Source organism: Rhipicephalus sanguineus, chromosome 9 (assembly GCF_013339695.2).
Source record: "Rhipicephalus sanguineus isolate Rsan-2018 chromosome 9, BIME_Rsan_1.4, whole genome shotgun sequence".
NCBI classification, from domain to species: Eukaryota; Metazoa; Arthropoda; class Arachnida; order Ixodida; family Ixodidae; genus Rhipicephalus; species Rhipicephalus sanguineus.
In genome coordinates, this window is record NC_051184.2 from 26088280 (window position 1) to 26191863 (window position 103584).

The following is a 103584-nucleotide window of genomic DNA, read 5'->3' on the forward strand; positions in this document are numbered from 1 at the left end:
CACACACACACACACACACACACACACACACACACACACACACACACACACACACACACACACACACACACCGAAGAAACCACGCTTGGCGTGGTGGAGTGCACACCTGCAGTCAATAATGGAAGAGGGGGGGGGGGGGCGAACGACGCGAAAATTTAGTCGAAAAGGGGGTCGAGGATGGCGAAGGGCACTGTCCCAAACCTCCCATGGTGCCTGTACGACCGTTCTTTCGTTCGACTCCAAAACAACGCGCAGACACCAGGTTCCGAATCCTCAAAAAGCATCATACGCTATGATTGTTCGAACGTTAAGTTTTCAGCCAAATCCTGAGGAATGCATATCCCTAGCGAAGGCGGCCGACCAATGGCAAGGATAACTTACGAAAAAAAAGAAAACAAAAAAAAAAAACTCACAGGGTGCTTTATGGATTCGCATAAGATCACTCAAAGGCGAAAGCCATCTTCGTTTTCATTTTATTCTCAGTCGATTGTACTGATTCCTCCAACCCCGAAGGCTTTCTGCGCCTAGCGTGGATTTGCACTGCCTCAGGGATCGGAGGCATTGCAGAATTTCTGCACCTCACGAGCCTCCGGGATCGGCCTACCTATGACCAAGCGACGATATCATGTGATGACGTTATAATGTGACATCGAGTGATGTGACGTCACGATGACGCAAACAAATTTGGTGACATGTGACGTGACCATGACGTCACAGCATAGCGTCATCGTATGATGACTTTCTGCACCCCTCGTGTTGACGCCGCCGATTGTCACCTTTCGCGTTTGGTGAGGCCCATCTAAGGCTTCTGGCGGAGAACAAGCTTGGAGGCGAACGACGCCCCCCCCCCCCCTTCGAGCTTGCCCTCCGCCATATGTAGCACGCTCCTCAGCATCTCAAAGCGTGAGAAACTTGCTACGGGATTCCGGCGCGAGCGTAATGTGTATGCGCACGTGCCAAAAATTTGAAATAAAAGTTGTTTTCTGAGAACTGAGAACCCGAAAAGCGGGTTAAAAACGTTCCCGTGCGTCACGACCTGAACAAATGAATAAAAGCGCGCTCTGTTGCATAGCACCTCTGAGCAAGGTGAAGCACGCTTTACAGTGTTAGTTACGGCAATGATGGCGATACAGGATCAGTGACGTCACACGCATTATATAACTTATATTTCTGATCGATTTTTTTACCGATTGTTTTCTTTTCATCATTAACTCGAAACCTGAATTGTGACAAACTTCAAGTACTGCAGTGAAGCATCGTGTCAAGAAATACTTTTCACGGAGTTCTCACTCGGTTCTCACACACTTCCACATGCTTTAATTATTATCTGGCTGCCCCGCCACGGTGGTCTAGTGGTTATGGCGCTCGACTGCTGACCCGAAGGTCGCGGGATCGAATCCCGGCCGCGGCGGCTGCATTTTCGATGGAGGCGAAAATGTTTGAGGCCCGTGTACTTAGATTTAGGTGCACGTTAAAGAACCCCAGGTGGTCGAAATTTCCGGAGCCCTCCACTACGGCGTCTCTCATAATCATATGGTGGTTTTGGGACGTTAAACCCCAGATATTATTATTAATTATTATCTGGTCTCCAGAATCTTGGCATCAAATTATGTAAATTTTCCGCATTTATAGACGGTTGATCACAATGCGCGTCGCCAAGGGATACGGTTCAGGTAAAGGGTCAGGCTAACAAAGTGGGCTTCTGCTGCCAAGTCTCAAATTACGGTCGCGACGCGACGGTTTAACCTGTTAGTTCACTCTCACACTCTCGCGCAGCTTTACCGGCGAAGAAAGCTCGTGGTTCGCACGCAGGGCGGGAGCACGTGGACAGAGAGGGGGAAGGCCGACACGCTCAATCACTCGAAAACAAAGTGGGTTAGCAGCAATAGCTGCCGCAGCATCGGCGAGAGTGGACGCGGTGACAAGCGAGGAACAGCAAGAACCAGACAGCAGCATCCCTCCCACTCCCACCTACCCTTCCCCTCTACCACTTCCACCCTTCCTAGACGTCTTCGACGTTCTCAGAAGAACGGGGGGAAAGGGGAGATGCCACCGTACGCTTTCTTCACCACAAATGACAAGCAAAACAAGAAGATGAAGACACCTTCTGGAGAAAGAGCGCAAACGGCGACAAAACGAAAACTAAAATAAATTTAGTCGAAAAGGGGGTCGAGGATGGCGAAGGGCACTGTCCCAAACCTCCCATGGTGCCTGTACGACCGTTCTTTCGTTCGACTCCAAAACAACGCGCAGACGCCAGGTTCCGAATCCTCAAAAAGCATCATACGCTATGATTGTTCGAACGTTAAGTTTTCAGCCAAATCCTGAGGAATGCATATCCCTAGCGAAGGCGGCCGACCAATGGCAAGGATAACTTACGAAAAAAAAAAGAAAAAAAAAAACTCACAGGGTGCTTTATGGATTCGCATAAGATCACTCAAAGGCGAAAGCCATCTTCTTTTTCATTTTATTCTCAGTCGATTGTACTGATTCCTCCAACCCCGAAGGCAGTGCAAATCCCAATGCCTCAGGGATCGGAGGCATTGCAGAATTTCTGCACCTCACGAGCCTCCGGGATCGGCCTACCTATGACCAAGCGACGATATCATGTGATGACGTTATAATGTGACATCGAGTGATGTGACGTCACGATGACGCAAACAAATTTGGTGACATGTGACGTGACCATGACGTCACAGCATAGCGTCATCGTATGATGACTTTCTGCACCCCTCGTGTTGACGCCGCCGATTGTCACCTTTCGCGTTTGGTGAGGCCCATCTAAGGCTTCCGTCTTAAAAAAATACAAAACAGCTTTCCGAACTCGCCCCGAAGGTCGGCGAGAGCCCGCCCCTTTCTCCGAACTGCACAGATTTCGGAGCCAAAGCACTGACGAAACAACACCGACAGGTCCGACAAACGGCGTGTAGAATACGACGCAGAATCGAAACGCTGCGATTGCCAGCAGTTTTTTTTTTCTCGTGGTGCTTTCAGAATGCGAACAGCAATGTGTCGTGTATTACGAATGGCTGCGCGCCGAAACTCGCTCACTCCAACCGAATGCTTTCGTCAACTTACAGACAGCGTATAGGTTTGAGTAATTTGCTTTATTAATGTTGTAATTTCGAGTCAAAACGAAAGCTTATACGTGTGGTGATGTTGCTTTGAGTTCAATTAATTTCCCTTGAGCGAGAGTCATGACCAAATTTGTCAGGCTGTTCGGTATAAAACGTTCGTTGCTGCGGCTCCGGTACATAAACGCGCAAAGAAAGAAAGAAAGAAAGAAAGAAAGAAAGAAAGAAAGAAAGAAAGAAAGGAAGAAAGAAAGAAAGAAAGAAAGAAATATAGATAGATAGATAGATAGATAGATAGATAGATAGATAGATAGATAGATAGATAGATAGATAGATAGATAGATAGATAGATAGATAGATAGAAGGAAAAAAAGAAAGAAAGAAAGAAAAAAGAAAGAAAGAAAGAAAGAAAGATAGAAAGAAAGAAGAAAGAAAGAAAGAAAGAAAGAAAGAAAGAAAGAAAGAAAGAAAGAAAGGCATGGCATGATTCTATATAAGAAAACAACAAGTCTGCCTATGCTCACGTTCAGAAATACATAAATGAATAAGACAAGACTTAAAAAAAAAAATGACAAGTCCCGTAACAGCCCAGGTTCCGTTCTCTTGTGTATTCTGGGTAATCGCAATAAGAAAAGTCACATCACACCTGTTTAAGAAATAAAGACGTCGGTCAGGGGTCACTATGTTATGGTCGCTTGCGCTGCGTAGTTTAAGCGAAAGCCAAACGCGGTCCGCGATATCAGAGGCCACGGTAGAGCTGAAGCCGGAACATCATGTGATGATGCCAACGCGTCATTACCTATCCATCAACACTAGCAATACGCAGACTCCCTGAAGTCGCTGCTATACGAAGCGAGGCAAACACCGGCGGCATTCGACGGCGGCAAACAGTTTGTCGCTCACGAGATTGACGAGGCAACACCGTCAACGTCGCAGGCATCGACGACATCTCGTAGCATCGACGGCAAAAAAACGCAACCTAAGTTAGCAAAGAAAGTGGGGCCACGCGCTTGCTTGCTCGGGGAGCGCTTCCGTTGCGCGGTGGTTCCTGCCAAAAAGTCGGTCGGGCCGCAGCGGCTGCGAGATAATTTTAAATCCATGGAGGTCATCCCCTTCCCCTTTACCCACCCGCCCCACCTCGTTGCCCTCCCTTACAAACGCTACCCTTCTCATCCTCGAGCTGGCTATAGTGCCTGTGCACCCAGTCGACGTTATTTTTTTTATTTCTTTCTCTCTCCAACGCTCTGCTCCTCCGACGGTGGTTTTCTCTTTCTCCGGGCCCAGTATTGCGCTACTTTCCCTCAACCGTGGTCGACTTCTTCACGGCTCGCAAGTCCGTGGTTTTACCGTACGGCCCCCGCCATCCTAAATCTCTTCACTGCCCTCAGAAGTCATCTTCACTCGACTTCAGCCATCGGGCCCGGCGGCCGAAGTTAGCGGTCTCCCAGTCGCGAGAAGAAGAAAGACGCCTCAAGAACATTGGAAAGACGTGATAGACAGGTTATCTTTCCGATGGGCACGTCGGAAACACCGTTGAATGGACACCTAATAGCGCTAAGCCTCGCGAGCGTGGACCGGATAGCGTGTAACGCCTGGGACGTCGCGGACGGTGCGTGTTTGAAGTGACCGGAGAAGAGCCGTTCGCTTTCGATGTCGGCGAAGTCGTCGTTACAGAGCGCTCCTCACGTTGGAGCGGGATGCTGATGACGACGCGAGATGTCGGATCGGTGACGCGAAGCCTTCGAGTGTGCGTGCCGGGGAAGTGTCGTCCTCGTTGGCTGTTGTGGATGTTGCCGATCTCCTCGCGATCCCCTGTGCCCGTTGCTGTTCCCGCCCTGCTCGACACGCATTTGACGCCGCTTGCTTGCTCTTCGCTTCGCCCGAGAGAGTGAGTTGTTCGCTTGCGCTTGACCTGGCGGCCCGTGGCTCGACTGCGCGCCCGTTGCTCCAGTTTGTTCGACGGGTCGGCAGCAGCGACAGCGTCGATCTAGAAGAGTGGAATAAACGCCGTTGTCAGCCCCTGTCTCTCTGAGGTGAGTTGATGTCGTGTTTGGTGGTACGGGACGTTCTTATCTTCTCGGTGGTCTTGTTTCGCTTGTCGACAGTTGCCAATGTGGAAACTATGAAGCCTGGCAGTCGTACAATCGGATGGAGCATAAAAACCTCTCCAGGAGGGGTATTTTATAGAGAGATGGTTCTTCAGGAAATGGAAAGAGTGACACTATATACTTCTGCAGCCCTTGCGGGAGTACGGCTCAGCGCCTTTGGGTCAGGGGAGAGGGGGACAAAAGTCGAGGTAGAAAGGAGTGCACTAAGAGTACACTAAGAGTACGCTAGGTGTACAGTCCGTTTCGGCGCGCGTTGATTGGATGTAGTTCGACAGTCGCCTATCCGTCGCTAATCGTCACCGCCGGTACTCGAGCTGCAGCCAATTAGCGGGTGCTGGATTGGACAGTCCGCTTGGTAGACTCCTCCTCTCCTTTTCAGATGTCAATACTCTATCTTTCTGCCCTTATGTGGTATAACCGGAGAAAGTTTAAAGACAAAATAACTAAAATAACGTGGCAACGCATTCCAAAGCAATTAACACACGAGTATGAGGACCGTCGCAGTAGAAAGGAGGGCGGGCGGGGTGAGCACACCTGGTCGAATGTGACAGCAGAAGGCGAGAATTAAACCCACTACCCCATTCGCCGCAGTACAGCACAGATATACCGCTTCCGTTAACCACAAAAAATTGAGCGTGTCCGCCTGCTCTTAAGATTCAAGCCATTTAGGCTATCGGTTTAAATACTTGCATACGATAATCTTGTAATCAAGTAGTAATTCTTTCTTTGACTGATTGTTTAATGGGGCCATCGATGAACGCAAAGCATCACGGACTTAACGCAGGCCGGCTCATGATAGGAGAATGTCGACCGGATAAGCTTCACTGCATGATGCAGGAATAAGTTTAGTATCGGTGAAGTTCGGAAGATGGTCGGCGTCTTATGTGCATACCAATGTCGCGTTCGTTGCTAAGGCGAAAGTCTTAAGACGCCTCATCAAACGAGAAAAATGACCGCCGCCGGCTTCAACACGAGTGATGCAACATATCATAAACATGTGACCACCTCACCACACGACGTCATCATGACGTCACAGGTCGGCAATATTTGTGGAGTCATTATGACCTGACGTCACATCGTCGCTTGGTCAAAGGTATCCTGAAGGCAGTGCTAAACCACGTTGGGTGCAGAGAGCTTTCGGGGATGGAGGGAGGGGGGGGGGGGGCGGTGTTAATACGATGGAATGAGAAGAAAAAGAAAAGGCTGGACATACGGTCGCTTTACTTACGCGAGGAATCGAGCTTTGAAAAGTAGATCAGTGCTCCACGATTTCAGCTAACAGAGGCATCTCGCTGGGATAGCGTTCATGACAACTCTTCGTATTACGCTGCTCCACTGTGCCTGACGACGCATCATTTTGCGCTACAGAAACTGTTTTTGAAGTGCCCTTAGTCATTTGTCTCTAGAGTCATGACGAAAACCATAACGTCGTGAACATAATCCCCCCTTGTATAAATCGACCTAACTGGACCTGGACCTAAGTGGTGAGATAACTAGTCACACTTAAGGCAGAGAAGTTTCTTGAGGAGAAGCACGGAAGTATTCACGCCTAAAGGTAAAGCTTGCGTGCAGGGCCATGTCGGGATTTTTCTCCTTCTATCTCAAGAGCACGGTAGCCAATATAATTGCCGAAGATAACTTGTGCTTGGCAGTTTCGACTCATTTCGACACATTCGTACAGCGTATGGACACTTGTTTCTACAGCCACTTGCCGTTGGACGCCAACGGCATTAAAGACACACATTCGAGTGTTCCCTTTAAGAGTAGACCGTGCTGTATATACGCGCCGTTGTGTGCGAAGCACTTTGTTGAGTGAGGCTCAACTTGATTTCGTTGTGATAAGAGGGAAAAGCCAATAGGCAGCCACCGTTGGGCCACGACCAGCCAAAATTAGCCAGGGCAAGTATTATTCGTCCAATGGCCTCTGATGACGTCCGATGACGTAAATCGCTGACGTCGAGTTGAAGTGGGTGTAGTCACGAAGACGAGTTACGACAATCCCTCTTGGCGGCGGAGAAAGGCAGGGAGGCCGAGCGAGAGAGAGAGAGAAACGAAGTGGAAAGGCAGGGAGGTTAACCAAGCTTTGGCTGGGTTGGCTACCCTACACGTGGGGTGGGGAAAAGGGGCGATAACAGATACGATAGAGAAGAAAGAACAAGGGTAAGGAGGAGAAGAAATGAACAGTTAGTGTTACCACACAGAACACGAACTCACACGGGTAGTTCACGGGCGCTGGTAAAGTCCGGTCGTCGTCACGTAGCACAATAGGGCTTTCGTGGCCTTGTGCATACATTAAAACCGTGGTCAAACAGAAATTAGCCGAAGTTTTCACAAAAGCGTTGTTTTATTCCTTGTAACTGTATAGGTCGCTACTATTGCGTTGGTTAGCGGCGCCCCCATCTAGCTGTGGTGTGTTCGTACGAAGCTGAACAAAGGACAGTTGTTTAGGTTCATTGTCGACCGGTTGTCTCGCTGCAGGCTATGGCTTGGTTACCGCCCCCCTAGTACGACCAATACTTAAGTAACTTCCTTATTATAGCACTTATTCGCAAAATTCCTGCGGCACCATGCTCATCTCGTAGAAGTACGTTTTTTTACAATTTTTACACCTAGGAGTTGTTCAGTGGCCCCTGAGAGTGTTACCGTCTCACTTATGGACTTTTTTTTTCAAAATTAATGAACCCTTCGGCTTATATTTCGCGTTGGTCGCAGTTTTACACGATCGTCTCGATGTCCTTTACTTCAATAAAGTATTTTTTTCTCACAGTTCCAGTCCTGATGAACACAAACTCTACTTGTGAAACCTCAATTTACTTGCCATAAACTTATCGGTATAAAAATCCAAGCAACTCAACATGGCTATAAGAACAATACGCCGTTCATCTCAATTAGCAAATGTGGGCCGCTTTATCTTTTTTTTTCTCAATCTGTGCCACGTCACGTGAAAACGTAATATTAGTTCAATTCGAAACCACTGCTGCATCAGACAGTTAATCATCGTTGCTGCCCCTTCTACGCACGTCCTTGGTTATTGCTCCCTTATAGTCTAAACAGTTGTTTTCTCTGTAACCTATTTACCGCAAGCACAGAATAACCACCTCATGACTTCTTCCTCTCAATGTTTCTTTTTTACCCTCTGCGTGTGAAACAAAGCACCGTACCGTACCTTCTTTCTGTAACAACTACGGACAGTGCTTAGTTACATAGAGTTCAAAGTTTTGAAAGCTGAAAATTACCCTTGCTTCGCTTTTCTAACAGTCGTCGAGAGTGGTTATGATGCCCGAGAATGTGAAAAAAAAAACAAAAATAAGAAAACGCCCTTCTTTTGACTAGTCGCCAAGATATAGTAATAACTTCGCACGTGCGTTCCTCCGAGTGACACGCTGCCAAGGCCGAACTTAAGCTCGCCAGTTGGCGAGATTGAATCACTCTCGCGGTCCGAGTACACACAACAGCTAGCCTTGTGGACCTCGTCACAGGGCCCACGTTCTGAGATTGTCATTGCGGCAGCGTTTGCTTGATGCATGGGGGAAGGGAGAGATGACGTCATCAGCATTAGTACAGAAATGGCCCTTTGTTCGTCGCGGCAGGTTGCGTCGGTCGGTCTTCGTCGCTGTGCCAAGGATACGTGGCCACCCTCGCCCGTTCCTTTCTCAGCCACTGATCACGTTCGCCTCATGACTGAATGCCTCTCTTAATAGAGCCTCTCGCCAGGCCGAATTGGCGATCTTGGTTAATATTGTGGCGGTGAAAAGAAAGAGGAAGCTGTGAGGTGCTGTCTGGGAAACAGCGTTTTACCAAAATCATCAGCCTGACTACGCCCACTGCAGGGCAAAGGCCTCTCCCATGCTCCGCCAATCAACCCGGTTCTGTGCTTGTTGCTGCCACGTTATACCCTCAAAATTCTTAATCTCATCTGCCCACCTAGCTTTCTATCTCCCCCTCGCGCGTTTGCCTTCTCTTGGAATCCAGTCAGTCACTCTTAATGGCCAGCGGTTATCTTGCCTACGTGCTACATGCCCTGCCCATGTCCATTTCTTCTTCTTCATTTCGACTAAGATGTCTTTAACAGTTCCCTGACCCACTCTGCTCTCTTCTTGTCCCTAACGGTTACACCCATCGTTTTTATTTCCATGGCTCACACGCGTCGTACTCAAGTTAAGTTGAACCCTTCTCGTAAGCCTCCCGGTGTCTGCCCCCGTATGTAACAAGAACTAAAAGAACTTCCTTCAAATCAGTTCGTTGTCGGACATTTTAGAATAAACTGAAGTGTCCTCTTACCATGCATTTAGGCGGCGAGCTTCATTGCCAGATACCGTACACCAGTGGTTCTCAGTCAAGGAAGTTTCAGGGGCTCCTTGTATACCGGTGGAACTGATGGGGGACCCTTGCAGTGAGAGAAAGCGGGGGGAGGAGGGGAGGGGACATGTGTTTTGCGCTGCACAACATGAAACAGGTGCCTTTGATTTCTACCTGGCAAAGAATGATCAAACAACAATGTCACATCAATTCGATCTCAACAGCTTGTCAATAAGTTGTGCGGTCTGCAGCCACATTCAAGCTGTCTGTAGCTATGTTTGCTTTTCCAATATTCGCGAGCCTGGAAAAAGCATGTTCGCATGCATAAGTCGTAGAAACCTGCCACAAAATCTTTACAGCCATCTCATGGGGGAAGAACATAAGTCAGCACCGCTGCAATGCAAATATGCTATGCCGTGAAGCATATAAAAAATCTGAAGGGACTGCTTTTATGGGATAGCGTGCCTTAAAAAAAAAAAAAAAACGCGTTTTTTTTTTAGGCATGGGTTTCGCGTTTTGCGGACCTCCAAAAATGACCTCGCGGATCCCTTGGAGTCCACGGACCCCCATTTGAGAACGACTGCTGTACGCTATCCTCCTTCGCTGCGGCTAGCGTCTGCAAGTGGCGTAGCTGCTTAGTGTACCTTACCGTACAGGCAGGCCCCTTTAGGGAGCCCATACAGTATTTCTAGTCACTGACTTAGCCAGAGGGAATAGAGGTACTGGGAGTTTCACCCCCACCCCCCAGAAATCTCTCCGTTTTGCATGTGTATATATACACGCACAAATACAAACACAGGCATACGCATGCTGATTTTCATTAAGGTTGTGTCAAACAAAGAAACGAGCCCTCGAAAATTCCCTTCATTCATTCACGCATACGCATGGACATAAATAAACAATGGCTTAGGGAGTGGTTCAGGGATTGTCTGACTTGCTGATTAAGTTACAGTGTGTTCCCGCAGAAGCCTCCTAGGATTCGACAAGACAGAACGGATAAGTGGGCACTAGAACATAAGTTTTTCATAACCAGGAAAAAAAAAAAAGACGTAGCCAATAGAGCGAACGATAACGTCTGGCCTTATCGAGGGCTTACCGCAAGAATTCGCCAGCCACCATCCGGGACGTAAGAGAAGTTAGCGAACCTGCAGTCTCTGTGCTGGCCTCACCGGCACAGGATAACTGGGGTCAAGGTTATGAATGATTTCTCTAAATGCGGGCGCGAGAGCGAAATAGTTTGCTCTATAAAGAGTCCACTTTTCAGATTGAAGACGTGACACCGCAAAGGATAGTGTTACTGGCCGCTGGGAACCAAAAACATCAAAACTGTAGCGAAGCGTTGGAAGCGCCCTCTCGAGCGCTTTCTAGTGGGTCGTCCCCTTTGGCTCTTCTCTGACAGCACGCTCCTCGCGCTCAGAGAAGAGCCGTCAATAAACGCCTTTATAAAACTATCACATTGAGACTACCTCGATCACATATGCGCGCGCACAGAGGGGGCGGGGAGCCCCCCCCCCCCCAATCATCGAAAGGGGGCGCCAAGTCATCCCCGTACCTGTACTCAGTCGGTGCTATCCCGTCATTCTTTAATATACAGGGTCATGGCCAAGCAGGCTTTTGATAAAAATGGCGGCCGTGAGGACCCCTGATGTTGCATATCGTGAAGTGTTTACGTCCAGCCTTTACCTCCGGAAAGTTAGGGACGAAGAACAGGCCGTTGTGAGAAGCACGTGGTCGCACGTTGTTTCTTTTTGGACTCGACCAAAATGGGAGGGGGGGGGGCAGTGCGGTAAGACTTAGCCCCCCCCCCCCCTCCTCTAATGGAGAACCTTGCGCGCGCCCGTGCTCGATCACCACATACCGCGTAACTTAGGCAGCTGCGTGAACGAATCAGACTTCGAGGAATGTATAACGACCCTGAGAAACAAGAATCCATAGACAGAAAATGAAGGCTTAAGCGAACGGGTCAGACAGGGGGGCCGCGGCCATCGTATAGCAGCTCCTGGGAGCCGTCAAAAAGCGGCGGACCGAGCAGATGTTTATTTCCAGGTCGAAGCACGCAGAAAGCAGCAGGTCTAGGGGTTCAAGACGCCGAGGCTTGTATACTCTTAGCCGGCTGGCTGACCGGCCGCGCTTGCTTGCTTGCTTGTTCGCTCGCTTGCGAGATGTACGTGCCCGGGGCCGTGCCGCAAGCTGCTCCGCGTGTTTCGTCCGCTGCGTAAACAAACTTCTCGGCCCACGGCCTGCCAGCCTTCCGAGAGGACGTGGGATTGAGCGGGTGGCGGCACAGGTCCGCTGCACATACAGGGTCGGGCCCTCGCAAGTTTGTCGCGCGGTCCTAACAGAATGGCAACCGTGCATGCCCACCTGACTGACGCTGGTAGGTCTGAATACGGTGCCAGCGCTTGTTGAGCGCTAAGCACGGGCGGAGAGGCAGATAAGAGGGAAAGGAAAGGCAGGAACCAGACGTGCGTCAGGTTTGCTACCCTACGCGAGGGGAAGGGAAAGAAAAATTCTGGATCCCTTCCCCTATTGGAAAAATGGGGGCAAGCGAAGCTTAGCGTGTGCGCGCCTGACGTACCACCTTCGTTTCTTTCTTTCTTTCTTTCTTTCTTTCTTTCTTTCTTTCTTTCTTTCTTTCTTTCTTTCTTTCTTTCTTTCTTTCTTTCTTTCTTTCTTTCTTTCTTTCTTTCTTTCTTTCTTTCTTTCTTTCTTTCTTTCTTTCTTTCTTTCTTTCTTTCTTTCTTTCTATCGCATTGAGCAATGATCCCCACTAACTGTTGCCTTCCTCCATGCCGGGAATTGAACCTTCCTCCACGTGCTTGGCAGCGCTACACTTGAGTTTCTGAAGGCAACAACGACAGTATTGCGTTCATATCCAGGCAACAGTGGAATGTGGTAACGTGAAATGAAAAGACGCCTCGATAAGAGATCGGACTGCCATATCTGAAACGGCTGATCGCCCACAAGCCCACGATCGAGACAGAATTAATTATTGGAAAACGGCGCACCGGCGCCTTCGAATGACTAATTAGTGTACACCCGCATTTCTGTGCACTCGCCGGCGCCTGGTCTTTCGCAAACTATGGCCCCACCGCCACCGGAATTTGTAACTCATGGAAGCTTCGCTTAATAAGCGCTGAAAATCTAGTTTATTGCGCGTCAGCGGACGTGAAAGCGGCTCTCCTTTCTTTCGCGCAGTGTATAACCTTGATAAGCTGCCAAGAAAGGTCGGGCTTCCCTTAGCTGTCTAGGACTGTTGACTTTTACTGCCAACCGGAAACTCGGGCTTCTCATCTTCAACATCCAGTGCACGCAAGCCCGTCGCGGCGTGACATATTGTCGTTGCGGTCGAATTGGGAAAGAGTTGAGACACGTTGCAAGGTGCCTTGCCACTGTCATTGGCGCTGCGAGCCGCAAGAGCCTGCAGTTGTTTTCGTGACAGCGAGCCAAATTTCTCTCGCATGGATCGCGTTTATTTATCAATATGCACATCCGCTGTAAGAACTTTAATTAAAGTGGACGGGGTGACACAGTATGAAGGCCATCGATGTCAAAAGATTGCGTCAGTACTAGAGTATGAAATTATCAAGAGCATACCGGCTGCAGATGGAATGCAAGATTACAGGAGGCGACATAAACTTCGATACAGCGGTGGGTATCCGTAAATAAAATGCAATAGACGAACCGGCAATACAAAATTCGTATTTAGATCATTCAAAACTGCATGAGTCCTTATTCACGGGACAGTTCAGACAGATTTTGTATCTGGCACCTACGCGCACGCCAATGTTCTAAATTTTCATTGAGAAGCCCAGCTGGAAGTCGAAACAAGAGAATCCACGCTTTTGACTTTCGATAGGAGTGTTCGAATGCGGCCTAGTAGGAGGGGTTTAAAACGATTCAGAGTTTGTGCCTTACGACGCTTGCGCGTTCTAAGCGAATCAAAGATTTCAAGCTTTCACTATTTGCTGACTGGCAAGTTGACGGATATAACAGATAGAGCAGGCAGAAAGAACGGAACAGAAAGCGCCAACAAAACATACAGAATATGACAGAGCAGACAGGCACGAACGTCAGATAGGACATCAACACATTAAGAACAGACAGAATGGGACAGATGGAACAAAACAGACGTAACACAAATTACAAAGAAACAGACAGAACAGCCAGAATAGGACAAGCTACAAAACAGACACTAAAATAACAGAAAAAAATAGACACGATGTTCTAAGTCCATACATGCAAGCAGCAGGCCGTGCAGGCATCAACATGCCCGGCAAGGCACGAGTGCCGACTGCACACGCCTTCACCGGGCCCCTTTCTCTTTTCCTTTGCGACAATTCCTCTGTATATATTTTACAGCCCTCAGCGCCATTTTCTAAAATTTATCTTCTCCAGCAACGCCGTCAGTTCCTTCCGCAAAGCGTCTTCGAAGAAGCAGATGACGACGGCATGCCGTCTCAAGTTATCGCGCCGCATGGCGGCGCGAGCGTCGCGTCTACACGCGCGCGCTCTGGCGGCATACACGCCGCGGCCATGTGCCACCTGTTGGCGCTTTATTTGTGCTTGATTTCGCTCTCTGCCGTGGCGCGGGCACGATGCTCCCCAATGCCGGCAGCGCTTCCTAATTATGATCTGCGCGACGTCGAGCAACGTGAGACGCCCTCGCGGCGAGCGTTCACCCTGGATAAGCGACACGAGACGCGCAGACGACGGCGGCAGCAGCGCGTGGTATGTACGCGTCTGCGGCGTCGCCTCTCGTCTTTCGACGCGACACTTGACGAAAACGTGCGCTCCAGGTCCCTAGGCGCCCTCGTGGATGGGCTTGGAGGAACATGGCTTGCCGCAAGTCTATAGTTGCTCGCAGTGCAGACGAGTTTCCGTATCCGCAGTGGAGACGTACGTTTACAAGTATTCGGCCATTATTCTCACGAGCTCACATGTTTTTGGCTTGTAGTGCTGGTACGCCGGCATCTACAATTTAGATACATCATTTCCGGCACCATCATCATAATTTCGAGTATCGTCATCATCATTTAGCATCATTATTTCGAACAATCATTATCATCATCATTTAGGATGGATGGATGGATAAGGCTGTACCCTTTAGATCGGGCGGCGGCTCACGCCACCTAGCCGTAATACAGTTAAATACTAGCACTATGTATGTACTATCACTTCCTCCGTAGGTGAAGGAATTTTCACTCGCGCCTTGATTGTAGCCACCAATCAGATAACCTCCTCCTGGTTATTTCTACCCGCTTAAAGTCTATTTTACCTTTACTGTCCCTAAACCCCAATGCTTTGATCAATTCTGCGTCGTTTTCTTGAACTATAGGGTGAAGCCCGTTACAGACCAGTATCAGGTGTTCAGCCGTTTCCTCCTCCTCTCCACACGCACTACATAACGTGTCTATTCCTTCGTATTTGGCTCGGTACGTCTTGGTCCGCAATACTCCCGTCCTGGCCTTAAACGGCAGAGAACTACCCCGAGAATTATCGTAGATGTTTTCCTTCGCAATTTCCTGCTTGAAAGTTCGGTAGGTCTCCAGTGCTGATTTCGTACTCATCCCTATTTTCCACATGTGCCTCTCAGTTTCTTTCACCTTCTTCTTAACGGATAGTTCCCTTTAGTTCGGTCTCCTGCCGTTTTTTAAGTATTTACTTGTCAATTTTCTGGTCCGCTTCCTCCATTTTGTATCGACATTCCTCATGTACAAGTAGCGGAAAACTTTCCTAGCTCAACGCTCCTCCCCCATTTCTCTCAATCGCTCCTCAAATTTTATCTTGCTGCTAGCCTCCCTGCCCTCAAATGATGTCCATCCCATGTCACCTTGTACCCCCTGATTTGGTGTATTCTCGTGTGCTCCCAAAGCCAGCCTACGTATGCCACGTTGCTTAACTTCTAATCTTGCTTGAACCTCTGATCTCATACACAAGACCGCATTGCCGAACGTCAGACCAGGAACCATGACCCCTTTCCAGATCCCTCTCACAACATCATACCTATTGTAATTCCACAGTGCCCTATTTTTCATTACAGCTGCATTCCTGTTACCTTTAGTCGCCACGTATCTTTCGTGCTCCCTTAGATACTCAGCCCCGTTGCTTATCCATACACCAAGATATTTGTATTTATCCACTATTTCCAGCGTGACCTCCTGTATCCTATGCTCACTGCCTTGGTTATCATTAAAACTAATGACTGCCGATTTTTCTTTACTGAACTTCAAATTTAACCTATCTCCCACATTACCGCAGATGGCTATCAATCCCTGCAAATCTTCCTTATTGTCGGCCATTAATACTATATCATCTGCATACATCAATGCTGGTAATGACTGATCAATGCGTTCTCCTTGCTTGACAAAAGAGAGGCTGAAGCCAAGTCTACTCTCTTCTAATTTGGCTTCTAATCCTCTTAGGTACAGCATAAATAACAAGGGTGACAGGGGACACCCCTGTCTAAGCCCTCGTTGTATCTCTATAGACTTGGATACCTGCTTCTCCCATTTTATAACTACTTTGTTACCTTTATAGATATCCTTTAAGAGATTAGTTATTCCATCTTCCACATCTAGTGTGTTCAGTATTTCCCACAAGTCCTCTTGAATCACACTATCGTAGGCTCCCTTGATATCCAGAAATGCCAGCCACAGGGGTCTGTTTTCTTTTTTCTGCAATTTCAATGCACTGCGTCAATGAGAACAGATTGTCCTCCAACCTCCTTTGTTTCCGGAACCCGTTTTGCAGTTCCCCCAGCCCCCCCTCACCTTCAACCCATGCCTGCAGCCTTTCTTTTATAATTTGCATCACGAGCCTGTAAACCACTGATGTCACTGTTATAGGGCGGTAGTTGTTTATGTCTGCTTTGTCCCCATTTCCTTTATAGATCATGCTCATCCTGCTTAGTTTCCACCCATCGGGGACTCCACCATCCATTATTGTTTTGCTCGCTGCCTCTCTTAATGTGTGCTTAGACTTTGGACCCAATTTCTTTATGAGCATAATTGGGTCCAAAGTCTCATCATCGTGAGCGCCCCTAGCGGTGAGGCGGGGAACCTGCCCCTGCGTGGCACCGGACAGGCATGCAGATGGCGCAGGATCCGACTTAGAACAGCTCCACTCTTAATAAGCAACATTGGTGGTACGAACAGTATGCAACATAGATCGCGGAATGCCTGCGGAGAGTTTGGAGTGATCCCGTTTGTAGGTCGATGCCGTCTTCACAGATGTCGAGCACTTTTTCTTTGCAATCCTCGCCTTGCGTATCCAATTGAGCGTCTCTGTGGAAAGATGCGTAACTAACTATCTGTCTCAATAATTGTTGAGGTTTAACGTCACAAAACACCGATATGATTATGAGATGACCCGATCCCGCGACCTTCGGGTCATCTCTCGAGCACCATACCACCGCCAGGGGTTAACTATCCGTCTTAACAACCAACACTGAGTGTGACAGACACAAACTTCAATGGGCAGGCCAGAGAAGTCTAAGTTTTTATTGCCGTAACACAATAACACAAGTTTACTCAAATTACAACGAACTACTGTGGCTTGCATGCTAGAGAGAAGGCCGTAGAGCTGGCTTGCGTGAGGGGCTGGGAGGCTTACTGCGGCTTCTGCGATATAGTGTTATACGTTGTTAACTTTCAACATGAGTTGTTTTTCAAAGTTGTCGTCGCTGATTCTTCTACGTTTCCTCGTTAAGGGCTCAGCTGCTACGCTGAACACTCTCTCAATGCATGCGCATGTAAGGGCGGCATTATAACGTAGAAACACCTTGCGCACCAGCGCGTAGTTACGCAGTGCTTCGATGCTCGTGTCCATGTCCTCCATGAAGCTTCGCGCTTCTCTGTTGCTGGCTCTTGGGTAAAGCGTTGCAGGCAATGCAAAGGAAGAGGTGAAAAAATAGGCTCTGTACGGAGCCCCCGTCTGACAGGACGGGGGTTCCTACAGAGCGGTTGCATATTTTTCGCGACAAGAAGTGCCGTAGAAGACTGTTTACAACTTGATTTTCGGGGGAAAAAGTAATTGATTGCCGGTAATCAATTACAAGAAAATGTAATTGAATTACCCGGAACGTTACAGCTTCGAAAAAGTAATCAATTATATTGCAAAATTACAAGAAAATGTAATTGATTACAAGTAGTCGATTACTTGAACGCGTTACGTACAATGTAAGAATGGCAGACTGGGCTTGTTGGTTTAACATATTTGAAGTTTTAAGGCGCGAATAAGACACGGACGAAGTGTGTGTGTTCCTATTCGTGTGTGTGTTCCTATTCTTCGTCCGTGTCTTATTCGCGCCTTAAAACTTCAAATACGTTACGTACAACTTTAGTACGGTCGCCTAGTAGCCCATTCAGCCACAGACACACACACAAGTTAGTTATTCGCAAGCTTTCGTTGCGACACGTCGACTTCCAAAATTCAAGCAGCGCTTTGGTGGCACGTACGGCACGCAAGTGGTGCTTTGCCGCGTTGCAAATGAACTGCTGTCTTCAGAGATTGTCTTCCTGACAAGTAGCGGTGGGAGTCACACAGATCGCGTTGTAAGCCTACCGGAGAATTGTGTACAGAGTACATGGCGAGTCCAGCCGTTGAATTTCGCACTTGAAGTGTAATTAGAGGCAACGTCAAGTCTTATGCTGCAAACGCATGCTTGATTTTGCCTGCTTAACGTCGCGACGTGTTAAAGTTCCCAAGATGAATCAATCTCATACACTAAAAAAAAGTCCTTTGACTCTTTTTGGTGAGTACTGACTTGCCACGTATATGAGTCTCTCTCTAAAGGGGCACCTGAACTCTCTTTGGAGATCATTATACTCTCGTCATACAGTCGTGGGACTCAAAAGAGAGTTGGCGTCTCTCTTTAAAGAGAGTCACATACGTGGCAAGTCAGGACTCACGAAAAATAGTAACACATACCGTTTTTTCTAATAGTGTACAAGGGTCCATACCGATGGCTTGCATCACACCAACGGGCATCGCTGCAAGCGCCAAGCGAATGCGGACAGCAAAGTCACCAAGTATTTTCTAGAGAACGGCATGTAGATCACGTGCGTTGAAGTCTCGTGTGCTGCTCTGACAGTACAGTTAGCGCGAGCGCTGCCTTGCATACCGCAGTGGGCAGGTAACCACTGCTGTATTATTTTGTGGTGACGTCCATAGGCTTTCATAAAGGGACGTCTGAAGACTGCAGCGAGCTGTTCCCGTGAGCTTGTCTACTACAGGAACTGCAGTAACGCTCGTGATGCGAATCAGATGGGTGTCCCGATAATGAGATATCTGATCAATAAAGTTGGCAAACGCTGCCCGCAGGGAAGCTAGCTCGGTGGCTGTATCGTGAAACGCGGTGACAGTGTGGTAAAGGTGACGATATTCGCCGACAGAATACACAGACCAATGGCAGATGATGTAGCTTAACTCTCGTCTTTCATGCCCATTCGTTTAATATGGATTCGCCAATCACGTTTGTCAAGCAGCGAGGTATACTCCGTCTTGAAGTATAGAAATTACTATTATGGTTACTTCCTCTTAATACACTTAGTGGCTCGTCTTCTTTCCGCTCTTCTTCCATTCTTCTGTAACATCTCTTTTCTATAACCTTTTCGTCGCCCTTATCACTTTGCCCAGCACAACGTAGCCAGCAGGTCCCCTTTGCCCAGTACAGGGTAGCAAACAGGTCTTGCAGCTGGCTCACCTCCCTTTCCATTTATTTCTTCCTCCTCCTCCGCCTCTCTCCAGTAGAATCTGAAGAACTTTTGTTCAGTGAACGATATGTCGCGAGAGCAGCTTATGGTGGCCCTGCGAGAAACACGATGCGTTGAAAAATAGGGCTGTGTCACGGAAGGCAGTCGACGAACTCGTCGCAACCCTTCAAATTGCGCGCATCACTGTCACCTATTTCTATAAGTATTGATTAGGCGTTCAAGAACACGAAATGAATTGACAAGCGACAAAATTGGTTCTCAAGCTCTGCCCAGCGACAACAACAACAACAAAAAAAAGGAAAGTCGGCCAGTTTCACGTCGTGAAGACCATCGGCCAGCGTATCTGTAAGCGTGGGAGTGTATGTGATTGGCCAGCGAGATCACGTGAATCATCATCAAAGTTTAGTTTTATTTTTCCCTTCTTCACCCCCCCTCCCTCATCCGTCTGATCACGTGACCTGCGTGACGCCTACTACTACTACTACTACTACTACTACTACTACTATACTACTACTACGACGACGGCACAGGGTAGACTAAGACAGCATCTCTGTGAAATAAGAATTTTCAGAATGTAACAAGCTCGCGAAAGTAATTCGAACTTAACAACACCAGATCTCAGCCTACAGCGGCCTCAAATCGTGTGCAGAGGAGAATAAGATCGCGTATCATCCCAACTTTCGGTAGTATGAAGCAAGTCAAAACAGCCAGCTTCCTCGTACGGCCGCTTCACTGCACACAACTGTCGAGGGTGGATGGTACACGGCTGTCGCCGCTCTGCCTGCAGTCCTGCATGCGGCAAGCCGTCGGTGACCGTGTCTGGTTACGTCGTGTTGTGGCAGCACCGCCATAAAAACGGCGCTTCGCGCTTCTTACAGGGGGCGTTGAACCCTGAGCGTCTTTCTGGCCGCGCCGCTGCTGCCACGCACGTGGTGTGCTTGGGTGCTTTAGATATCATCGCGCCCTTTAGGCCTTCGAAGATAGGAGTTTTATAAGGACCGAGACATTAGAGGGGTGCCGACAGCAATGTCGCCCCCCCCCCCAATAAAAAAACGAAAAAAAAGAAGCAACACACACACACACACACACACACACACACACACACACACACACACACACACACACACACACACACACACACACACACACACACACACACACACACACACACACACACACACATCTCGGCATGATGGAGATAATTCGTCGCTGATTGTGAGCATTATGAAGCATGCCAAAACCAACAATGAGATATTTAGCTATTAATTTTGCATATTTATAACCGTTGTTGGCCCTGTTATACGATCACACAGTTTTGCATGGATAAAGATTGAAGTAATCTTAAATACTGGATGGCGCGTATTCAGCGCAGGACAGAGACAGAGCACTGATACACAAAACAAGCGAAACCTCCCTACATATGTACACTGCCGCGTCAGCACGCGCAGGAGCACTGTCCGTTACACTCACACAGCAATCGCCTAGTACGGAAGATCACCCCAAATACAGATTATAACCATCTTTCTAAGAACTGTTTTTCTTTGCTGACAAGCACGACAGAAGTGTCAGCGATGCAGTCGCTCTCTTGCTTCCTTGTGTGATAAGCTTCCATGAGTTCTCTGGCAAGCGCATTCCCACTTCTGCCCAGAATTCGAATACTAGTCAGCACTGGCTCACAGGCACAGTTCCTTACAGAGCACAAGTAGATGAAAAGACGAAATATTATTAACAGATCGCTCGCGTTCGTGTAAGGAAGAGAGTAGCTATATCAGTGGCACGTCTGTTGCGCCGCACAGCGAACAAAACTGTTCGTAGAAAAATGGTTATAATCAGTATTTGTTGCTGATCTTCCGTACTCGATTTCTGTGCGAGTTCAACGGGAAGTGCGCCTGCGCGTGCTAACGCGGCAGTGTACATATGTGGGGAAGCTTTTCATAATAAGGGTTAGTTGCGAGTACCACTTGTCCTGTGTATCAGCGTTCTCTCCCTGTCCTGTGTTAAATGCGCCACATCCAGTATTTCAGATTACGAATCAACTAACCCAGCAACGAATTTTGTTAAGATTATAACAAATTTTCACTTTTACTTATTGTCATGTGGAGAGCAACTTAGTACGATATGACACAGTGAAATGCTATCCGAGCTAAAACTTATTCAGTAATTCGTATGTTGACCTATTCGTGACTGGATCTTAAAGCAAATTAATAAGGCGAACGCAGTTTCGTTTTAAGTTTCGCACACTTAAAAAGAACATTCCTAGGCATCATAGCGAGGGTATTACATATGATAAACTTGGCGTCACAGGGGCTAAGGTTCTTTGAAGCAATAGTCGATTGGTTGGAACAGTGACCCGTCAAGGGAAGCTTCTGCCTAGCACAAATGCTTTGACTGTAGGATTCGTCCTCGTGAAGGGATGACTAGGTGTTGACCAAGGGCCTATCCAGATTTTTTTTCGGGGGAGAGAGGGACTTCAGCCATCTTTATGTACCAAAGGGTGTCATAGCGTTAGCGCACACGGACGAGGAAGACACAACAGGACAAGCGCTAACCTTTAACCTAATGCCTAGTGTTAGAAGCAACAGTATAAGTAACCTGTACACAGAAGAAGGCCCAATCACCCCACATGATTCCGCACATCACCGCACCAACGCAATCACCGCACATGCCGCGTCCAGAAAGGCGAATTCATTTGCAGTCAGCGCCACCAAAGGGCAGCGAACACAGCTATCACCGGCCCTCGCTATCAGGGCAGCCTCAACAATCTCTCCCGTAATTTTATCGGCATTCCTATTCACAACAGTTCACTCTTTTCAAGGGGCCCCTAACCACTCCGAGTTCAAAGACGAGGGAGTGGTTTCTCGCCTTCACTACACTTGCTACAAGCGCTGTCTCCTCCTTGCCACTTATTTCTTAAAAGCACGTGTACAATGCCAGCGCTAAGTGCGGAGCCTATCGGCATTTCGCGCTTGTCGGCTGCACGCTGTTATCTCCGCTTGCTTAGTCGAAAACACGTGAAACGAAGTGAAATCGGTTGGCCGCGCACGAGTCATGCGAGACAAGGAAGAACACGTGGGCGGCTTCATGGCAAAACAGCGTAGAAGATAATTCACAACTGATATTTCGCGTATATGGACCAATCGAGAGTTTGTACCGTAATGACGTCACGCGAACCGCTGTTCTTGCGTCACGAAGTGCGCCAGCAAGACGAGAAACGCTAGGAGAGAATAAAGCGCTCGTTTTTTTTGTATTTTCAGAGGCTGTTTAGGGGCCCTTTAACAGAGGTTCGCATCTACAATCACTACAATGTACAGACGCGTGACAACTACATTGTGACGTGACCACTACAGACACGCGACCACTACATCTCCAATATCTTATTAAAGCACTTCTCTATGATAAACACGTACTCAACCAAGGGCAATCCAACATCTCTAGCATCTCATTAAAGCATTTCTCTCTGATGAACACGAACTCAACCAAGGACATTCCAACATCTCTAAAGATCTCACTAAAGAATTCCTCTGTGATAAACACGTACTCAGCTAAAAACAACCCAGCGCCTCCAGTATCTCACTACAGCATTTCTCTATGATAAACATGTACTCAACCGAGAACATCTGTAGCATCTACAATCACTACAATGTACAGACGCGTTGTAAGTGTTGTAAGTCAGCGCTCTGTGTGCGTCGCCTTTCTTGTCCTCGTTTTCTCTTGCGCTGTATCCCCTCCGATGTCTAACCAACACGCCCAAGCTTCGATACTAAGCCAATTACAGCATTTCTCTCTGATAAACAGGTACTCAACTAAAGACAACACAACATTTCCGGCATCTCATTAAACCATATATCTCTGATAAACACGTACTCAACCAAGGGCAATCACTGCGCTACTACGTCTTGTGCAATGTCGGGGCAATTTCCTTCGTCGAGCCCTGCATCGCACGTCCCCCCACCCCCCTTCCCTTGCTGGTTGTTTCGGACGCAGCGGCGCAGTGGGACCTGCAGCTCCCCTATTTTGAGCGGGCCCGTCGTATAAGAGGGGCCTACGATAAAAATACGAGTCTCTCTGACACTGACACGATTCTTCCAGATGCACGGCGCGTTGGCCTTCCCTTTCCGCCGGTACACGCACTGAGGCGGCGGCTACACAAAAGCACAACACCGAGATCAACAGCAGCAGCAATAGCTCGAAGCAGGAACCGCGAAGCCACGCTTTGGTGTGACCGTGAAGGGACGCACGCAAGAGGGGGGAGGGGGGGGGGTATGGTTGTGCGGTGGGAGCATCCCCCTCCTCGTTCCTGAGGAGCTCAATCGCCCCTCGTCTGACACCCAGCTCAGCGGATCGCACGCGAGTGTTCCTAATCTCTGCGCGGCATCCGGACTCGGGCGCCGACTCAAGGTGAGGGCCTTGAAATGCGCCCGACCGCTCGGAGTCTTCACTCCTCCCTCCCCGGCCTCACCGCTGTAGTACACCGTCTCTTTCACTCCTGAACACTTCCTATAGCTGCAAAACACTGGCCGGCCCCTACAGTTGCTTTTCGCGGATCGCGCAGGCAGTGCTCCCGTCTCCCACGTTCGGCCGGCTGGCCTGGAGTTTGGGAGGGGTCGCACCGCGGAAGCCGGAAATGGAGTCGACCGCAAGATCACAATGTCACGTAGCTTACGTCTTCGTCGATCTTTTAGGGGCGAAGCTCCTTATAGCGGCACCCGTTCGTCCCTCGTAGCGCAGTATGTAACCAGTCTTACGCTTTGACCTGCAAGGTGGTGCCGGTGGGAGATTTTTCCTGTGCGTTGTTGAACAATAAAAAATTTGCAGCGTTAGCTAAAAGCCGACTTCTTCTGTCTCTCATTCCCATTAGCAGCCGTTCTTTACCTCCAAGGTAGTGCCTGGTGAGATTTCTCCTGTGCGTGATTAAACAATAAAAATTTTGTTCAAAACGCCGTTGATATATGAAATAAACCAACAAAAGACGCCAGATGTTTTGTAAAAGCAAAACGAAAGAACGCCAGATGTTTCTAAAGCAAAACGAAAAGACGCCAGCTGCTTAACGAAAGACGCCAGATGTTTTCTAAGCAATGGTTTTCTAAACAATGAAAATTCACAGCGTACATGTAAAATTAAAGTGCGCTGCAGGTCGTCATGACTCATCGAACCTTTAGTATAAACGCGCCCGATCTCACGTCGGTGATGATGTACTTGGCAGAATTCACGGAAGATTCACGGTTTACCGATGAACCTCCGCGGCTTCGCCCACTCATCATCATTCACTCCGTGGATATGCTGCGATTTTTTTACAGCAAGGCTGTCTTAGTATACCATGTGTGATTGTCGTCGTCTTCGTCGTAGTAGTAGTAGTAGTGGTAGTGGTGGTGGTGGTGGTGGTGGTGGTGGTGGTGGTGGTGGTGGTAGTAGTAGTAGTAGTAGTAGTAGTAGTAGTAGTAGTAGTAGTATTAGTAGTAGCAGCAGTGGTAGTAATAGTAGTAGTAGAAGCAGCAGCAGCAGCAGCAGCAGTAGTAGTAGTAGTAGTAGTAGCAGCAGCAGCAGTAGCAGTAGTAGTTCGTAGTAGTAATAGTTCGTAGTAGTAGTAGTAGTAGTCGTCACGCAGGTCACGCGACCAGGGAGAGGGAGCGAATAACGAAATAAACAAAACGACATGATGATCATGCGGCGGATTTACGACACCACGACGCATGCGTACACTTACAAAAAAAAAATTAGCAGAGTCAATGAATGCTGTACAAAACGTGACGTCGAGAAGAGTTTTACTTGCAGGAAGAATGGCGTATACCAACTGCCGAATGAGAAACGCAAAGTAACCGATCGGAATGCCTGTTATGCAGAATTACACTCCAATGCAAAGCGTAATCCAAGCGCGGAGGCTCTCAAAGCATGCATTTTGGCCTATACGTTAGTCCAGGGGAAAATGTAGAGGAAAAACTCACCAGGTGCCTTATGCATTTGCCTAGGACGACTCGAAGGCGATAGCCATCTACTTTATTTTCTCAGCCAATTGTATTCTCTTGACACCGCGTGCCACAGGCGCTGGTCGGTGGTGATAGTTGCAACACTTCACCACACTGCATTCATACAGCAGGCATATATTGTCACGTGGTTGTGGCGGTGAAGAAGGCTGCAGCAAGACTGGGGAAAACGGAACTCTTTATTTGGGCGAACTTGTGCTCGGCAAATGAAACGTCAAGGTACAAGCAATTCAGGCTGCACACTGAAAGCGGCGAGAACAGTCGTCGGCCGTCGAGTAATCTGATCATAGGTGGAAAGCGCCGTCTTTTATACATCAGTCATCGAACATTCCAGCGGTATCGCTGGTTCTCGCGCAAGCTCTCGAATGAGTTTGACTATTCGCGTCCTGGCGTAATCTTAAAAGAATGATCTGAAACAATGCCGAAGCTTTCCAAACATTGCTGCGTGGTCTCCGCTGAGCGTTGCTAACAGTTTTTGTGGGTCAAACCCGAATACAGCAAGAAACGCGCGTGAAAATATTACACGCAGGGAAGGGGGTGTGTTGCTAAGCTTGCATCCCGCGTCCGATTCTGCTGACAGCGTTATCTTACAGGCATGTAACAAATGGCTCAAATACAGAATCTGCTGATATGGTGCGTTTTCCGATCTACAAGTAAAGCAGACAAGCTCCGCCGCTGCGAAGTCGGGTTGCTCCGACGGGCGACAAATACGCCGTGTTATCTTACAGAAATACATCGAAGCATGGCTGTTAGAAGCATTCAGCCGTGCTGAGACCAGACAAAAACGGTTGATATCCCTTTTAGTAACTCAGAATTCGGCGCGCTGTGAAAGTGGTGCCCAGGCGCCACAGTGCAGAGATGTTTCAGCAATTTGTGCAAGGCCGCACCGTGCCAAGTTTCCGCATTTCCGGCGCGCCCGTGTCTGTTTCGCGCACCGGCGGCCTTGAGAGCGTCCGGCCTCTTTAAGCACGACAGCGCTTCCCGCGAACTAGCACGCGGGGAACGCCATGCGCACTTCCGATGTGGGCTTTATAGCCGATGTGCTCCTAAGGAGTGAGGCGTATTCGCCGCGGGATCCGTGCCAAAATTCAGTGAACTTGGCGAAGTTTAGTCTCGCCGACGTGTTCCGCACGAGAAATGACTCATTTGAGAAAACGAAAAAATAAAGAAAGCAACCACAGGGGCCTGCCTTGAATCTTTCACGCGAGGGCTTGAAGCCAGAGAAATACTCCGTTCGCCGTGGTCGGTCGTTCATTTTCGGTTGGGTTTCCTTCGAACCACAAGGTAATCGCAGGCGGCGCAAAATAAGATTGAGGTAGTGGTATGTGCACCCAGCTGCACGAAATGAGATAAAGTATCCCACCGATGTCTCTGTGCAAATTATGCGGTGGTACCGTTGCGCAGTTTTTTCGGAGGCTGTAAGCTATTATTTAGAACAGAACGCGATGCGTTGACACGCGCTAACATGTAAAAAATATTCAGATTGACAAGTCACAGTGCTGAAATTTCGAGTAATCACCGCCATCACCACCCCCTGTCACTGCTTTTTATGTCGCGGTCAAAGCTTAGTTACGTGATGGTTGACTTTACCTGGCAACTTATCGGTGAATGAGTGAAAAGACTATTTGATTATCCGGCGGACGACTATCCTAGCCCAGCGAGGGGATGGTCATCGCGATGCGGCCACACACCTCTGTAGTTTGTATCAGTCATCTATTCGGTGTCTTCCGTTTATCCAGCGCTTGAAATGTTTCTCGAGTCATCACTCTTCTGCCCGCAGAAGACAGCACTCGCAACAGGCACCGAAGTGTATATAGTACATACGCGATCTTCAAGGGGCACGCAGATCGACCCACTTCACCTTTCGTTCCTCGAAGGTGTCATTAGTGGTGAAAACTACCGCGAGAGTGAGTGGCACTTGAAGATGACACGAAAAACTTCGTGTGTAACTCGAAGCTGCGCAAACTCGTCACGACTTAAACATTACTTAACGAGGAACGAGCTTCATACAGAACGCGACGAACTTGGCGAGAAGCGAATATTTTTGTGGCCTCCGACGCCAAAGGGTTGCGTTGCCAGAACTGCAGCGCCGTACTCATAGGAAAGCTCACTGAGTTGCCTCTTTCGACGACTTTCTCCAAGGTCCTCTTCGCATCCTTTTACGAAAAAGAAGACAAAAAAAGAGAATATCTTCAGCTTCTGAAACTTAACAGACTGGAAACGGCACTCAGGACTCTGCCTTCGTTTGCTCAAACAAGAAAATAAGAAACAACCGATACTGGAAAAGGAACCAAATCTTTCACCGTTTGCGTCTCTTTTATTTCCAGAAGATTTGTACAAACGTCATTTTGCTGTTTACACGAAGTACTGCGTAAACACGCGGCTTGAGATGGTTTCCACGAGCTACGCAGCCGCAATTTCTTCATCTCGTTTTTCTTGTTTTTTTGGTTTTTTTTTTCCGGTCACCGGCGAGCTCGTGCCGAGCACTCGGGCTAGTCCCGGTCCACCGTCGTAAAACGAATGCCGTTTATTTAACGCAGAGCTGAAAGAAAACTAAAACGTTCAGAATAACAAGAACAACGTGGTTTCAAAATTAGCATCCGCAACGTATCACGTGTTGGCTTCGTCTGCCCGCTCTTCAAGATATTGCTTCTTTCCTCGCTTAGTCTCTCCACGTGCGTAAACGCATCAATATCCTCGAGAGGTCGCTCACATCGACTTCTTTGAGGTTTTTAACTGCGGGGCACTTTAAGGGACCGCCCAGTCGTCGTTGCATGTCTCGCGTTGGCGTCACGCAGGTCCCACGTTTGATACACAGCAGCCGAGCAGGTCGCACGCTTGGAACGCCAGCGCTTGCTTGCTTGCCCGTGAACGCCAGCTTCGCCGAAGGGCCAATTCTTCTGTCCGAGCCAGTGAAGCCACAACGAAACGCCAGCGTCCGGAGTTAGGCACAGATCTACGGAAGAGAAATGCGGAGGTGAAACGCCAGCGCCGGGCGTTGGACGTACCGCGCTCGGAGCAGCAAGCAGTAGAGAAACAGTATAAAGGAGACCACAGAATAGAAGATAGATAATCGGAAAACAAATAAGATAATGACATGAAGAGAACAAAAAGGATATAAGATATCAAATAATAACAAGAAAAGAACAAAAAGGATATAAAATATAAAATAATCACAAGAAAAAAAAACGGGAAACAGCAGACAAACAGAAGATAAACACAAGGTAAACACAGGCGAATCAAAGCTCCGCAGTTCGTACAGCTTTCACTTCGGGTGGAACTGGCTCTTTTTTTTTTTTGTTACATGGCCGACGTGCTGACGCCAAAAAGGGGTCACGTGACCAGAGTTGTGAGGAGGAGGTCAGATGAAAGGAGGATAGGGGAAGGAGGTCACGTGATGAAGCTTGCGTAAGGCGGGAGATTCAAAGAGTGGGTTGATAGGGCTATGTAGTACCAAAAGTCAGGCCAGTGCCTCGCCATGAAAGCCGCCGGAGAGCCCCTGAAATGGCAGAAGGTAGATTGGGGGGGGGGGGGGGACGGGAGGAAAAAACTTAGCAGAAAGAGAGAAGAGTCTAGGGCAACCTACGCCGACCAGAGCCGCCGACTGGAACTAAAGACCTGACATAGCTTAAGTGCACCATAAAGAGCGCAGTAACGAAGAAATTACTTGGAAGTAACAGGGCAAAAAAAAAAAAGGAAAACGGAAGAAGAGGCTTGAAAGGACCGAATGAAAGGAGCAGCAGCTTTGCTGTCCGACGGCTTTCACGGCGTAGAACTGGCTAGACTTTTTCCTTCTTTTTGCTTCGCTCTATAGTTCTAGCTCCGTGAATGACTTGTCTCTTTTACTAAATTTAGCACTCTTGCAACGCCAGCTTTGCCACGGGTAGCGGAGCAGCCACGTGATGACACTTAAATCACGTCACCTGGAAGTGGTGAGTGGCGCTAGATGAATCTGACCGTTGATAAGAGCATGGCATCGTATTGCCAGGAACACCCCTAGCTGTCAGTACGTTATCATTAATGAGGACGTTCACCTATTAATGAGGGTGTTTACACTTACATCGGGCGAGTCAATTTCTTGTTCAAGGGCGCGTAGCTATAATGATGTATCTTCGGCGACTTCATGACGCACTTATCAAGGCGAAAGCCTTAGATGCCCCATCAAACGCGAAAAGTCATCGTGGGCGCCAACACGAGCGGTGCGAAAAATCACCGCGTTATGATATTGTAATATGACGGCATCGTGACGTCTCTATGACGTCACATAGCCGTCACATGATGACGTCATTACATGACATCGTCGCTTAGGCAAAGGTGGGCCGATCTCGGAGGCACTGCAAAAGCCCGTGAGGTGCAGAAAGCTTTCGAGGGGGGGGGGGGGGTGAACAGTACAATCGACCGAGAAGAAAAAGAACAAGAATAATATGCCTTTCGAGTCGGAACTAGTCGTCTTAGACAAATTCATAAGGGACCGTGTGACTTTTTTAGAGATGGAGTTCCTGTCTAGTTACCCATGAATCTCTTCTATAAAAACAATTTGCACGGCTGAGTCACGTCTGTTGTTGCAGTGGCGCTGTTGAAGGGGGAATTTGCGGAGCCAAGCTACATTGTTACTTTGAGAGAAATTAACACAGCGTATTGGCTGTCTGTCGTAATCAATATTTAGTCAATCAATTAACCAACCCATCAATCTCTCGCGCCGTAAGAGAGCGCAGCGGCTCAGTGCTTAATATTTTCATGCGCCGTGTGTTATCACTGGTAAACTTTATAGCGCCGTAAATCAGCAAAACCTGAGACTAGCACCCAACGTCCACAGACGACTATGCGTGTTTCCATAAACTTTATGAAGAGCGCAGTGCTGGAACTTCCAGTCGCAGTCGCATGTGAGAGAGTCACGTGACCCGAGCGGAAACGTCACGGATGACGTCATTGGTAGAACGGAACGTCGCTGTCGACTGCTTCTGGCAGTAGTGATGCTCGCGAAATAGTGATAGTCGCGAAGCGGCACGGAGTAGGTTACTGGCCCTCCAGTGACACGGGCCGCCCACTGAATCTGGGGTGAAATGGAGATACTTATGCAAAGCCAGGCGGGACCTTTCCCTTTCGTTCAAATTTTGGCGGTAGTGTGACGTCATACGTGACGTTTCTGCTCAGGTCACGTGACTATCCCGCATGTGAGGGCGACCGGAAGTTCCGGTACTGCGCTATTTAGGGCATGGAAAACACGCGACGAGTATCCATAAGGTAGTAGCTATATCTAGCGAGAGACGCTAACCTATGGTTGTTTCAAGTAAGGGATGCTCCTTCTCCCGTTGTGTACTGAATGCAGTAAAGTGTGGGATTTATAGACCTCATTGTAGTACTTGCGCGAAAACAAGCTTCAGTTCATCTATAGACCACTACATCTAGTCCTGCAAGGGCTTTTGCCCTGAAAGGGATAGTCTCGAGGACAACGCGAAGAGAGTTTTTCCACGAATGCTGAAAGGAGATTGTGTTTCCGGAAGGTACGCGGATGACTCGCAAAGAAATGGCTGGCATTCTTTTTACGTTTTCTGTTAGACTTTGAATGATACATGGTGAAACATACTGCATGGAAAGAGTCGCTCAGGCGGAGCAATTGCCTGGTCAGGTCTGCCAGGCTAACCACGTCAGCGGAAACACCACCACCACCACCCGATAGAAAGAGAGACAGAGATGCAAAGGAAAGGCAGGGAGGTTAACCAGGTCGTACCCGATTTGCTACCCTACACGGGGGGAGGGGTAAGGGGACCACCATCCGAAATATCCATATCTAATGCGGCTGTGTACCTATCGATTGCCCAGGTTGTCCTGTCCAACCTCAAGTATGGACAGCTGCACCGGTGGACTTCCGGGTGGTGCCAGCGGTAGGGCGCCCACAGAGGCGCGCCAGGTGCCTCTAGTAGGTGCGCCTTCCTCGCAAATAGGAACTCTCGTTGGAGGTCCGCTGGCCTCTGAATATGGACAACAGCAGCCGCAGCGGCAGAGTCAAGACTTGTTCCTCCGGTACCAGGCCGTGTCCAGGATACCGCACGGCCTGGGTTCATCACTAGACTACCGAGTACCTCCCGTCATTCCATTGCGCGATGCGCAAGCAGCACTGCCAAGGCCGGCAACCCTGCCAGACCTGTCTCAACTGTCCAGCGGAGCAGATGCCAGCGGCGAAGAAGAGCACTTACTTCCATGTGAGTGGCAGTCTTCTTTCTTGATACGCCTGCTGGACAGACAATGGTGCTGCTGGAGAAATTACATAAATAAATTGTGTAATGCAGACAGACAAACTGCATATGTGAGACATACAGACAAGACCAGATGTACAGTACGGTCCACTGTTGAAGGGAACGCTCAAATGTGCACCTTTCAAATTGTTGGCCCCCTAATTACAAGTGGATGCGGAAACATAGTTCGTGCACGGTACTAGTCTGTCCAAAGGAGTCAAAGCTGTGAACACCAGTAGTCTTATGCAAATATGTGCAACCACGTTTTTGTAAGTGAGCGAAACCTGAACATTCCTTGCACGTAAGTGTTCCCTTTAACTGCGGACCCGTCTGTACATCACAGTTATGTACGTTGTTATGGAAACGAAAACAAGTGAGGGTACATGATACGCGCGCCACAAGATTATTGATGGACATATTTAGCAATATAGATACTTAATGTGCAACTGAAGATATGGGCGCGAATATGACCAAGTTAACAAACCACTTGAATACGCAGCACCATAGGCCGCATACGCGATACGTCTCGTTATACGATACACACACGCGACATGCGGGAGTGGATGTGCTATTAGAAGAGTTCTTGCATGTTTTTCTACGTTACAACTTCGGATAACATTATATCGAATGTCATCGGTCTCAAGACATATTTATGAGACAGGGATCGTTGAATACCAACCGTTGGCGCCATCCGCGCAGCCAGAGTTGTTAGCGTTGCTGCAATCGAAGTCGAAAGTTCTCTACAACCGTCTGTAAGCTTTGCGTACACGTTCACATGCGCGTACCGTTATTGCTCGTTTGCTTTAAATTACCCTCCTCGAACGCAACATGGTTGCAGAGCTTGCTGCAGCTTTAGAGACATACAGCACTGACACTGCGTTGCAGTTTATCTAAGCCGGAAGAATCTCATATCACGGTTGGCGGAGATTACAGCAAGATGAACCATGACATTTGTGGGGAGAGTTTCCCTTCGCGTTCAGTGGTAACATCTGCTGCGCGCAGTTCCTTTGGGAAGTGCAGCTCGTGCTGTACGTTCTGACGGTCGCTCTCAGCTACGCTCTGGCTGTTTCCTATCGATGCGCATCGGGCGTATTAGCATAGTACGCGAGAATCACCAATCCTTCTTTGTTATCTCTACAGACTGTTCTGGTTGCCATGACGTGTCATCAGTGGTGTCTGAAATATCGCGAGAAAAGCTGACTGGACGACGAAAGGACCAATAAGCTGTCTGAAACGTTCGACGCTTATCAAGTGCGAAGAATCGAACGTGTCCCAAGTCACAGACGTGGTTTGAAGGCGTTTTGTGAAGCGGAAAAACCGGTTAGGAGCGGGGAGGAGGAGGAACGTGGTTGTCGGCGAAGCAGATTCACGGTAACAGTCTCGATCACGTCAACGATCACGTGATAGTTCAACGATCAGTCGCGGTCATGTGCCATAGTTGGCACGTCAACGATGGCTGTGGAGATGGAGAATCACTAATTTCCGAAGCTCTTCGGGGCTTCTCCAAATTGCGCTGAGCCTTGGCGAAGGGCAGGGACATATAAGGAAGAAACAAGAGAGAGAGAAAAGGTCGTCGTTTGTCACTGGGCCAACGACCGACAGTGGCAGTCCAGCCAAAACACCAATAACTTGGATACTAGCTCCATGCCATTCAGGAGCTTAAGGAGGTGATTGAAGGTAGCACACTCTCAGATGAAGCGCCAATCTTCGTTTTTTTTCTTTCCTTTTTTTCCCTCATTCCCTTTCCCCCAGCGCAGGGTAGTAAACCATACACACGTCTGGTTGGCCTCCCTGTCATTTATTTTCCTCGTCTCTCTCCCTCTTTCTGATCCACTTCTTTAATCTAATGTATGCATCTTTTCTGCTCACGCCGATTGACCGACAGTAACTTTTTCGCCCGAGAATTTGCAGTAAACATCCGCTTATTTTTCATCAGTTTCCAAGAATGCCGCCACGCGTTCGTGGGCACGCTTGGCATCCTTATCATATCTATGATAAAGGTGCCCCGTGTCACATGAACATATCTCTGATAAACACGGTCATCTCACACAGTTATCAGCCCTGTTATAAACGCGCTAGTGTAACAAGGGGTGGTTTTTCCGCCGATTTTTCTGATTGGGAGAAAGTTATTCCGACCTGGCGCTCGGTGGTGTGGTGGTGAGGGGGAGGGTAGAGCTTGAAGAAGATGAAGAGAAGTTCCTATCTCGATAGGGTGGCCTGTTCTTCCCGCTCTCTTCTATCTTTCACTTCCCTTACCCCTCACTCCCTGTCATGACGATGCGGCGCGATCCCTTACTGATAGCTAAAATAAACGTCTTTCCCAATTTCAAAACCACAATCACTGGAGGTTTATCTCGTGACTTCGAAAGATGGGTGCGTGAGAAAAGAATGACTCACATCAAGGCGCCAACCACCCCTCTCACCTTCTTTGGCTTTCCCTCGTAATCGCCGCTATCTTATCTCCCTTGGACTACGTGCGAACGATCACAAAATGGCGATAGCTAAAATTGTCTCGAGTGTCATCATAATCGCTATCGCAATAAAATATCGTACTTTAGCGATTCGATAGTACTCACAAAACGTCTGTGATAGGTACGGTGAATACAGCATTGCTTTCCTGGAGCTTATCAACACACTTAAGCGGGCCACGAGCCTGAACGAAACTTTGTAAACTTGTGTGGCTGTACGTCGTATGTGTTATGCGTTTATCAGTGTGTACATTATAATCATCACCCAGCACCTGGAGTAGCATGTCAGGCGAATAGCCAGGCAAACATCTCCAGCTTTTCATTAAAATGTTTCTCTCTCTCTCTCAAACTTCAGTAATAGGTTATGGCGGCGACTATGATTTCTGATCGAGTTCATGTTGTGTCGAATAGACCTAGGGAGGTAAGCGAACCACGAGCGAAGCGTTGATGGGAAGTAGATTAAGTTCACAGCGAAAGCGAGTAAACGATAACCGGAAATGCTCAACGAGAGGTGCCTAGGACCTAAACGGGAACCGTTAGTGAACTCAGGACCGGAAGGCTGCACCCAAAAGCCACAAGACAGACCGGATGTGACATGTGTGAAGTCAGGTATCACCTGAAAGTCAAGGGTGACGTCGATAATTTCTGACCGCCTGTCCTCATGATTCTCAGGCCTGTCCTCATGATTCAACTCATCAAGAGGACAGGCCTTCTTTAGCTAGGCTCCCAACGGAAGTGAAGTAGACCGGAAGTAGGTCAGTTACAGATAGGAAGTGAGTAAGTAACAGCCAGAAGCGCTCCAAAAGAGATGATCAAGGCAGGAAGTAAAATATCCTACTAAAATGAATTTGGGACCGAAAGTGTGCACCCAGAAACGGTACGTAAAGGACACGAAATGACATAATGGAAGTTGTGTGACGTAGTTCCGTGACGGAAGTGAAAAATGACGTAAAGGGAAGGTGGAAGGGAGCGTTGTCCTCAATCAACGTCAATGCAATGGCTGATTTGTTTGCCGAATGGCTGGTTTTCGGGAGACCACTTTAGTGATCGGCATAAGTGTAGACGATCGCCGAAGTAAGTTCCGAAAACGCTAACGCCATAGTTACCGCGTACTCTAAAAAAGTATTATGATGCTGTACACTTCCACATTTTATTCAGTTTTACACTTTGAATAAGCGTAATATTCGTCGCTGGTGTTTGGAATTTTCAAACCTTAGCTATCCCAAGGAGTGACATCAACTGGAAGAGAAAAAGAACGAATCTTGCCACAGTATCTGTGGTACAAGATATAATTCTTACAGCCTGTAATATGTGTATAATGCCTACCTGACAGACAAAATAGACGCACATTCTTCCTCGAAGTTTCAATAAAAAGAATATTGCTCTGAGGTCTTAGAACATGAAAAAAAGAGACTCGCCATCCCGGTCCTGCGAAAATGGAAGTCTAGCAGAGCTGGACATGCACTTTATGATAGCTATCGGCCATTTGGAGGAGTTGATTTGGTGGTGTGTGTTGACCTGCGGCAATTGGCCCCAGTCCAAGCCCGAGAAATCTTCAAACCCAGTAATGATATGACAACGTGTTCAATAATGACACGTCAAATGGCATTGCCTATCTTACCTTGTGGCGCGGTATTATTATTATTATTATTATTATTATTATTATTATTATTATTATTATTATTATTATTATTATTATTATTATTATTATTATTACGATAGCAATTGCATAGAAACTCTCGGCGCGTTTTTGTCATCGCCGTCGCCGCCATGTTCCGTATAAAATCCAAGTTGATAACATCGCCACACGCGTCATGTGTAATATGTGCGAGTGAAAGCGCGCGAACGCTGCCGACGAACGTGGCTCAAGCACAGATGAAACGAGCCGGCCGTCTCCGTCGCGCGAAAGGCGCATGGAGGGGCGCCGGAGGGGTGGCTGCGGGGCTCCGGCAGCAAATGCGTACTAGACCAGCAGGGCGTGATCGCGTGCATGAGCGCGCCCTATCCAGCTGATATTAGCAGACGGCTCATGCCTTGGTAAATGGTGTGCTCTCACTGCATACTTTGCGTTGAAACCATGGACAGCACGAAGGTTGCTTCGCTGGCTGCAGCGGCCGTGTTTGCTTACGCAAGCGTTTTGTAGAGATACGCCAGATCGGATACTAAAGGAGTTATCTGCTAGCCTTCGTATAACATTGCATTTTGTTGCTATCGCATTCATTGTTTCAACATTGTTTTGATAGCATTCAGCCGTTCAAAGAAATTCATTGTTTTGATAAGCATTCGGCCTTTGAAGTGGAAATGCTGCTGGCTTCCAAAGTTGTACCCAATTAGGCTAACAGCCTAGCTGTAAAAACAAATTTCCATATCCTCATGGTTGCTACGTTCATAGACAAAGAGCATACGACGACGACCTTTAAGGCTGTTATGCATAAGTTTTACAAGTGTGGACTAGCCAATCTTCAGTAATTTGAACATTTTCGCAACGAGTTACAAAAGCGGGGAGAAGTCTTGAAAACATTTCACCATCTCCCACTAAAGGGAACCATGTGGGAATGCGAAGAAGCACATGGGACGACTTAAAGTTCCGTTCATCACGGGCACCTTGCCCGATGTTAACGCGTCCTTGCATGTGGAGCACACCATGGATTCACTGTAGTTGTTGTTGCTGTTACTCGTCCCGAACTCTTGTTGGAGCACGCCACGCGGGGTCATCGCGCGTTGGCAGAATCTCGTTCCCCGACGCCATCACGTGACTGCTGAGAGAGTGTAAGAGGGGGAGGCCACAGCGTCTTACCCGACCCCTTACACAGGCCCGAACGTGCTAGCGCGTGCCATCACACGTGGTTTTGTCTGCGTTACGCCAAGCTAGGACAGCATACGGAAACCCAGGCCCCCAAAGTGCTCTGCACGTATCATCATCAAGGCGGTCGAAGAACATGACGAAAAAGACTTCTCCTTGGCGCGAGCGTGCGCTCAATATGTTACAGATGGCTATGGTAGGTTTTAGAAAGCGGACGGACGCCAATGGAACTACGGGCAAAGCCCAGCGCCAAAAGCTGCTTCGCATCTAAAAAAAAATTCGGCAGATCCCACGTACCGTGGGAGTCGATGTTATGCGAAGCATGCGGCGGGTAGGTGACTGTGGCGTAACTTTTTTTACTGAGCGACATGTTACAAAATGACGCTAAAGATTTGTACAAATTTTATGCGCACACTTATATATGTTGAAGTGCCGCATATGTGTTATATAACCAGTTGTTTACGGTTGTGTAACGCTGCCAATGGCAACGTGGGTATTACCAACCGCAGAATCGGTAAGCTCATATGTAGTGCTTATACGTGTCCCGAGAACGCACGCACGTTTCAGGAACCCGTGTGCATGTGTGCAAGAAGTTCTTGACCGTTCTTGAACAAGGACATCATCAGCGTGATCAGTGAGTACCAGCAGATGGTCATGACTTAATTGTTATAGGACCCGGTCGTGATCGTGGTGACGAGGGGTCCGTGTGTAGTGAAGTATGTGGTATAGTAGAGCTGTTGGAATTCGTGGATACCTCGGTCATTTCGTCGACAAATTGTCTGTCAACAGAGCCGGCGACATGTCGGAATCTGAAGCCACTCTTCGCGTTGGTGAGGTATAGGCCATTGAGCCTGGTAGGCCTGGATAGTGCTACGTATAGGCCAACATCAGTCGATGGTGTTTGTTGTATTTGTAGACTACCTGGGCGGATGTGGCCTATGTAGCCTAGTCTACGAAGCGGCTGTCAATCAATCTGGCATCATTCTCGGTCAGCATGAGGCCATCGCCCAGCCTCGTAAGAAATTAAGAGGACACTGTGTCGTTCTGGCGGACTAAGTGCACTTTACGGTGATGTGGATATCATATGTAACTTTCGTTTATGTATTCCTCCGGGGTCGAGCAATGCTTCAATATAGCTTGCTGAATCACAGGAATACAAACGTAATGTTTATTAGACTGCTATAAAAGCGAAGCCAACACTGGAACTACAGACGTTAATCTGATATGACGCCTGTATCGTAGGAGTAGACATCGCAGGAGTATAATGCAGTGTTTATTGCTTTCTTGTAAAATTAGATAGCCAGCACCACAACCACAATTGACGTTGCACCGATATTACGCCTGCGTAGGCTGTTTTTCCAAACCAGTTTATAGACCTGGCGTGGCTCAGTGGTAGAATACCTGATTGCCATGCAGAGTGCTTGGGTTCGATTCCTGCTGGGACCCTAATTTCTATTCTTTCCATTCGTTGAGTCAACGCTGCCGATGTTGGTTTTCCTTAACGCTCTAGCATTTAAGTTAACAATGTGGGAGACCTTGTTGTCCAGCCCCGCCCTGCCGACTCAGCTCGCACTGACGGCCAGGGGCCAGGAGTTGCTGGAGACATATGGGTCCCGTGAATAGGGAACCACCCCGTCTGGTACCTGCGCGTACCATCGAATATTCGGGCTCAATAAAGTTGATTCTCTCTCTCTCTGTTTTCGCCGTTGCTGGGTAGATATAAACTGTCTATCACCTGTGGCGCATACCCGTACACCGCGGCCCGTGGTAAACGGGTATGTGCCACACGTGTCTAGTGGAAAGGGTTTGACGACGTACGCGACAAGATTTTAACGTTATTCATGTCATGACCCGGCAGTCGTATTCGTCAAATCCTCTTACCCTCCCATGCAAATTTTGGTTTACACCAAGTTAAGGAGGCGATCATGAGAGCACCCAGACGTAGGCGGCTAGATAGATAGATAGATAGATAGATAGATACGTAGATAGAAACGCTCAAAGTGCCAGAGGTTCGCTAAGAAATGCTTCGCATTTAAAAGTATCAAGGCAGCTTCCCAATAGGGGAGCCAAGCCTGAAGAAAGTGCGGAGCTGGGCAGCCTTTTTTGTTCCTCTTCGGTTTTCTCTTCCATCCCTTTTCTCTTGTACCGTTTCTTTCTGTCTTTTTTCTCTCTTTATTTCTATTGATTTCTTCCTCTCTATTTATCAGTTTCTTTCTCTTTCTTGTTCTTTCTGTTTTTCTTTCTATTTTATCCCTTTCTTTCTCTCTCTATTTCTCGCTTGCTTCCTCTTCTTTCCTCTTTTTTTCTATTTTTATACGTCATTTTGCTGAAAAAGTAAAATGCCGCTGAAGTCACCGGAGCCAATAGTAGCGGGTCGTAGATGATCTTGCAATGATGTGAATCTGCTAGCTCTTACGATAATGCACGCTTTCAAGATAGGCTGGTAGAGAGCTTCTCTCCTGTACTGATAGTGATACGGGCTTGTCGATGAGGGAAGCACCCATTTGTAGATACCCGATAGCCAATTGTACGCGTCGTTCAAAATTAGAGCGCCGGCGCGTCAACGCCAGTGCACTTCACTGACAGTGCTACGGAATACCCGTTCGGTGCAAGTCGTCTTCTGTGTCTACGCGACGGGTCATGAAGAACGGTTACGACTACACCCGGTGCCGGCTATGGGTAAGTATTGATTCAATCCTATAGGGTTCGGTTACGGGACCAAGTGATCATTTATGAGCACCACTTCATCATCCATTTCGGGCGTCACCGCAGATCGGAACATATCACTCATCGAACCTATCACCCACGGGCACGAATTATGATATACTGTTCCAAATTCGCACAACCTAATTATAAGGCACTAAATATTACATTTCAAGAAAGAAAATGAAGTAATATGTTGTTATCAGTACAAGTTCCTCAGTAGAAAGGACTGAAAACAACATCTAAGAGCAGTAGCCGGAGCCACGTATTGGCACCAACCTCTCCTTATAATACATTTAATTAAAATATATGTTGTTTGGTGCGGGTTTTAGTGATAAATCACAGTTAGCGTGTAATTAAATAGTTTTCTTAAGTGAGTCGTGTTTAATTTTTACGTAAAAATAATTAAATCGTAGCCACAAGATTCATGCTTAATTTGTTTTTTGTAATATTCATTTCGAGCAAAGAATAATAATATTTTTGACGTTGGTCTTGGAACGCGGCAACGTCGACCGAGTCATCAAAAATGGTAGTGCCTTCACCAAAGTTGCCCAGTGCAGTCATACGCAGAATATTGAGGTCAAAGAAATGCACAGTGATTTCGCAGAAGGTTCAATTCATCCTATGCGCAACGTATCTTGCTCTTTCTTGGCCACCAGTCCAATGAACTAGCGCCCATATATGTGGACGTTGCGCCTCAAGGGGCTATTCATGCCTGAAATATCTTGTGTTCGTTTGAACGTAGTGTTAATCTCAATGAGGGTATGATGATTTGCAGGTATCAACGTTGCGGTTAAGGACAGTAAGCGTTTCTTTTTAAAAATGGTACTAGGAACTAGGCCGATAGTGGTACCCTTTGAAGTCCTGTGCTCGTGTTAGGGCATCCCTCGTGTAATCGCCCTGAAGCTCTGCAACCTGCACAAACAAAAATAGGAACAATGTTTTATTGATTGGAAGCCGGATAGAAGCAAGCGCTGCAGTAGGCTGTGCCGAAGAACACTGAATACAAGAGACTAAAAAATGGCAACGAAAATTTGAAAATTTGTTTTATTGTTTTCTTGTACAAGAAACAAGAAACAAAAGGATGTTGGGGCTAAAGGCATATAGCCTGACAGAGGAACCAACACCCTTGTACACCGTTCGGATACTAAAAAAAAGACATTAAAGAAGTGAATTTTGATAATTAAACTCCAAAAGGTCATGCCGTAGATGACATGCATGTGATCATTTGCACGTTACGATCTGTCAGTTATGTTCGTCATACGCTCTTGTCACGGCATACCAATTTTCGTACATATCAAATTAACGAAACGGCGGCGAGAGCATCAAGACTATGCGAAGACTATGGCAAATGATGTCATACATGACATGCATATCACGATTTTCATGTTACGACCTGCTCCATATGTTCGTCATACACTCATGCCACACCGTACCACTTATGGTATATATACAGTTAACGAAACGGCCACGCGAGCACAAAGTCGTAGGCGGCTATAGATAGACGGATACGGCTAAAGTGGCAAGAATTCGCTAAGAAATGCTCGGATTTAAAAAAAGTGTCCTTAATTATTCGCAACGCATTGTGTCGCCGCATTGGTCAGAAACTATTTTTAGCCAATGTCAGCCGAACTTGACCGAAATGTGCATCCTATATTGATAGTATGTATTTGTATATAAATATTTTCTGCTTCTTTTTGTTATTGTTGGAAACGAAATTTTGTGTCACAGTAACTTCATTAATGCACAGTACGTTCGAAGTGTACTGTAGTATCCTAAATATTCTATAAATTGTGTAAAAACGTGCCATTAACTAGCTTACTGCCAAGTTAATATTTGTGAATGGTCCTACTTTGCTATAAGGGCCATAGAGTCTTTGCCCACAACTAGTGCTTCCTTACCTGAGAAGTCACCTTCAAACATCAAAAATTACATTTCTGCAAGCTATAAATATGGCGTAACGTTGAGCAATCTCGTTACGATTGGAAACATGCCTTATTAACGGCCGTAATACCATTTACAACTCTTCATTTATGAAGCCCTGCCTGCTGCAACACTGTTCAAGCCGCCCATATTTATTTCACATCTGCTTTCAACATGTCAAGCAACAATGAGTAAAATGATTAATGCGAATCAACGACGACAAACCAGCACTATCGCTCAGAGAAATTGCAATACGACTGTCACAATCAAGTTAAATTTTCGTGGGCTTTGATGCAAAATTTTATTCACCCATGACATTGTAGAGCGCTGCAAATATATTTGACATGGCAGGCCTCTTACTTATGCCAAATTTGATAAAGATGGCACTTGAAGTAAGTGCGTGCCTTCCAGATTGGATTTTTTATATATCCACTCGGTTTTTTGGGGCCGATCTCCCAGATTGAGTACACGTTACTTTATAGAGGCTCTACTCTAATGTAAAAATTCTGGAGCGCTGGAATGCGTAATTCATTACACAATCCGTAATAAATCTAAACATTTTGTCTACGCACAGCCTAGATCATTCCCCCGTATATAGTATAAATTTCATGTAAAACAGAGTCCCGTCGGAACCATAAAAACCGCAACGTCAAATGACCACATAGGACTTCGGAACACTTAGTGTTTTCTGTATGTAGGCTATTTAAATCAACGTGCATTTAACTGGACGCATAGCCCCCATAATAACCCTCACGTGTTGGCCAAATTTGATTTGTTTTTTTTTTTTGGCAAATGTAGCGATGCCGGAGTAGCGGACTAAATTTCGCGCCCATTGCAAGATACATTAGTAAGGTTCTAGAGCGTTTGCGCACGTAACTTATTGCAGGGGAACTGACTGCGACACACTTCGAATTGAACCTCTATATTCTTCATAACTTCACAGTTATGAAATTACGAAGTGTACAACGTGCTTGCTCATTTAGTTCGAGTGAAAGCACACGCACACACACTATAACGTGCATAACTAATATCACATATGTTGACCTCGCGACACATTGCAGTCGGGCTGCCCCACACCACTAGTGAACCTAAACTGCAACGCAGTTCTCAAGACAAGTGAAAAGATTGATCGCGACTTTACTCAGCCTCTTAACCACGTCTTTAGACGTTCGATCTCGACGGCATTTGCGGTTTGACCAGGCTACTACTTGCCGACATCTTGTAGACAGCTTAGCTATCTATTTGTCCTCGACAGTGGAATTTGCATACAGTGAACACTATCGTGGGCGGACCTGGCAGCTTAAAGTCACTTAGGCATTACCAGAAGTGATGCAGCGACTCGATATTCACTTTATAGATGACGTTGCGTCGCTTGACGATAGCGTGGTGGTGAAGTAGTCGCACGAATGCGACTAGCTGGCCGCTAGGACCGTGGTGGACCGGCGACAGGACACTGGAGAGCTGCCTTCGAGTCGCACGAGATGGACCATGGCTGTAGTGGTGCCTGATCAACGAATTCCTGCGCTGCACGAATAGCTGCGAGTTCCGCAGCTATCGATGACGTCTTTTGTGACGTCTCGAATTAAGTAACCTGCGGGGACTACTACAAACACTAGTTGAGACTAAACTACTGCGCTAGCTGAGCTTTTGTATCAAAAGAAGAGTCCGTGTAAAGTTCGAGGCGTTCACTGTGCTTTTCATGCAGGAGTAAACTGAACGGGTGCACATGCGAAAGCATGTGCTTCCACGAGACATGAAATTACACTGATGTTCTTAGTCGACTTCACTGTTATTTCCCATTACTTGCTCTTTTTAGGTCGCCTTGGTCACCGAGGTGTTAATTCACATTTGACTCGGTTTAATTAACATTTGATTTAGCTTTATATATTACTTATATTTCTCCTTAATTCAACTTCAATTTTTTTTTAGTTCACCTTCAGAAAGGCAAATTGACAACCACCCGTTTGTAGCACGAAGCCACAGTGAAATCCATACAGATTTCTCAGAAAGAAAGCTTTTGCCGAAAAATTTGCCCTAGTCCGCGGATCGAACCCGGGACCAACGCCTTTCGGGTGTTTCTGAGACATACGTGTGGATTTCTTTGTGGCTTCGTGCTACAAACGTGTGGTTGTCAATTTGCATTTCTTAACCCTTCCGCCTGATTTGCATTAAACTGATTTGCAGTAATTTACCTTAATTTCCATTTGATTAACCTTATGCATTGATTATCACTTCTAATCACTTGTTATGCCCATACTCCCCCCCTCCCCCTCTTCCCCCTAGAAGGTTTTCCGGTGTTACTCCACCTCCGGCATCGGCCAACCTGACTTTTGGTGCCATTCGTGTTCACAGTTACGGACGCCGGATTTTTTGTCGACTCGTGTGCCATACAATGATTTCGCTTTAAAAGGGGCCCAGTAACACTAGTTCAGCATGGCCAGAAAACGCTGCCGATTCGCGAGGCAATAAGTTCCTTTAAGTACAGTGTACTGTACTTTAAGGAAGCCATTCGACGATTACTAGGGAAAACGTTGCGCGGCCCCTTTAAAGTGGACAGCTCGCTTGAGGGCAACAGATGACACCTGTGCTTTCTTTTTGATCCAGGAATGACGGGACAGGCTTGTAGCGGATCCGGGCACCGGAAGTCTGGCTCGCGCGCGAAGCTTACGAAGGCACACTCGAACTGAAAACGAATTTATCAACGCGCGTATTCACACAGTTGTGCCTTGATTTGTGCCTCACGTTGTACCCACTTTCATGTACCACGCCCCGCGGCCAAGTTATACGAGGCAAATAAATTCAACGAACGTAAGGTTAACCACGTTGTCATTGCCTTTAGGTTTTTAGCGCACGATACACACGGACGCAGGAGCCCTTTGTCGATGTCTTAGATGAACGTGGGTGCCGACGGATGGAAACACAATGTGTTATAGAGGTTGTATGAATTGGAATAGGGGCCTCAGACAGGCTGGCTGACGTTGAGATAGGTGGACCTATCTTTTTAAAAGTGGGTGTTATGTTGAACTTCCTGCAAAACTAACACAATAAGGATGACAAGGCGCCTTTTGGAAAGGCGGGCCCACCTATCGACACTTCGGCCAGGCGATCTGAGGACCCCTTTCCTGTTCGTACGATCTCCATAGCACATTGTAGTACGTCTTGTTAGACAAGCGCCGCGTCTGCGTCTTTTAACTTTCGTGTAATTTTGTACGCTAAAAAGCTAAACAAATTGATCCGCTCGTTCAAAGCCACACCTTTACATATATTCCCTCGATAACCCTTGGTGCCAACTGAACATGTTTAACGATATTATTTAAATGACAAATCGCGTTCCGGAATTAATTGCTGCGGGCTACTCGTGGTCGTAGCACAAACCAAAAAAAAAAAAAAATGAGCCGACAAAAAAGTTTTAAGCGGCAGGGAAACATTCATTGAAAACCGGTAAACCGGTAAGGCATTTAGTTAGCTATAACTTCACAAAAAAATAAAGTCTGGCAGAAGGAACAAAATAATGAAGTTCTGGAGTTTTAGGTACCAAACCCCATACGATAAGGAGGCATGCTGCCGTGGCGAACTCCTCATTAATTTTGATTCCCTACGGTCATTTAACTTGAATTTAAGTGCCCCGGTGTGTTCCTGCGTTTCGCCATGGCCGGGTATATTGAACCCTCACCTTCGCAATATTTCTTATGCTTTGACTTATAGAAAGGATTGTTGCCTTTACTGGCGCCTTTATCTCCTAATCGCATTCTTCGCGTTCTTAGACGAAAGAAGAGCAGAACAAGGTTCGAAAAGTTGCGAAAATCACCGGAAACAAAGATTTCACGAACACGTGCTAAATTTCGCATTCGAATAACGGAAATAACCGAGAAGAAGAAATCAAGCCTTGAGAACTCGCACGATTTTGTATAGACCAATGGAAGTGCACAAAAGGCTGTTAAAACAAGCCGCATAACTTTTGCCACACGGCTACATAGCCAAACACACGAAGACCTGACAAAACCATGGGCCGAATGCACAAAACTTCTTTCGTAAGCGCGTTTTCTCATTGGTCAGCCGGCTTCGTCAATGATTTGACCCCCATCGCGATTGGCTGAACTATTTTCTAACGAAATTTTTTTGGTGTAAGACGTTTTCGTGAATACGGACCCAGATGGCGGAAACACGTTTAGTGGAGAAGCGAGAACTGACTGGAATGGAGGAATATTTCTATGCGTTGTCTTCTCAAGTTTCCACGCGTAATCTGATTCAATGCAATCGAACGTGATGAGGAAACGATTACTTGCACATGTGTCATCTATGGGTGAGAATCGTCTGAAATAGAAACGTTGAAGTCATAAAGTTTACCATTCTATATTCTAAAAATAGGTATAAGTGTGCCATGCACAGCAGTCGATAGAACGTTGAAAGCAGGCGATACAGACAGATCTTAGTACCACTGTGAATAATCTAATCGGTTGTTAATATTGTTTTGCTGACATAACGAAAACAGTACGTTTTCGCACATAATTTAATATATTGAAAAGTACTGGCCTGAATAGTCGAACGAATTTCATCAACTTTCGGAGAGCAGTGTCGAGAGGGCGCTCCAGTCTAATAACACATGCATTTACGACAAGTAGGTATAGCGGTTACGGTGCTCGGCTGCTGACCCGTAGGTCGCGGGTTAGATTCCGACCGCGGCGCTCCCATTTCAATGGAGACGAAATGCTAGAGGCCCGTGTGCTGTGCGATGTCAGTGCACGTTAAAGAACACCAGATGGTCAAAATTTCCGGAGCCCTCCACCACGGCGTGCCTCACAATCACATCGTGGTTTTGGTACGTAAAAATCCAGATATTATTATTATTATTATTATAATTTAAGTAGCCATAACTATCCACTACCATCACAGCGGCGTTTGATCAGAATTGAAACACTATGCTAAGTAACTATGATGATTCGACGAGAAAATGTGCTGGTTTTCGTGCCATCTTTCATGTCTTCCAACGAAGAGCTTGAATACTTTGACACCTCAGTGCCGAATAATATTCTGCAGCCCCTGGACGCAGCGTGCCTCAAACCATTCATTTGGAACGCAAAACCCCATTACTTAATTTTGTACTCGGTGGCATTATCTTTCCAGATTGACAGTGCTGACTGACGAGTCATAGTTGCCATATGGACTTGTTGGCACGACATATCTGGAGAGAAAGATAAGAAGTCAGTTTCAGCTTGCCAAAGTACTCGAGTTTGAGATATGCTAGAGGCGCGAAATCGCGGCTTTTGTCACAAAATCAGCACATACATGGAGTTTTCACGCTTCTTCCCGACTCCTTCTTGCGTGTCGTGCGAGGACACGAACACGTTCATAGATTCTAACGGGCTTGTGGTCAGAGATTCTGGTTACAGATTGTGATTCTATCGATATCTTTGTACTTATTGGTATAGTGAGTGGTACATATCGCGGGTCCATCGAAGTTGGCACTGAGGCGCGCTTTCGCCGCCACTGTGCAACACGTACTGGCAGACCACGACTGGCGATAGCGCTACAAAAATTGCTATATCGCTGTGAATTCTCAACACAGCTCCCTGAATAGGGACAACGTTCCTTCTGCGGACCGTTAGACGGTAAGTCGATCGCGCTATCTGATTAGATCGGTGTCGCCAGAACGTCACTGATTACGCACAAGTGTTTTCGTTACGTAAGAGTTCTCATTGGAATAACCTGAAGCAATACTGTGAGCCAACCTATTTGGAATAAATTCATCGTGACAATGTTTGCGCGGAAACACAGGGTCAATGAAGAGGAACACAAGCACGAGCTTATCAACTGGTTTATTTTTTTCGCAAACATTTGCTTAAGCGAGAAACAAACCAGTTGATAGAAAGCGCTCGTTCTTGTGCTGCTCTTGATTGACCCTGTGTTTTCGGGCAAACATTGGTAAGCTGAACGGCATCTGTCACTCCCTTGTTCGTTTTAAAGGGCCCCTATAGAGCAAAACGATTTTTCTCGCATTAGTAAAGTAGTCTTCCACGATACCAAAAACACCACGCTTGCTACGAGAAGGCGCCTAATAAGCGAGAAAACGCGCAAAAGGAAAACACAGGTGGCGACGCCACCTTGGAATTCCCGCACCATTTGCCGTGACGTCACATATTTTTGACGGCGCCTGCTTGGGCCTATGTAGTTCCTAATCGTTTAAATCGAAGTACATTGTCCTCTGAAGGGGCCAGAGACTTGACATAGCGTGTTTGTGGAAGTTTCGTAGAGCCAGTGGCGCCAAAATACGTTTGATGCTCTTTGAAACCTTTTACCTCACGAATTACAAAGTTCGGCGCGAAATTTAAATATGATACTTTGAACTTGGTTTTCTCCTCTAATAATAAACCTATGGTGGTGAAATAAACAACACAAGAGTTCTCCGAACACACTTTATCAATCTAAACCAATTCATTGTTTCTCTTTAGTGTCCCTTTAACTTGGCCTCGCGAAGTACGCTTGGACCTTGCTCTGCGTTGGACCATGCCATGTCCCGCACCACCCGATCTTGATTCGCACGTGACTGCATCACCATTTGTTTTCTTTCTTGCTATGCCATGTTTTCGTTCTTTTTTTTGCTTTTCCTTTGGCGTGGCCTCCGCGACTAGCTCCGGCAGCGCGTCGTAGAAACGGCGCGCTGCCGGAGAAAATCACGGAGGCCACGGCCTTGGTTATATAGGTCTTCATGTTTTGTCCACCAGATGGCGCTGCATGAAAGCTTCTGATCATTTTCTTTTTGCCACTTCTTTGGCGAGGGCACATTAGATTTGCTGATGCAAAGGGCTCAGCCATACTACTACTTTTTCATCAACATCATCAAGACAGCAAGGTGGGCGAGTTGGTTTTGACTCATCGTACTTTGGCTAACAGCAAAGGTTCAGGGTAAGGCGGAAGCTTGAAGAGATGAACAATTCGTCAACACGTGGTGTCGCTGGAGCCGACGTTCCGACAAGCGGACTTGTCTTCTTCAAGGCTTCAAAGCAGCTGCGGCATTGAAGACAAGCCCGCTAGTCGATATGTCGGCCCCGCGACAGCCGTGTTCACTAACTTTTTCATCTTTAGGGTAACAACGTAAGTTATGACAACGGACAAAGGAAGAAAAACATGAAACGGTGCTGACTCATCATAATGACCATGATCAGCATCATAATGCCTGTGCTTTCAATAAAATTCTCTTTGAGAGATCAGTGCGCCGTCCTGCTGTTGTCCCATTATTCATCCGTATCCGTCATGTGCACTGCTCACTAACAATGCGCACGCAAATCTAAACACCCTGGTGTATTGCCTGCATTGCGCTCTACCACTTCGAGCTTTCGCAGCGCTTGGCCGCAAAGCCATAGCCACGGCGCGGGGTAAGGAAGACATGCATCGAGAGGATCGCAGGCATGTCCGCAAGCAGCACAGACCTCGTGCACTTGAGCTGCCTCCAAGATGGCCGCGTTCCAGAATGCTGCAGACGTGAACGCCTCCGCTCGCTTCTTGGCCCGGTATTTTTGTGACACACAGTCTGTTCTTTTTTTCTTTCCCATTCTTTTTCTTTCCTCTCGTCATACGTTGAGTTTTGTTTTCGCTGTTCTTACGACGTTCCCATCCTCCTTTCTTTTTCTTAGAAGAAAAAGAAAAACGTGCAGCGTTGTCAAGATCGTCGGCGATTTCTTCTAAGATTCCTTTCTGTTGAATCGTTTCACCGCAGGGTTGAAACTATTTCTTATATTTTTTTGCGAAGCAAGGTGAATTATCCGAGGGGCTCGTTTGTATGTTACACCCAACGGATGAAACCTACAGATAATTGAGCCGAGCAAAGCATTTGGGACGTTATTTGTTTTTCTAACTGTAGTGTAATGTATTTTTACCTAAATTGAAAGCTCAAAACTCATTATACTAGAGTAAACAAAAAAAAAAAAAGAAAAGTAACGTCTCCTATGCTTCACTTGGTTTAATTATGTGTTGGTTTCATAACTTACTTTTATTTAAGTATACTGCAGTCCTGAATGGCGTGCAACAGCCATCATCATCACCGTGCAGTGTAGACGCCGGGACTTTCCGTGCCGTACAACGGTTACCGAATCACCAGAATTTTTATCTTTCTTTTTTAAATTGAAATGATGTAGAAGAGAGGTTGGTGCCTTTACGGCGGTACTGGCTACTCCTTCTCGCTTAGCACACGAAACATAAAACACACAAAATACATAGAAAACTGGCACGAAATACTATATCGTACAGTAGAACACCAAACGTGCAAAGGCAGTACAATCCAACAGTACATGAGTCACAAAGACTCGAGCACGAGTTCAGGTAAGCAAAACGAGTTTTGTGATTTCGGTCAATACCATCATGAAAGGTGAGTGGCGACAGTGTATCCCAACATTCTGAAAAAAAAAAGATTTCTTTTTTTGGTTAGGGTGAAATATGCATTTGAAATATGCCTTTGAACAACAACAGGCCTCTTCTCGGGGCGCGCCCTCGTTGATCAGCGTTCGCCCAGCAAAATAACGTTAAAATGAATACGTTTATGTGAAGGCTAGCGTATGTTTACTCGCAGAGTAACAGCACCGACTACTGTTGCCTACGTGTTGGCTGATGCTGACTTCAGTTGGATGTGAAATCTGATAACAACGCAATAAAAAGGTACACCTGTACCACAGTGCCTTCGGCTCGCTTCATTAAGTGCGGCAATTCGCCTTAGAGTCGACTGGCAACAACATTCTGTATAGATATTTGTGGGAAGAATTGCGGGGGAATTAAAAGGACGCACCCAGCGACGCTAAACGTCCCTCCGCCCTTTAGAGACAGAGGAAACCGCCGCGCATGCGCAGGTGCCCAAACAGTGCAGTTACCAACTGCCTGTAACGTCTGTAAATATGATGACTGCTGGGGTTGTACGTCCCAAAACCACGATGTGATTATGAGGGACGCCGTAGTGGAGGGCTCCGGATATTTCGACTAACTGGGGTCCTTTGACGTGCACCTAAATCAATGTACGCGGGGCCTCTGGAATTTCGTCTCCGTCGAAATGCGACCGCCGCGGCCGGGATTCGATCCCTCGACCTTCTGGTGGGCAGTCGAGCACCATAACGACCACCGCGGCGGGTGCATGCAGCGTCTCTACAGCTCACTCACCACTGCACGGTTTAGTCGAGACGCGAGTCAGAAGCGCGCGCGTTCTTGCTCGCGAGCCAGCGGCTCCAATGACGTCATCGGCGCTTGTGTGAATGGACACGGCTCCGGGAATAACAAAGTGAATCGTCCGCAATGCGGAGTGACGTTCACGCAGGTGATGCCGCCCTCCTGAATAACCCCTGACTCTTTCTGATGACGACGAAGAAGAAGGGTTTTGATTGTGCAACAACGAGCGAAGTCGGTGGTACCACCTTGGGTCCCCGCAGTTGCGTTGCATCGGGCGAATGACGTCATCGAAAAACAAGTGGAGAGGGTGTCGGTGGTGGCGAGGGGGGTCGAGAAAAAACGTGGGCTGCGAGAGTTGGCTCACCGTCGTCTCAGCCGGCACAGGTTATGCGAGGATCCCAAATGGCGGCTGGCTGGCTCGCCCACTTGTGCAGTTTTGGTTTCTCGGAAAAAACCTGGCATGCGTATAGACGAGGAGGCTGACGAATGCATCCAACACTGCGGTGAATGCGCAAATGGTGTCGGCCGGGCGCATCCTTGCGTTGTGTTGTTGCTGCGACGAAAGAGTTCAAACAACGGTTAGGAACCGGGGTTCGAGATGTTGTGCGCAGAAGGATGTCAACAACAGTTTGCCTAACAAATCGTCTCGTACGCAGAATTGGAAATGTTCTGTCCCAGCAGCACCAACACAACCAACTCTGTACCACTAGCCAATATACATCATTCTAATCAATAAGAATTCCTTCTTTTCAATGCTGCTGAAGAAAATCTTAATATTTCTCTGACAAAGCATTGTTGACATGTTCGTTAGTTGCACAATAGAGAACATAGAACTTGATTTAACAACAGCACTTCGTGCTACGCCATTTCTAACCCGAGACGTTAAGCAAGCGTTTATGGATGCCTGAAAGGAGCTATAACTATATATATTCGTGCGTGGGCACAACTGCAGATACTGAGACTCGCCAAGGAGCACATTACAAGAGGGAAATGTTTATGCATTTTGTGCTGGAAATAATGTAATATTATCACACCTGTAGACGAATTCGCCGTTCTCTCTGTGCACTTGCCTTTGTACGCGTTGTACGCAATTTTTTTCGATGGCATACCAACTATCCATTACCCAAGTCTTGATTTTGCACAAACACTCGTGAAGTAATGCAACGTCTCATGAGTAACAATCGCTGGTATCGTCGCCAGCTCCCCAACACTCTTTGGAATCGAGCTCTAAGGCTACGGTGCGCATCTGTGCGACTTGCTACAGCAGATGGGTCGAAGTGGCAGCGTCCGTAGAGAACGGGTTTGTTGATACATAACATCAGTGGAAAAGCGCAGACAGGTTGGAACACACTAGGCAGCACAACGCAGGCGCTTGCGTTGTCCTGCCTTGTGTGTCCTTATCTGCCTGTACGAAAAACGACAATTGTTCGATAAGCTCGTTTCTTTCCGTCGGTGGGATCTGAACCCACGCCCTCTGGCAAAAAAACAAAACAAAACAAAAGTGTTCCGCGCTCACCGCCTTGGCCACGAGTGGCACTGGCTCCCAGGAATTAAACGCACATAAACACTCATGAAAGTGGACGAGGGAGCGCCCTCCGTTGTAACTCAGTCGGTGGAGCATCGGGCGCGTAATGCGTAAGTCGTGGGTTCGGATACTCAGGAGGAAAGGGTGGTTTTTCGTCGACCTCAATTTCTTTTAGTTTATATCATAATAATTGCACTAAATTTAAAAACAACAAATAATGTCCCATGTGTTTTCCTTAGCTTAATTATCTGCTGGTCGTATCTCGTGCTATTACACTGACATCGGCAGAGAGTCAGAATGACACAACACATGGACGAGAGACAAAAGGGATCGCGTGTCGGCCTTTAAGCCTACGCATGTAAAAATGCTCTCAGGCGAGGGAAATAATCAGCAGCAAAATTAGTAGCGCACGTCGCGCACGTGTTTTGCCCGCGTCGTTCTTTGGGCCCCACGCGATGCTGCAGCGCGCGCGCTAGCTCGTGCGCTGGCTTCTTTTCAGTGGCGTACGCGTGGTGTACGCCGTCGCGTTCAAGACGAGCTCTTCTATCCACGTGGGGGTCGCGAGACCGTTTCTAGAGCGGGCATGAGCCTTCTCGCCGCAGCTGCTGTCACTCGTTTTAGTTCTGGTGTTTGCAGGGCTGCAGAATTATCCTAAGAACTGGGTTTTGCTGTTTAGACGTGACATGACTACACCGTTTTTTTACAATCTTGAAATGGTTCGACGAGAAGTTTAACTGCTGTTTGTGAAGGTCTAGGAGAATACTGCCAGCATACGTGGTTCTTCTGAAAAGTTTCAGAAAAACCACGTATGCTGGCAGTATTCTCCTAGACCTTCACAAACCGCAGTTAAACTTCTCGTCCAAACGTTCTAAGAATGCTGTTTGTAACCGCGGACAACTCGCTTTCTGTGGCAGTGGCAACGAAGAGGAATATCATCGCAAATAGTGCAACGATACGGGACGACAGAAATGAAAACGATCACAGGGGCAAACTGATAACTGATTTTATTCAAGGCAGATCCACAGGTTTATATACCCACTAACTGCGTTGGAGCACCGTCACAACAATCAATGGAGCGAATCAACTAAGAGATAATCAAACCATGCGTGAAATAATTTTCATTTACGCATTTCACAGCTCAATCGATGGGGATTTCTGACTTAATATGGCGCGCACGCAAAGACGGACACTTGAAAAAGAAGGAAACAACATTGCCCCCTTTTGTATGCGCGACTTATCCCTGTCAAAAATGAACAAATACCAACAAGCGCAATTAGCCGTGCTACTGCAATCAATGTGTCGCTTACACATCGATTACACATTAAGTTGAAAAACCAACCCGCCCAACATTCAACTGCTTTAACGAGGAGGAAGCTTAGGGAAGCAAAGCATGCGCAAGTAGTGCAGAAGCGGAATCGAACCCGCTTCATGTAGGTATATTCACAAGGCGGTTATACATACATACATACATACATACATACATACATACATACATACATACATGCTTACATACATACATACGTGTTTACATACATACATACATACATACATACATACATACATACGTGTTTACATACATACATACATACATACATACATACATACATACATACATAGCACGGAATCCACACCTTCGCCCGTACCAACCTAAAAGGTTGTCTTTCCCACCCAAGCGGATTCATGTCATCGCGGATGGCTCACATTTAATGGTAGGTGGCAGCACGTCTGAACGTAGGTTTTATATTAAATCGTGTACGTTGATGTATGCAACAATGTTCAACTTTGTACACACCTTCGTAATCATGAGTCTTATTTACGTCCACTGCAGGTCAAAGGCATCTCCCCAACGACCACAAACTTACTCTGCCTTGCGCGAGCTGATTCAATTGCATACCTGTAATTTTTTCAAAAATTAATCCCACACGATATACGAGAACAAACATACGGGCTTGTCTAAAGGTTCCTATGTGTCGATGTGGCAATCGTAGATACACGAAGCAAAGGTAACAAAGCCAAGGATTGATTATCTGTTCGTTTCATGTAGCTTTGTCTAACGAAAGATCTTCCTCGACTCACTCCCCTTCTTACGTTCATATAGTAATCTTAAGGGACACGCCTCGTATACACTCTTAATCATGTCTTGCGTGAACGGCCGGATATAACCAGGAAATCAGACCCCTTTCCGTCTAGTTCCACAGTTATAGCTAGCACTTTACCCGGGACCTGATAAAATTGTATGAACAAGCTGGCGTGTACTTGGCACCACAAATGTTCACATGAAGTGCTGCTAGTTGCATTCGATTTGCGATATGGCTGCAGTTGGCACAGTTTTGGTCAACAGGTGAACAGCTAAGTGAAACAATGCGTCGAAATATAACCTAATCTTCAAATGACAACAAATGATTACCTTGAGAGCACCTGGTCACTTTGTGCCATATGTTGTTTCCCAGTGAGTGATTTCGAGTGGGGGTGTCCGTCTGCACCACAACACAGTCAGACATCTTATGCTGTAAGGTATAAGCAACGCAGGACTACTACGGAAAACAAAAAACGAGCTCTTTAACACTATATCACGTTAGAATTGTCAAGTTTGGGAAATGTGCGCTTGCTCGAGGGTTTAAAGAAATAAAGGCATCCGAGCCTAAGTTATTCCTGTTGAACGTAGTTTTACTTTTTATACGGGAAACATTTCACTTTTTTTTTTAGTTCGAAAGTTTGCCCTGAGACAGAACACTTAACTGCAGTTTACTCTCACATGAATTATAATGTCCGTGAGTCACAACGAGTAGCGTAAATTGTGCTCCACAGATGCCATTAAGAGAGTGATGTATACACCCCACTAGAGTGGATGCCCGCGTGCATAAAACCTTTCACTTTAATTCACTTTCATACTAATTATGCTCATGTGGTATATAATACAGCGATACTTGGATTCCACAGAAGCCGCCAAGGGATTCTAATGTGTTCATTCAACGGAATAAATAAACATCAGCCTGTGTTGTGCTATAAAAACCTGTTACTTCTGTGCAATAAAATCAGTTGAAACCAGCATCCTTAGTGTTTTTAGCCTTCTCTGTTTCTGCGCTCTTTTCTATTCTTGTTAAGAAACGGAAGTGCATCAAACGCTAGTATACCAACCAGCCCAGCAAACCGCCTTAGGCTGTGTAACGTTCGTACATTCGGGCAGTGGCACGAAATTCATATAGGGGCTCGCGTTCAAAATTTATCATTTGGTTGTTAGAAGAATAACAGAAACGGGTCGCACATCTAGTCGGGCTCTTAGCTTACCAAATTCTATTATATAATTATCGATTTTCTGATCGCAGCAATCAATTTTGCAGATTATCCTGACTTTTCACACTGGTCGCCAAATGAAATAAAAGGTTACTCAACCAAGCCTTGGTCGAGCTACCGGTGACCAATCGATTCGATATTGGGCAGGCTTAGAGCCAAGCAATCTCGGCGATCGTGGATACGTTACCTTCATATCGGCTGACTATGTGAGGACCATGATGAGCCGACGCCCGTTCCCAATCTGGCCAATGTCGCACCGTGCATGGCACGCTGGAAATTGTTCTCCGAAACCGATCGACATGACGTCCTCAGAGAGCCGACAGAAGGGACACTCTTCAATTCTGCATTTCAATGGTAAGGATACGGCTATATCTGGGGGGGGGGGGGGGGTAGTATATGGGGAGAGTTATACAGTGAGAGGTCCCTCGAGTGAGCATGGCAATGGGACCTCTTGTTATAATAAACGTAAAAAGAATAACGATAAAAATCAGAAGCAAAATTGGGAAATACACGCGCGCAATGCACACAGAGCATAGAAGTAGGAAGATAGAAAGAAATGACGATAAAAATATTCGAAACTGAAGTACGCATACACTGTAAGTGAGTAAGTAAGCAAAGGCTAACGAAGTGTCACATAAAAAATCACTAGGATTTTAACATTAATAATTAATTCAGATGCCAAAAATAAACAAAATTAACCTAAATAAGGGATACAAGAAATGGGTTTGTTTCAAAACGAAATTACTTTCACCTCATACGGATATCAACTAGTAATAACAATAATTGTCGGGGTTTCCCGTCTCAAAATCACGGGGCAGATACAATAGAACGTACGACTACACGAGTTCGGTTACGCGAACCTAAAAAAAAAGTAAAGAAAAGAAAGAGAAAAGAAAACAGATCTTGACCCTGTCACTAGATTACCCTCATAAAATATCCAACCAAGGAAACATTACGTTGGGAAGATACTCCCTAAGCCAGAAAAGACGCGAGAAGGAAAGACAGGTGGCGATACTATCTTGAAGCGCCCTTGCGTCATTGATGCTGATGGCGGCTGGTCGGGCATAGTTACTCGCTCATTGGTAAAGATTAAACTACCGTACACTACGTAAATGCGAAAGGCTAACAGAGGTAAATATGAGCGACACAGACAGGATGCTGAAGATATTTTTATTATAAAGAAAACGTGGGTAGCTAACGCTGCAGTAAAAGTTAAGGGGGATTGTGCACGCCACGCAATCTGCAGAGTACATAACAAGTCCTACGTAAATGTAAACAGCAAAAAAGGACAATTTCTCCGGAAAGGTGAGACAATAAATGTGATGGTAATACATTGTAATATGTACTCTGTAAGAATATCAAATTGAGGGTCAATATGAATTGTAGTAAACAAGAGCTTGGTACGTGAGCTGGTGTGCTATGGCGTGATGAGACCCATATGAAGGGAGAGATTCGATGTCTCCTAAAAGCCGCGCGTAGAATAATGGTGCTGATGACCGGCGGCTCCTGTGGGCCAGAGCGTTCAGGTCGTAAAGCCTGTATACGTATGCGTTCCGTGTTGCCACCTTGCGAAGCAGGGTCCATGATATTTGGACCCCACTTGGTTGGATGAGAGGCCCGGAGAAACAGCTGGAACCCAAAGCCACACGAGGAAGTCTGGAAGTAAGCGGGAACGCGAGTGGTCATCGTCACGTCGAGATTTCTGTTGCCATCGGCCGAAGGTTGTAAACGAGCGGGCGAGCTGACAGCATTGCTCGGCGCCGCCGGCGGCTCCAGGGATCGGCGTACTTTTGGATGAATAGGGTTGGTATGATACTATGTTGTCGAGTGTGGTCGAAGGCTCGCGACCATAAAGAGGAAGAATGGCGAAAAGCCTGTGGCGCAGTGTTATAGGCGTACGTCACAAAGGGCAAAATAATGTAGCAACCAGTGTGATCAGAGGCGACGTACTTGGAGAGCATGTCGTAAAGAGTGCGACTGGAATCTTTCCGTCAAGCCATTAGCTTGAGAATAGTAGGTGGCGGCGGTGCGATGAACGATGCGACATTCGGAAATGTTCTGCAGAAGGACTTGTTTTGGGCTAGTTGGTGCTTGCTAATAGACATCATGTAGCGCGAAACGGACACACAGAACCACAAACCACAGGCACTGGATGAGAGGCCAGTCGAGCGCCTGTGATTTGTGGTGCTGTGTGTCCGTTGTGTCGTTTTCGCGCTACATGATGTCTATTGACATCAAGGAACACATATCCTCAAGGGCTCAGAAGTCCACAAGATGCGCCGTGACGGCGAATGGAACTTTGCAGGAGGAAAGATGCTATGCCACGGGCTGTGGCAGCAGGCAAAGTAGCCGCTTCTGCGAATCCCGTCAAATGGTCGATGGCGACGACTATCCAGCGGTTTCCGGAAGCCGTGCATGGAAGGGACCCATACTGGTCAATGCCAATGCGATCAAAAGGCCTGGCCGAGCATGGGATTGGCTGGAGCGGACCAGAGACATGCTTGACAGGCACCTTTTGGCGTTGGCACTGTGGACACCATCGGATGCACCTGCACAAGATGTATGTACTACAGCCACCCATATATTTTAAACCTGAACGCGTGAGCGTCGACTGCCGAGTTGGTAAGCTCCGTATAACGGAGCGCAGCGACAAAATGAACGAGAATACGCGCATGCGCACGGTGAACAGTCCTCTGCAGCTTTCGTCTGTCATATGAACGGGACCCAACACCGCCTGCTTTTTCGTTCTTGTTTTGTTGTCCTGTTTCTGGCTTACCGTGGCAAATATCTTCGTTGCCTCAAGAAAATGCTGCGTGAACCACAGGAAAAAAACACAAAACAATGCTGATACGCACGTATAATCATCGGGTCTTTATCAGATCTCATCCATCTCACGCGCAACCACTTCATCTTTTCCTTATAACTTGATGGCAGCGTTCAGAAAAAGGACGATAACGGTGCTCAAAAGAAGCGGGGGTGGTGTCCGGTTTCCGGAACTACTACTACTACGACGACGACTACGCAGCGTAGACTAATACAGCTTGTCTGTAATACAATGTTCTTACGGAAGGCCTTCGTTAGTGGCAGAGCGCATAAGGGCATAACTTACTCTTAAGACATAGGTTAACTGCTCTTTCTCTCTCTTAAGACATAGCTGCACTAACTCCGGAGTTATTGCCATTTGCAGAGCGATGTCGAGCTAAACGCCCACCCACATGGAGCGAACTTTCCCGGAGAACTTTCGGCGGTGAGCGCCAACGAGGGGTTATGGCGGGTGCCTTCGCCGTGATAGATAGATAGATAGATAGATAGATAGATAGATAGATAGATAGATAGATAGATAGATAGATAGATAGATAGATAGATAGATAGATAGATAGATAGATAGATAGATAGATAGATAGATAGATAGATAGATAGATAGATAGATAGATAGATAGATAGATAGATAGATAGATAGATAGAAGCCGGAAGGGTAACCGATGGCGAGTCGGAAATCCAGTGGGTAAGAGACAACCGATGGAGCACACTGTGGGATAAACCGTATAAACATGAATAAACTGCCCTCAGAGAGAGTGGCAAACATTTCGACAGGTAGATCTATGTTTGTAAAAGGCGCCCGTACCATCCTTGGCATGTACGAGCCCCGCACTTCTACACGCTTTTGCGCGCTCTCATCTTTGGCGACCGATGCGGCACTGCCCCGCTTTCAAGGTGCAGCAAAGACCGACGCGTCGTCGCTGCGTTTGATTTACGGCCGGCGTAGGCAGCACTGAATGTTGCCCAGGCATTGCGTCACAAAACGGAGCCCTGTGCGCGATGACACACAAGCGCGCCCTTCGTACTGTCTGTGCCTGTGTGTGGGTACAAGTCGGCGCTAGCGACGCGAGCTCGTAACGTTGGTGGGGTGAGGGACTGGAAGTGTGCGTTTCTTTAAAGAATTATAAATACAAGTAGCGCCGGAAAGAGTGTGCCGCTGAGAGAGATTCGCAAGGGAGAGAGAGGAGACCCCCAGCGGATCGTGCGGACGCTGTCACAGCGGGCGCGAAACAAAAGGGGTTGCCAATTATAGCGACATTGCCGTGAGGAGGCAACGGGCATCAGCTAAGCAAGCGGCGACGAAGGACGGGCCACTTTGTTGTTCAGCTCTTACGAACGCTTCAGGGTGTCGATTGATACGCAAGGCAACCGTGGAATAAATTGCCAGTCATTTACCCCCCCCCCCCCGGAAGACCCTGACAGTCCAACCCCCTCCCCTCTTATCCCCCTCAGCAACTTCCACTGAAACAAGCTGGATCGTCTTGGCTCTTGGCTGGCTAGATGGCGGTGCGTTCTGGTAAACAAGATTACGAAAAAAATTAGCGCTCCTCACTCTCACTTCCTTTTCCCACCTCCTTGCTGTACTATACCATACCACGGACGGAGTGGAAAAGCGCGCGGGCGTTTGGAATGCCCACGCGCCTCTCCAGTCCGGCCGTGACTATACAAGGCTATGCTACTCTCTGCTAGCGTGCCTGGATAGCCGAATGGTTAAGACGCTCGCCTTCGCATCGTGGGTGCGCGGGTTCGAGTGTCGCCTCGCCAAAAAATTTTTTCGACAAGAATTTCTCTTTCTCTCTCTCTGTACGCGTTCCCTCGCCCATCAAGGTTATTGCATCCCACGCCGATCAAATCGGTGCAAGTGTTCTGAGGACGAAGATGAAGAAGAGGACGAAAAGAGCGCGTGCCGGTTCATGACGATGACGATAATTTTCTAGCTACGACACACGGCATACCGCGAGCATAACAGGCCTGCTGTAGAAAAAAAAAGCAAAACAGACAAGGGCACAACTACAGGACGAAGGCGACATGCAATATAGCAAAAAGGAAAGCAAAACGGCGGAAAAGAACGGAGAAATGCGGGGCGTTTCCGTCGTTAAAGTAAACACAGGAATTTATTGCCTTCTTAACACTTCTATTTCCAATAACGCTGTGTACACCTTCAATCCACAATTAAGTGTCATGACAATACTGCCGTCGTATTATTTCAACTCGTCCCGAAGGCGCGATGACTCACGCCGATCTTGCGCAGTGAACGCGCGGCGTCAGTGCGCATGCGCGATTCCCTAAACGGAAACATGAGTGATGCGTCCTCGAATCGGATGAGGGGGACCGCGTGATCACCAGGGGAGGTCTTCTTCCCGAAAATACCCCCGGCCGTCCCGCGGCCGTCCCACGAAGCGGCAACCTGTTGCCAGCTATGTATACAAACAACCCCCTCCGACAGTCTGGCTCCAAAAAGACGAGTCGAAACCACCTGCTTATTTTAGGATCACTTTCGAATGGACCGGACCGGCGGTCGGCGCAGTTTGCGGGGTATATAAGGAGGTTGCAGCCAAGCGTCGAAACACTTCCCGTGATCCATGCAAGAAGTGGCCCATGGACCGTCCGGCATCACCTTTGGGAACAACTTCGTGCCAAGTTTTCACGTCTGCCAAAACGGGTGGCCACGGAGTAAGCTGCATCTTTCTACCTAGTCGCGTGCGAGGGGCAGCTGCGTCTGCAATATCGAGTTAGTACCGATACGTGCAAAAGATCTACTATCACGTACTCGAGCTTAGAACTGAGGCACATTATCGGACTACGGCAAGTAACCAAGCCGTCCGATACGCGCCACGAAAGCGATGACATAAGCGACCTTTGCGTTCTTGCGAATGTTGACCAGCCTCAACGAAACAGTGTAAATAGTGTAATCTATATGTGTGTGTGTGGTAATATGTACTGTTATGTGTTTATTAGTGTACATGTCCTAATCATCAACTAGCACCTGGAGCACCTCAGGCTACCATCTCCAGCATTTCAGTAAAGAATTTCTCTCTCTCTCTTTATCACATTCACCTTCTATTATAGAACGCGTAATTATACTCGTGTTTGTGTTCGTGTGGTTCCATTCTTTTCGTCTCTTTCCGTCGCGCTGTTTTCTTAATAATACATCCGTACCAACTCACCCAACTGTCAGTCCTGCTTTACAGCACTACGAAAAAAATAAAGAAATCTGAATCTTTTTTGTGAGTCTTGACTTCTCATGTATATAACTGTCTTTAAAGAGACGTCGACTAATTAAGTTTATTCAACTCAACCCAACTCTCCTGAGAGATCATTATACTCTTTTCGAAGAGTCGTGGGCACACGTCTCTCCCAAAGGGAGTTATGGTGTCTCTTTAAAGAGAGTTATCTATCTGGCAAGTCGGGACTTGCGAAATAGAGTCATAGGACTCTTTCTTTCTGACTTTTTTTTTTTAGTGTAGCAGGCGGTACACGGGTTCTTGTTAAGGGCCTTTGTTTCGAAAGAGCGTTCAGAAGTAATCTGTCTTAGGTCCGAGGGATTTGTGTTTATGGTTGTAATCGAACCGACAGTGTAGCTCCTCCTCAGTCACTTGCTTCGACAGATTCAAAAGGTGATGACATAAGTGACCTTTGAGTTACACTGACTCAGCGTCTCAAGCAAAGATTGTCGTTAAGCATTAGGTGAAGCACCTACCGAAAACTGATATATTTGGAAGGTGTTCATCGTAGCTAACCGGGTGGTCTCTACACACTCGCCTGAGAAGTCCAGCTTAGGTTGAAGGAATAGAATTAGAATCTTCGCCGCGAAAGAGCAGTCACGTGCTATCATCGCAGTCTACGTGATTGTAGCTTCATCATAAAAAAAAGGCCCCAAATCGGAACGGATCACAGAATGGACGCGGGCTTGACATGGTCAGTGCCAGGCCACGTCCTATCTGAGTTTCTTTCTCGCGTAAATACTTTTAAGCGAAGCTTTTGTAACTCACTGATTTCGGTGGCGGCGTCGTATACGAACAGGCAGGCGTTTTACGCAAAAAACCGGCGCAAAGAATTGCGGCACCCTCGAAGTTGCGCCGGTCATCTGCGTATGCGCCATTTTCCAATAACCGATGAACGTGGGCTTGTCGGCGATCAACCGTTTATGATATGGCAATCTGATATTTTATAAAGGTCACTCGTCATTTCACATTGGCAGGTTTCATGGCTGCCCCGATATAAACGCATGACCGTCGGTGTTGTCTGTAGCAAGTGAAGTGTTGCGCCGCTAAGCACGTGGATGACGGTCCAATTCCCGCCATGGAGGAAGGAAATAGTTAAGAGGGAGCGTTGCGCAATGCGAAAGAAAGAAAGAAAGAAAGAAAGAAAGAAAGAAAGAAAGAAAGAAAGAAAGAAAGAAAGAAAGAAAGAAAGAAAGAAAGAAAGAAAGAAAGAAAGAAAGAAAGAAAGAAAGAAAGAAAGAAAGAAAAGCTGTATGTCAGGCACGCAGAGGCCAAGCTTCGCTTGACCCCATTTTACCGATAGGGCAAGGGCATCTGCATTTATCTTTTTGCATTGCACCAACTTAAGTACAGTTTAAGAAACTGTACCAGCTACATGTGAGCGGATTCTTTCGAACCATGCATACAGGCACTTAGTGATAACAACAGAAAATAAAGGGACTAATTATGAGCAATAGTATATGGTTAAACCAATAAGAATGTGCAGCATACTATGAGCAGTATGGCGTGAAATCATTTTTTTCCCGCATTTGTGCCCTTTAACTGCGAACAGATTAACAGTAAGGGCTGCATAGAAAGAATCAGGAAAAAGCGTCTCATTCGGGCCCCGCAACTTGCCGCTGAATGATTGCGTAGCGCGGCTGGTGTCCATACGGCGTCCAAGGGGCACGTATACAAGCCGGTCTTGGGGACTCGTGGTCTGAGTCTCGGGCTTTTTCAGAGGCGACGACCCCCCTGGGCGCATGATTCGGCGTCTAGGCGGGATACGCGCGCCCTAACGCATACGAGAGTTGCTCGTCTCGGTTGCGCAGCAGACTAATGTAAAAAAGAAATAATAACAAGATCAGAAAAAGAGGACGAAAGATGGTTACGCCAGTGCCTATACCGATGGCAGCTGCTATCTCGAAGCGCCAGAGGCAGCCGGCTAAAGAAGGCCTAAGCCCACCACTTTTTACAAATACGATATTGTAGTCTAATATGAAAGACAATGCATCGTCTTCTATATTTCGTATCGATGACAATGTCTTCAACCCATTGTTTTCAATATTTCGTATTGATAACAAGGTCTCCAACACGAAAGACAATACATTGTCTTCAATACTTCGTATTGATGACAATGTCTTCAACACGAAAGACAATACATCGTCTTCAATATTTCGTATTGATGACCACGTCTTCAATATGAAAGACGATACATTGTCTTCAATATTCGGTACGGATGACAATGTCTTCAACAAGGTCTTCAGCCTCATCTAGCCGTATTCGTTAAAGAGTACGAAGCCTGATAATCTTACCGAAAATATGGGCCGATCCCGAAGGCAATGCGGCCTAACAACTTCTCAAGCAACATGACGCCAACTACTGCATTTATTTGGACGCTACCAGCGTTCGTTGTAAGTGGCTAATGTCGCCTATTGCAGGTTAAATTATACATAATGTCGGCTACCATTGGCTAAGATTAACAAGTGCTGGCTAGTGATAGCGAATGTTGCGAGAGGATGGCTTAATGATTTGCGAATGCTGTCTATGGTTACTACACTGACATTCTATTAAAATAGCCTTCACTCGAGACTGAGTTGCATACTCATTAAGTAATTTATTGCATGTGGAGAGAGCGGGACAACTGACAAATGCCCTACAGCCCTAAGAAGGGAATTACAAAAGCGCAGATTGGTTGGGGCGGGGGGGGGGGGGGGGCGGGACACAGAACTAGTACAACTTATTACATAGTTGCGTATTAGTGTAAAGTCAGTAGTATTCACTCCTTTACAATAGCTTCAGTAGAGTATAGCTAAAACTCGATCTAATGAAACTCGATTTTAAAAAGTTTCTATTGTAACGAAGAAATGTGCATTCCCCGGCAGGTGCCCGTAGGTTCCAACTCGAAGTAACGAAACTACCTTGACCACAAAACTCGACACAACGAAACTTTTCTGAAAATGAATAATAAAAAGCGCGATGTGCTTCTAATTTTGAAACATACCAGTTTTTCTTCGAGCGTTTTCTAAAAGATCGCTTTTGCCTTCGACTAGTCTTAGGCGGATGCATAGGAGACCATGTTTTCTTTTTTTAATGTTGCAGCGACGTTTATCGTACGAATACGCACTTCATTCGTTTGCGGTGGTAAGCTGGCGGGAGAGAACATCACCGGCCTTAATGAGTGAAAAATTTGATATGATTACAACGACGACTCACTCACCAGCCGTAGTTAACACTGTCGCTTTATATAGAACGCAAAAAGGGCCGTAACGTAACTACAACGAAAAAACCGAGATAACACAGCAGACGCAGACTCCGATAAGGAAATTCCGCTGCACAGTGGCACAGTTGGTTTCGGAAGCACTGCGAGAGGCTGCCACATGTGCGCGCTGTAATGAAAAAAAAAAGAATAGCATGGTAGAGAATGCAGCAGTAGGAGCATTGCGTTCGAGCAACGGCACTGCTCTGTAACATAAGCCAACGGAGACGAGAAAAAAAGAACAGAAAGGCATAAAAAAGTGTTTGTGTCATGGCAGTGTTCGTTTCAGTAGCCATAAGCAGCAGTGTGACTTTGCCCCCCATGCTTCCCCTTCCCCTCAGCCATCCGTAGCAAAAAAAAAAAAGAACACAGCAATAAGAAGCAAGCGTGCTATTTTGCATGGGCGTTCCCCATACGCCGCACGTGCTGGCGTCTTCGGGTTTCAAACGCGCGCACTCGGGATTCAAGTCGGGAGCCGTCGAAGTTAGCACGCCGAGACAAAGAAAAGCTCAAAACACACACACACACACACACACACACACACACACACACACACACACACACACACACACACACACACACACACACACACACACACACACACACACACACGTGCGCGGTGGTACCCGTCGTCGTGAGCCGAAACGTCGCTTCCATAAGTACCGCTCGCGCCCAATTGCACCATAAAACAAAAGAAAGGCAAGCATACGCGACGAGGTGAAAGGGAGGAAGAAGATGAAGCAGCAGCACGAGCGAGCGGCGCGCAAGGATTGGTCGCTTCCCTCTCCTCGAGGGCTCCTTACGAGAGGCTCAGGACACCGGCTAGAGGGCGGAGTTTGAGCACCGAGTCTTGTCGTGCTTCCAAAAGTTGGCGAGCGCGGAGTTCAAGCGACTCTTCGAGAACTGCGCGAAAAGGTCAGATGCGTTTGATGCACTTCCGTGCTTGATCCCCAGCTGGAGTGTTGTTGCTGTTCACCCATAGCGAGGAGACCCTTAGCTTGTGCGTAACGATCATGGACTGACACGTAAGTATTGCAATATATGTAGCGTAGCGATCAAGTGAGACTGCCGATTTGCCGTCATTTCCGTCTATTTACGTAAATATTTTGGTCTAGGGGTGCTCAGGGCAACTCACAGAGTAAAGAATGCCTAACCACCGCAATTCACCGGCATTTTGGCTTTTTTGTTTCACCGGGCTTCTGTAGAGAATGCCCGGAGCAGGTACACTTTTGAAAAACACGACAGGTATCCAAAGGGATTGACGTAACAAAGTTCACTGGTCTACGCCCGCAACTTTCGCGAGACGGCTGAAATGGAGCTGACCCTTTGAGGCCGGTTTATGTGAAAGTGTGAAACAATAACATGGAAGATAGGAATATCGCATGAACTTTCATTACGACAGCTGCCGTAATGAAAAGTGTACGCTTTGAAATATAAGGATACGAAAGACGTCTATGTCCACTTCGATGCTCGAGCCACATGCTGAACATTAGGTTACTTTCAGACAGGTTGAATACACTTGCACATAATGCACTGCCTGCGAAACAGGTGCCCAATATTGAGTTGTCGGAAGGGATCTAAGCCGTCTCCTGGTAAACCTTTAATTCTTTAAGAAGAGCAGCTTGGGTTTGTTGGCACATATCGTAAGTGGAATAGCGCGCACTTAGACAAGGACGGAGTAGCGCTTATGTCGTCTTGCTTACTCCGTCCCTCCCTAATTGTGCAATAATCCACTTACTTTAATTCCAGTATTAGATGCTGGCGCATGCCTATTGGAAACATTGGATTCTGCAGTAATCTATACAGCTCACATCTCTGTAGTCTTACTCAGATATAGGGATGTTATGAATTTGGGAAATTGTAATATATCTTCTGTCGCTTCCACTTGCAGTCCAGGACCAGCCGTTCAAGTGCCTTTCGGAGCGCAGCCGACCTCGAGCCCGGCTGACCCGGTCCAAGGCAGTGACCGCGATGCACCTCGACCTGTCACCATCTCAAGACTGCTGTGTTCGAGATCTTCCCTCCTGCGGCGGCAACGACCCCGTAGTCTCGTCTCAGGGCTGCTTCGTGCCGAGTCCCTGCTCATCGTACACCTCGGGCCACTCAGCTTCTGTTCCACACTCGGCCAGCCCCGAGGACCCCTTCGACTGCTTCGCCGACTTCCAGGAGGAAGAGTTCTTCGCCCAAGACGCCATAGTCGGTGACGTGAAGGACTCGGTGTTTGTCGCTGAGAAACAACCCTTCGGCGAAGACCTGAGCTCGCTGGGCCTCTTCGTTCAGCACGACCAAGTGTTCGACGTCGCCAGTCCAGCCGAGTCCCTAGTCAGGAGCGACAACCTCGAGGCTCAGCGGTTCCCACTTCCAGAGGTCTCCGCCTCCAGGGAAGACGTTGGTAGGACTACCGGGAGCGCGATCGAGGAAGAGTCTCCCGTGGCTGCGCTCTTCGAAGCCGACGAACAGCTCAGGATGGCGCCAGACGTCGGGTCAAGCTGCTCGGACCTGTCAGCCATGACCAGTTCCTCTCCCACACTGTCCACGTTCACCAGCAACCGCAGCTCTGCTAGATCTTCGTTCACAAGCCGTCGGAGCAAGAGGTCACTGTCCATATCTCCCACATCTACGGACGGCATGGACCTCAACACCATCATCCGCTCGTCGCCCACCTCACTCGTAGCGTATCTCAATGGAAATCGCTGTCCTTCCTCCACCTCGGTGGCGTCAAGCCTGGCGACGGCGACTGCAGCCCTGGGTGCGTACGGCCATCTTTCGGCTAGACCGACCAGTCCACGTGGAAATGGTCAGCACCGCATAAGCACGCCTTACTCGCCAACCCTCCTCAAGATGGCAGCCAAAGAAGAACCAAACTCTCCCTTCGACAACACTGGTTTTGTTCTACAGGCAATCGATGAAGTGGACCCGCTGGCCGATTTCAGGGACTACGACTTCTTGGAACCCGAAGACAATCTGGCCGTTGTCAAGCAACAAGAGGCCGACAGGGTGCTACCTGTGGCGGTCGTCGCCGATGGAGCGAGCGATGGCGCTGGTCCAGCGTCCAGAGTCGTCGACTACGGCGAGGCCGTCGTCGACTCGACTCAACCCCTTCCCAGCGTGGCGTCCCTTCTCGTGGACCTGCAGAAGCCGCCGCCGCCTTCGTACGACCAGCACATGGCCAGAAAGCTGGCCTTCCAGAAGATGTACTCATCGGACAGCAGTCAGCCTTCTAACTACTCGAGCTTTGAGAGCACCGGATCGGCGGACGCCGCCGAGCTCGCAGAGGTCGACTCGACCACGGGAGGCGAGCTCTTGCCGCAGCAACAACAGCACCCCCAGCAGCCGCGGTCGTACGACTGCCAGTGGATCGACTGCCGGGCGCTGTTCGACGACCAGGAGAACCTGGTGCGCCACATCGAGTCGTGCCACATAGACCAGAAGGTTCGAGACGAGTACACGTGCTTCTGGCAGAGCTGCCCGCGCCGCCACCGGCCCTTCAATGCCCGCTACAAGCTACTCATACACATGCGCGTCCACTCCGGCGAGAAGCCCAACCGGTGCACGGTAAGCTGCTGCGTTATTTTATTTTTTAAATTTTACTCCGTTATCCATTCTTCTCATAGGAGTGCCGACTGAAATGAACTCGTGTTGGGTAGACCAACCAAAAGAGCCTGAAAACACCTGTGAACTGTCAAACACTGTCAAATAGGCCATGTTGCCAATTTCCACCATGATGGCGGTATTAAGCCAATCGGAGGGCGTACACATTCTCCGAGAAAAAAAAGAACAGAGAGGACGGCGAATTTGTCGAAATGGCTGAATCTGAATGTGTCCAGAAAAGCACTGCGGATATCAAAGGTAATCAGACCAGAGCAGCGGAGCTTTTCTGGGAGTGACGTGACGTGATGAGCTTGCACATATGTTGACCAGCGTCCAATAAAACATATATAGGTGCGGCATGTCATTTAAGGAAATGAATTGTCGCCTCCAGTTGCAACAACAACAAGTAAGCATTATGTGCTAAGCATCAAGCTTTCCTTATCAGGGGCGTAGCCAGAAATATTTTTCGGGGGGGGGGTGCAGTTCAACCATACCTTATGTATGTTCGTGCGTGCGTTTGTATGTGCGCGTGTATATATACGCAAGCAAAACAAAAAATTTCGGGGGGGTTCACCCCCCCCTCCCCCTGGCTACGCCCCTGTTCCTTATGGCAAGTAAATTTTCTTCCAGAGGTAACCGCAAAAGACTTCTTTCGAAACATCATTCTACAATAACGTGGCTAGCCGCCTCTCTTCTCGTAATTAATATTCCCCACGCAGATACGTGCTAACGCCCTAATCGTTGGGAAAACCAGCGAAGGAGAACTGCCGCAGCTATGGCGCTAAATGCGCAGCAGGCAATGGGTGAATCGACGAAGCTATCACTTAACGAAGCTTTTGGATTTCAAATACTTCGTAAGCTGTCACTTACGAAGTACTTGACTGGTACCTCCCGTAGCCACCTCATTCTTCATCAAGAATGGAGGGCGCCAGGGATCGGACATCCCTGCTTGCATTGTATATTTTCACTACCGTTGATTTTATGTAATGCCGCTCAGTCCTGTCCGTGTCATCAAATAAATATATTTAAAAAATAATATAGGCCGAGACACTGGCCTGGTTTATCGCCTGACTTGCTACTCCAGGCTATAAACAATTATCATCAGTCACCTAACAAGGGGGATCAGCTTTGGGCCGTCCAGAGAGCCCACGATGCGGCGGTCAGGCTAAGCCTGCCCGTCCCAACGTGGGAGAAGCCCACTGCGCGCTAGTCGCGTCTCTCAGGACTATATTTAATAAAGTTCCACCATCCATCCACCATCAGTCACCCATCCTGATACATGTCTTCACAATGTAGCCGTTCTTGCCCTTAATAAAAATAGCTACTCTGCTCTCTTTTTCCCCTGCCAGAGTCACTGGAACTCCATTGTCAAGGATGTGTGTAGTATGCTCCGGTAGCCTCATCAGGTACTGCGTGCGCAATGGTCACTCACAGTGCACAAAAAGCAAGAACACTGATTAAAATAATGTCTGAAACACTTGTCTTGAAGCGCTTAGGATTGAATTTTCGCTGCAAGTTTATATATTATAATATCTGGAGTTTTACTTGCCAAAACCACCATATGATCATCAGAGTGCAGGGCTCTGGATATCGCGATCACGGGCCTCTAGTATTTTGCCTCCATCAAAATGCGGCCGCCACGGCCGGGATTCGATCCTGCGACCTTCTGTCAGCCTGTCAAACCCCATAACCACAAGACCACTGCGGCGGGTAGTATACCAGTCAATCGGCACCAACCGCTGGCGCAAGAAACGCCGGCATCTGCTTCGAGTATCGCGTTTGAATAGCTGATCACGGTGTGGACATTGCACTAGTGTCTTAAAACGTGGATAATAGAAGGTTTAATGACTCCAGTGCGGCAAATATGCGATATCAACAAACACGAAAGTTAGCTACATAGCCATGGCACAGCGAAGAAGTTGCGCAACAGTTCATCAGAGCGTGCACCACAGGTTCATTGAACGAAGCATGTCACGTGCGTGCGAGCACGACACAGACGCAAAAAAAAGATCACCGTCAACAACCTACACGGGCTATACGAAGTCGCAAAGGCGGTGCTGCTGAAGATGTAACGCCTTTAGGGACGCGCACGGCTAACCACACATGTGCCGCGTCGTTTTTTAATGGCCCCGAAATTCACGACACGAGATGCCTAGAGGAGCCCCGAACCTCGCCTATAAAACACTCATCACGGTTTTGAGCCCGACGCCTGATACGAACGACGGTGCTTCTTTCTGTATCTTTCTTTTTAATATTATTACATGCTTCTTTTTTTTTTCCAGATGTCATTTTTCACGAGTCGGCCTAATATGTGTATAGGAGTGCCGTAAAAGTGGCGTCATGTAAAGAGAACCACTTGATGCACTTGTAAAGAACGACCACCGCTCAAGGGAAAAAGAATACTTCGTTTTCATTTTGAAGCCCTTAAATAGTCATCTCCCCTCCGTTAATATTCTATTTGTTTATAATATTTTCTTGTTGTGATGGCGTTAGTGCGTGTGAAGCACCGCCTCGGGCCAGTTCCTTACGCGTCACCCTTCCTAGCACACCAAGCCGTAGCTGCCTACCAAGCTGTAGCACCCAGACTCGATAAAAAAGAAACAGTTGGCGACGAGAGGGCCGCATCGTATCGCGTTACGTGAAGGGGGCCGTCGTCGGGGCGTCAGGCAGTGGCAGCCGCAGATTCCTGAACAGGGTGGGAGAGTGGGGGGTGTTGGGGGGTACGGTAGGGTGATGTGCGGGGGGTGGGGGGAGGCGAAGGTTTTCTGGGGGGTGACGTTCGGGCTCCGTGTTTCTTTTGCGGTGCGACTCTCACGGGCCGCAGCGGTGGGAAAGTCTGGGACTCAACGCTATTACCACGCGTGCCCGCGCATGCAGTGCTCTATCACTGCTGCAATGCGGCTTGCATGTGGATGCATGCGAGAGTGTAGTTGCCGCTTTTGGGTGGCTTGCTATAACTTCCTATATCGCCCCGGCGATGACTCGTCGTCGCCGGAGCCTGGGAACTCGCAGTACGGAACACATGGCGTGGCTAATAAGCGGCGTATGAATAGTTTAGGTAGCGGTTTTCGCTGACGACGACAGTTGTGAAAAAAAAAAGAAAGAGGCTGACGTTCGTGATGGTTGCGGTTGGCAGGAAAGGGTGATCGTCAGTCTGCACGTTTTCACGGCTCGGAGAGCGACGGTAGAAAACATTTCCGCATCCTGTGTGACCCCAACGCAGCAAGACGAGCCCTAACTGCTTTCTCATAAAACCACAGTCTAGACATTACGTGTCACACATCAAGGAGCTAGACGTCATTAGGATTGGCGTTGCCAGGGGAGCGTGGTTGGAAAAGTTTGACCCCCCCCCTCCCCAATTTTTCAACTTTGCGTCGAATGTATATATGCGCGCGCACACACACACACACGCACGCACATACATAATGTATGGTTGAATCCCCTCCCCACGAAAAAAATGTCTTATCACGCCCTTGGTCATTAGTACACATCAAGCACTTCGCAACATGGTGAAGCGAAGAGCCGCTAGTTGTCGTTGGTTTCTAGGCAGCTATTCCTGAATAATATTCGTTGAGCAACAATAAACGTAAAAGGGCCTTTTGGCGTCACGGGTCCAAATCGAGTTACCTCATCGTACTTCATCGGCATACTTCATAGTAGTGCAGTGCTCAATACGAGCATAAAACACAGTTAAACGAAGGGCAAGCGTAGGCCAGCTGTCTTTTGTGTTACTAAGAGTATACGTACTCATGCCGCACAGTTCGACGGGTGCACCAAGGCCTTCTCCCGCTTGGAGAACCTCAAGATACACCTCCGATCGCACACGGGCGAGCGTCCGTACTCCTGCCAGTACCCAGGTTGTCCCAAGGCGTTCAGCAACTCCTCGGACCGCGCCAAACATCAGCGAACACACCAGGATACGGTAAGGACTTTCGAGATATCCCGACATGCCTACTAGCTTTAATGTATACCTTAAAACTAAATTCTGGGGTTTTACGTGCAAGAGCCATTCTATCAGTATGAGACACGCCTGAGTGAGGTGCTCCCCTGAACACTTGGGGTTCTTTAACGTGCACCGAAATCTAAGTACGTGGGTGTGCGTGCATTTCGCCCCATCGAAATGCGACCGCCGTGGCTAAGTATCAAGTAGCACTTGATGGTGCCAGGTGAATTATGTATAACTTCTTAGTTTTGCACGTAACTGACGTCTCTTATCTTGTAAGCTCACTGTTATCACGTTAGGGTGTCGTGATTTGTGGAAGTGAAGTGGCGCAGGCGCACGGTCGTCATTATAAAGATGTGTCTCAACAATAAAGATTCAGTTGGAAGTTAGAGCTCGTGTGTGTCGTGTTCTTTCGTCCCTCGTCTCTGAAGTTTGTGCTATAGCAGCATCAATGGATGACCAAATAGCCCAAACATGCACATTGCCAGGTTTTGAACACACGCCCCTGTGCTTTGCAGCACCGCGTCTCAGCCACTGAGTGGCCACGTTGGATTATGTACGCGTTCACGGTTTGTACATGAATAATCTTAGAAAACGTCCTCCTCAGCTACTATGATGTTCCGCTCCTGCACACGAAGTCACGGGTTCGATTACCTGTAGCAATAACCGCGTTTTAACTTAGTTGAGGTCGGCAAAGACGATCGTGTCCACGGATTGAGGTGCAGATCAACGAACACCCGGTTGTGAAAGTTAATGTAGAACCTTTTTTCTACGCAGTCCCTCAATGTCCACTGTGTAGGCCCGGAACGTTGAATAATAAATTATAGTTTTAATTCTTGACTTAATCTTATATAGCCCTGAGTATCTGACAAAAGGGAAGCGCAGTTCATGTTTTTACACTTTACAAAAAGAAGTGCGGGAGAAAACAGCTGTCACTTCTATGCTCTATTTTAGAGCGAAAGCTCTACTACACAGTCTCCCAAGGTCATTCATCGCGTCGCAATAACCTTGAGTAGCTGGAGCGTGTGGCAGGTGTGATGCCACGTCACGTGTTCCACTGCGGAGAGGTGTGGCAGCTGCACTCGCCCTTAGCATCGCCGCTGGGAAACCACTTGTCCAGGCGTACGTTTAAAACACACACATGGGTGAACACAGCGCAGAGGAAACACGGAGAAGTGGATACAGGACTGTTTCCTTTGCGATATTTTACCCATGGTTACGTACCAAATGGCTCGCATTCAGACGTTACGAAGTTCCAAACATTGCGTGCATAGACTTTGCAAAACCAAGCCAAACATACCTTTCTCTCGTGATACACCTTAGCCAATTGTGCCTCACTACGATAGCTGCTATACTTATATGTCTGTTTTCATCTTGTGTATTCTGGCTCCTCCAGAAGCCGTACGCCTGCCTGATTCCTGGTTGCTGCAAGAGGTACACGGACCCGAGCTCGCTACGCAAACACTACAAAAACCACCTTTCTAATGAAGACACAGCGAGAAAAAAGGTGAGCTTGTAACACGCTGCTATAGAGAAGAGAAATCGTTTACAGGATGGGGCGTAAGAAATTGTTTTCGGGAGGGGCGGGGGGGGGTCATCAATGTTAATGCATGTTCGTGCATGTGTTTGTATGTGTTGCACCGTACCGTGATGCAAAATGTAAAGAACACCATGTGGCAAAAATAATCCAAGTTCTTACCAACAAAGCAAAGGTCCCCTTTCAATGAACTGTTTTTCAGATAATGAATGAATGAATGAATGAATCAGAGAATAATGTCATACTATTGATCAGATCATTTTCAACTAATAAGACAAGTAGGTCATTATCCAGAGAAGCAGTCAATCGAACAATCTTGTCATATGGGCGTGGTTCGCATAGCCTCTTACTTAAAGTACGCCTGAGAGAAACCTGCTTCCAGTGACGCGTTTATGAAGGCGGTTGCAGGCGTGAGACAATCTATCGACATCTGGCTTAGAGGGACACTAATGGGAAAAGCGATTTTTCACGCATTAGTAAACTACAATTTCACGATACCGAAAACACCACTCTCACGCGAGAAGATGCTTGGTAAGCGAGAAAACGCACGAAAAGAAAACGAGGTGGGGGGCGACGCCACCTTGAAATTCCCGCGCCAAACGCCATCACGTCACAGATTTTGACGGCGTCTACTAAGTCATACGTAGTCCCTAATCGGCAAAAAATGAAGCACATTGTACTCTGAGGGCGCCATAGACATAGCATACCAAGTTTCAGGAACTTCCGTTGGCCCAATGTCACCAAAATACGAAATATACGCTTCAAAGTCCGTGACGTCACGCGCGGAGAATTCGGCGCGGAATTTAAAAAACGAAACTTTGACCTTGATTTTCTCCTCTATCAGTAAGCATATGACGGTGAAATCAACGACACTACAGTTCTCAGAGTACAATTGATCAATCTATGTCAATTCTGACAAAAACTTGGAGGCACAAAGAAACGAGGACAATAATTTTCTTGTCCTCGCTTCCTTGTGCATCCAAATTCTTGTCAGACCAGGCACCAACTAGCCCAAGAACGCGTTTTAGTCACTAAGTCAATTCACTGTTTCGCTTTAGTGTCTCTTTAAAAAAGCCTGATTATCTCAGCTAAGGAAGTGATCTCACCGGTGCCCACTCTCGTTATTCCGACAGATACGAAGCGAGAACGACCCCAACTCAGCTGGAAGTGGCAACGCCGGCAGCACGGCCGACAGTTGCCTCGACCCCTGCCTGCAGCCGGCGTACGCGCTACGCGATCGACCTAAACTGGAGCATGCGGACAGCGGCATCGGGCGCTCTCCCGGCGCCAGCTCTGTGAACGACTGCTGCTACCGGCCAGGTGAGATGCCACTCGTCGTCATCGTTGACAATTGCAGACATTTTAAGGCGAACGCCTCGTATGCCTCGTGAGTCAAGACACTTTGCGAGATTCGGCGAGAGCTGACGATACTCCGCGAGGCCTGCTGAGGCGCCGCGGCAAGGCGATCAGAATTCGTGATTGGCGGTCAGCCTCTTATATCACTGCTGCAGGGTACGTTTATGTGATAATGAGGTTTGTTTTTCTCATGATCAGGGAACCTGGTCGTGAAAAGGAAATCTTAAAGAACAATAGCTGGTTGGACCGTTTGTGAGCATGTAATACGTAATACCTAGGAATATTCGATGATCATTGTCTATTAAAGAGAAAGGATGCGCCGTATAAGACAGTCCAGATTTTGGTGCATTGACGAAATTGAGAAATTTGACCGCCTGAGATGTAAGGCCAGCTAGAGAAAGGCAGGTATTTGGAGGGAACATCGAACATGTCTTCCTAATGAACACATAGACCCATCACGAGAAGATGCATGCAGTTCCCGAAAACACACCGTACACAGCAATATAACGGCCACATAAAGGCCACATAACGGCCACATAAAATACAGAGACAATAAATGTAGGTAGCTATATACCCCACAAGAAAAAAAAACTAATACCTAAATCCGAACAGCCTCCGGCGGAAGGTTTGACGATTTAAAGAAGGTGCGAGGTGACATTGTCCGGGGCAGGCGTTGGAATTCAGAGTATCCATGGTTGTCCAACCAATAGTGCCATCATGGCGCTTTTTTATATTGTAGTAAATAATTCTGATATAGTAACATGCACAAATATACAACAATCGAAAGTATTATTAATAGGGCCACGCACAGATATGAAAAAGTTTCGCAGGGTCCCATATGCATTTGCCTAACACGACTCGAAAGCGAAAGCGGTCTTTTTCTTTTCAGTCCATTGTGTAACCCCCTCCTCCCCGCCACCAATGTCATGTGATGACATCACCACGTGACGTCATGATGACGCCATATGGTGATGTCATCACGTGACAGGGGCGTAGCCAAGGGGATGGGGGCTTGGGGGGTTCAAATCCCCCTGAAAATTTTCAATTTTGCTTGCGTATATATACACACACATACAAACGCACGCACGAACATACATAAAGTATGGTCGACCCTCCCCCCCCCCCCCCCCCCCCGAACAAAATTTCTGGCAACGCCCCTGTCACGTGACAATGACCTTTTACATCACTCGTGTACATAATTCAAGAGAACAGACTTTTGGGCTAGTAGGGCGGCAACAGGGGCTAGTTGGTATGTATTCATGCTTTTGGGCTAGTTGGTTAGTTACGTTCATAGAAGCCATAGCCCTGATGAGACAGGGACCACAGCGCACGTCCCATCCTCTTTCTGTGGTGCCTGTCTTATCAACGCTATGGCGTCAATGAGTGCACATTATCGTTGTACATCACTCATGCTGGTAGTCATTTTTCGCATTTGATGAGACACCTACCGTTGTTTCGCTTGCTCGTCGAACCGCAAGTGACATTTTTGGTTAAGTGTGCTATGTATTGCAGGTCCTGGGTCGAGATTGCTGCACTTGAGCCACAGCGACAACGACATTCGCTGCCGTTCGTCACCTAACAGCCGTTACGCCCGGAGTCCAGGAATCTCGGATGACAAGTGAGTGCTGCGCAGACGTGAAACTATATCGCTTAGCAGCACATGACATTATATGTACGTCGCCTACTTCACGTCATTTGCGGAGACAACGTAAACTGAGCTCATACGGGACATAGTTATGAAACAGCGCCACGAAATAAGACAAAATCACCGAGCAACACAAGAACGCAAGCGCCGATGTGTTTTGCAAGACTGATAAAAATTCAGTTCATCGATTGGCGCTTCTGTACCTTTGTCCCTCATTTTTTTCTTTTTTTGCGTTGTTAAAATGAACGCATACCAACCAAATTATACCAACTAGCCCGCATCTTGATGCTTGTACAGTTGAATGAGTCGGTGCTTGCGTTCCTCAGCGATTTTCTCTTATTTCGTGGTTACGTTTCATAACTATGAATCCATACCAACTCGCCCAATTATTGTCAGTCCTACTTATCATATAGGGCAATCGTGGTAAAACAAGTCATACTGCTGCCTCCAAGATCAGACCCCCAATGCAGTAGTTGGTAACGGCCTAACTTGGCGATTGGGCCGTATATCCTACGAAGCAGAGGCTACTCCAACGCAGAGAGAAAACTTAAGCAGTGAAAACGGATTCTAAAACATAAGTACTCATTAGGTTCGTCAAGAGAACCATAACACATTGCTTAGTGTCGCGATTAGGCGATGTAAGAATTGCCTTTGTTCCGCCGGGTACTGCACTAACTTTGACATTGGCCTCTATGCACCGCGAGAATTGGTGTCAGTCAATGGTGAGAGGGAGGTGGGAGAGTACCACCTGTTTCTTATTGTATGCTAACCACCCCTTATGTAATACCCCAAACGGGGTCCTTACGGTATTAAAATGAAGTTAATGAGATGGAACACTGCCTTCTTTCAAGGTCATTCCAATCGTTTAGTTGTCCATAAATGTTCTTGCACAAGTGTGCACTTAACTGGGCTGGTTGGCACATCATTACGACGGTAACAAACAGCGCTAGTCACGGGACAGTGATAGAACGGCAGAGAGGGCGCTGATAGCGCCCTGCCTGTCGTTCTGTCACCATCCCGTGTCTAGCGCTGTTTGTTCACGTTCTTACGCAAGTACGAAAGTTGTAATCGGTGCATTCACGTGGGCGCAGGCTGCATCCTCAGGGCTACCCGATCCCTCTCTTCCGGACGAGCTCGTTCACGGAGACCTGCCTGCCCCGTAGCCCTACGACCAGCGTCTTGCTCGAAGTGCCCCGCTCGGACGCTCACTTCGAAGGTGCGCCTATCACATGCGTATTCGAATGTGCCGTTTCCCAATAAATGATGCTCTCTCGATCCGTGGGCTTGACGGCGATCAGCCCTTTCTTATACTCCAATCCGACCTTTTATGGATCTCACTTGCCATTTCACGTAGCCACATTTCATTGTTGCCCGGCATGGAGGAAGGAAACAGTTAGGGGGGAGCACTGCGCAATGCGATACAAAGAAAGAAAGAAAGAAAGAAAGAAAGAAAGAAAGAAAGAAAGAAAGAAAGAAAGAAAGAAAGAAAGAAAGAAAGAAAGAAAGAAAGAAAGAAAGAAAGAAAGAAAGAAAAGTAGGACACACAGGCGCTATCTCCTCCTCCTCGCCAGTTATTTTTTCATAAAATACGGGGACAATGTCAGCACTAAGCCTTGAGCCTATCAAGATTCCGCTCTTTTCGGCTACGCACTGTTACCTCCACTTACGAAGTCGAAAACGCAGAAAACGAACCGAATCAAGTTGATCGCGCATGATAGCCATGCGAGACAAGGCACAGCGCGCGGGCGACTGCACAGCAGAACAGGGTAGGAGACGATACACAACTGATCCGATCGAGAGCTTATTTTTTCATCATGATGTCACGTGAACAGACTGGTGGCGTCACGAATTGTGTCGAAAAGACGGGAAACGCCTGGAGAGAATAACGCGTTCATTCTTTGTATATTCAGATGCTTAGGGGCCCGTTATGGGGCCCGAGTGGCAAGAACTGCACTTCCCTAAGAGGTTACATACTGAGAGAGAGAGAGAGAGAGAGAAAGATAGAGATAAAGAAAATACAGAAAGGTTATCCAGAGGAAGCCTCCAGTTTGCTATCCTGTATTTGGGAAGGAGAAAAGGGGTGTACAGTACGACCAAATAAATATGATGGACATTGGACTTGGATTGGATGTTAGGATGCCAGTACGGGGACAGACGCCTCCGCTTCCTGACAACATGGGGCAGCTGAGGCATGCAAGGCGGAAGCCTTGTTAATGGAGTTTTGCGTCACTTTCTAGGTAGCATATCTTACGCAATCGCGTATTGGTGGATCTTGTCTACATGACGGAATCTATAACACACATACACCACTCGCAACTCGCAGGGCAGCATTTCTCGCTGGAGGTTCCCGTGCCACCGCAGCAGCGGACGTCATCGATGGACCAGCCCGAGGACGACATCCACGAGCCCCTTGCCCCGCACAACATGCGCGAGCTGCGAGCACTGGAACACCTCGGAGACTCGCTCAGTTCCCGGGAGGACTCGGCCGACGAGGCACCGCCGCTGCCCCTGGACCAGCAGCCATTGCCCCCATTTGACGCCTTCTACTCGTCCTGCCTGCTTTTCGAGGATCCATCGCACTTCGGAGGGTGCGTCTCTGTTGTCGACGTGGTTTCGTGCGTGCGTGCGTGTCCGCGCTGGTCTAAGCGGGAGGGGACATAGATGAGAGGTTAGCTCGGATAGGAACTAGGATGGAATAGGATAGCATAGACAGGAACTGCCCAGCTGGACAGGACACAAAGAAGAGACAGACGAACGCAGACTCACAACTGATTTATCGAAAATACGTTGTAACCTTAAATAGTGCCCAGCAAGGATGGTGCGGTAGTTGAAGACTCTTGTACAAAAAAAAAATGACGGGGAGGAGAGAAAGCAGTTTAAAAAAAAATGTTATAAGATTGTGCGTATACACTCAATGAAAAGATCGAGTAAAAATTAAAAAAAAGAAAACAACGCATTCGGCATCCTTATGCTTCCTTGCTTGAAAATTCGGCGTTCGCCCCTTTCCTGTCAAGAATGCTCTGTCACGCTGATTACGCTCGCCGTTCTTCACCTGGAAGTGGTGGGATCTTTCTTTCGCTCGCCTGATATGCTTTGATTTCTCTATCGAGAAGCATTCAGTATTGGAAGCTCGAGAAGTACCTTTAGTATTTGAAATAACTTCTGGGGTGTTACGCACCAAAACAAAGATATGACGACGAGGTACGCCATAGTACTGGGCTCCGGAACTTCTTTCTCCGTGGCTCCGGATAATTTCAACCACCTGGGTTTCTTCATCACACAGTACATCTAGCATTTCACCTCCATCGAAATGCCGCGGCCGGGATCGAAACCGCGCCGTTCGTGTCAGAAGCCAAACACCATAACCAATGTACAATCGCGGCGGACAAGCCCAGCTATTGGTGAACACAGAATATAAAGAAAACGGGATAGTCTTCAAATGAATAGAGAATAGAATAGTTCAGGGGTAGCGGACTGTGCAGGGAGTCTATAAATGCCAATAGCCTCCCTTGCTGGTCACGTGACGAGGCTCTGGTCCTGCGCGACGCCGGACGGCAAAGGGTCGACCTAAAACATCTAGGCTGTTGAAAATGGTATTGAGCGGAGCTAGTTGGTTCATAGCTCACACTGGTTTGAGCAGCAGAACTGAAAACGAGGTTCAAAGGGAGGTCAGGAAAGGACAGCGACGTCCCTGACTGTCCTCTCTTTCTCACGTTTTCAGTTCCGCTGCTCGAACCATTATTATCTATAAATGTGTATGTGACGAACCCTCCGATGCACAACGCTCAAGTGGCTCTTTGTCCTCTTGGTTTGCAGGGTGTCTTGAAGACAGCCAGAGTGCCACGTCGCGCAACGTGCAGAATCTCCACGGGAAACATTATGCCACCCTCCGTCCAAGGATACCGAAGCTACGCCACTCGACACAGCCGTCGGAAATTAGCGCGCTCGCTGGAAAGTGCTGACGTCACTGCGGCGACCATCATTACCCGATTACCCCGGTGAAATGCTCTGGTGGACTATGCTCTCGTGAAGTGCGCTGGCGGGCAACTCTGGTGCAGCTGGACAGTTCTTGCACTGCACCGGAAGCCGTGCGAAACTCATTCGCTCGAGAGATGCACCAGAATAGTCTTGTGCCATTGTTATTGTTCTAGTTGTTTTTTTGTAGGTGCCGCAGGCCGTGTGCAGAGGAGAGAACGCCTCGATAGCGTCTATTTTATATCATAACAAAAAGTGTACGTTACCCGGTGATAGACTGCTTGAGACAACTCCTCTGGAGGCTAGGAGTGAAAGTGAAACGCCCTTCACTGGAGGCGAATGTTACAAGGTAGAACATCGTCAAAACCCGCCTCACGATAACGCGATAAGTGCCTCGCATCAATGACCACCAAGAAAAGTTGGTGAATACGCTCTTGGGAATAAATATGATGATGATGAACAGCCCATGACATCTCAATGGAATATTTCATGGTAACACCATGAAAAATACTTCATGGTAACATTACAGAAAACGACAGTAACACCGCAGGTACCAAGTAGCCCACACGTAGCTTTTATAAACGTGTGCCCGAGACACTTGTGTCCATACGTCGGCAAAAAGCGGAGCTCACTCAGACTCACTCAATATATTTTGTGCTTATGGCTCACCAGGACTCAGGCTCGCCAAAAATTTCCACAACTGGACTTATTAGGACCCAAAATATTGCGCAGCCAGACTCACTGGGGTTAAAACTTCCTAAATCTTTTCTCGACAGGCCTCATACGGACTCAAACTCACAAAAATATTACTCAGCCGGACTCACTCGTACTGAGACTCGCTAAAAGTTTGCTCAACCGGACCTCACTCTGACTCAAGCTTATCAAAATATTATTCAGCCAGACTCACTCAGACTTGAACTCATGGCTCAACCCTAGTCTGAGTGAGTTTGCCGACCTATGCTTGCGTCACTCTGACAGTCTGTTTCACTAGAAGGATCGTCGCTGCGAAGTAGCGCTGTAAGTGTCACAGGGATGAGTATGTATGTTACATTTTAGGTGTGTGTAAAAGGACGTAGGAGAGAGAACTTCACATTCTTCGGAATCAACAAGATTACTAAACTCCATATCACACGGAGAATGCAGGCAACCTGCTCGCATCTTGAGGGTGCTCCTATTGCTGGTGCTTGAGGTAGAGCTGTCGATACAGTACTCCGGTATACTGACAAGATCCAGCGCCCCATTCCACATGATATTCACCGTCAAGCCAGAAGTTTGTCAATAATTAAAGATGGCGCCACTATCCATCAGCAAATGACAATGAGTCTTTAATAATCACTCGTTACGTCAAGGAAGGTTTGATCTTCGACCAAACGCACACCATGGACTGGTAACGTAGACCGCAACATATTTGCGCTTACTGGAATGCAAAAGCCCAGCTTAATGATGACAGTAGGTGTGAAGATTGGCAAAGAAAGATTGAAAGACAGCATGTTCAAGGTTTTGCTTCTGAAGCAACATGACTATTTGACGCAGACTGCAGAAGATGCTGTACGTAATTAATATGACACAAAGTTAAGGACAATATAGCTTGCTTGAGGAACGTGGAACACCATGTTTTATTTTTTTAAATTGTTCTTTTTTTCCGAGATGCGCGGTGGGAACACGCACTTTATTTTGAGGCACTGCCACTAGATGGGCATACTTCAGGCCTCCTGTGAAGTCGGGTGGCCTACAACGGCTGAAAGCGCTAGCGCTCCGTTTTGCTCTTGCGACCGCTGCGATGTTCGACATGAATGAAGAGACGTTCATACTTCCAGCTTTCGGCGACATTGATCGACGATGAGTTTGCGACACAGACGGCGAGATCCGGCGGTGATGGTGAAAACGAAAGAAGCGCCTGGCGTCCGTGTCAGCTAGCACCCGATTGAGAAAAAAAGCGGCTATTGACTGACACTGGTGCATGCACAAAAGGAAGATATGAACAGGGTGATTCTGTAGGTCGCATCCGGCAATTCAGCCAAAAAGGCGCACAATAACCAGCGAAGGGGGCACAGTGAATAGTAAAGCCAACAGACTGAAATACAAGTACAAACAAAAAGTAGAGCTGCTATATAAGCTTGCAAACAAAAGCTATTAGAGCGATTTACTTGGGACACTTCTGGGGCATAGCTTGAGTCCCTATACCAGCTAGGGTGGGAAGCGTAACGCCGTCCACTGACCAAACCACACTGCGTATCTTTTATTAAAAGGCACGACCTTCGCAATTAGCTCCGGCGGAGCGCAATGGCGCGCCGCCGGAGCCAACCGCGGAGGCAACGTTAACAGGTCCAGTGTCGCCGACATCGGCCGTTAGGAGTATGAGCCAAGTGAGACGCGCTGACGTGTCTACCCATGGCCGCGTACAACGTCGCGTCTCCTCTGCGTGATCCACCTTATAGTTCGGCTAATTTAAAGACCACGATAAAGATGCAGATTACAGTTCTTTCGTGGTCCACCCAGTCACAGCAGGACTAGAGTGCGGAGACGCTCGTCGCGTTTCCCATTTCGTTGGCCACGGCCCAATTGCGCTTATTCCGCGTTCTATAGGTTCTGCGTTCTGGCGTTCCTATTCGCAAAACGGGCGCAAGCTGCCCGTTTTCGTAGTGTAGTCACCTTTATTTGCGGGCCAATGCAGAGCAGTTACTAAAGTGGACGCATATAACGCCCTTTAAGAACGATCGAGACATCCGCTACGAACAGTTCCTTTCGCACGCACAGCGACGAGCAGGGTGGCTGGACGAGTTCTCCCGGGAAAGTGTCAGGGACGAAAGACCCATGTGGGGGCCTACCAAGGAGCTTCAAAGCGTTTTTCACCTTCGAGAGGCGTCACAGCGACGGTTCGAGAACCTAGTGGCCTTCAGCACGGCCGGTCGCATTGCGCACAACTACTTCCAAGCAAGCCGCCGCTTCACAGTGGGCTCTAAGCACTGGAACAACAAGAACGCTCTGAAGCGCTCTGAAGCGGGAAGCGTAGCGTCCATATGACATACATGTTTGGTTTAATAACACAATCCAGTCGACGAAACAGAGCAGAACAGCCTCTGGAGGATCGGTAAACAGTCTGGCATCTCCGGTATACACGAACGCTTCAAGCAGCCCGCCCTGGCCAGGAGACGCGACACGAGAGCACAAGGCGCGTGTCGCGGGGCTGGCGAAAGCGAAGGCAATGTAAATTTCATTGCAGCGTTCGTTACGTACTTCTATTGAACGTGGCTGCCGCAACGACGACGACGAAAGAGCCGCGGCGCAGCTGCCGCCAGGGGTTCTGCAAGAGAAACGTTCGAAACAAGCCCCGTCAGGAGCGCGCGCAGGAGGAACCCTGAGCGAAGCAGCAGCACGGCGTTAAGAGCACCGTGGCGCTGGCGAGCAGCGTTCAAGAGCGTCCACCGTCGTCACCATGAACAGTTCGGCCACACCAGGCGGCATCTCCCTGTCGGGACGCCTCTTCGTGGGGGGCCTCGACAGCACCATGACCCGCGAGGACCTGGAGCGCGAGTTCGGCAAGTACGGACAGCTCAAGGAGGTGTGGATGGCGCAGAACCCACCGGGCTTCGCGTTCGTCGAGTTCGAGAACATGTCGTGCGTAGACGAAGCGGTGCGCGAGATGAACGGTTCTATCGTGAACGGCGCGCTGCTTCGGGTCGAGAGGGCTCGGGACAAGTCCAGGACGGCGCGCGGGGTCGGAGCCAACGGCGGCGGGGTAGGACCCTTCCGGCCGCGGTCGCGCCGAGGTGGCATTGCCGGGGCCGCGGCGGGATCGTATCAGCAGGCTGGCCTCGAGCGCAAGATGATGCGCCGCGCCCCGGATCCAACGACCGCGTCTAGTCCACCGGAGACGACGCCGCCGATGCCGGCTGGGTACGCGGTCGGCGCCGCACCTGGTGTCCCGGGATACGGCTACGACTACGCGGCTACGGCAGCGATGGCTAACCCGTACGCCGCACCCACAACCTACGCACCGGGCCTGCCGACGGCTGCGTCCTGGGAGTCGCCGTACGGGGCCACGTACTACGCGGCACCAGCCCCGGGATATGCGGCACCAGCCCCGGGATATGCGGCACCAGCCCCGGGATATGCGGCACCAGCCCCGGGATATGCGGCACCGGCCCCGGGATACGCGGCACCGGCACCGGCCCCGGGATACGCGGCACCAGCCCCGGGATACGCGGCACCAGCCCCGGGCTACGCGCCGTATTACGGCGAGTACTACGGCATGCCGGCGAACGTGCCCAACATGGCGGCGGCTCCGATGCCAGTTGCAGGCCCGGCGGCAGCACTCTACCAGCCAGCACCCCCCGATTACGGCCAGATGTAGGTGCCGAGAACCACTAGAACCACCTGCCCTGCCACAGTGCAGGAACAGTGTATGTGTGTGTGCGTGTGTGTTGACATAAAAAGAGAGGGCCTGTTTTGCTTGCATTCCGTTCCACTGTACTTTGTCCGTGCCTCTCAGCTAGTTCGAACACATCGTGTGACAGCTGGAGCTCGAGTATGTTTTTTCTTCGATGACCTACACACTGCTCTGTACGAAAGTAACGCCTCACAGCCTTGTACTGTAGGCTTTTTTTATTATTGCGAGGAAACGCTCTTTAGCAGTACAGTACTGCACGCTGTTGAAGTGTGTCGACACTAACGCATCGCAGCCTATTACAGTGGCCATCAGCATAACGTCTCCTAGCGCTGCAAAGTCAGCCTATATAGTCTGTTACAACCTTACAAAAAAGAGCTTAAAGCCCTATCCCACCCGAAAAGAACTGCCGTACATGCTCCATCCAATCACGCTAATTTCCATGGCGTCAAGAACTTTTTGTGGGTTTAGCTTTTATCGACATACAGCTGACGTGAAACCAGTTGCACGCTCGGCCAGATGATATCGTCTCAAAGTTGAACATCCCGCTAAATTTGATAGGAATTTCTGATGGAGTACTTAGTGAACGATATTTCAGACAGCAAAAAAATTTTGTTTTACAATATGCGTAGGGTGTACATTTGCAGTAAAATAATGCTTCAGCTTTCAGTGATCATCAGCTGGCACGTATCTCTTGCAGATGCGCACGGCAGGTGCATCGCAGTTCTCCGGACGGAGTTAATTTCTTTGTTAGGTTGTAACAGACTAAAGTTGTTCGAAAGGACCACTGCGCAAATCGCCGTCTGTAACGCTTCTTCACTTGCTTGCACGGAACGCCTTGCTGTTTGAAAGTAACGCTTCCTTGCGTCTTGATGCACGGAAGTAACGTCTTGCTCTACCGCTTAATATGTTTCAGTGCACCTTTCAGCGTATCATAATGCGTTCACTGGTGTCGTCGTCCTTAGACGCACATTTAGCTGAACGTAAGGATCAATACGCGCATCTCTTGCAGAATTTATCGTTCCACGGGCCTGGTGGTTTGTTTCAAGCAGTAACGCCTCCAGTTCTCGCATATAAGACAGTCTGCTGTTGAGAGTAACGTCACTGTATAGCAAGCTGGAAATAACGGCTAAGTGCCGCATAGTAACGCGCAAAGTAACGTAAGCCGGAGTCCAGCGCACTGGACCTGGGCTTACTTGCGCCGTGCATGCATCGCTTAGGATCGCCCGGATCAAGAGTACACATACTTATTTCTCAGCAACGCCGGCAGCCGATCTCGGCGGCGCAAGAGGAGGACAACTACAAAGCCCGACCCAAGCACCGCACCCGAAAGTGCTGTGTACGGTCCTAAACAACAGCTTTGTGGGTGGCAGCGACATGTCGGTAAGCGTACGCTCGGCCAACGCTGGCTCGGCCAATTCTAGGAAGCGTTTCGCAAGCGTCCGATCGAAACAGCTTGAGCGTGGATTCCGCGATTAGCTCAGGCAACGCGTTTCATACTATAGTAGGACATAGTTTCATACTATAGTAGGAAACTATGTCCGGAGCTAATCGTGTAGGCCACGGCCTGGCTATAGCGTCTGAGGTCCAATGAAGATACCGTGCGAGGTTCACGAATTGCCATAGTTGGGAGCTATAGCTTTGTGCAACACGTTAGTTAACCGTGCAGGTGGCATCGTGTGGATAGATGGCTATACCGTGGCGGCTGCCATCGGTATAGCAGGGATCGCGCTACACAGTGGCGCCCAGATATATCGCAGGCTTTCGCACTCCGATTCGAAATCGCGCTCGCTATTCCCTCTCCGTCATTAAAAAAAAAGTAAATTCCTACTCCGATTCGAAATCGCGCTTACTATTCCCTATCCGTCATTAAAAACAGTAAGTCGGCATTTGTTTCGTCTGATCTAGCGACGTTCTGCAACCGGAAATAACTTTCGGTTTGGCGCTTGTTACGCGTCAAGGATTATCTCTCGATCCCTCGAGTGTGACGCCGTACCCATCCTAAAATGGCGGCCGCTACCACCATCTTAGTAGGGGCGGGATGAAACGTTAGCGTTGGGCGAAGAAAAGGGACCATCACGTTCTCTGCAAGTTTAATATGACAAATTTATCCGGACAGATACTGCTCAATGAGCATCTTTGTGTTACTGGTTTTCTCAAGAAACCTCGAAGTCAGTGGCAAATTTTATTGGAGATCAAGTCATCAATAGTCATCTCGGTGTGTTCCTTTCATGGGAAACAACGCTCTCTTAGTTTATATTTAACCCCAGCGCTTACAATAACGGAGCGGAACAACTTGATCTCTAAGCGTGCCCCACCCTAAAAAATCGTTTCCGAGAGTGGGCAAACGCTGGCTTCACTTTAGCCGTTAAGACATTGCGAGAGCTTCCACTCCAGCAGTTTTTTAAATAGAGGAGCTGTTTGAAACGCCGTTCCTATGAAAATTGTGCGCAGAAACTCGTGTGCGTATGTGCGACCATATATATGCCACATGAATCGGGTAAGCCCCACTACCGAATACATCAGGTGCTGAGGCAAGGAGCCGCGAAGGTTGCTTCTATAGGTTGTTTCTAGGCCATAGCTAGGTCATGCAGATTGTTTCCATAGGTTGCTTCTAGGTGGTTGCTAGGCTTTAGCTAGGTGATGCTAGGTTGTTTCTACGCTGATTCTCGGCGCAGAGAGGTTGGAGTTAAACAACAGACAGTCGCAGACACGACACGGATGTCCAAACTCCGCTGAATACTAGCGCTGAATTCAGGAACTCGCGCTGAATCCAAGCGTTCGCACCTCTCATAGATCTACGGGCACGTCTTCGTTGGCGTAGGCCTTCGATCGCTTCGGGGCCGCCGTCGCTTCGCAGACATTTTTTGTGCACACTGCTGCATTCTTCATTTTTAGTGGATCAGTGGTGAGTAATGAGATTAACCCAATTTCTGTGGCACAAACCTCTTTATGATGATGATAGTTTTTTTAGTTCGACGGACAAGGAACGATTTGCGAAATAGCTTCGCTGTTAAAAATTTAGCCAGCTCCGCTTAGCGGACACCGATGAAGCAACGAAGCTGGTGGCGTTCCCTTCGTCAGGCTAACGCCTTTCTATGTTTTGCAAGTCTTTCAGATATGTTGTATCACTGCTAGTTATTAAACACTCTTCGTTAAGCTTCGAGGTGGTAGTGTAGTTTTATTGCATCTCGACCATACTACTCTTTATAACAGGTTTACAAAGAAGCCTTCACTTAAGATGCTCCGATATGTTGTATCACTCCTCTTTATTAAACACTCTTTGTTAAGCTTCGAGGTGGTAGTACAGCCACCACCTTTTATAACTACAATATATCACGTGGCAGTGGTGTGACTGTGGTAACGCGCACGTCATTTGTTGGGCTAACTGTTGCCTTCCTCCTTTTTAGTGGAAGTTGTGTGCAGCGGGATTTACCAAACTCCTGCGGCACATACGCGTTTATGATGATGATAGTTTTCTGACAGGCCGCACAGATTTCTGTGGCACGTACCCGTTTGTCGGACTAACTGTTGCCTTCGTTTTTAGTGGACCAGTGGTGAGTAGTGGGATTTACCCAATGTCTGTGGCGCATACCCGTTTGCGACACCCACAAGCGTTACCGCGGATCCCGGACGTGAAAGGCTCGACCAAGAACAGGTTCGCTATCAATTTCTTACCGAGGCGCGCGGGATTCAGACAGAGGTACCCACGGTCCGAAGGCAAGCATCGTAACCCCTCGAATGTCCAGGCACGGTCACAGAACAAACGTCTATGGGAATCATATGAGTACGTTGCTAGGGGAGAGAGCGAGAAAAAGATAGAAAGAGAGATATAAAGAATGAAATACAAAAAAAGAGATATATATATAAAGGAAGCGTAGCATAGCAATGTATAGTATACTATAGCAAGAGGGGGGGAAGGGAAGTGATGGTGAGGAGGAACGGAAGGAGGAGGGGAGAGGGACAGATAGAAAGCATAGCACTGCTATGTATTGTATAATAAAGCAAGAGGGTGGGAAAGAGAAGTGAAGGTGAGGATGAGGGAAAGGAGGAGGACAAGGCCAACAATTCCGCTGTTTCCACAGTCTTCGCACCATTAATGCGCAGCCGCGTGCCCCAAGTTTTTAAAGCCTTCTTTGCGCATACACAAGCAGCACGCAGCCGGAAAAACGATATTCGCTTGGAATATGACGCCACAACGATAGTTTCGGTGATCTGTAGGCCATAGAAAGCAACCTCTAAACGCCCAATGCACCATTATGTTAATACTACTTAATAGCAGGACTCCCTGACGCGGGGTGCGTCGCTGAGCGATGGCAAGCCGCCCTCTTCGGAGCGAGGCCCCAGAAGAGCAGGCCGTCCAGCGGGCCAGGGCCATCGCCAGGTACCTCGGAAGATGTTCACTGCGCGATGCGTGGAGCCGTGGCAGCCTGGCCCCGGGCACCAGCAGCAATTACCATTGGACATATAAAGTTTATTCCAATCAAATTCCATCTTAGCAACCGCACGCGGTGACGGTTAGCTGAAGCGCTGATCTGTCCACACATCTGACGCGGTGGACCTGACTTATCACGACACCCTATCAGGCACAAGCCAGGACCATGGTCACAGGACTGACTGCAGACCGTGAAGTCGCAACTGCACGAATGCTTGAACCCTTTTTCTACCTGTCTACTTTCTTTCATGTTCCGTAGACTCTGTTAGACTGATTTCGCTCCGAGCTTTCCTCACCTCAAATCCCGCCAAGCCCATATCACCCTGGTGGAGGCATTTTAACGCGACAGCGTTAAAGAGCTCGTTTCGCAGAAATTCCGATGTCGGTGTTGAGGGTTGTTCGAAAAATTAGCGTGGTCCGTGAGCGAAAATTCGAGATAGATGCAAATAAAGAAATTATAAAAAAATCTTCGGTTCGAGTTAGGATAGAAGCCAGGACGTCTGCGTGGCAGGTGCTCTACCACAGAGCCAGTGCTCGAAATTACCACACACACACACACACACACACACACACACACACACACACACACACACACACACACACACACACAATATGAATGCTATGTAGTACGAGGAATGTCATTAACACGTAATACTGCGTGGAAAAAGTGTAGAATCACACCAGGCGTCCAAACATGTGGATTGCGCGACGAGTGGTTGTCTTAAAGGGCCATCAATTACAAAGCACACAGGCATAATTATCATTATCAACAACAGCATCAAGAACGTGTGCAGCTGCGCGCGTTGCCTTATGGACCAATAGTGGGTACTTCGGAAACTCGCAAGACGAATAATTATGCCATAGTGGGCACTTGGCAACTGTACTTGCAGTAGGCATTCCCGCACAGTTTGAAAGGGCCGATTTACAGGCACAGACGCTCCTTTCCTTGCGACACGCTTTAGGTGTCCACCGAGAAACGAAGTCGGGCTAGCGATTGAGAAGGCGATACGAACACGGTCCGATTATGTTATCGGGTTCTCCTCTTGAAGGCGAAGCTAAAGCGTCCACCAAGGTTTTGCGCCACCGACACACATTTGGTAACGATTACTTTCATTTTACACTGCCTTAATTTTCTTATCCACACCCACAATGAGCGTTCATATCCGGCGACAAATGGGGCACGTCTGGAGCAGTGACGAAGAAGAAGAACTGATGTAAAATACGCCATCTTGGTTTTAAACCACTCAATTATTGGCCCATCCCCCGCACTGAGTGCGAGCCACAGTTAATAGGTGAACAACAATAACAAGAAACCTGGGTCTACTATTCTGGACACTGTCGAATACTGACAACTGTCACATGCTGTTATAGCGGCGCTTTGAGCCAATCGGAGGGGCTCACTGTAGAAACAGATACCCCACCCCCTCCCCCTTCGGAAAGTATTTTTGTGCCACAACAATTGTCATCTGTCGTCCTTGCGTTTCCTTTGTAGAAACTTGGCCTTCGTCACTTTCCAGCCAAGAATGCTATTTCACGCGGATAACACGCACGCCTTTCATGACGTGAGAGCACCGGGCGAGCGTTGTTAAAAGGAAATGTACGTAAGGTGGTCGCTGATGTTGTGGGACAGAAAGACGACCATCGGAAGGGGGGCAACTGTTTTTAGAGTAGCGGCCCTGTAGACAAATCGGAACTGGCAAGATGGCGGCGTTCGATAGTACGCAACGGGGGGCGGGGGAGTAATCGCGTGATTACCCGACAGTAGTATCCTGTTCGTTCGTTCTTCCTTTCTAAACTACCACATTCTATCCATTTTCCTCCTCCCCTACACGAGTCTCGTTCCTTCCAAAAAATACAGAGTTTACGGCTGCGCTCCAATATTCACCGTAGACGTAAAACAGACAGCCAAACGGACGTGAAGCCATCTTGAGTCCCATTACAGTTCTTACGTACTTTGGCTTCTCTAAATCCCAAGTCGTTGCAGGCTGATTTTCGCACGCTATATCTCAAATATGGAAATGAAACCGGTTCACTCGAGTCAAGAAAAGTTATTTCGGTACTGTAAGCACAGAGCATTAAAATGCGTTATGTTTGAGCTTGCCAAGATGGGCGAACCCGATTCGCGCGGTTCGTTGTGAAGTATTAAGGTCCGAATCTGAGCAGAGACATCGTTTAAGAGACTAAACAAGCAAGTGGTGAACGAACACACACCAGCGCTCTGCGCGCACGCCCGTGCCGGGACTCTGACCGCTCTTAGGAATCAGAGCAACATCACACACACAGAAACAAAGCGTACGAGCTAATATACAAGGTAGCAAAACTATACTCAGCGTTAGATGCAAAGAAGTATGCCTTCAAAGAAAAAAAGCAACACGGAGTGATCGTGTAGAAAGTTCTATACTCACCTTGGGAATGCTGGTTACTTCATATCTTAGCAAGAAAGTGTGAAACTCCGCTTCATTCGTGGGCTTTCTTTGAAGCGAGAACTCGTCCATTCAGAGTGTGTCGTTCATCCCGTCACGTATCGGTCTTCAGTCGTGTCTACGAATAAGATAACCGAGGAATGAATGACATTAAAAAGAACTCACTAAAGTAATATAAAAAACAACGATGCCGTTGGTGGACTACACGCACAGCGTGACCCGTCGCGCTCCGAGGCCAGTGCGAGGACGGGACGACCAACTGCCACGCACGGGCCACACACACCCGTTGACCGAACGACCGCGTTTCATATTCCAAAGCACAGCACCGCAAGACGATTTGCGGCAACCTGAAAGCGTCGTTAATGCCAGCGAACCATACGCGCCGAACGGTGCATCTTTGCGCGCGTCACTGCGAAACTATATTATCAAAATGGCGGCGCGTTTGTGCGCATGTTACACATCGACAGCTATACAGAAAGCCATGAGGCGACTGCAGTAAAAACTGGAACTGCGGTGCGCGTACGCCTGAATCGCCAACGCTATCCTCCGTCCATGATTGGTTGAAACCGAGGGGAAGGAACGGTGGAGAGGGTGATACACGGGCACGCCCCCAGCACAGCCATGACGCACCAATCGCAAGCAGCCGATAGCCACATCGGCGAACATCGGTGATTCGCAATCAGTGCATCTATCTCGAAGACCGCGAAGTGGTCTTCGAGATACAAATGCGCGTGAGACGCGAGATATCCTTGACGCTGACTGAGCACAGTTCCGATCACGGCGACGGTAACGTATTCAAGAGAATCGACTACTGGGCTAGTTGATTGAAATGCATGGTTTGACTTATCAAGCGCACGCAGACGAATACTGTTGGCTTCCCTCTTTTTATTCGTCTGCGTGCGCTTAACAAGTCAAACCATGGCAACGTAATCGTTGCCTCCGCAACGCCTTCCGATGAACAGCCGTCGTTTTCGCGTATGCGCAGAGGATGACATACGGTATACCGGGCAGCATACACTCTAAGAAAAGATGGAGTAAAAAGCGGCATTCTTTGTGCCACATCAATGATCGTCATCTGGCTCGTTTGCGTTTCCTTTGCTTAAACCGGGCGTGCGCCACTTTCCTGTCAAGAACGCCATATATCACGCTGATAGCGCGCACGCCGTTCGTGACCTGGAAGTGCCGGACACGCGGTGACAATGCAAGAAAATGCGCGTGAGATAGGTGGAGATTATTAATAATATATGGGGTTTTACGCGCCAAAGGCACGATATCATAATGAAGCACGCCGTAGTGGAGGGTTCCGGAAATTTCGACCATCTGGTGTTCGTTAACATGCACGGACATCGTTCAGTACAAATGCGACCGCCGCGGCCGGAATCGAACCCACGACCTTCGGCTCAGCAGGCGTGCACCGTCACTGTACCACCGAGGCGGACATAGACGACGATTATTGCTGTGGGACAAGAGGACACCCTTCTTGCTGGCTCTTTTTATGAAGTATAGCAGATACATGTGCAAATTTCCAAATATATGTTGCTGCAGATTCAGCAGTCGTCCTTGTCGCCTTGTTTCGTCCTTGCCTGTTTTAAGCGCTGCAGTATTTTGAAAAGATGCACCAACGCTTCCAACTCGCCACTTTAACCACGAAGTCTTTCGATAGAAGCGTCACTAAAGAGGGTCTTTCTTTGTCTCAGTTGTCTGTTAGATGGAGGAACGGCTCTAGTAACGCTGTACAGAAATAATTCTGATATGTCCTCCTTTTAATGCGTGTGAAATCAAATTTATTTCAACATACATACAACCGATGTTAGGGGCCATGAACTAAAAAGTCAGTCAGCAAGGTCCAAAAGGTTGGCACACGAGCGGTTCGAGATAACGAAGTTGGTGCTATTGCTTTTGCTGAGACGTAGTTTCTAGCACAGAAAAAAAGAAAAATCAGCAGAAGAGACGTGATAATGGCCGCTTGTCTTAGCATCTCTCTTTTTTTACCTGTTTTGACACAAGTATTCTGTGTTCTTTAAAAACACTTACAAAGCACAAAATGCCAGTATGTTCGTGAGCGCAGCTTGTGTTCGTGTGTGCACGTGTAATGCTCTTGCCATTCTAAGGCGAAAACCGTGACTCATTGCGCGGTGACCCTGAGCGAAACGTGGCAGGCGCAGAAAATGGTACAAACACCCACCTGAGCTCCTCCGAGAAAGCGGCGTGTGGAGAGGGAACGAGCGGCGCGCGGACAGAGACACACGTGACCTAAGCCATCAAGAGCATCTCGTGACGTCACAGACCACCAAAATTTGTGACCTCATCGTAACACCACGGTGACGTCACCTGGTGACGCCATCACATGACATCATTGCTTGCTCAAAGGTGGCCCTATCCCGGATACAGTGCAAAACAAGGGGAGGTGCAGAAGCCTTGCGGAGGTGTGCGCGAGAGCTTCAATACATCGATTTAGAAGAGAAAGAAGAAGAAGATGGCTTTCACCTTCGAGTCGACTGAGGCGGATGCATAAGGGACCCTTTGAGTTTTATTGCGATAGCAAACATATGGACAGTCTCGGCTGGTTTTTGCCGTCCCCGTCGACGACCTCATGCACCGTATATATATATATATATATATATATATATATATATATATATATATATATATATATGTCCCAAAGAAAAATAATCCCGAAAAAACGCTGCCGAAGCGCGGAATCGAACCAGCGACCTCTCGCACCGCCGTGCGTGGCGCTAACCACTAGGCCACAAAGCGCAGATCCTTCAGGTAGCTAACGGCGAGCGTTATATACACACCCTTTACCGCTGGCAGGACTCAGAGACGGCAGGCGCTTATAAGCGTTTCTTCATTACCAGCGCGATGGCGTGAGGAGCGCAACGGGCGCATTTAAAAGTCGTCGGCCAGCTCGCTCGCTTTTTCTTATATTTGCGCAGGGAGAACCTTGCCCTTCCGCTGCCTGTTGGCGCGGTAGTCGCTGCCGGGGGGGGGGCAGATATTTCTGCAGCTTAGCAGCGCGTCCATCACGGGCCGCTTTTCTTGCTATCGCATTCATCGCTTCACCCTTGCAGCGAAACTGCGACTTTTTTTGTCTCTGTGCGCGTTTACTAAATTGACGATTTCGGTTTGACTGTTCACGGCGTAGCGTTCAGCTTCCCTATTTCTCACATCTAAATAATAATAATAATAATAATAATAATAATAATAATAATAATAATAATAATAATAATAATAATAATAATAATAATAATAATAATAATAATAATAATAAGAAGAAGAAGAAGAAGAAGAAGAAGAAGAAACGGCACTAGCCTCCTGTATTGTCCAGGAGCGCAAAGCTTGCGCTTGTCCGTGTCGTCCTTCAGTCTTTGTTTCGCACTTTGTATCCTTCATATAATGAATCACCTTGCAGCAGCAGCAAGTTTTACTGAACATTGCGACGGTTACCGTCTATTTGCCAAATAGGCCCGTAAGCCTAAATATGGCGACTGCTGCTTCTCCTCAGTATATTGTCCCTTCCTCCATGCAATCGAGTTTGTACGACCGTCGCTACCAGCATACGTCAAGGTGGCTCACTGCGGCGCTCGAAACCGTAGTAAAGAAAGTGAGAGAGAGAGAGAGAGAGAGAGCGGCAACACAAGAAGCGTCTCCCCCAAGACCTCGCGAGCTACCTCGCCCATCCGCCAGGTGACGCTAGTAGGAGAAAAAAAGCTTGAAAAATATTTTTGAAGACAGAGTGTTATTTTTTAAAACTCATTTTCAATTATTCTAAAGACTGTACATATAAGAGAAGTTGAAATTTGCGAACAAACAACGCACAACCTCGTTCGCCAGTGCTGCCGCCAAGCGATATGCCAGACCAGATATCGGACAAAGACCATTCCCTCAGAGAGCGTGGTCGGCTTCTGTTGTATTTCTGTTTTTGTTGTTCGCTCGGTGAAAGAACCTTTTTTTTTAATGGCTCCTTTGAACGCGGCGCTGCGGTAACGCCTGCTGCATTTGACAACGGCAAGGTGAGGACCCCTAATTTCGTTTGCATTGGTGTGCTGAATGGATTAGGCTTAGGGAACGTTGGTCACTGTGAATACATTTTTGATCATGTGCCAGACGCTCCCGGCAGTGGCTGTATAATGGTTGTTTAAAACATAGGATGACTTAAATTAAAAAAAAAAATCTGCTTGAGCTACAGGTGTCGTGCCGGAGCCTAATATTGTATACAGGAGGTGTCAATTGTTCTAGCTTATTGGTCTTAAGGGGGCAGATAAGAAGGTCGGGGAATGGAAAAAGAAATGTTTGAGAAATCGTGACGTGACCGTCATATTACTGCGACGGCAGTTACGCGCAGGGTTGCAAGGTCGAAAAGGCAGAAAATAGCCAGAAAATTCAAAAAAAAAAAAAAAAAAAACTCGCCATAAACTAGCCAACTTGGGGCAAGGGCAACAAAAGTAGCCAAAAATAGCCAGGCATGTGTGAAAATCACTTCCACATTTTTAATTAAATGAATGAATTTAAAAACCTTTCGGAAAAAATGTAAATACTGCAGCACGAACACTTCAAAAATCATAATTCCTGAGATTCCAGCACAAATTGTTGAATTTAGTAATCCTTTCATGCATGATGACGTAGTGTTTGCGCTGTTCAAAGCATGCCTCTTCAAGCGTCTTGCTTGATTTTTCTTGATATGACTAGAAGTTGCCACAATAAAAGAAAGCATACGCCATGCATGAGGAGTGCGCTCAAAATCACAGTTGCTGGCATTGAAGCATAAACTGTTGCCACTTTCGCAATAATTTCTTCCGTGGTGACGGAACCAGAATAGCAGTCCGTACCTAAGCTTAGGAAATGATCAAAGGAGTTCATCGGATATTCTAGAATTGACTGTTGGGCGAGTTGGTACGACATGTTAAAAAGAACGCTGAAAAACCAGGACACAAGAGGCAAAGGCCGCAACACAAGCGCTCACTAACAACTCTCGTTAATTAGCGCTTGTGTTGCCGCCTTTGCCTCTTGTATCCAGGTTTTCCAGTGCTCACTTGAAATGCGGAATATACGATTTCTAATGTCGACGAGTGCACATCGCCCTGGATGCGAAGCGCTTTCGAATCTTGTTCACTTCCAGCTGTGGCTTTTCGAAGCTGGAATTTCCGCAGCTGGAAGCACCTTTTGACTACAATGTTTGGCACCATATACTCGAACACCAGCAGCTGCGACGTCACCAGATATCGACAATTTTGCTTAAATTGAGCGGACAACAAAGTAGCCAAAAAGGAGCCAAGTGGCCAAGGCGATTTTTTATGCCGCCACCGGCACAAAAAAGTAGCCAAACCTGGCAACCCTGGTTACGCGCTCGAACTAGGGTTTACCTTACATCCGTCCCGTACGTCCCGCTACTTTGACTTAGCGATGTGCATGTTCAGGCTAGTTCGTATAGTCTGCGATTTCTTCTTAGCACAAGGTACTTCTGTAATAAGGAAGGGATAAAATGCGATACATGTGTGCGTCGCATTCTATCCGTCCCTTGTTACGGCAGTTTTTTGCGCTAAGCAGAAATGAGTAGTTCGATGACGACACATAACAATGACTTTTGTCGTCGTCAGAGTCGGCATAGCATCGTAACTATGCAATTCCCCAGTGTCAGATCGTGAAGAAAACGAAGTTTTCTCCACGGCTCTGCTGGTATTATAGAACAGCTGTCAGTGAGAAAATGTACATATTGGAGCCGAGTGCCCTGACCGCAATTACCGCAAGTTAATGCACAGCACAGAGACTTTGAGGTCAGTGGCGCCCGTACGTGCACTTTGGAGGACAGGACGAAACATCCTTGAAGAGACAAACGTAGTGCGAGGAATCAAGACGACAGAGGAAAAAAAAGGAGACGAAGACAAGCGCTAGCCATACTCTAGCTGCGAGACAAACCATCCTAAAAACTCATCCTTCGAAATGCATTACTGCACTACACAAAGTTTACGTTGTGTACCTCTCATGGAAATCCTTCTGCTCAAGATGGCGTCGTGTCTCGTTGACACGCTCGAGAAAACAGCGTCATCGCTTGCACAAGAGGTATACATCTCAATCATCATCATCATCCTGACTAATCCCACTGCAGGGCAAATGCATCTCCCATGTTTCACCAATTAACCCTGTCCTGTGCTTGCTGCAGGCACGTTCACCCTGCAAAATTAATACCATCTGCACACCTAACTTACTGCCTCCCCCTGGCGCGCTTGCCTCTTCTCCGAATCCAGTCTGTTACCCTGAATGACCAGCGGTTACCGTGCCTATGGGCTACATGCCCTGCCCGTGCCCATTTCTTCTTCTTGATTTCGACTACGATGTCTCTCTTCTTTTCTCTCAAAGTTACACCTATAATTTTTCTTTCCACGACTCGCCACGCCGTCCTCAATTTACGTTGACCCCTTTTCCTAAACCTCCAAGTTTCTACCTCGTAGGTAAGTGCACCGGTAAGATGCAGCTGTTACATACCTTTCTGCTCAGGGATAGCGGCCTGCCACAGTCGTCTAGTGGTTACGGTGCTCGGCTGCTCCCGAAGTTCGCGAGATCGAATCCCGGCCGCGGCGGCCGCACTTCGATGCAGACAAAATGCTGGAGGCACGCGTACGCTTAGATTTAGGCGCACGTTAAAAAACCCCAAATGGTCGAAATTTCCGGAGCCCTCCACCACGGCGTCATGCCTTATTCTTTATGTTTTTTTTGGTTTACTTCTTTTGCATTTCTCGACGTTTGTTTCCGTCAGGAGTCGAATCGCACATTATCGTACCCTGTTTCAGAATGTGGAGTCAAACGGAAGATAGGCAATGGAGTCGCTCACCGAAGAGCGTCACTGTACGCCGACTGCAACAAAACGCGTTTTATCTGCTGCATTTTTTTTGCTTTCCTCTGGTCTACTCATCGTTAGGAAAGATAAAACAGGGCAAAAAAGACAAAACACACACAGAAACACGCAAAGATACAGCGCCGTATCGCACCAAGATGATGTGCGAGATACTTTACTGACAACTTCCGGCTTTAGTTCGTGTGGTAGTTATGAAAAAGTAAAAGAGGAACGCCGACCACGAAAAAGAATTCGAAAAGGACGTTTCGGCTACCCTGACGGGAGCCTTGTTCACAATGCCGAAACGTCTTTTTCGAATTCTTTTTCGTGGTGTTCATAGTGTTATTTTTCATAACGTTACTTCCAGACCGGACGGGCTTCCGTCAAAACCTCGACCTCATTTGTATACTAGTGCTCCGCCAGCGCTGTATCTGTGCATCTTCCTGTGTGTTCTGTCTTCTTTTTTTTGCGCTGTTTTATCTTTCCTAAGTGTGCACCAACTCGCCCAAGCATCCGTTTTATCTAAGTTCTTGTCGTCGTTCTAAAAGCAGGGGCGCGCGAATCTGACACGAAGCGTCACGCGGCTGCATGCTCATAGCAACAACGAGTACATTTCACGAACAGAACGCTTGTGCTCTCTCATAACACTTTTTTTTTTAGCGCGTCTTCGTTTACCAACAGATAGACCACTGCCATGTCACTTTTCTTTTGTTAAGGGGGTGGAGGGGGATTTCGTGAAGTGAGCACTGATTAGAACTAGTTTATTTAGGGCCCATTTGCCATCTTTTTCGCAGAACTGAGAGCGCGGGAAAATGAGCACTGATTAAGAACAATCACACAACGCGACTCTGCGTTTAAATGTGTTCTTCGAGTGTCATTTTAAACCAGTCGTGAAAGAGCGCTCGTGTTGTGCGATTTTCATTCTTCATTTTTCAGCGCTCTCAGTTATGTGATGTGAACAAGATGCATTACCACTTAGCGCACCTATATTCCTTCTCTCTCTCTCTCTATCCATTCCTTTTCCATCTCCCGTGATTTGCGCAGGAGCTTATCGTCGAGCAAGGTGGCGACGACAACTTACCCGCATGCTAACAGCCAAGCAGACAGGCGGTGTGGGCGTCCGCTCATGCTTCCCATGAAATAATAATTTGTTGATGCTTTACGCCCCAAAACCACGATATGATTATGAGGCACAGCCGTAGTGGAGGGCTCCAGAAATTTTGACCACCTGGGGTTCTTTAACGTGCACCTAAATCTCAACACACGGGCCTCAAACATTTCGCCTCCATCGAAGTGCGGCCGCCGTGGCAAGAATTCGATACCGTGACTTTCCGGTCAGCAGTCGAACCCCATAACCACTAGACCACCACGGTGGGTAGCCTTCCATTATAGGCAAACGAACTCACTTACTGCAATGCTCGAGGTTTGATCGACCAGGCCACGGATCGACGACAGAGAACTCACACCACTGACAACACACCGCGAAATCACTCAGCACTACAGAGTTAGTTTGAGAACTTTCCCCGCACAACGCGCACAGTTACGCAGGAAACAACACTTCAATCGTTGGAATCGGACACGTTTGCACGCCTTCCTAGGTTACATTTGCTGATGCCAACACAATACGCCGAACAATGCCATTTCGTCCAACAAAGCCAGGAACGCTCGACTACCTTGCTATATATAGCTGACTACGAACAATGCGTTTATTTGTGCGAACACAAATATACTATACGCTTTCCACAGGAGAGCAGGGGAGAGGGGGTGGGGGTGTTGAAAACGCGCTTGCGCCCTACCGTATCTAGAACACAATGAGCTTAACAGCGCAGATAGTTAATCTGTTTGTCGGTGAACGCTACTGACAGTGAACTGACACATGCTGTGACCCGACGATATCCATGACGAAGGCTTCGTAAATATCTCGACTTCGGTAAGCGCGCCTGGCGGAAATAGGGGGCTACAAACGCACCCAGCGCAATGGATCGCCAAATTGCTGCCGGTCATCGCTCTAAGACTACTGGCGAACACGCCAGCAATCGTGGCGCGAAGACGGGCAGCAATTACGGATGCGTTTCGGTGTCGCCATATTGGGCTGTATACTATAGCTCTGCCGTTTTGTATATTTAACAATTCAACGAACAGTTATACGGTGGACACATAAGCACGAAAACGGCTGTGTTGGTGCATTCACCGTTTCATGACCTCATCAGTTCACGTCGCGACATACAAAAATAGGAAAACATTCGTTTAACAGCCCAAGGTGGCGGCACCCATGTGTCTTATGTAGAATCGCCTATATGCGAAGTGCCTCATTATCGTACCGCGGTTGTGGCACGCGAAAGTAAAAAAAAGATAAATAAACAGCATGCCTGCAATGACTGAGTTTTGCAACTTACTTAGTTAATCTTCGGCGACGTCCTTGCCGGAATCGGTGGAGCCTCACATAATGGTCACAGTAACGAGGTACAGTGGCCCATTTTTTTAACCTGAACGCGCGAGCATCGACCGCCAACTTGATAAGCGCCGTACAACGGAGTGCAGCGGCGAAATGAACGAGAATACGCGCACGCGCGCAATGAGCAGTCTTGGACAGCTGCCGTCTGCGGAAAAGCCTAGTCGACGGCAGTTGCCCACGTCTGCTCATAGCGCGCATGCGCGTATTCTCGTTCATTTCGCCACTGCGCTCCGTTGTACGGCGCTTATCAACTTGGCGGTCGATGCTCGCGCGTTCAGGTTAAAAAAATGGGCGGCTGTACACGCCCGTTGCACTGCTTGCCGGAGGGGTCCGTAAAATGACGCTATACTCTCCACAATCACTCCCTCTCCCTCCCTAAGCGTTCGCACATGCTTCAATTCAATGCTGGCGGAGCATCTAAGGTGCCCCAAAAGTAAGACGAAGCACGCGAGCTGTGGCCAAACTGGGCCAAACTACATGCCAGTACGCTCTGCAGGTAGCGAGAGTGCGTCTGCACATATGGCTGACTCATGCCGATATTCTGATGCTCACCTTATCGCCGGCTCGAGCGAAGCCGCGATGCTACCATCACTGCTTGTCAGGGGCGCTTTCAATGTTTATGCGTTTCTTTGCCCGCGTCGTGACGCAAACTTCGGAGGCGTGCGCTTTCTGCTTCGCCAGGAATGCCGCCATTTTCGCCCCTTGACGAGGTGTGATGGTAGCAGCGCGGCTTCGCTCGAGCCGGCGATACGACGAACATCAGAATATCGGGATGGGTCATCCAAACGTGCCGACGCACTCTCGCTATCTGCAGCACATCTGCTGATAAGAGCGCGCTGGCATGCAGTTTTGTCAAGTTTTGTCCAGTTTGGCCACAGCTCGCGTGCTCCGTTTTACTTTTGGGGCACCTTTACATTGCCGTCTGCGGGGCACGGTGCTGCTGCAGTGTACCCGCGAGCCACACAACCACGCCAAGTACGCGGGCCACGCGAGCGCACGCCAAACTGCCTATTTTATATGGATGGATGAATGGGGCTGTGCAGTTTTGACCGTGCGGAGGCTCGCGCCACGTAGCCGTAACTGGATCATAATGAAGTACTAACTCTACGCAGTGACAGGCTAAATTTCACTCCTGCTTTCATTTTAGCCTCCAATCAGTATCTTCGTACCTATGTTCGTTGCCCAGCGGTGCGCCACCTGCTTTCGACCTCAGTGCTAGTCCGGAAATTTGTTTTCCTGGTATTCGCTGTCGTGTCGGTTTTCTACTGCCGAGTAGGATATTGCTACTTTGTTGTTTTCAGCACTCATCGGCAGTTCAACCTTGATAGCAGTATCATTGCAATGACTACATGCCTCGAGAGGTGTGTCGATGATTAGAAAGTAGAGCACGAACATATACAAGCCGTCAGTAGCGTATCCAGAAATTTTTTCAAGGGGGGGGGGCGGTGGGGGGGGGGGAGGAATACTGACGCATGCGCTCTAACGTCAGTGCTGGCGTTACGTCAGACCAAAAGTTACCCTGTAAACGCCAGTGTTGTCGACGTGCCCTGTAAGCCCACGATGTGCACACAACTACTACACTTACAAAAACACGTCGATCCACCTCGTAACGCTATAGGATGAAAGCCGAATAATGCAGCATATACAATTACTCGCCGACTACTTCGCATGAAACCGATTCCCACAACGCATGGGATCTGCCGAGTTTCTTTTTCAAAGGGGAGGGGGTTCAACCATACCTTATACCATACCATACCATACCATACCATGGTACCATACCATACCATGGTACCATACCATGTTCGTGCGTGCGTTTACATGCAAAATTGAAAATTTTCGGGGAGGAGCTTTTCGGGGAGAAATAGACGGAGGAACAGGTGGGTTAGCCAGTACTCAGACCGGCTGGCTACCCTGTGCTGGGCAAGGGGTGTAAGGGGAATCAAAGACGATAGAAAAGAGATGAAATTTAATACGAAGCAATACAGACGCGGCATACCAAATGACATCTTGTTGAACAAGAAACGGATATTAGTAAATCGGGCATGATGAAGGCATGACTCGAACAGTGTCCATAGCGCCGTAGCTATTTCACCTCTCTTGCTATGCATTTCTGAGACTTGGCGGTTTTGTGCCTGTTGGTTGCCTCACGGCTTACGTCAGCTGCGTCCAGATCCTTTTTTCAACCGCTGCGCTGGCATTCTCAAAAACGATCAAGTGATCGAAAAGACAGCCGCGGATTCGATTCTGCGTCGAAGAGAAGGAAATTGTACTTACTGTACACTGCGAATAACTGTGGCAAACAATAGTCATCGCGTTCGTCTGTACAGCTGAAAGGTATACCTCTTGGTTGTTCTATATGTTCATTATTTAACTGCAGCGCCACTGAGGCGGCGACACAACGCAGAAAAAGTACGTTTAGGCCTCAGCGCCTATCCTGAGTCCG

At 47.9% G+C, this 103584-nt stretch overlaps 2 protein-coding genes and 1 pseudogene across 2 annotated transcripts; 2 read left to right on the forward strand and 1 right to left on the reverse strand.

Moving 5' to 3' along the window:
• Positions 1–5020: 5020 nt before the first annotated feature.
• On the forward strand, positions 5021–81092 carry LOC119404811 (zinc finger protein GLIS3). Its single transcript, XM_049419026.1, has 10 exons — positions 5021–5107; positions 31002–31381; positions 66451–68114; positions 71911–72072; positions 73490–73600; positions 74764–74950; positions 76499–76604; positions 77723–77847; positions 78955–79219; positions 80448–81092. Exons 2-10 carry the CDS (start codon positions 31024–31026, stop codon positions 80455–80457), a joined length of 2988 nt encoding a protein of 995 aa, XP_049274983.1. The 5' UTR covers positions 5021–5107; positions 31002–31023; the 3' UTR covers positions 80458–81092.
• Positions 14683–16129, reverse strand: LOC125759913 (uncharacterized; annotated as a pseudogene).
• A 2870-nt stretch (positions 81093–83962) lies between the features above and the next one.
• Positions 83963–85061, forward strand: LOC119404099 (uncharacterized). The gene has a single exon (XM_037670700.2). The coding sequence runs from the start codon at positions 84043–84045 to the stop codon at positions 84958–84960; it is 918 nt and encodes a 305-aa protein (XP_037526628.1). The 5' UTR covers positions 83963–84042; the 3' UTR covers positions 84961–85061.
• The last annotated feature ends 18523 nt before the right edge of the window (positions 85062–103584 follow it).

Bases quoted from the DNA above. Each gene is read 5' to 3' on its own strand.
- LOC119404811 (XM_049419026.1), top strand. From the start codon at position 31,024: ATGGACAGCTGCACCGGTGGACTTCCGGGTGGTGCCAGCGGTAGGGCG. The intron at 68,115-71,910 runs GTAAGCTGCTGC...CATGCCGCACAG, and splicing joins AGAAGCCCAACCGGTGCACG to TTCGACGGGTGCACCAAGGC. The intron at 77,848-78,954 runs GTGCGCCTATCA...CGCAACTCGCAG, and splicing joins CTCGGACGCTCACTTCGAAG to GGCAGCATTTCTCGCTGGAG.
- LOC119404099 (XM_037670700.2), top strand. From the start codon at position 84,043: ATGAACAGTTCGGCCACACCAGGCGGCATCTCCCTGTCGGGACGCCTC.